This window comes from Natator depressus, chromosome 26, assembly GCF_965152275.1.
Source record: "Natator depressus isolate rNatDep1 chromosome 26, rNatDep2.hap1, whole genome shotgun sequence".
Classification (NCBI taxonomy): domain Eukaryota; kingdom Metazoa; phylum Chordata; order Testudines; family Cheloniidae; genus Natator; species Natator depressus.
In genome coordinates this window covers 10843678-10965573 of record NC_134259.1, presented here as the reverse complement: position 1 = coordinate 10965573, position 121896 = coordinate 10843678, and the positions used below count along the sequence as shown (strand labels likewise).

Below are 121896 nucleotides of genomic sequence, written 5' to 3'. Positions count from 1 at the left end.
GAGCCTGTTTGTTTTGCTTGAGTGAGGCGGCTGGCTGCCTGTTGAAGGAGGCTGAGTATACAAACTCCTACCAAGCAGGGGTGAAAGGGGGTGAGGGGGAAGCAGGAAATCAGCTCCACTGGAAAACATTATTGGGTGCTCTGCTCTTCTGGCCAGAATGATGCCCCTCTTCCGGCTTCCATAGAGTACAGAGAAACTACAACTCCCAGGCGCCCTTGCTGCAAGCCAGGGAGGAAAGTGGGGGGTGATTTCTTTATACTAATTTATTAATCAAACCCATCAGCCTGCAGCCCAGGCGCCATCACCTCAGCCACCCAGCCAAGGGGGCACCGAATAAGGTTGACAACTAAACGCACCATCACGCTTTACTCCAAACCCCCCCCCACCCCAGCTCCTCTCCTGGTGCATTCTGGGAATTGTAGTCCCTCTCCTTGCCCCGCTGGCCAGGGCAGCCACCTGGGAGAACTACCACTCCCAGAACGCCATGCGACAGAGACGGTCTGTTGCAGTTTAAAAAGAAAAACAACCACTCTTTGATGTCCAGTTTCCTTGGCTGCTGCTTTAATTTGGGCTCGGAACCACCCCCAGCCCCCTTTCCTCCCAACCAGCTTTTGCTTTTTGTCCAGCTGAAATCTGCTGTGGAGGCGGGAGGGAACAATGCTGGGCCTGAAGGGGTTAAAAAGAACAGCTTTGGGGAGAGGATGGGAAATCACCCATGCACCATCTCCCCACTCCACCCACCTTTATTGAAGCAGGGACTTCCTGTGACAGTTCATTTCCTGGTTGGATGGCGCTGGAGGAGGGGGGTGGGGGGGGTGACTGGAGTCAGATCAGCCCTGTAATGGTCTCTGGTTATCAGCTGCTGTTCGCCTCCTTTGAGTGGCAATGTTACCTTATAACCATGTTCCAGCCAGCGCCAGCAGAGAGGCTGCGGCCGTAGTAACACTGTGGCTTGGCTGCTAGCTCCAGCCTCTTTGCAGTAAAGCGCTGGGACAGCCGCCCCTTTGGCTCCTAGGTGTGTGTGTGGGTGGAGGGGGTTTACATGGAATCATTAGCTGCCCAGGAAGAGGTACATCATCCTTCTATAATCAACTGCTTGCAATGCTTTTGGGGGCTGGGTGATTAAGGGCAAGATTTTGTGAGTTTATATGGAGGGGAATGGGGGGAAGATCTGACAAGGGGTTTGCTTTGTTTTTGTTTTTTTTTTTCCTGATTATTTGCAAAGTGTTTGTAATCGTTTGTCCCTCTTTGTTTTTTCTGTGCTCCTTACAGGTCTAAATCTGACCAGCTCTGCCTGCCAGGAGGGGGGAAAAAAGGCATCTGCCCTACTTCAAACAAATCACCACTAGGAGTGGATTATTTTTATTGGCTGGAATCAAGAAGGTGGGGGGGGGAAATTGGACCTTGAAAAATAACATCACCTTTAATCGTAATACAATTATATCTCTGGAGAGATGAAGAAGTTTTTTGACTCTCGTCGAGAGCAGGGCGGTTCTGGCCCTGGCTCTGGTACCAGTGGAGGAAGCGGCAGTAACACGGTGGCAGGGAGTGGGTACATCGGCAGGGTGTTCCATATTGGGAGATACCAGGTGACGGTGGATGAAGTGCTGGCTGAAGGTAAGATTGCACTGTCTTTATTTTTCCTTTCGAAAGCTGTTTCATTTACTATGAACAGAGAGGCTGTGGCCTTTCTTTAATCACCCATCCCACCCGCCCCAAGATTTCATTGTCCTGGAGGGGTTTGCGATCTGATGGCATCTACAGCAGACAGCTTTTCAGTTTTTCAGATATGTAAATTAATTGGGGGTAATACTGATTCCTTTTAGAAATCCAAAAGGAGACCATAAAAACAGCAGGGATTGGATTTTTCTCAGCTTGAAACTTGGAATGCTTTAAAAACAAAAATCATGGCACATTATAGTGGAGGAGCTCTCCACCTATAAACAATGAAAGCAATGGTCTTTCCTCTAACTTTCTTCAGTCAGATTCCTCCTTTCCTACCTCTGTAGGAAATTCCCCCTCTGTTTATAGTGTCTATTTTACAGACCAAGTAGGGCAAACTGCTGGTTGGGGTATGGGATTGTCTACGGATGTGGGGCTACTGCAAAGAACACTGGAATCCAGATTACATGTTTGGGTTGTAAAGTGCTTTAAAAAGGGGGAAAAACCTAACAGGAAGGGTTTGGAATCCTAAAGGTGTCTCTAAACTGGATGTAATGTGCTTGCAATGTAGAAAGCTGGTGGGGGGTGTGTGTGTGTATAAATATAAAATTATCACTATTATTTGATCTGGAGCACTGCTGGTGTAACTAGAATGTTGCGTGTCATATGCTAAGGCACTAACAGAACCTTCTGAATGTTTCTCACTAATAACCTTACCCTCGACCTTCAGAATAATGCTGTCTTCCACTAGACCTACTCATAGGCCATTCTTTGCACAAAAGCCTCTGAATTTTCAATCGGAGCAGTGTTTTGTTAATTGTATGGGGTTCTGCAAATGCATTGAGTGGAATAAGCTTAATAGGGAGAAGGAAGCTGGTGTCTAAGAACCGGGGGGGGGGGGGGGGGGGGGAGGGCTATGCCAGCTGGAAGGGACAGCGTATTTCCCTAGGTCCTGTCTTCCCACTCCCCCTTCTCTCCTTTTCTTCACTGTGGTGTCTTGGAAATCTTTCTAATGACCTTTTCAAGTCCTGGTTGATCTGTAGCTTCCTACCTGAGGGTGACTGAAAGGCTGATTGTGGTGCGGGCACGCCATTGACCCTGAGAGAGGGAGGAGGCTAAAATGTATCCAGAAAAACCCACAAACTGGTGGCAATGGTGATTTTGCTCTTGCTTGGTGAGGCACTGACTTTAAATATACGGACTGTATATTGGCCTATTTCTTTAAGGCCCTGTTTGCAGTGGGAGCCTGGATACTGGGCTAACTACCACCTGATCCTGCTGTCATTACACACACTGCCTAAAACTTGCTCTCTGGCCTCATCCCTGTAACACAGGGAAAAAATAGACTTCTTTACTGATGAATAATCGCTGCTGGCAAGTCCTACCCGGGATACTGATAGCAGCCTGAAGAAAGCTTCCATGCTTCTGGGACCTCTCGTGATCAGCCCTCATAAGTCATATTATATGCATTTCAGTTAATCTGTGCTGTAGCCCACGGTTAAGAGGGCTGGGATGGAGGGAGAAAGCATGGCAAGGGGGAAATCCTATCCTGATAGCCCTGTACCTCTGCAGAATAACCTATTGCTGGAGCTCCTTTGTGAATGAGTGTCTGTGCTGAGAGCAAGGCCTGGATTTAAGGACTCCTGGGTTCTAAACATGGCTTAGTGGTTAGGGAGGGGACTGGGACCCAGTGTTTGACTCCTGGTCTCGAGTCTGCCATCGACCTGCTTGCACAAGTAAACAGGGCACAGCTAAGCCTGCAAAATCGGTATGATGCATGCCTTGGAGCAAAGCTACCGGGATGTGAGAGGAGTTAAGTTAGTTGTTCTGTTGGATGCTGGTGCCTGGGTCCCTTCCCTCAAACGGGCCCATTGCTACAACTGATCAAAAATCCCTAAGGATGCTGAGAGCATCTCCTACTTGGTGCTTGTCTTAAAGGCCTTGCTGTTCACCAGCCCACTTAATGGGGCTAGTGGCTTAGTGAAGGCCCATGAGATCATGCCGCAATGGGGGAATAGCGGAGATCACCCTCCATAAGCAGAGGGTACAGCCGAGGAAATCTGGGTCACATGGGAGGCAGTGTAGATCAAACATACTGCAGCTTCACATTTTGCCTGCCGGCTGGCATTACATTCAATGTGCCACTGCAATGCTCAATCAGGGGTGTTAAGGAAGCGAGTTGCATTGGCAGTGATAGGGATCTGGAGAGCAGCCTGGCAACCTGGGCCTTGAGCTGGTGCAATCTGGATCCATCTCGGATGGAGAACTTGCTTGCACCCATATGATTCTGGGTGCGTGTGCTTGCTTGGCAATTTTGAAAGGCTGAGCCCAGAAGCCTCATCCTTTTCTGCTAGAGGAAGAAACCCATTAGGTGGAGGTGAACTAAGATGTTGGCTGGGTAAGAATACAGCCTTCCCTACCCATTGCTTAACTAAGGATGTCAAGTTGGTGGGGTGGCACAAGGCATAGAATGTCAGAAGCAAGATGGAATTTTTGCAAAAGTGACTGAAGAACTGTAGTCTGAAATAATGAAGAGAGCATGCGTGTGTGTGTGTGTGTGTATGTGTATATATATATATATATATATATATATATATATATATATATATATATATATATACGTGCCTTGCAAACTCGAGGAACTAGTTTAACCAGCACTGTTGGAATTCAAGTGGCAGGAGCCTTCCCTCTGCCTAGTGGGGCTTTTAGTTGCCCCCTCTGGATCCTGCTGAACAAACTCCGCTGAGGATGACTTATCCCTGGCTCATAAAGGAACTCGGGAAGAGCCAGTACTTTCGAATGCACCCAATGGCAGATATTTCCAAACACTATTTCTCCCCCCTGCCCTAGGGTGGATTTCTCCCCTCCCTCCCCGAACCTCCTAAAAATGTGTGTTTGGACTCTTGTTTTCCTGCAACAAAAAGTCTGATTTTTCTTAAAAATTTGGGAATAAGGTAGATGGGGTGAGGAACTTGGACGATGATGGTAGAGTACTAATACAGATACCTCTCTCTTCTGTGGTTAAAGTGAATTTAAAGGCTGACTTGTTCAGCCTTTAATGTTTACCAGTGTTTACCAATTTTGGTTGGATGTATTCCTGGAGGTGTCATCACATGACATAACACTAATTAAAGATTAATCTTTAATTCCTGGGGACTCCAGAGCAATCCTGGAGGCTTGGCAACCCTATCTATGAACTGCCATCTTTCTTTAATCCAATTGTGGTGTTGGGCCCAGTTTTTGAAGAGACTTTCTCCACCAAAGTTTACAGAGAGTTAGGTACTCCAGAAGGCTAATGCTGTTTTTTGGAACCCTTCAAGGCCTGCTTTAAAATCAAGGGGGTCAGAATGTCTCTCCTAAAGTCGATGAGAGTTTTGCCACTGATGTTCCTGAAGCCAGAATTTCTCCCTGGATGTATCGCAAATGGCGGCTAATGAGTCCCATGAGTATCCTGTTATCAAAAAAAGGACAGTAGAATTGAGTGCAGTTCTTCCTCTCTGCTTCTAAGAAGACTGGAGCTAGAAGCAATGGGGATGTGGCTGTGATGGGAGAGGGTTGGGATGGTAGAAACCTAGTTTAAAGGGAGTAACAGAGACTTGTGCCTCAGAGCGCATGAGTGTCCTGCTTGTACCTAATGGCTTAAGTTACCAAGGGCCGTGTTCTGTGCTGTTACCCCCGTGACACCCACGTAGTTTCTGGGGTTAAACGGAGGGCTGAATTTGGCCAAAGACGTGTATGCATATTGGTAGGCTCAGGTCGTCATAGCTAACCTCCCACTTGTCTTTGGCTGCTTGTAGTCAGAGGCAACATTTCTTCCCGTTCTATGTACATCTGCTTTTTAAAAACTTCTACGTGTTCTTTTATTTTGCTTTCTGATGCTGATTTTTGTAGAAACGTGTAACTCGGAGGAGTTGGCTTAACAGTTTTTTGGGCTCTTCACTCAAATTTTGCAGCCACTTCTGGTGAGTGTGTATGATATTAACTAGAAAGATTTTTCCTCACCAAGGTGTAGATCCTAACATTCAGCGATATGGAATATAATACCTATGGAAACGTGCTGTTGCAACAATGGAGCGCAGACTGTGCAGGCTTTGTATTTCGCTAGATCTTAGCGAAACCAATCCTGCAAAAGGCTATTTTGTTGCTCTTCTCTATAGAGATTTTAAAGGTGACGAGCTTTGTAACTTCTCGGGTACCATTGTGTTAGTAGCATAGATCCCACTTACGCAGTTCAGCCAACCCAGCTTGGATGAAGTTTTTGAAGACTTGAGCAGGAATCAAAGTAAAGCCCGACTATTTCTGGTTGAGACTATTTGTTGGCCTCTATGGGTTACTTTGTACCAGATGTCTGGTGTTCAGAACAAGCTGAACATGGATGTTTTTGGGTTGCACACGAATCCCTTTATCTACTTGAAATGGGGAACATGCCTGCCTTTGTATAGAAGCAGTGTGGATGGGGCGCTGGCTGGTCCACGTTCTAGCCAGCAGCCTTTTGAACTTTGATATCCTGAGCGAGAAGCTTGTGACACACAGCGCATTCTTAACGAGATGGGCTCGGCATGAAGGAACTACGTAACTCTAGTGAATATGTAACTCCAGGAGCCTGGGGAATCTCAAGTGGCTTGTTGGATGAATTTTACAAGCGCCTTAAGTGTTTCTTTGCTTTTAGCACAACTTGCTGTGGCCACTGGTGCATACTCGCAGTCCCTAGAGATAATCAGGGTGTTAGGGAAGATGCTAATGGACTGAATTGCAGAAGGTGTTCTAAACAAGTTTTTCTGTGCACAGTGCTCGGGGAAAGGTGCTTGACAGCCCTGGAGACTGAAATTCTCTCTCCCCTGCCCCATGGTGTTTATATAGTACCTAGCAAAGTGGAATCCAGGTTGTAGTTGGGACTATTGGGTGTTAGGTAATATACTCACTGAATGTTAAATCTCACCAAATGAGGGTTGGTCAATCCATCCTCCTCATCGTAGCCACTCATCGTACTCCACACCTGAACAGAGCCATTATATGAACAACATACCCTCCTATCTCAATGTCTGGTGGTAAAAATTTAACAGGTCAAAATACAATCGGGGATATTGCAGATTATGTACTCCTTATGCCATCTGATCTTAAACCGAACTTCGTGCCCCTGGATAATCCTGTACGTTATTCCCTGATAATCAGAAACTTCTACGCTTAAACTCTGTACTGTTCACTTTTTTTAAACATCTTAATAAAATTTTTATACGTAGTAAATGCTCTAATTACCTATTGAATAGGCCCAGTGCAAGTAGTGGCAAGGCAAGCCTCCCCACCCTAGCCACAACAGTGTACCCCTTCCTCGTTGGGGAAGACCCCTTCTATGGGCAAGGTGGCACAGCATCCCAGCCCATTCAGTTCTTGGCCTCCGCCATTTAAGAGGATGCGAGTAATTCCCCTCCCTGGGGTGAGAGAGGACTCTGGTGTGGACACCTGGACCGGATTGAAAACAAGAAACTCCACATGCCATAGACCAGCCAACAGAACTGCTTTAGGACCCAGTGGAGCTGGGCTGGGTTGGACATGGCAACCTACAAACAAAAGACTGCGTATCCCATTGCTGAGCTGTGACTGTCCCAAGTTCCCCTTTTAACCTGAGTAGGACAGACTGTCCTCATAACATTAATATCCTTCAAACAAAACCAAAGTGGGTGGGGGCAGTCTTACCGTGAAGGCTGGCTGGATTTGAAATCTGGCTTAGCATGTATGCAGTGCTGCCACATTCCAGACATGCCACTATATTCATCTCTGGCTAATGAGGGGTTCCAGACTGCTCAGGTGCACTACAGTAGCATCGGGGCTGGAAACTGGGTCTATGTTAAGTATGGTTTTCCGGTCCCCTTTAACTCTGGCTCATCTGTACAAAGTGGGAGGCCTGACCTCAGAGCCCACTGAAGTCAGTGGGAAGACTCCCATTGGCTTTAGATAAGGTCCTGCATGGTCTTCGAGCGTGGCACAGTTTTTCTTCGCTTAATGTAACCTGAAAGTGGAACCTCCCTCTGACAAGTCCCTTTCCAGCTCTTGAATGGAATTGCCAACTGGAAGGGATAAACATGATTTAGCAGGCAGACTGCAAATCAGAAATTCAAGTTTTCTTCCCAGCTGCTGATTCACTGCAATGCTTTGGGGTAGTTGGCTAACCATTCGGCCTTATTTTGCAGATGGATCGGTGAGGTCTAACGATGCTTGCCTGCCCATATGGGTGTTGTGAGGCATAATTAATATTAGTAATGAGCTTGGATATCTTTGATGAAAGAGGTTATATAAGCACAAGTACTGATTCGAACTAAGCCTTTGCTAATAATGGAAGGTAATAGAATAAATAACTTGACCAGTGTAGCATGAACTCATTGCTGGGTGGGGACAGATCTTTCAGATATGTGTAAGAAACCTATTTATCTTTTGAGTCTGGGATTGGCTACTGCACTTGTTTGGGGGTGGCGAAAGGAAGAATAATACGACACTAGGTTCTTGCTTATGATACTGGCAGGGAAGCATTGGCAAGATTGAAGGGGAAACCTGTTTTCCCCCAGGTGACTCTGGCACATCTCTGGGGTTCTCAGACTTCCTCCTTGCAGTCTGCCCTCTCCTGTGGCTGGCACAGTAGTATCTCTAGATGAAGTATTAATCAGATTAGTAGCTGTCTTCAGTTTACAGCTGGAAACCAGGAGCAGGCCTATGCAACTCTCCGTTGAGATAGGAGCACATATAGGGTCCCTATCGCTACAGTATCTGAGCACTGCAGGAAACTCCTCCTCCCTACACACCTGTGAGGTGGGAGAGTATTATTTCCCCCCCCCCCCCCCCCAACAAGCAGATGAAGCAACATCCCTAAGGTTGCACATGGAGTCAATGGTCAAGTCAGGAATCAAAGCTTGGTCTCAAGTCCTAGTCCAGGGCCTTCTCCACAAGACCATCCTTCTTCTGTAGTTCTCCTGTTATATTCTGCGGACAATGATGTGGAAGTCACTGGCATATCTTGCAGGAGCAGAGCCTCCTACTGACCTTGGGCCGAAACCCTCTTTACTGTAACAGTAATGGGTTAAAACTCCTCTGGAATAATATGCTCTTCAGAAGCTGGCTTCAATCAGATCATTTTGAAGAACAAATTAAGTACTGGTGATGAGAATGAGCATGTAGGTGAAAAGCAGCAGCTGAGAGCTCCTCATCCTTTGTACTCCCATCAATGTGGGCTTTAGTGTTTGAATCTGGTCTTATGCCGAGGAAAGGTGGCTGGGGAGATGGAGTCTCCTTTCTTGGTGTGTGTGGTTTTAAATATAGACCAGTATACTTAAAGCCAGAGGTTGTAATTTCTATTTGGATGTAGAACTTGCTGGTCATACCAACTGTTTTGATGCAGGTAGCCCTGGATAGGGCACTAACTCCAAAGTAATTAGGATTGCTGTTCAGAGGGACTTGATTCATATAAGGCCATAGAAGACCATTGTGATCTTCTTGCCTGGTGATCCGTGTAATTTCTGTAGCCAAGAGACTAGCGGCCCCAGTTTTTTAAGTTATACTGGCCAAAACCCAAGCTACGTGAACAAGAAGAGTGACCCAATGGTGAGGGCCAAATAGAAGATTGCCATGCTGGAGCTTTTGAAATAGTTAGTATGACGCTCTCCCCAGGAGTACCCAGGGCTCTGAGGAACCTCACCGCTACTTGCCCTTTGCGTAGAGCAGTCTTGTTTGTGTCTGTGGTAGTTCAGCTCTCTGAAACCAACAGCATCTGGCCACACAGATATGGCCTCGCGTTCTCAGTTCAGACTAGTAATAGGCACATACCCACCCCTGAGTTCCTTGCATGTTCCCTCTGTAGTATCCAGAACCCTGTCACTGGCAGAAATGACCAGCTAAGCTGTCCCTGAAGGAGCAGCGTCAACACAGTTTGACTGGTACAACTCAGGATCAGGTCCTTTCATACCAACATAACACCGGCATAGTTATAGTGAAGCAATCGTAAGTTTTACAAAGATTGAGAGTGAGTAAGGATAAGAACAATAGGTTACATAGAAAACAAAAGGAATCACACATTTTATTGTGTATTAACTTGAACAGGCTAAGCCCTTGTCTAAAGAAATCTATCTTACCCAAATGTCCTCGACCGCGCTTTCAGTCGAACCCTGGTTGAGATCCCATTTTCACGCGTGTAATCACGCTGCTGGATTACTCCCTAGGTGCAGGATAAAATGGTGTCCTTGGTCATTAGGTTTTTTTGCACCCTAGAGACAGGATGACCCCAGAGACAGTCTTCAGTGTCTTCTCATCCCTCTCTTTACTCCATATGCAGATTTGGCTACCATTGTGTTGGCTTATAATGCTTAAATTGTGTGTCTCTGTCAAATGGAAATAATCTCCTGTCTGTTTGTCAGCTCTGCTTGGGACATAGACACAAATATCATCCGTACATCCATCATGCAACTATGAGGGTCCGTGTAATCCTGGTTTTCATTTAAGATCTTACATGACATTGTTTATAGATAAATACTATGACAGCAGTGTGTTGGGTGTAGCGAGTTTGTCAGGCATGTTAGGAGTTGCTGACATTAAGCAGTGACCCCTTTGCCGGGTGGCACCAATGGGCCTCTGTCACATTTAGGAAATCACTTGAACTTCCATCGTAAGAATGACACTCCTAACACTGACATCCCCTTCTACTCCACTATCTCTGCCAATCCAAAAAAAAACCCCAAGCAGAATTTTGACCCCATAAAGGGACAAGTGCCAGGGACTTCATGAAATCCACCAGGGACTTCACTATTTTACATGGAAGGCACTCTGAAATTATTATGCTGCCACTCATCCCCAAATGCTAAGACATAGCTAAATCTACTGATTTCTCCCTCTCCCTCTTCCCAGGAAAACACGGTCCAAAAGAAACTCCATTAACAAGACCCTTAATGTTTTGCATGCCTCTGTCCTGATGTCAGCAATAGACCTGTAAGCCTGTTGCTCTATGCTTCTAGCACTTGTTTGTGGAATTTACCACCTGAATTCCTGCCTTTTGGCTATGGATCTAATTCTCTGCAGAAACATGGATATGTTCCTTCACCACTCTGCCACTTGTAAAAAGGGGATAACTTATACTTCCCTTCCCAGGCATATCTTAAGGATGTGTTACTGACAGTTTGTAAAGTGATTTGAAAGCAGAAAGCCCTCTTAAGATACTATTTCCAAAATGTAATCACAGCCACAATGGAATAAAATGGATCTGTGGGAAATCTTGTCTAGTCACTAAATATACTTGTGGCTGCTGTTGACTCATGAGTTGTGATTTTGTTTTTTAAGATTGTGGTCTTAACTCTATTGTAACCTTGTGAATTAGGCAGCAATTGCATGAAGAACATTTTGGCTGGTTCCATGTGAGATGTAGGGAAGTCTTGTTTGAAATTCAACCCTTGGAGTTCTGCAAACTGCTCATGAAACTGTTATGAGTGATCTGTAAAAGAGTCAAACGCTCATGATACATAGATAAATACAGACAGAAATACCCAGCACTGCTGTATGTAGGTACAAATGAGTCAGAGGCACATGCTTGCCTTTCTTCTTGGGGTGGGGGGGGGTGGTTTAAGGAAAAACCACTCTTTACAGGAGAGAATAGGAGGGGATTGAGGCAGGCAGAAAGTAGGTAGGATGACTTAATGATTAAGGTACTAGTTTGGGACATCCGGGTCCAGTTTCCCACTCCCTTGCAGACTCTGTGTGATCTTGTGCTAGTCACCAGGGGCCATCATTTTAAATGTATTTAGGTGCCTAAAGATGCTTCATGAGATTTCAACAGCACGTAAGTGCCTAAATTCCACTGAAGTCAATAAGAGTTAGGCCCCTAGTGGGAGTTTCAAGAGCACCTATCTGCATCTTCAATAGGGAAGTACATTGTAAAACACCAGCCACGTCCCAAAGAGCTATGATCTAAACCAGAGGCTCTCACACTGGGAGGGTGCGGAATGTATTCTGAAGGGGCATGAGAAGGTGGGTGGGCAGGCATGGGGGCGGGGGAGGAGGTGGGAGACGCGGACTTGTATGCAGTAATGAATAACTAGCAAAACTGATTTCTCCAGACATATAAGGTTCTCAGATGGCGCTGTGCATTTTGACAGATTTCTCTTGTACAGAGTTGTTGACATCTGTACGTTAATCTGTTTGCTACGACACTGTGTGCATGTTTAATAGTGAGCATTGACCACAATTGCAGTTTTGCTTTTGCTCTTATTACAATGGATTGTTGGCTCCATTTGAATTACTGCCTTAGTGAGTTTCATGGTGGTTTTTTTTTTTTTAATGTCGGTATGTGTGCTGGTGGGGCATAAATTACTACAGACACACAGAACCAGCGTGTGACCAAATAAGTTTTGAGAACCATTGATCCAAACCGGCAAAGGGTGGGTGAAAGAGGAAGGATGGCTTAGTGGTTAGGAGATTAGCCTGGGGTTCAGTTCCCTGCTCTGCCACAGGCTCCCTGATAAGTCACTTTAGTCTCTCTGTGCCTCAGTTCTTGATCTGTAAAATGATCGTATTTGCCTAATTTATGCAGATGTTGAGGATACATATATTGAAGGTTGTGAGATTCTCAGATTCCATGGTAACAGGTGTCATGTAAATACCATAGATGTGTCTGCAAATGCTATTGGGTAATGTGTTTCATAGCATCGAGAGGTCATCTCATCCAGTCCCCTACACTCAAGGCAGGACTAAGTATTATCTAGACCATCCCTGGCATGTCGTTGTCTAACCTTAAAAATCTCCAATGATGAAGATTCCACCACCTCCCTAGGCAATTTTTTATTCCGGTGCTTAACTTCCTAACTGTCAGGGTGGTTTTTCCTAATGTCCAACCTAAACCTTGCTGCAATTTAAGCCCGTTGCTGCTTCTCCTTAACCTCTGAGGATAGGACAATAACACGAGGAGGGAGGGGAAAAAAAAAGTAACAACCTTTTTATGTACTTGAAAACTGTTGTTATGTCCGCCCTCAGTCTTCTCTTCTCCAGACTAAACAAACCCAATTTTTTCCATCTTCCCTCATAGGTCATGTTTTCTAGACCTTAAGTCGTTTTTGTTGCTCTCCTCTGGACTTTCTCCAATTTTGTCCACATCTTTCCTGAAACGTGGCACCCAGAACTGATTGCTGTGGGACCCCACCCATTCTAGGTGAAGATGGTTTCCCACAGCTTCTCCAGTTCTGCTGCTCCACCTTGTTCTATTCATGAAGCAGCAGAAAAATGAAAGACAACAGAAATTGAGAATGGCTGCTGCACCCCCACCCCCCGAAGTCCTGCTTCTTGGAGCAGGTTCTCTGAGGCACTGCATTATGGGAGCATCAGCTGGATTGGTGTAGACAGAATGCTCCCCTTGGTGGCCACAAGCAGTCAGCATAGACTGCACCAGGTGTGAGCCCAAGACCACCTAGGAGTCGCAAAGGATACTTGTACAAGGCCTGGCCCTGCTGTAAGGTGTTGAAAATGCATTGTAGGATCAAGGCATTCCAGCCAATGTTGTCTGATGTCTCTGCATCAGGCACTCGTACCCCAACTGACGCACTGTAAAATGGGCATAACCAATACTTGCCTTCCTCAAGGGTGGCTTGTGAAGCATAACTGATGCCTGGTAAGCACTCTGAGATCTCTGGAAGGTGGTATTTCCAAGGGCTTTGCCTACTAGGCTTTCAGAATCCCTCTCTGGCTACAAATGGGCTGTGAAACCTTGCTCCATAGGAGCACTGAATGTTTGTATGCCCAAGCCAGGCAGAATGGAGGGGTGGCTCAGTCTTAAGTACATCACCGAACAAACAAGGAGCAGTCCTTGAGCATGATCAGAGTTGGCAAGGTGTAATCGGTCTCCAGTCATTTATTGGGTGCGTTTTAAGGTTTTCTTCTGACTGTGAACAACATATACCAGGTAGTATTCAGATGAGGGATGTTGGTTGTCATGGTTGGGAAGAGCAGCTGCCAGAAGAGTAGTGGGGGTCACTTGGACGCTGGATCAGCTTCAGGTGGTAGGGATGCCTGTGTGTAGCACAGTAACTGCTGGCAGGGAGGAAATTTTGGCTCACGGTGGGGTCCCTCCTTGTGGCTTCTAGTCCTTTTCTCTTTAGTTTCAATATTTTTCCATCCAAGCCAATACCCAGTTATTTATTATTCTTTTTATGGTGGCATCTAAAAGCCCCAGCCAACATTATTGCTCCATTATGCTAGGCACTGTATAAACACATGGTCAGACAGTTCCTACCCCCAAGAGTTTGCAGTCTAAATAGACGACAGAGGAAGGATGGGAGAAAGGAAGGATTATTCACCCTGTTTCACAGATGAGGAACTGAGACCTAGAGATGCGGTGACTTGCTTAAATCACACAGGTAGTCTGGTAGAGCTGGGAAATGACCCCAGACCTACCAAATCATGGTTCAGTGCTTTAACAGCAGCACCATCTTTCCCTGTTCCCATAGAGACGTGAGCATTTACCTTCAATATCAAAGAGCACCTTAACACTCCCTCTTTATTGGGGTCAGTTTCAGAAATTTGCTTCCCTGAATGCAAAGTGCTATAATCTTGCCTCTGCATGTCCTACGGATCTGTGTGTTGGTCTCATATTCGCAGAGCACATGCTGCTTCTTGTTGTTGGAACCTACGGGCTTTTTTTTTTTTTTTTTTGTTCAGCTAAAAGTTACTCTAAGAGTTTAAATAATCAAACTCTATGGGCTTTTACGGTTTGGTGTAGCCAGGCTGTGTAAAGATTCAGTGATGGATTGTACTGAAGCATCTATATAAAAGATGTATTTAGGGTATGGTGACTTAAATACCTAACCGAACAATCTAATAACTGGGCAGGGTGTGTGTGAGAGAAATTTTGGATGTGGCTTTTTTACGTTCCATTGCGTTCTATAGACACTAAGCCTGATAGTTTCCTCACTCCAAGAGGAAACTGAGGCACAGCGAAGGTAGCTGACTTGCCAAAGGCTGGTAAAACCAGGAGTTCAGGAAAGACTGCAGGAGTTTTGGCTCCCACTCGCCTCCTTGAACCCCTAGTCCATACTGCCTGTCCATTGTTCTCCTAGCACTTCCATCATGGTTAGGTGACCTTGAGAACAAGCATTAAAAATGTCCAAGTTCTTTCTAGACAGTGTTTAGGGGTGGGGATGTTATTCCAGAAGGACTTGGAGTAGGGATGTAGCAGGGTTATTGGTACCTGTTAAGGGAGAATGTCGATCTCTTTAGATGTTGACTGGAGTTAAGTTTCGCTATTTTAAAGCCAACTATGCGTACTCCACAAACCTTGCCAAGAAGCATGCTGCACAGACACCTTTCTGTGCAGTTCAGCTAACCCCTGAAGAGTCGTGCCCCAAACCTGGACCTCTTTGTGCAATCGTAATACACTGGGGTTGAATGTAATGAGCAAAATCTTCTCTTGACTATCTAGCCACTGGTTTGAATTCCCTGATAGCTACAGATTGTGACAGTAGAATCCTCTCCAAAGGCCTTGCAATGTAATCAGGAACTGAAAAGGTCATTGCTGACTTCAGGGGTCAATTTACATATCTTCCTTCCATAGGAATGTTATGCAGTCCTTAACTGAGCTAGCTTTTTTCTTTCTTTCTTTCTTTCTTCCCTTACTCATTGAAGAGACAGATTAAGAAACAAGCTATTCTGCATCTTAGACACACATGCAATTCTACAGAACACAATCTACTTTACAATTATAGGCTAGTCAGCCAGTTTGCCTGGTACTGGAGTTAGTTTTATTCTTTACAATAGCTTAAGCCTATCAGATAAGTTGGGGAAGAGTCCATATGGCTTTTGTAAAGGGAAATCGTGCCTCCCCAACCCATTGGAATTCTTTGAGGAAGTCAACAAACATGTGGACAAAGGTGATCTGGTCAATATATGTACTTGAACTTTCAGAAAGCCTTTGACGGGGTCCCTCACCAAAGGCTGAGCAAACTAAGCAGTGATGGGGACACGAGGGAAGGTCCTCTCATGAATCTGTATCTGGCTAAAAGATAGGAAATGGGGGGTTAGCATAAATGGTCAGCTTTCACAGTGCGGAGAGACAAAAATTTGGATCTGCATCTGATCCACGATCCATAAAGATGGTAAACAAGGCATCCGTGGATGCAGATATCCACAGACGTGCAGATTTGCAGGACTCTAGAAAGAAATAGTGGGATCTGTACTGGGAGTGTGCTGTTCAACATAATCCTAAATGATCTGGGAAAGGGGGTAAACAGTGAGGTGACAAAGTTTGAAGATAATAGAACATTACTCAAGATAGTAAGTCCAAAGCTGTCTGCAAAGAGTTACAAAGGTATCCCCCTAAACTGGGTGGCTGGGCAACAAAATGGCAGATATTCAATGCTGATAAATGCAAAGTAATGCACATTGGAAAACATAATTCCAACTATACATCTAAAATGATGGGTCTAAATTAGCTGTTACCACTCAAGAAAGAGATCTTTTCTGAAAACATCAGCTCCATATGTATTGGCAAGTTAAAAACAAAAAAACGCTAGCAGAATGTTAGGAAGGGATAGATAATAAAACAGAAAATATCATAATTCATCTATATAAAATCCCTGGTACTCCCTCATTTTGAATACCGTGTGCAGTTCTGGTAACCTCCTCTCAAATAAATAAAAAAAAAAAAATCTTAGAATTGGAAAAGGTGCAAAGAAGGACAACGAAAATGATGAAGGGTATGGAACAGCTTCTTCATAAGGAGAGAGTAAGAGAGACTGGGATTGCTCAACTTCGAAAAGAGACAACTAAGGGGAGATACGATAGAGGTCTATAAAATCCTGAACGGTATAGAGCAAGTGAATAGGAACATGTTAATTACCCCCTTCTTAATTTGACTTGGTCCATCCCGTGCTTTGCTGCACATTGGGCTACCCACATTTGCCATCCTTGCCTGTCAACCGCGCTCCTCTCCAGATCTTCCCATTTCGTGCTGAGGTGCTTGATTTCCTTCAGAACTGTTCATTTCCATGTTGTTTGTGGTCTTCCTCTCTTCCTTCTTGCATTTTCTGGCTTCTATTCAAGGGCGGCATTTGGTAAGCTTTCTTTTTCCATTCTCAGAACATGTCCCAGCCACTGATGTTGTTGTCTTTTGTAGATTATTTGTGAGAGGCTGCCTTGTCGGGTCACTTTTCTGACTTCATTCATCCTCCTATCTCTATATGTTCCCAATGTTCTTCTCAGATATTTGTGATGAAATGCATCCAGCTTTTGCATATCTATCTTGGTAAGTTGCCATGTCTCACTGCTATATGTTGCAATGGTGACCACGATTGCAACAGTTTTGTCTTGTGGGACATGTTTTTGAGTTAACAGATGTTTCTGAGTCTTCCAAATGCAGCGTTTGCCTTCCCAATTCTTCTTTCCTCGGAACTAGTACCACCTTGGCGTCTGATACTTCCAAGGTACATAAAATTGTCCACCTTCTCCAGTTTCTCTTCAATTTTTATTTTTGTCCCTGTAGTCCCCACTAACATGACTTTACATTTCTTGGAATTGTATCTCAAACCTATCTTCTCCATTACTTCTTTTACTTGGTTTGTGCATTTTTGTAGTCCGTTGGCATCTTCATTGATAAGAGCAAGGGCATCAGCAAAGCCTAGATCACACAGCCTTGAATTGTTCCATTTTAGGCCATATGTATTACTGTCATATTGTTTTAATCCATAGTCAATGGCTAGCATAAACAAAAAAGGAGACAGGACACACCCCTGCCTTACACCTGTCTTGATGCTGAATGGCTTACTCAATCCATTTTTCCATTTTAATGCAGCATTTTGGTTGGCATAGAATGCCTTCATAATTAATTTTGTTGGAATTCCATATTGTCCCACAATTTTTCACATTGTTTCTGTTTTCACTATCGAATGCCTTCTGAAAGTCCACAAAATTGACGGCAAGACTGCCTTGGAATTCAATTGTGTTCTCAATAATCTGTCTCCGGGTGCAAATAACACCTGTGCATGATCTCCTTTGTCTAAATCCAGATTGTTGTTCACCCAGGATGGTATCCATCTTTCTTTTCATTCTGTTCTGGAGGTCTGCTGCTAATACTTTTCCTGTGACAGATAGAAGTGTTACTCCCCTCCAGTGTGAACAATTGTTTAGATCACCTTTCTTTGGTAACTTGATTTATGGTACCGAGGGTCCATTCTTCCGGCACTTTCTCCTCCAGCCATATTTTGTCGCACAGCGAACAGATGACTGATTCCACGTTTTGCCTCCATATTTAAGCATCTCAGGATGAATGCCGTCCAAATCAGGCCCCTTGTTGTTGTTTTTTCAGCTTCTGCAATGCTTTTTTCACTTCAGTGTTTTACCTCAGATACATCTATATCTAGGTCTAATGGCTTTTCTTTGTTAAATTCCAGTCTTGTATTTGGTTCTGGTTGGTTTAGCACTTCTTTGAAGTGTTCCACCGATCTATTTTCTTGTTCCTCCTATGTTTTCAAAATTTCTCCTTGTTTCCCTTTCACTGGGACGCTTCTGAATTTTGATCCATATTCTGTTAACTGTTTCAGGATTGTGTAGACTGTGCTTGTATTGTTTCTTTCCCGTGTTTTTTCAGCTTCACTAGCCTTACTCTCTCTCCGATTTTCCGTATCTTTTTTGCATTGTTTCTTTACTGCTTTGTCAAGGTTCCTGTAGGTTTGTTTTGTTTCTTCAGTCGCATGTTGTTGTACTAAAGCCTTTTTTTGTTTTCTTCTTTTGTCTCTAACTTTCCATTACCCCTTCACATAACACACACCCAGGAGTCACCTGACTAAATTAATAGGCAGCAGGTTGAAAACAAACAAAAGGAAATGTTTCTTCACGCAAAGCCCAGTCAACCTGTGGAATTTATTTGCCATGGAAAGTTGTGAAGGCCAGAAGTATAACTGGATTTGGAAAAAGAACTAAGTAAGTTCATGGAGGACCGGTCAGTCCATGGCTATTAGCTAAGATGGTCAGGGACAGTGTCCCATGTCCTTGTGTCCCTTAACTTCCAACTGCCAGAAGCTGGGACTGGATGACGGGGGGGGGGGGGGCGGGGCGGGGCGGGGATATCATCTGAAATGACCCTGTTCTGTTCACTCATTCTGAAGCATCTGGCACCGGTCACTGTCAGATGACAGAATGCTAGGCTAGAAGGACCACTGGTCTGAACCAGTATGGCCGTTCTTAAGTTCTTCATATTTAACGTCAACACATCCTACTGTGGTGTAGAATTTAAGAAATCCATCGTACTTGCAATTTATAAGTTTGACTTAAAATTGTGGCAAAAACGGATTGCCACAGGGACAGATCAGCTGTGGTTGCTCGAGTGACTTCAGTGATATGTGTTTTTTTTAAAAAAAAAAAAACAAAAAACACCAGCTGAGGATTTGGCTTATAGAATTTTTCAGATCAAGGTGCACTGAAATAGACCCTTTAATTGAAGGTGCTCAAATCATTTTTCAAACACTAACCGAATAAGCTTCACAAGACTTCCATGAGGAACGTGGACTTTTTGGATGGGTAAACAGAGGCACACGAGGGTGCAGGGCTGGGATTAGAACCCAGAAATCTGGATTCCTAGGGTTTAGCCAAAAATACATCCCTTGTTTAAAACAAACGAAAAAACAGTGGATTCCATGTTATAGCCTTCAAAAATAATATTGGCTTTCAACTTTTATCCTGTTTAGTTCATGAACTCTTTAGAGGAGGGACTGTCTCAGTATATGTTTACATACTACCTAGCCCAATAGGAGCTACCGTAATAATGAAAGCTCCTTGCATAACAATATTTTAACTCTTCTTCTGTTGCTACAAGGTGTCTTATGACACTTGAAGAAATTTCTTCCATAACTAAGTTTTTATATCCTTATTACCATACCTCTGAAATGCCCTCGAGCCCCATTGGGGGCTAGGCCTCATACAGGAGAATAGCTGTGTCCGCACTGTAGTTTGTAGCCACATTTGGCAGCCGGGGGGAGGCTCTGGCAGTGCAGAACGGTTTCAGCAGCAGGACACTAAAAATAGCTGTGTGGACATGGGATGCACTGCTTGGGCATGTACAGAGCTGTGTGTGTGTGTGTGTGTGTGTGTGTGTGTGTGTGTGCGTGCGCGTGTGCACACACACACCCTGGGGGTCACGTGTGGATGGCATTCTACCAGGCTAAGCCATGCCCCACCGTCTACACTGCTATTTCTACCTGTGCTTGCTGGGCAGTGTCTGTACTCTACACCGCCCTAAGTATAGACATACCCTGGGAGACCATCCTTGCCCTGGAGAGATTTTTTTTAAAATCAAAATAGACAAGGGTGGGAGGGGAAACAGGCACAGTGGGGTGTCTTGCTGAAATAACCTGCAGAGCCTGGAGTAAACTTATTTGTATGCAAAAACTTGTTTGCAAGGAAAGGAGGAAGGTTTTTTAAACCTTCCTGGTCTGTTTTTGAGTCAGCAGTTCTGGTTTTCATTAGATTATAAATCTGATGCCTCTAAAGCATTTTATGCATTGATTTCTCCCCCCGCTGCCTTTTCAGCTGTATCCAATAGCTGCAGTTTCTTGCTGGCTTGGCAGTTTGTCACGATCACTCTGAAACAGCCACGGTCCACCATGCCACTGCTTATTTCACTTGGTGATGAGCAAGGCCTCTCGGATGCTGTTAGCTGCCATGTGGAATAATCACAGCTGAAACATACTTCTTAGCGGGCTGACTGGTAACCAAACAAATGGTGTGTTTTGGGTGTGTGTTTGGCCCTGTGAGTTATTTGTGACCTTTTAATTGTTTTAGTCTTGGGCTGGAGGTTCAGGGACTGAAGTTGTCACAACAGAGAGGGATTGAAGCTGCTTTACAAAGTAATCTAGGAGGAGGCAGTGTATCTTGCTGCATAGTAATAAAACGTTCCTCTGTCAGCTTTCGGTTGTGCAAGCCTGTCTCTGGCAGGAAAGGATGATGTCCGTGCACAAGGCCGTGAAATGGAACACATGCCTAGCAAATGTAACCGGGTGAAAACCCTGAGCATGCTTGCTGCACATAAGGCTGCTGCTCCGGTCGAGTCCCGCAATCCCGAGTCGTTCCTTTGGATGATTTAATTGTCACTTTAAAACATCTCAGAAAGGGTCCCTCCATGATGCAAGTGTATTTCTAGAAGGGTTTGGAGATCGGAGTGCATTCTCACAGGCGTAAATCCACCCCTATGAGGAGGGCTTAGCACCAGTTACGCACCACTTATGCCCTACACCAGGAGTGCCGTGCTGGCAGCCTGCGCAGAGGTGAATTTCGCCCACTGATGTCTCAGGTCTTTAATATTAATGACCCTGTTGCCTCCCAAAAACATGAGCTTCCTCTCTTCTCTCTGCCCCCTAATGATTTACAGCTCAGCTTTTTCAGGGGAGCTGAACAGGAGCTGAGGGAGTGCTGTTTCTGGGGGTGGGGGTGGTTTTTTGACATGTTGGGGGGGCCAGGATTATGAAGACACTGAGTTACATGGAACCGGCATTGAGAGAGACATTTAAGTCAGCAGAACTTGGCCGCTAGCTGAGAATCTGGCCCTTCGACTTCAAACAAACGGGAGCCTTTGTTATACCTAGGGAGATGAAATCCTTTTAGGACGTTAAATATGTTAGACGCTTTTTTATTAAAGTGCCTAGTGGTGTTTAAAGACTAGAAAGTAATCAGTACTTCAGTCAAAGCTGGGTGAGCTGTTGCGGCTTCCTTGAGCTTCTTATGAGAGGCATTCTTAATGACCAGCAGGGAGAGGGCTTGCGGCTGTGTTGCAGAATCGGACGTGTTTTAGATCTGCCTGAATGGCCCACGTTTTCTCTTGGCTGTGTGGGGTGCTAGAACCCCTTTTTTTTTTGTGTGTGTCTGGTTTCCCACTCCGGCAATTTGTCGTTGGACTCTGTGCTCGGTGCAAAGTTTACAATGAGGCATCTCTCTCCCTGCCGACCCCCCCCACCCCCACCCCAGCTAACTCATTTGATATGAAGTCATCTAGCACGCTGCGGTCAGGGCTCCTCTGCTTTCAGCCAATCCCATTGTCTTGCTCTCCTTCACCCCCTTTGCACAGGTCGGCTGTGTGGGGCCGAACCAGACCTGCATATTCAGAAGGGTTTGAATAAATTATGTATTCAGGTTGACTTGGGAGGGGGGGGGTGTGTGTGTGTGTGTGTGTGTGTGTGAGCTGAAACTGGGTAAAGAAACTGTAGCTTTGTAAGTCACACCCTGGCTGCATCTATGCTGGTAATTTCAGGGCCCATTATGTGGCGAGCCATCTGGTTTTAACAGCTATTGCTACAAGGAGAAAGAGTGGCCTTGTAGTTAAGGCACTGGACTGGGGCTCAGGAGATGAGGGTTCAGTTCTCATCTCTGCCAGAGACGCCCTGGGTGACCTCTGGCAAGTCACTTTTATCGTATGTTTACACTGAAGCGTTAGTTTAACTTGCCTTTAGTATGGCTACAAATAGCAGCGCAGGTGTGGTGCAGAGGTGGCTGCACAAGCATGCTGTGGACCCCAGGTCCATTCTCAAGTTGCCAGCCTGTGCTCAAGACCATGTTGCTGCATTTACGTTGTTGCATATCCATGCTAGCGTGGGCATGTCTACCCACACTGCAGTCAAACCTCAGTGTGTAGTATTGACCTAGCTCTCTCTGCCCCACCTGGGTTTAGTCGTAATCCCTTTGTCTTGTCGATTGTAAGAGTTCTGTGGCAAGGATAAGCTCATAGTATGTCTACATACCAGAGTGGATTTGATTTAAATCAAATTGATTTAAATCACTAGTCAGGAAGACTCGATTTTAATCATGGTTTTCTACGTAAGTGCATTCTTGTTGGTTGTTATAACCTTAATACATATTCTTCACCACTCAGAGATGTAGGTTTCATTTTTAGAAGGTACACACTATATACATTTTTAAACAGTGATTTATTTTGAAAACTTTTCAGATTAGTTTTACAGCTATATCCAAAAATGAATAATTGTTTGTTTTTTGGTTATTTCATTTCATGAAGCAGATAGTTCATCTCCCAATGACTTCATAAATATCTCCACTTCAACAGGTTAATCATTAATATTTGGAGGATTTTCTAATACAGCATGGCAAGGAGGATAACCTCACCAAACAGACATTTTAAATTGTTTTAGTTACTTACAACAACATAGTTAAGTAGTCTGGATTTTTTTTTTTTCTTCGACAGCAAACCAATAATATTTTAACAAAAAGGCATATGTCCCTCAGGTCTCTCATTTATCTCTTTGTCCAGATCTATTCCGCCCCCAACAATCTTTTCTATTCATTGAACTTTCTGAAACTTTGCACTTTTAGAGAGAGGTAGGGGGTTGACTCTGTGTACACAAATTGCAGAGGGACAATAGAGTTGAGATCTGTTTATTTCTCACCTCTATATATTTAAAAACATTTTTGCTGTTTAACAAGCATGTTACATCTGGAGACACAAATCCAGTTTGAGAACTGCAAAACGAATCATCTCTGGTATTTTCTAGACTGAGCACTGACTCCCATTGGGTCGATAGAAAGATTAACCTAAATAAACAATACAGAAGCCTGTGGAACCCCGTAAGATTGGGTCCCTAATCCATTAACTATTACACCTCATTTACAAAACTCTTCTTAAACATGAATATATTCTCATATTATAGGATTAGAATTTAGAATCCCTATTCCATGATAAGAAGAGGCATTATCGCTCAAAGATAGGTTATTTCCCCTCAAAGCATTTTCAAAAAAAATTTCCCCGAGCCTGCTATGTACAGTCCAATGGGGTCTTCATTTGGGCCCTCTAAATGCTACCATGACACCCACAATTATTGATTAGTGTGCCACCAGCAAGGTTGTGGCTTCATAAAGCAAAACCCTGGATTTATGTACTTCTACTGGGAGAGCCTTACTGGTGGCTTCTTCACCCAGAAAACGAGGATCCATAGTGCCCTACCACTGTAACTTTGCAGTGGTAGCAGTTGTAGATACTGTAGTATAAACAGTGAAGTTAGAAGGTAGGGTTGATTATTTATTTTTAAATCCCGAGTCCTGGCTACACTCCCTTTTCGTCCGCTGTATCAGAGGCCTTTATTGTTTGAACAAATGGTGCGATTCCACAGTCTCAAAGTTCTTCTCAGTGTTCTGAGCAAGTTTTTAGTTGTCATGGAAGAAAATACGGCTGTAACAATCTGTTGGGGGTGCTGAGAGCTGGGAGCCACTGTGTTACCTCTCTGCCTCAGGAAGAGTGAGCTTTTCTGGAGATTAGACTGTGTCTGCTCCCTGCCATACCAGTCTGTCTTCCTCACCAGCAAACTCCTCCAGACTCTCTGGGCCCAAATCTTGCCTAGTAGGTGACCATCAATGAACTTCAGCCCCCAAGCTTCTCAGATGTTTCTCTACAATGCACAGGCCCTGCCGTTTCACATTCACAGAAGATACTAAGAATGCTGTTCTGTTTTTAAAGAGTCAGTTAATAAGTTGTAACATACTTAATTGGGGTAAACACACCCTTCCCTTCAAACACAGCACTGAGTTGGTTTATAGTTAAAATAAATAAATAAAAATTTTAAAAAAAGCAAGTTTATTAGCCAAAGGACATAGGCTAAGTGACACCAAGTAGAAGGAATAAAAATAGACAGGGGTACGAATAAACAAAAGTTAAAAATAACCGTAATAGCTAAGGCCTAATTTACCAAGTTACGGCCTTTGGTAAGGAAACTACCTTGAATAATCTTCCCTTTCCAGCAACAGTTGACTAGCTCTTAACCAGGATCCTCTGAGTCCAAGGTGCTGGTTTTCCTTGAGTCCTCAGGTGAAGGGTAACTTAGGGGCTTGCTCCCCACCTCTTTATAGTCTAGTAAACCTTTTAAATGTGTGGTTCTGAAGTGTATCCCCAGATAATGTTCCTTTTTCCTGCAGCATGTGGATACCGTGAGCTCTTCCCTTGTCACCTCCCATTGGAGACTTTGACAGTGCAAATGGTTTCTTCCTGCAACATCGGATACAAATCTGATAAGTGTGGGCCCCTTACTGAATGAGGGAGGCAACCTAGTGACAGAGGATATGGAAAAAGCTAATGTACTCGATGCTTTTTTTGCCTCTGCCTTCACAAACAAGGTCAGCTCTTAAACTACTGCACTGAGCAGTACAGCATGGGGAGGAGGTGACTAGCCCTCTGGAGAAAGAAGTGGTTTGGGACTATTTAGAAAAGCTGGACGACCACAAGTCCATGGGGCCGGATGCGCTGCATCCGAGAGTGCTAAAGGAGTCGGCGGATGTGATTGCAGAGCCATTGGCCGTTACCTTTGAAAACTCATGGCGATAGGGGGAAGTCCCGGACGACTGGAAAAAGGCTAATGTAGTGCCCATCTTTATAAAAGGGAAGGAGGAGGATCCTGGGAACTACAGGCCAGTCAGCCTCACCTCAGTTCCTGGAAAAATCATGGAGCAGGTCATCAAGGAATCAATTCTGAAGCACTTAAAGGAGAAGAAAGTGATTGGGATCAGTCAGCATGGATTCACCAAGGGCAAGTCATGCCTGACTAATCTAATTGCCTTCTATGACGAGATGACTGGCTCTGTGGATGAGGGGCTGCAGTTCTGCAGAAAAGGACCTAGGGATTACAGTGGACGAGAAGCTGGATATGAGTCAACAGTGGGCCCTTGTTGCCAAGAAGGCCAATGACATTTTGGGATGTGTGTATATATAGGGGCATTGCCAGCAGATCGGGGGACGTGATCGTTCCCTTCTATTTGATATTGGTGAGGCCTCATCTGGAGTACTATGCCCAGTTTTGGGCCCCACACTACAAGAAGGATGTGGAAAAATTGGAGGGAGTCCAGTGGAGGGCAACAAAAATGATTAGGGGACTGGAACACATGACTTATGAGGAGAGGCTGAGGGAACTGGGATTGTTTTGTCTGCGGAAGAGAAGAATGAGGGGGGATCTGATAGCTGCTTTCAACTACCTGAAAGGGAGTTCCAAAGAGGATGGATCTAGACTGTTCTCTGTGGTAGGTGACGACAGAACAAGGAGTAATGGTCTCAAGTTGCAGTGGGGGAGGTTTAGGTTGGATATTAGGAAACTTTTTTTCACTAGGCGGGTGGTGAAACACTGGAATGCGTTACCTAGGGAGGTGGTGGAATCTCCTTCCTTAGATATTTTTAAGGTCAGACTTGACAAAGGCCTGGCTGGGATGATTTAGTTGGGGATTGGTCCTGCTTTGAGCAGGGGGTTGGACTAGATGACCTCCTGAGGTCCCTTCCAACCCTGATAGTCTGATTCAAATGCCTAGCCCTTTGAATTTGGTCACATCTGGTTTGAAATGTTGGTCTCTTTCCTTTGTCTGGAGAATACGTGTTTATCAACTCCCATCTTTTAGTCACAGACTTGGGTCTTGTCTACACTACTGCTTAAGTTGATGTGTCTTAGGTTGCGCAAGGCTGTGAAAAAGCCACCACCCTGAGTGATGTAGATTACATTGACTTATAGCGCAGTGTAGACAGCACTTTAGTTTCCGCCTCTCGTTAAGGTGGTGTAATTACGTTGACGGGAGAGCGCTCCGCCGTCGACAGCGCGCATCTTCACCAGACACGCTACGTCGGCCCAGTTGCGCCGATGTAGCAAGGCAGTGGAGACAAGCCCTTTTTAAGGCATAATTATCAGTGAGTGTTCATGATTCCACACACACAGAGCATCATCACGTACATTTCACAGTGTGATGTTAGTTTTCAAATGATACCTCACAAGGCGCATTCTGTAAAGGTATCTTTGCAGTAGTGTGTAAGGTGTGACTATGGGGGTGCCCTACGGTCACAGCTGAATTGTTTTCTGGAGCACTTTCTGCCTTAATCTCTCTAACTAGAGTCAATTCCTGCAGCAGAGTTACTCTCTGGCCATTGGTATTTGGGCTTAGATCCCTGAAAGAAGGGATTGTCTGTCTGTGTGCTGTTTTTGACCACCTCTGTTCCAGGACTGGTGTATACATGGTAAATAAATGAGTTCCATTAACAATACACCCAGAGACTTCATCACTGATTTCTCCTCCAATGGAAGCAAGCCTGGAAGGCAGCGACATCTACTCCCGCTGTAAAAAAAAATAAATAAATAAAACCATTTTTCTGCTGATGCACACATGATGATGATGCACTACAAAGGGAAGATGGAGTCTAAGATAATTTGGGTACATTTTGTTGGTTCGTCTAGTTTAGGAAAAGAGGATGAGGTTAGGTTGGGGTTAGCTAACACGTTCGCTACCTCAACCTTTTTTTTTTTTTTTTTTTTTTTCCCCCCTTAATCCAGACAGATCCTGGATTTGTGTGACCACAGTTTGAAATGTTCTGGGTTCCTCTCTCTAATTTTAGCCTCTACTGTGAACTTCCTGGCATTTCATAATGTTTAGTTGGGGTGGTTTTTTTTTAACCTGTTGTCTTCCCCCCTGAACTTGACATAACATTCTTGTATGTATTTACCTTTAAATTACTCACATAAATGAAAGCTATATTTGAAGCTATCTGCCCAAGAACTGATTTAGGGAAGGGTTAAATTGACCCTACTGGGAGATTGGTATCTGTTGTTCCAGGGTGTCTAACTGGCAGACCTGAAGTTGAGATCCTTAGGTGTTTCCTTTGGGTTGAATGGATATGTCTCTGTCTAGTTCTCCAACAGTTCTGCCAATCTTAAATGTCTGAAAAGGCTCGATTTCAGATCTTAGACGAATTTCTGTTTTGGTTTTTGGAGTGACACTTACGATGCATGCTTATACAGACATGTGACCTTCAACTTGAAATAGTGGTGGTTTTTCTTCTGCTCTGACGTCAGCTTTAGAAAAAGACTTTTTTTTTTTTTTTGAGTTTTTGTTTTTTAAAGATCTGATACTGAAGAAAAGTGTCCCAATGCAGTTCTACACTGCTTCAGTATTAAAACTTTGAAAGTGCTGTTCACCCATAGTGGGAACGGCTCCAAGATTTCAAACTGAACCACAACAGAGAGTTTTCTAAATCTATCAATTTTAAACAAATGTGGTTCTTATAGGTGGCAAAGTGTTGCGTGTCAACTTCCTGGGCCAAAGAAAAACAGCAAGGCACCTTTAAAGACGAACAGATTTATTTGGACATAAGCTTTCATGGGTTAAAAACCCCACTCCCTCAGATGCATGGAGTGAAATTTACAGGTACAGGCATAAATATACTGACACATGAAGAGAAGGGAGTTACCTCACAAGTGGAGAACCAGTGTTCACAGGGCCGATTCAATCAGGGTGGATGTGGTCCACTCCCAATAATTGACGAGGGGGAGTCCCAATACCCAGAGAGGGAAAATTGCTTTATGTAGTGAGCCAGCCACTCCCAGTCCCTATTCAAGCCCAAATTAATGGTGTTAAATTTGCAAATGAATTGTAGCTCTGCAGTTTCTCTTTAAAGGTTTTTTGTTTTTTTGTTGAAGTATGGCTAATGGGTATGTGCGCACCACTGTGTTCCTATTGGGTGCTGCCCGCGCTTGACGTAAATCAAGCAGCCTTCACATCCAAGTCCGTGAGGCTCGTTGTTTCCTCTGAGGAGCAAAGTCTTCTCTGTCTGAGCATAGACCTTAGCTTAGCATACTTCATCATCTGTTTTTATCAGCTAGACAGTCCATTGGCAACAGATGGGCTTTTTGGGTTCTGAACTGGGCTTTTTGGTTTATTTAAAAAAAAAAAAAGAGGTTTTTAAATGAAAAACACTGGGAGCATTCAGAGCGTTAGAACGTTGGGCTGCTATTAAATCATGAGATCGCCGTCTTTGGTCTCCGGCCAGGCGAATCATTATGTGGCTCCTTTGCGGCCAGAAACCTCAGTGCTGTGGATTCATTGCTTTACCTCGCTTTAGTCTCGCAGTCAATTGGCAAATCTATAGTTGTCCATGGAGTTTGAGGTGCGACGTGGCCATTTTTGTTTCTCTTGCACTGGATGATTGCTGCTTTTTCCCTCCAGATCTGTGTCTACATGGGTCTCCTAAGAACTTCACAAAATTTGGAAAGTGTGTGCGCGTGCATCAACGAGCCCAATGGGCCGCATGGCTCCGGCTCTAAGTGCTACTGGAATAGCAATAAAAAGTCACGCTTCCTGCATTTCTAGTTGCCAGAGACGCATGGAAATTCATATTTGGTTTAATGCGTTGAGCTGGATGAATCCTTCCTGGTATATTTGACTCTTTCTGATGTGACCATGCTCCTGCTGATCTGCCACATCTTGGGAAGTAATATGCTCCAACAGATGGGGTGTTTTTTGACTGGGACTCCAGACACCTGGCTTCTCTTCCTGCCTCTGCCACTGACCTGGTGTGTGACCTTGGGCAAGTCACTTCATGGCTCTGTGCCTCAGTTTCCCCTCTATGAAGTGGAGAGAATACCTGTCTGCCTTTGGAAAGCACTTGAGGTTTATGGCTGAGCAGTGTTATAGAAGAGATTTATTCTATTAGGAGAAATTTTCAAAGGCACAAGCAGGATTTGGGCACCAGATTCCCACTGATGTTCATTGGGCAGCCAGTTACCATTTGTGACTCTTGTAAACCTTGCCTATTACTATTTCCCCCTTCCCCCCGAGGTCTGTCCTCTGACATCAGAGGCATCTAGGCAGCAGATGCTCCTTTGGTAGCCTCGATTATGGGTAACAAATGCCAGTTACTACCGTCTAGCGCCATGGCATCGTATGGCCTGTTCTGTAACAGCCTGTGCTCACAGGATGTACTGTAAGCCCTTTTTTGGTACATACTGAATCCCCTGCTACATAGCAGATCTTTGAGAGTCTCTTCTAGACCAATACAAATAAATAGGCCATTGTAACCAGAGGGTTATGACATCAAGTTGGGAGTTAGAAGCAGGTACTTAAGTCCTAAACCACAAGGATCCTAGAGTCCTTCTGTTCCAACATAACTAGTAATAAACTAATACAAATAGAGAAATACAAAACTTCTTGTTTCCCCTTCGGGTGGCGTCATGCCAAAGGACAAGCAGCCTATTGCAATTAGAAGGGAGGGAAAAGTGGTTCTTGAGGGGGGAGTTGCCTCCACTCCTAGATCTTGTCATTTCAGCTAGATCCTTTACAGGTTCACTCAGCGGGGCTCTCTGTGGCGTAGGTGGGAAATCCTCTTATCCGTATAAATTGTAAATGCAGGCCAAAAAGCTTTCAGCAGCCATCTGAGTGGGAGAAAAGCCAGAGAGCCTCCAACATGTACATTCTTCTCTCTCTCTAGGGTGGCAGTGCCGGGCTAAAGATGCTTAGATCAAAATAGTCCTGTGGTTTTCTGTGTTCAGCTGAGATGGCTCATGCATCCTATCCTGGAAAGGATGAGAGTGCTGTTTAGCTGATTTGGCTTTTTTTACAGGGCGTTTCCAGTACACGGACAAAGTGCTTCGTTTTACAAATAGATGAGGGAAGAAATGCTGTGTGTCTGCAGCACGCTGCTACTAATTGCTGTCTGTTCACCACAGTGCAGAACTGTGTGTACAGCATGGATATGGGCGGACAATCTAGCTAGAATTCATTTTACAGCACCCAGCTCTCGGCTAGAGGGAGGGCCCTTCATGCCACCCTGGCAGCATAAATAGGGAATAAATGACAGCTCGCGCTCTCTCTCTCTCTCTCTCTCTCCCCCTCCCCTCCACCCGTGAATATCCATTTCTCCCAGCAATATATTGAGCCTCTCCAAAAATTAACCAGGCAGAACTCCTGGGGTAAACCTTCATTCCCACTCTGCTATGGAAATAGCTGTTGTCTAAAATACCTTCCTTCTAGAATAGTTCATTTCATCCTAAAGTACCTTTAAACTATAGAAGCGCCGTAAGCTTTTGAAAGTGGGGAGGGCAGCATGGCTGTATCTAACAGGAGGGGGAGCGGTCTCGGGGGAAGCCCCACCTCTTCAAAGACCCCATCTTTTGTTTTTTACTGTCCATGCCCAGCAAGCAGGAGCTCCAATTTGAGACTTGCACCCCTAAAGTGAACAACGTGAGAGAGCTTTCTCTACCGTAGAAGGACGCGCAATTGAGCTGATTCTGTTGGGATTTGAACCTGTGAGGGCAGGGATGTTTAGGTAGGCCAAAGGCTTCAGCACATTTTCAAAAAAGGGATGGGAACCAGCTGAGCTGTGTCTGAGGAAGGCGGGAGCTGGAACTGGAGCTCAGAATGCAAACCCACATCACTTTCCCTAGTGCAAGAAAGTGTATCCTTGCAGGCACTATATTAATACGGAGTCATTTCCTTGTCTGGTGGGGGAATAAACAAACTGGCTGACTTGGTTTTAAAGCGAGAGACTTTTTTTCACTGATGGATTTTTCCATATGAACATCCAAAGGCCCCTTCACTGTGCAGACCTACTTTCTGAACACACAGCACACGCTTTAACTGTTTCAACCAGAACTAAGGAATCAATCCGTGATGTGCACTTAACACTGCAAGTACTTCTTGTACTATTCAACTAACCAGCGCTTTTTGTGGCCGGCTCCTTAATTAACTACTTTACCTCTCACGTATTTGGGTAAAACTATTTCATTCCGGGCTTTCTGAGACTAGTAGCATAGGCGTTTCCCCTAAATACGGTGTGCTTTATATGTCAAAGGAAATTCGGTTGCAAGTTGCCTGTGAGTCTGACTGCCAGTCACCAACACAAGGAAATGGGAGTGGAGGCTGAAATCCAGTCTGAGCTGGTAAATCTCAAATTGCACCAGTCTCTATTGCTTTTTTTAAATTCTTCTTGCACAATGGTGGAAGTGTCATCTGGAATTTACAGCCTTTGCTGTAAATCTGCTCTGTTATTGTGGCTTTCTAATTAAACCTCAAACACTTTGATTATTTTTAAAGTACGGAGATTCTGTCACTTCCATTAACTCAAAGAGAACTGTAAGGTGCTTGATAATGATGATAATTAGGGTCAGTGGATATTGACCATGATCCCAACACTTTGCTATCAGGCAAGGGTGTAACCTGTTGCAATTCTAGCCCCTGTTGCCTGATATGGGGAAGGAAATAGAGGTTAAACTCCACCCACCACTCCTTTGTGTGTGTCACAAGGTCACCCTAAAAACTGGGGCTTGGTGCTTTTAAGACTACCTAAAGCTGCTCCCCTCTGGGATGGGGAAGGAAACTGGAGGGTCAGGGAGGAGCGCTATTTGGGCATCAGAGTAACAGCCGTGTTAGTCTGTATTCCCAAATAGAAAAGGAGTACTTGTGGCACCTTAGAGACTAACCAATTTATTTGAGCATCGGCTTTCGTGAGCTACAGCTCACTTCATTGGAGGCATCCGATGAAGTGAGCTGTAGCTCACGAAAGCCGATGCTCAAATAAATTGGTTAGTCTCTAAGGTGCCACAAGTACTCCTTTTCTATTTGGGCATCGTTAACTTCATTTTCCTCAGAGGAGTTCTGGGGCTCTTTGTTTCTCCTGTACTATGTTTGTTCCAAGTCACTTAACCTCTCTGTGCCATCTTCTGTAAGTTTGAGGGAAATGCGTCCTTCCTCCCGCCTTCTTATTAGTACTAAGGAAACTATCCGTGGCCCAGTTCTCCCCTGGATGAAATTGTCATGACCTGAGTCTACAGGCAGAATCCAGGCCCTCGACCTGCGTCAGAATTCAGGGGTGGTAAACTGTGCTCTCTGAAACTCTTGTGTATATGAAGCTTCAGCCACCAGAAACCAGCTTAATCATAAGAACCACATATGTTAAACTCTCCTACTGAAGTACACCGTGGCTGAGATGTCCAAAGTCACATAGAGTTAAACATTCAGCTCCCATCGAATCACACGTGGAGTTGGACACCTAACTATGGACTCCTTCGAAAGTCAGATGCCATAGCTCTGTTCTCTGTGGGGTCTGATCCACAGCCCACTGAAGCCACAAAGACTCCCGTGGTCTTTGGATCAGGCCCTAAACCAATAAGGATTCATTAGATCAGCAGTGCATCAAAGGAACTGGATTCAGATGGACTCAAATTATTGTAATGGACGTCAATCATTTGGTATAGATTGTAAACTCGTTGAGGTACAGGCCGTCATTTTTGTTCTGTGTTGGCACACAATTGGATTCTGGCCTATGCCTAGGGCTAGTGGGTGCTAAAATGATACAAATGATGTGTAATCATCATCATCATTTGATGCGAAAATGGAGCTGCTGCTGAAGTACTCTGCTTTGTAAATAAATCTGTCTGCAGTTGCTGTAGTGATAAGGGAATCGCTTTAACAAAAAGTTCAAACCAATGCGGTGTCTGTAACGCTCACCTGCTGAAAAAATGTTAACCCTTTCTAAATACGCAGTTCAGTAACAACATAAAAGAGAGAGAGCAAGACGAACGTATGTATTTGTCGGATTAATACCAACAAAATCAATACAGCTGTCTTAATACCCCGCTGCAGTTGAGTAATGGGGATAGATGTATATAATATAAAAGCTCCATATAAAAATAAACCCACAGATGTTTCTATATGGTGAGGGAGAAATAAACACAAAGAAGTTAGTCGATAGGGAACCACTGTCTGTGGTTTTCTAGTCCATTATTTATGTAGCTTTGGGGTGCAAAAGGTGGCTTAGAGGGCAGTTCCCAGACTATCCTCCACAAGAGAGCAGGGCTAGACCTTGCATTGCATAGCAAAAGCACTTGGGTGCACTGGAAGGGGGGAGTGTGTGAGTGTAATAGGCCCCTTCGCCATGCAGAGCTACTAATCTAGCTAAAATAGGTCCGTGCACAGCAGTGTGGTCTAACTGGGAGACGTGCTTTCTGTTCCCAGCTCTGTCACTGACCTGTTGTGTAACCTTGGGAAGTCACTCCACATCCATGTTCCTCAATTTCTCCATCTGTAAAATGGGGATAGTGATACTTACTTACTTGGCTTTTGTTAATCCTTTTGAGACCTATTGAGAAGCTAAGTATTATTGGCCTTCGGGGTAAGCCATATCTGAAGGCTGAATTAGCTCCTCGTGTATAGCAGTTACCAAACAGTAGAACTTTGCAGCTAATCATAGGTGCTTAAACTCACCAAACTATTTCCCTCAGTTTTTTTCCTTTTTATTGCAACAGGTGGATGAATCCAAAGTTGTGGTGCACTGAAACTATCTTTCTTTCTGTAAAAGATGTTCCCGAATTAGTGCAGTGCACACCGACCTGGGGAAAACTGCTTGGTGTAGTTAAGTGAACAACAGGGAAGCCGAAGCAAACTCGAGAGAGGTGTCAAAGGTATAAGAGTGGGAAGCTTAGTACAGAAACAAGTAGAAAATGTACAGGGAGAAAATAAGCAGTCAAATCAAGTTGTCACGCCCAACAATGGACTAATTTGTTGTGTTGATAGTCAAGTGGGTATGGTAGTTAGAACCGGGAGGCGAAAGAAAATCCAGGAGCTGTACTTTAGTAATACTGCAGGAATGGTAAGCTGCTTGTGCATAGAGCGAGAGATTGATTATGGTTTTCCTGTAACTGGATCATAGTAGCCTGTTGGGTTTTTTTAAGTCTTATGTGGTCTAGTGAGCCTGCCCCTAGCACAGCTAGGAAAGCAAACTGTGAGATACTTCTGCTAGCTTGCATGATATATGGCATCCTAATCTCTGATACATACTATTTTAATTTTTGTAAATTAAAGAGTTAAGGGCCCAATTCGGCAAAGCACAAATGGTCAGTTGATATCCATTTATTCTTGTGCCAACATTGGCCCTCAACTTAAATAATTGCTCTCCCTCCCTGGTGTTTATCCCTGTGATGTATTTGTAGAGAGCAATCGTATCTCCCCTCAGCATTTTGTTTGGTTAGGTTAAACAAGCCACGCTCCTTAAGTCTCCTCGTATAAGATAGGTTCTTCATTTCTCTGATCGCTCTAGTTGCTCTTTTTCTGCACCTGTTCCAGTTTGAATTCTTCTTTCTCAAACACTGGAGACCAGAATTGCGCACGCACACAATCTAAGATAGATAGCGTCTACAAAATGAGACCGAGTGCATATTTTATTAGAAAGTTTTTTGCTTTATACAGTTGGAATCCATGATTTAATAGTGGTTTGGCTGTTTCTAGCATCATAATTTCCTTTGCTTTGGATAGAGACAAGGTGATGTCGTCTCCCCAAGCCCAACTGTCTTTGGATCATCCAACTTTTTGCTTTTGGAAAAATGATGGGAATGTTCCATAGGGAAGCTGAAATGATTGGGGAGGAGGCATAGCATTGTGCGAATGCAATCTCTGTACAATAATTCTTACAAGAATAAAACATGCAGCTAGAAAGTGATTGTGGCCTGTGCCTCCATTTACTCATACATAAATAGCACTTATGTCTTTCTAAAAGGTGCTGTCACCATAGTTTTTATAGAGACATGCTTTCTGAATCATGATCTAATTGCGTTTGGATGATGACGCTTCTGCTTCTTTACCTTCCCTGATGACCCTTTTTAAGGGTGATAGATCAGTTTAGCGGGGCATTGTGTGTGATGTAATGTGTTTTGGAAACACTAATGACTCCTGGGACTGCATTTAACCCTAAAGATTCTTGTATGAAATAACCCTGGTAAATGGGAATGAAAAGCTCTTCTCCCACAGAGGGACAGCAAATGAATTTTCAATCTGGATTATTCTGTATGAAAAGACAGCCTCCGAGAACGAACCAACAGTCTCCACAAGCGAGTGAGTCTGCCGCATGTGAGGTTTGCTCCTAACCAGCAGCAATTTGAGGTAGCTCCAAGCACTGTCTTTGCACTTCACTCTAAAAGGCTCACGACATACATAAAAGCCTTGTATTCACAAAGCTACACGCCTCAAAAACAGCTGAATAAACAACTGTGCAAGAAGGGAACATGACCACCTGGTAGCTAGGCAGTCTCTTTGATGGGGGGGAAAAAAGAAATTATTCCTGAGTCTTGCTCTACTTGAGTAGCTGGAAGTCAACTGGTTGATCTAAGATACAGAGCAAAATCAGTCTAAAGAACCTCCTTGAAAATTATACTGGAAACTTTTTGTTTGGGTTTTATCCTTTTCCCCTGCGGTGTTGTGAAATTGAACACAACTGCAGGGAAACCACTCGCCAATCTGGTTCCGTTATCCAGATTGCATAGGCAAAGCAAGATATTTAAAGTGAATGGTAAATGCAAATGAGAAGAAAGTTGTACTAGTTTAACTATAAAAAGAAAAGGAGGACTTGTGGCACCTTTGAGACTAAGGTGCCACAAGTCCTCCTTTTTCTTTTTGCCAATACAGACTAACACAGCTGCTACTCTGAAACCTAGTTTAACTATGTGTGTGTTTGCTAAACCAATTTGGCTAAATCAGTGCACATGCCTGTTTGGACACTCTTATTTTGCTTTAAACCCAGGCTTATTGTGGTGTCTATTTGGAACAGGTTTAAGCTAAAGTAAACTAAGTGTCCACACAGGTTGGCACCAGATTAACTAACTAAATTGGTTTAAAATCCCACCTTTAGTTAAGTCAATGCAATTTCTTCATGTAGGTTAATAACAAGGGCCTGTCTACACAGGATGTTAGTGTGTGGCATGCCAGGGGGTGAATCTCCGGCATGCCACCTGGCTGCACAGTAACATCCTGTCCCTTTGCTTTGACAGACTACCATTTCAAACGGAGTCCCGGTCCAGACCTGGCCACACATGCAGAGAGATTCTGTGACTTGCCCAAGGTCACACAGGGAGTCCATGAAACCTAGGGTGATCAGATGTCCCAAATTTTTTTTTTTTTATTTATTATTAAATAGGGACAGTCCCGATATTTGGGGCTGCTTTTTTTTTTTTTTTTTTTTTTTTTTTTAAATTTTGGGCTCCTATTACCCCCACCCCCTGTCCTGATTTTTCACACTTGCTGTCTGATCACCCTAATGAAACCAGATTTCCTGAGTTCCAGTCCTGTGCCTTACCCATAAGACCATCCTTAGAGCTGTGCCAACGTGGAAGGTTCTGAACAACAGAGTAGAAGGTGTGGGTTGTACTTTCCAGTTGTTGAACTGAACAGGTTATGTTCCCAATAGCGCAGCTCCTAAATTAACACTGACTATTCTTGATTGTTATAACCCGTTGCCACTGATTTATTTACAACAGAGATTTAAAATTCAGGTTACTGTCATGCTGCCCTTCTGGAAAGAATTTTACTCTGAAGTGTAGACTGGGCATGATCTATAGATCACCACCTTTCTTGTATTTCTGATAAGAGGCGCTCGTTAAACCAGAACTTGAATCTGTTTTAACAGGCACATTCAGTTGCATTTAAGGTTGAGTAATTGAGTTGCATTGCTACTAAAGTTGTTTAATTTTTGAGGTAAGTTGGACCGTTGTAACGGATCTCTTATTCAGCGTTGTATAAAGTCTCGAGGTTTTCTGTTTCAATGCGTTGAAGTCTTCTGATCTCTAGACTGTATTAAAGATTGAGAAATCAAAAGCATTACAGACGAAAGCTTTCAGGTACTGTTTTTCTGAGATTGATCCCCAGTTAGGAATATTGCCATATTATGTCTTCTATCCAAAGCTCTCCATATACTTCATAAAGGTTCATAAGCATTATTATCCCCATCTTACCGAGGAGAATGTTAATGTCTGTCTTTTAAGTGACTTGTCTAAGGTCACATGGTGAGTCAGTGGCAGAACCTGGACCTCCTGATTTCCAGTCCTTTGATCAAACTACTGGACCATGTGATCTCCTGTGAATCAGCTGTTTCAGTGTAAGGCAATTATCCCTTGCTAGTCCTGCGGCAGTGAAATTTTATGGTATGAAGTGAACAAGGCAAACTCAGTGTGAGTGTTAACAGATGAGTTTTCATCGGCTATAAAGTGTTTTAGAGCAACCTGCAGCTCTTGTGCTTTGCCTGACGTTCAAAATACGAGCTACTGGAGACATAACATTGCTGCCCCGCCGCTTATCTGTGGTGGCTTTCAGGGGTCTCGCAATGGGTCACTTTCTGTTTAAAGAAATCAGTGACAGGGAATAAGGCACAGCGTAATTTACTTACTTATCCTGCATACACAAGCACTCTGATCTTAAGCCCAGACTGTAGGCACACCACCCCAAAATGTTCACCATTGCCCTGCAGCACAGGAAAAAGCTGAGTCTGTGACTCTCCACATATGTGCAGTGTGCCCAGCCACTTGATAGCATGATCTTCAGCCAGGTGAAGAGCCCACCGTCCAAGTAAGTCGGTGGGAACGCATCAAGGATATGCGACAGTCTGAAGTTGACCGTATCTACATCCCCATTTGAAGAGTGGCCTCAAAATTACCCTGTTCTCTTTGAAACCGGTTCAGAGATGACTACAGGTGCGGTGGGCATATAGTTGGGTTGGTGACGAGAGAGCGATTAATGACTGTCGTCGCTGACTGCCCGTCACACCAAGCAGATTCCACGGTCATGTCCTGTGGTGGCATAAGTGACCACAAAGGGCATCTAGAAGACCGACGAACTGGCAGGTGGTTGAAGAGGTCTGAGTAGAGAGTTAAGTCCCTGTTCTCGCAGATCTTGGCCGGAAGGATGATGGAGGCTCCCTCACTGTGAATGAGGCAATGCAATGTTGGCAGCTGTCACTGTTCCTCTTGGTTTCCAGTCCCCATGCAACACGGTTCCCCCTCTTTGAACGCTGTTTTGGAATTCTCTGTTCTCTCCTTTTGTGCCAAGCCTCAGGGCTCTCTACCTGGGAAGTCACTAGTCGTCATAAACTTTTGCCTGAACAACATTAAATCACAGATACCACCTATGTTATCTAGAAACTCTAATGTTGCCTTTTCTCCCGGTGGCATATAGAAAGAGGTAGCACCTCTTTAAATGGTTTGTCAGCACTCTAGGGGTCCTCACTGTGTTCCAGAGTGTGGGGTTTTTTTCCTTCTCTCTCGCGCGCTCGCTCTCTCGGTGGGTGGCCTTGCCTGTTGCACACAGTTAGTGAACACAGGTGATTGGACCCCACTGTGCCCCCATTGTGCCTTCGTGTCACATTTGCTGTGTAAAGAGTAAAAGACTCCGCTCCTCGGTGCAAATCAAGACATGGGTTGCTAAATGCCTCCAGACCCTTTTCTGGCCTTCTTGCAGGGGGTCTCAGTACCAGCTAATCCAATTGCCTACTAGGAAACCTGTCTCAAATAGGCCATTATTACATGGCTGTCACTGACTGCCTGTGATTTGCCGGTTACAAGAATACTCCAAACACATTGAGTTTCTTCGCCCAATGGGGATCACATTAAAGTGTTACCTCGCACTACCATTATGAGGGGAGTCGAGAGGGATCACCGGTTGGTTGGAATGCAGCTGTTTATCAGCACTCAGCAGCGCTTGACAGGCTAGGAAGAACCTTGCATCTTATTGAAACTACAGAGATGCTGAGACTAACTATGAGCATTGGGATTTGGCCAAAACATTGAGGCCGGAATACCAACCCCCATGGCCTCTGTAATGGCCACAAATTATCAGGTCATCCTGTTTTCTCAGCTCAGTCTCGAGGAGACTAGCTGTAAGAATAAGCTGCGGGGCATGGGATAGCTGGCATAAGAGGCTTAACAAAGTGTTCAGTCCCCTAAATCAAACCTGCTGGGTTTGCTACCCAGCTAAGGGTGGAGTTGGGGTGCAGCAGTTGTTTGGAAGAGCTGATGTGGGCAAAAAGCCCTGCTTGAACTTTGCCAAGATTGACTGACATGCCCAATGTTCATCCTAAATGGATGAGATCATGAGATGCACTTCCTTCACAAGGCTTTCACTGAGAGGGAGACACACCCACACACACCCTTAGAACTAGAGTTATGCTTTAGTTTTTCAAAGGAGTCTCTGGGAATCTACACCACATTTTCTATTAACTTGAGTGGAAGGCAATTCCCTTAGACTGCTTTGAAAACCTCAGCCCAGATAATGTTACTTGTCTACCAGGTTGGCCTGTGGCAAGCTCAGAAGCACTCTTAACACCAGTGCCTATGAACAAGGGGCACTTGTAACATAGATGCCATCAGCTCTGTTGTCCCTCTTGAAAGTTTGTACTTGCTCCTGTCCCTTCAGCTTCAAACGGCTGCTGACAAGTTGTGCATCTCTTCATCTGCATTGAGGCAGAGGTTCAAATCTCTCTTCTCTTCCCGCCCCTCCCCCCAATGCCAAAAACGGTAGGAAAATGCCTGTCTGCCAATGCAGTCAGTGAACATGTTCCTAGTCAGACAGACAGGTCCTTTACCTGGAACTTTTCTGTGGTAAGGGCCTCTTCCCTCTGACCCGGTAGCAGGCACGTCCATCTAATTTCACTTGGGGCAGCAGACGCTCTCAAGATCATGGCTGGCTTGGTGCTGCACAGGTCCCACCACACATGTGCATGGTCTTGGAGTGAGCAATATCTGGCTATCTGAGGCTGGATAGATCAGGGGTGGGCAAACTTTTTTTTTTTTTTTTTTTGGCCTGAGGGCCGCATCGGGTTTCCAGAATTGGTATGGAGGGTCGGTTAGGGGAGGCTGTGCCTCCCCAAACAGCCTGGTATGTCCTGCTCCGCCCCGCCCCGCCCCGATGGCCACCCCAGGATTCCTGCCCCATCCCTTCTCCCTGTCCCCTGACCACCCCCAGACCCCCTGCCCTTGACTTCCCCCCCCGCCACCCCATTCAACCCCCTGCCCTCTGACCACCCCTGGCCCCTAACCAGCCCCCGAATTCCCCTGCCCTCTATCTAGCCCCCCCTGCCCCCTTAGCGCACTGCCTGGAGCACCGGTGGCTGGCAGCGCTACAGCCGCTCTGCCCAGAGCACCAGGACAGGCAGCCGCGCCGCGTGGCTGGAGCCAGCCATGCACCAGGTCAGGCCATGTCTCTGCAAGAGCCCTGTACCCAGAGCATTGCTCCAGCGGCGAGGTGAGGCTGCAGGGAGGGGCCGGGGGCTAGCCTCCTGGGCCAAGAGCTCAGGGGCCGGGCAGAACGGTCCCGCAGGCCATAGTTTGCCCACCTCTGGGATACATGGTCCCCCCGGAGCTTCAAACAAAACAGTCCAGACAATTGACTCTTAATTCATTTTGTTCATTAGGTTTAGAATGAAAGATCTTTGGGTTCGTAAGGGTGGCTTTTTTTTGTTGTTGCTGGGAGTCCCAAGTTCAGCTCAAAGTGAGCTGTGCCAAAGCAAAGTCAGATTTATTGCTGTCGTCTCGGGTCTCTCTCTGCTCCAAGCAGACTTTTTTTTTTTTTTTTTTTTTTTCCCCCTGGATGCTCTATCGCAGCCCTGGATGAAGCAGTGAAAGTCGAGCTTTCCTCAACATCCTGTTGGGCAAGGGGGGGAAGCAAGGGGCCAAGGGGAAGAAGAGCATTTCTGATGGGTTGTGGTTTTACAGCTGGAGGTTGCTGCTTCACATTACAATGTGGGAAAACGATCTACCTTGTCCCGAGAGTTCTGGGGTTTATTCTTTGCGCTGTCGCCGGCCAGCTGTGTGATCTTGCACATCGCTGTGCTTCTGTTTTCCCCTGCCACCCTTTGAGGTCTTGTCTGTTTCGACTGTAAGCTCTTCAGAGCAGGGATTGTCTTTTTTTACTACGTGTCTTACGGTGCTCAGTACCATGGGGCCCTGATCTTAACAGGGAGCCTTGTAAGTGCTATAGTCTTACCAGAAATAGTAATCGTTTCTCTTGAAACTGTGGAGTATCGCTGCAAGGACCGTACGGAGTATCTTGTGCCAAACTCTAATTCTGTGTTAAAAGGTTGTCTGTATCTTAATGTCAGTGTTCCAGGGTTCCTAAAATCAATTTCAATGAACAGTTGTTGGGTCTAGATTTAAACAACTTCCTGCAGTGTTTGCAATTATTTCAGCATTGTGCTAATGCGCAAGAACCAGACAGTGAGTGGCTTACATCCTGTTTTTTCCCCAGGAACTCCTCCTTTTTTAAAAACTATTATTATTTATTTCTTCAAAGTGCATAAATGATTAAAAGAAATTATGGGTTTGGATGGCCTTTCCAGCATTAAATCCGGAACAGTGGTAGACACTGGAAAATGGAAACTGCTTTTAATGATGACTTTTAGCCTGACAGTCACTTTAAACTGTTAAAGACAGATGTAAGTCTGGCCCCTAATGGCTGCTGCTGATCATACTGAGGTGTGAGGGTCAGAAGAAGAGCACTGAAGCGGGGAGTGGTGTCTTAGCTATCTCTGTTTTGGAGTTGATCTGGGTGCTGCTGCGCCCTGCCCACCAAGGGGTGGGTTCAAAAGACAGCTCTTACACCTGGCAAACTTGAATTTGGCTTCCTTTACCTGGGACCTTACAAAGACAGCCAGCCTGGGCACCCTGTCTCTAGCACGCTGCTCCTCTCCCCTTGAAATGCTGCTTGGTTTGAGCTGAAGGCCTGTTGGTATAAGCAATCCAGGGCTAGCAGAGCATTCTGTGTTGGGGCCCCTGGACCTTTGGAACTTGCTTCCTCCAAGTCCATAGCAGCTTCAGCGGGCTTACCTGTTCTCTCTTCTCCATCAGGAGTAGGGTGCTGGGTAGTGGTGGTACGAGACTAACATTGGATGGAAGCTCTTTTTTTGTTGTAGAGTACAAAAAAATCAAAACGAATTGCATTAATATGCAGCTAAGACCCACCCTGTCATCCAGAAACCTTGAGAGCCCAGGTTGGCACTTGATTTCTCTAAATGGCACATGGTGGGCAATTTAAAGTAACCAGAACCCATTTGCTGAGCAGTGTAATTGAGTGAAGAGCTGTGTTAATCAGTGGTGGGTGAATATATAGCTCGCCCTAATTCTATTCTAAAACCACTTACTGTTGAAAAGTACGATATCCCCTGCCACTTGTTTCTGCTTTCCCTTCTTTGTGTTAAATCCATGTACCAGGCTTGTATTTTATTGGAACTTGTGGCCTCCTCATTACAACAGGAGAGGTGGGACTCCTGGGGTCGGTTGACGTCAATGGAGCTATGACGATTGACATCAGCTGAGAATCTTCCCCCTGGGTTCTGTTTCTGGCTCTGCCACGGACTCCTTTTGTGACCTTGGGCAAATCACTTAACTAATCTGTGCCGCCTTCCCCCATCTGTCAACATAGGCTCACTGTCCAAAGGGTGCTGTGAAGCTTAATGTTTAAAGCACATTGGTTGAAAGGCACGAAGGGCAAAACGTTGGTTGTCCTAAAATATTGCGACTCCCCGGCCAAAAATTAATACCACAGGGGTTTTGTCTTGCAAGGGGCAAAAGTATCATGCACAGAAATGAGGGGGCAAATAATGGAAACCAAAGAGATTTAGTAAGCATTAGCTGTTCAGAATGCACAATTTTAAAAAGTAAATGGAAGCAATGGATTCGACCCAAATTCAAACCAACTTGTATGGTCAGTGGAGGGAAAATACTCTGCTGATGACTTATACCTTGTAACATTTTATTTCCCACACGGAGCCCATGTGATCAGTTCGGTCGCAGTCTGTAAGAACACTTGACTAGCTTTCTGGTGCTCTGTTCTTTGCAAGGAAGGTTTTTCCACTGCAGAACGATCCCATTTTCTTGAACACAATGAGAACTAACCTTTTGAAAATCAGTGTCCCAGGCCCCCTTGTCTGAGATCAAAACTTGCTAGTAAAAGATTTGAAGGACCTTATTGAAGCTCATTTAGCTCTTGTATCTAAACTTGAGTGCATTTCGTTCATGTGCCAAGATTTCACAGCTAGATAGTGTTGGGAACCTGTGTATATGTGCCGCTGCTCAACTGTGTGTGCCATAGGTCATGTACTACTTTAGTTCAGATGTTAGGGGCCTGGATTTGAGAAGAATCTGGAACACGGAAATTACTATATTGAATAAAACTAGTGGTCTAGCTGGTCCAATATCAGCACCAGCCGGTTCAGAAGAAGGTGAAAGAAACCCTGCAACTGATGGCTGTGGGATAACTTGCCCCACAGAGAATTTCTTTCTGACCCTTAATTGGCTTAAGCCCGGAAACATGAGGCTTTTGCATCCAATTCAAAATCCTCTATCTCCTTACTATTACAACTCTGGATGATTGTTGCGCATATTCCCTGTTGCTGTGAAGTTCTGAGTGGCCGCAATGTCTAATAGCCATGAAGTCCTAGATGGCCACGCTTTTGGCTACCTGGGCTGTAATATTGGTGGCCTGATACTCGGAGCCACCAAACACCCACGGAAATCAACATGAACTTCACGCCTTTGGAAAACTAGGCCATCCTATTCTAATTCCGCTGAGTAATGCTGCTGGAACAATATTCCACAAAGTCTCCTGGAAATGTCTTATTAAGGCTGCATTGGCTGCTGTCCAGCTGCTCAGTAACTTGGCTCACTTTCTCCGCCTGTTTTGCCGAACAGCATCCCTCTTCAGTGCAGTTTGAAGCTGCCACGATAAACTTTCAGCAATCCATTGGGCTTCCCGTTACTGCCTTTAGTCCCTTGCCGAAAGATGTTCACCGGGTTTTTGCATGTCACTTACTGAAAAGCCAGCTCTAAACATGTACAAATGAGAGTCCTTCGGGAGCTACTATTTTACCATTAAACTGGATTATTCCACAGTTGGCAATAAAAGTGTAAACCATGCATCAAGTACACTTGCTAGTTTATGCGCACAAACTTATAACCTGAAAATGATGACACTGCAGTACGATCTTCCCTTGTTTGCCTGATGAGAGAGAAAAATGTGTGTGTGTGTGTGTGTGTGTGTGTGTAAATCCCTCCTTTGGCAAGATGCGGTGGCTACTTCCAATGAAGCACACAAGTGACAAAGTGGAGAGCTGGTGTTTATTTTGTGGCCAACAGTAAATTTGCAAGGCAGACATTTGTGAGATGGGGAGAAGCAGAATAGACCTCCAAAATCAATGCCTCTCCTCTCCAGAGGAGAGGCGATATAATATGAGGTTGTGTCTTCCAGTTGTCTGTCGTAAAATATGTCCATGTCTTACTCCGATTGCACGCAGGACCATACTAGGTCTCTACTTGGAAAGGGAGGCTTTCAGTGAAAACCAAAGTACTGCAGGAAATGGTATTAGTGACTGGACAGGTGACATTCTTCCTTCTTAAATGTTGAACCAGTGTCATGCTGGTTGGTGCTGGGCTGCTGCAGATGCAACCTTTTTGAATGTGAATTAAAACTAATATCCTGACCAGCTTCTGATGATAAAAGCTCTCATGGCACTTCTTATAAGATCTGATGTGTTTACTCTGGTGTCCAGCCTGGCTCACTGTGGCATTTACAAAGGCAGAATGTAAATTCTCCCTGTGATATTAGTTGGGCATAGTATTGTGTTTTTTGCCTTAAACTGTTTTGTATACTGCTACTGTTCTTCACCCAAGAGGTGGCTGCATTTCAATGATGGTTGGAGTGAACTATTTACATGGGGGGTGTGTGTGTGTGTGTGTGTGATAAACTAGAACACACCTGTGTAAATAGTTCACTCCACCCATTACACACCAGGATTATATACGTACATGTGTAATCTCTTTATAGCTCTCAAATGCTTGAGACACACAGGTCTCTTGCACTCAGAGGATGTCCTGTGTGAGAAGAGGAAATAGATTTTTGGCCATTAAGAGCATGCACAAGCTTATAATAAACTCATATTTAGCTGGGTGCTGTAAACTTGCTTCCCTTCCATAGAGGCTTGCTTTACGAATGGAACATTACTAGCCATATAGGCTTGACGAGCAGAGGCCTCCTGTCACAGAACCTCTCGAGCCTATGGAGCTGTGGGCAATTGTCTAGGAGAACTGGAGGGTTCTAGTTCAAAAAAACAAGAGTGAAAATAGCGCAAAAAAAAGGCAGGTCCTAGGTTTATAAAGCTGATAGTGCCCGTGGGCTTTCCAGGCGCTCGAACACCAGGTGATAGTTGCAGTAGATATACATAAACATACATACAAGCAACCTTGGACCAGAATGACCTCCACGATAGCCTCTCTCCAATCCTGTAAAGAAGAGCAGTCCTGTGGTGGCTCTGATTTGCTCTCCGTCACAAGGAGACAAACAAACTGCAGAGGGGTGTGGGTGTGCGTGCGTGCATATTTGTGCTGCATAACTGGTGGCCCAATTTCTCCTGGTTCCTTTGCAAGTCAGTTTGGAGCTGTGGGTGTTCAGCATTCTTGGAAACCTAGTCCAGATGCCTTGTAACTCTGCTTCGATCATCTCTTCCTAGGGGAGTCGCACTGAAGCCATTCAAAGTGTGTAAGGGATACAAGGTGAAAGACACGTGGCTATTGGTTTGGTTCCTCCCCCCCCCCCCCCCTTCTTGGATCTGTTTGGGGCTCCTGTGTACCCAGCACTTTGAACCAGACACCCAATTTGTATTTACCCAGCTAGCCCTCCATCACTGGACTGTCTGTAAGGTGCTCAAACATTAATAAATGAATTCATCTTCCCGCCACTCCTGGAAGGTGGGGAAGCATTGCCCCTACTTCGCAGGCCAGGCACAGAAAGAGAAAGTGACTTTGCCTACATTTGGGCAGGGACTCTGTGCCAGAGCTGAGAACTGAACTTAAGTGTCTGGAGTCCCAGGCCGGTGCTGTTTCTGCAAGACCAACCTTCTCCGAGGAGTACTGTTGAGTGAGTGGGCCTTTTCTGACTCCTTTCCTCCCTTTTTACTCTGCCATGAACCCATTCGCACCCGGACGGGTGCCTTGGCAGCTTGTTTTAAAGTGTAAGAGAGACCAGACTTTACTCCTTTCAGTAGCTTAATGGGTTAGTCTGTAACTAAGGGTACATCTGCACTGCAGCTGGAGGTGTAATTGCAGCATGTGTGGACGGGCAGGGGCCTAGTTTACATTGGGGCTGACTCTGAGGGTCCATAATTCACGTTGACTTCAGTTGCAGTTGTGGCTGCAAAGCACTTGTGAAAATTAGGCTCTAAGTATCCAGGGAGCGTGTCCGTGTCTTCGAATCCTAGAAATGTAGGGCTGGAAGGGAGCTTGAGACGTTATAAATCCAGGCCCTGGTGGTGAGGTAGGACCTAATAAACCTAGACCGTTCCTGACAGGCATTCACCCAACATGTTCTTAAACCTCTAGTAGTGGGGATTCCACATGATCCATCTTGATCCAAGCAGTCTTCCACTCTGGGGCGGTTGTGTTCTGGGGCCTGCAGGCTTTCTGGGGACACCGCAGCTGTTTGCGTTCTACTGCATCACCTGATCTCTGTGCTCTGACGGTCGCTCACCTTTGCTGCCTCCTCTTACTGAGTGCTTCTCTTTCCGTTCTCATTCCCACTCCACTGGGAGCCAGGTGACACTTACTGAGCTCTAGGTCTCTGCGTTCCTGGGCCTCCGATCAAGCTTTGTAGTAAACGTCACCTGGGCACAGTGCGCATGCAGGAGAGGCTAAGTGGAAACAACCTTGAAACCTGGGCTGGAAACACATGCCTTAGAACAGTGGGAGACGTTAGGCGCTCAATAGGGTTTGCTTATCCAAAAGATCAAGATTACAGTGTATAAATTCCTTCCCAGGGAGAAAATACCAGGTACTAAAGGGCTCTTTAATCTAGTGGAGAAAGACATAAGAACGAAAGGCCGAAAGTTAAAGCCAGACAAATTAAAATTAAGAAACCAGGCACGCTTTTTAAAATAAAAACAGTGAGGGTGATTGTTGGAACAAACTACCAAGAGGAGTGGTGGGTTCTCCATATCGTGATGTCTCCAAATCAAGACCAAATGGCTTCCTAGAAGATAGGGTTTAGCCAGACACAAATTGGGCTCGTACAGGGGTAACTGGGTAATGTTCTGTGGTCTGTGTTTTCAGGAGGTTGGATGACATGATTATGATGACCCTTCTGGCCTTTAAATTCTTTGACCCCCTTCTGAATGGACTCTGGCCACTACGTGTTCTGTGTCTGATAGCAAATGTAATTAGTTCCATTGGTTTTGGTTTGTTTTTTGCACTGTGATTAAACCAGAACTCCTTTCCTGTTGAGAGAAGCTTGCCACTGTTATGGGTAGCAAGTCCATTCTCTTGATAGCTTATTTTGTTTGCAAATACAACTAAATTCTTTTGAATTGCTTAAATTTGCAATCCTGTCGGTTGAAGTTGACAATAGTTGAAGATGATTGAGGAAAGGGTGCAAGGATATAACTTCACAGCACATTTGGTAAGCTGTGCTGTAATAAACATTAACGTTAACTTTAAAAAAAAAAAAAAAAAAAAAAAAAGTCCATCTTTCTGAACTCAGGCTACGGAGAGAGTGCCAGTTCCACCATATAGACTCCACTCCCATCGCTCCATGCAAAAGACAGTCCACTGTATGAAACATGTCAAGCCCTCATGGGCCAAGTTTTTATCCTACTTTGTCAGAAATTAACTTTCTAATTTTATTCTAGACTCCTGTTACCCGCTACCCTTGAACCACTGGGGTCAATCTAATTGAGATTCTCCGGGGCATAGGTTGCTTTTTTTGCCTGTTGGCGTGGTCACTTCCAACAAAAGTAAGAATATGTACCTCTGATATACATTGTCCATCAGCTGTGCTCTAGGAGTGGTTGACTTAATAAACATGGCAACATTCAGGAATAATTGCATTATTAAGGGGAGCATAGCCATTTTGCAATAAGTGTCCTGTGACACTTTTTTGTATTTTTGTCTGATTTTTTTGTAAGCAAGTAGTTTTTAAGGGAGGTGAAACTTGGGCGAATCAGACTCCTGAAAGGGGTACCATAGTCTGGAAAGGTTGAGAGCTATTGCTCCAGACTTAGACTGCATGTACATCCAATTGGGAAACAACCCGCAAGCACTAATTATTGTTAGCCTGTCAAACGCAAGTGATTTTGATGCTAAATTTTACGCAGCAGGCGGCTGTTGTATCTCTGTGCAACATAACATGAAGAAACCCGCATACACGCAGTTGGGTCCCAAATACGTGATTACTACCTATAGATAAACATCCTAGGCCTAACTCTGAGGTGTCTGGTGCCAGCCCCTGTTCGATACCTTCTGCTCCATGAAAGCCACTTCATTTTTCATTGCCTTCCCCAGGTACTATATCTGCATTTGACTTCACAGATAAGGTTTGTAAGTGATCCCAGGCAAAGATGAATATTTCACAAAGAGCCTGCCTCAGTTAAGGATTCTGTCTCCCTTTGTATCCGTAAACTTTTTGAAAGCCCTGTAAAGAGAGACGCTTGCTGCTAAATTATGTAAATTGGCGGAATCCATTTTACTGCTTGTTACAAGACTGTGGTGGACTCATTCCACCTGTTCTTCCCCCTCTACTCCCTGCAAATAAATTCATGACCCTGGAGTCTGAACAGGTTCAGATTTTGTCACTTTTGAGAGTGTATTTGGTTGGCTTCTTGGCCTTAAAAATGCCATTCACACGGGGCTGGTAACTATAACTGTATCTTTGATGGGGAAGTAAAGTATCCTTCCCTTGCCTTCCTTATTATGGTAAGGTCTGGGGGGGTGAGGGGAGATAAGTCCAAGGTAAGTGATTTCATGGGCTTGGTACTTAAAGTGTCCATGGCATCAGAACAAAAAGCAATGTAGCCTGGCTTCCATTCTAGAGTGTATTCAAAGAAGGCAGGCTGTCTTAGGTGTCTGAGCGATGAATTTAAATTCCTGGCTTCCCCGATAAGATTCCAGATTTTTGCTGCGGCTGTAAAATCTTATTCGAGTTCACAAACTGAAGTTGCAGAGGAGGTCACACCAGCACTGTCTCCATTCACGAAAGGCCATCCATTTAGCATCTGTGAAGGATTAGAGCAGCAGGCCCACAGGGAGGTGTGCTCAGATCACTAGCTTATCAATAAAGCCGCCCATGTTGGTGAAAACGCCCTCTGAGAACCAGGATGGTCAGCCCAAGCTGCTACTTACAGAGCCTGTTACTGAAAAGTACATTCCTGCTGGTCCCTTCTTGAGGAGCAATGACCAGAGGTTTCCCTGCCCAGAAGAAACCTGAAGACTCCAAGGCACGGTCGATGGACCTGTGTTTCACGTGACTGATGAAAGCGGTCTCTGTGCTCGAACCCTAGGGTGAACCGCGCACTGTGCAAGATCCAAGTGAGGAGAGTTCTTGAGTCCTTCCAGAATGCACAAAGCAAATGTTTCTGCTAGCTCCTTCTGAAAGGGGCACGTAGCATCGGTGGTGGTTGGTTTATTTATATTACCATAGCTCCTAGAAGCCCTTGTCGTGAACAAGGCCCTCATTGTAGTAGGCGCTGTACAAATACAAAATTGGTGATGAAACTCTTAGTTCTCTGGTTTTATTAATTGGGCTTGCGATGAGGATTATGTTGCTCCCCCAACCCCCATTAGATTAGATGAAATTTTAATTCTTGAATTGGTTATCCTTTCAAATGTTGTGTTTTTTTTACTTCAGAGCCACAGTAACGTGGAGGAATGTTTTAGCTAATGGATTGGGAATTTACTACACAGGTGGTTCTGTACCCAAGAATGAATGTGTGTGTTGTGGTGTGTTTTTTTTTTTTTTTTTTTTTTTTTTTTTAAAATAATGTTAGTATAAGTTCTGTACTTAGCATGTCCACTTATGTGGTGTAATTGTATCAAAAGGCCTGCTTTCTCCTCCCACCCCCAAACCTGCTACCCCCAGAACCCACAAAAATGAACGCTTTGAGCATGTGCTAATTGGATATATTATAAGGAATTCATTATCAATACATTGGGGTTTTGTGATCGAGGCACTGGGTGGGAATGGGAAGGGGTCGTCTGACTCGGGCTCGACTAAGACTTTCATTGCTGTGTAGATGTCTGGGCTCAGCTGGAGCCCAGGCTCTAGGACTCTGATTTCGGGGAGAGTCCCGGAAGTCTACACAGCAATGAAACGGTCCCGTGAGTCTGAGTCAACTGGCACGGGCTAGCTGCAGAGTTGTTTTTTGCTGTACAGACATACCTTTTGTGTCTTGGTTTCCCCATTCTGTAAAATGGGGTTAATAACTAACAAATATCTAGGTATGATTATAATCTAGATACCCTGTGTGGGGCCCAGTCACCAGACACCTCACAACACCTCATTGGTGGGAAAGTTACTATTATCCCCATTTGACAGATGGGAACTGAGGCACAATGGGACTTCCCCAAGATCACACAAGGAGCCTGAACCCCAGCTAGCGCTCTAACCACAATACTGTCTTTCCCCTCTTTCTTCCACTTTTCTCTGTTTAGATCAGAGGTGGGCAAACTACGGCCCGCGGGCCATATCCGGCCTGCGGGACCCTCCTGCCTGGCCCCTGAGCTCCTGGTCCGGGAGGCTAACCCCCAGCCCGTCCCCTGCTGTTCCCCCTCCCCCGCAGCCTCAGCTCACTGCGCGACCGGCGCAATGCTCTGGGCGGCAGGGCTGCAGAGCTGCGGCCTGACGCCGTGCTCTGTGCTGCACGGTGCGTGGCTGGCTCCAGCTGGGTGGTGCGGCTGTAGCGCCGGCAGCCACCAGTGCTCCAGGCAGCGTTGTAAGGCGGCAGGGCGGGGTTGGATTGGGGGGGGGCAGGGGTGTGGATAGGGGTCAGGGCGGGGAACGGGGGTTGAATGGAGGCAGGGGTCCTGGGGGGCAAGTCAGGAAAGGGGGGGGGGGGCTTGGATGGGGTGGTGGGGGGCGGTCGGGGACAGGGAGAATGGGTGCTTGGATGGGGCAGGGGTCCTGGGGGAGCAGTCAGGAATGAGAGGAGGGGTTGGATGGGGCGGTAGGGGGCAGGGAACGGGGTGGTGGATGGGGTAGGAGTCCCTGGGGGGCCATCAGGGGGCGAGAAGCAGGGGGTGTTGGATGGGGTGGGAGTCCTGGGGGCGGGGGCACGCCTGGCTGTTTGGGGAGGCACAGCCTCCCCTAACCGGCCCTCCATACAATTTTGGAAACCCGATGTGGCCCTCAGGCCAAAAAGTTTGCCTGCCCCTGGTTTAGATCATAGCTCTTGGGGACATGTATGGTCTCTTCTGTACTAAGTACAGCCCCAAGTACATTGGAGCCTGATCTCTCTTGGGGTGGGCTGAAGGAGATACTGAGTTAATGTCCAATAATACATTATTACTAGTAGCTCAGATATTTTGAGGAAATGTCTGCTATAATTTAAGCAAAAAGAAATGTCCACACATTGCTGTTAGGCTGTCGTTTTGAGCATGCTGCTGTGTTCCTTTTTAATCATTGTGTATCATTTCAACAATACACTGACGGCGACTGGAATCGCTGTGTCCAAATTTATGTTGATCTCTCAAAGCCAGGTTCAGAATTCTGATGAGAGAATGCTCTAGTCGTCCTAATCTTGTCGAGTGTTCCAAGTAAGCAGTACTGGCCTCTTATTTCTGAGCATTGGTAATAAAGATGAAAGGCTTTCCTCATAATCCAGCTGTGTAGGTTGTAGGGGTCATGACTTTGCTAATAGTCATGACCACAGAATGAATTGCGTGATGCTTTTTCAAGCAATACCCTCCAACAATGCACAGGAGATTGCTTTGTGTTCCGCGTGGCAGGAATTGGGCTTCTAATGCAATTTGCAAAAGTGCTTCAAAAGCTGTAAATGCGCTCCGCTTGCGGCATTTAGTGAAGGCCGTGGATGTTTTGTGGTTCTGGCTTCTGTAGAAGGCAATGCTGCTGTTTTATAGTCCAGATTTCCTCTCTATGATGGAAACTAATGGTGCAATAAAAGACCATGTGGCATGCTAAGTAACTCGCATAATTGCTTGTTGCTATCGGTATATTCTTGACTTTGATTTCTTTTAATTGAAAATTTGCCCCTTCCGATGCTTATTTCCCTGAAATAACCACATAAGTAGAGATAAAGGCTGCGGTGCTGGGCTGACCAAAGATACTGTCACTAAGGTGCTGAGGAGAGCTGCTGAATACCCTCCTTACTCCGTGTACACCAAGGAGGCTGTGAAAACAGCTAGAAGCCAAGTGACCAGGCTTGGAAGCAAGGATCAAGGCGTTTCTCCATTACTGAATGAGCTGTTTCTTGCAGGTGGCTTTGCTATCGTGTTTCTGGTGAGGACTAACAATGGGATGAAATGTGCCCTGAAACGAATGTACGTCAACAATGAGCACGATTTGCAAGTCTGCAAAAGAGAGATTCAGATCATGGTAAGTCATGCTGCATTAAAGGTCCTGAAGTGTTTATGGAAAGGCATGTCATCTGGGGCTGTGATCTGTCAGTGTGGTTGACTCTCCTAGTTTTATCACAAGTCTTGCAATATTTGTGGGTTTTTTCCTCTTTTAAAATAAATAATAAAAAAGAGAGCGCTCTTGGAGTCATGTGATTTTAAGTGAGAATCTCCGCTTTCATCATTTTTCAAAGTAAGTTTCTAGCCCTTGTGGCTGTTTGAACATGTGAATCCTAAAGTTTCAAAACCCAGAAAGCAAATAAAGAACTAAAGAATTATTTCTAAAATCTCATGGAATTTTTTTAAGCCCACCTCCTGATTTTTGGGGATCTAGGCGGGGGGGCTTGACCAATGTTCCCTCTAATTTTTTACATCTATGTGGAATGAATTTTGTTACGTGCACCAATATGGAGGTGATGTGTGGCGGGGTGGAGCTGAGGGGCTCAGGGTGCGGGAGGGGGTGGGGGGCTGAGAGCTCTGGGATGGGGCCAGGGATGAGGGGTATAGGGGGGACTCCGGCTGGGGAGGTGGACTCTGGGATGGGGCTGGGGATGAGGAGTTTGGGGTGCAGGCTGCCCTGGGGCTGCAGCGGGGAGAGAGGACTCCTCCCCCAGCCCTCTCTTGCCGCAGCCACCCGGGGGCTGGGGGAGAGGCACCTCTCTCTGGGGGAGAGGCGGCTCTTGATGGCCATGCAGCTTAGAGGGATCTCAAGGTTTGACAAATGTTTCTGAACACTGGAGGCTAGCAGTACTGAGCTTTGCACAGTTGAACTTGATCAGCATTTGAATGGGAGACATCCAAGTAGAGATGAATCTGAGAGCAGCCTCTAAGCTTCAGGGTTGGAGTTGGTACCAATGTTGATATGAATGTCGTCTAGTAAAAATGCGTATGCTGAGTAGCTATTACAAAGGTAACTGTCTGTCTGTAATGGCCTTGAACAGTAGTCCGGAATATTAAAAGCAATTGGTCATATTTGTAGGCTCATTGCAGACCTAATTTAAATAGGGTGGTTGGTTAGTTTATTTTTTTTGCATTATCCAAACACAAGTTCAGAGGGTGTTTCTGTGCGCAGGGCGGGGCTGCTTCCAGGGACCTCCATCTGGGCCTCGTAGCCCTGATTTGAACGTAGCAGCTTGGGCACTAAAGTTTTTTTGAAATGGCAATTTAAGGCTTTTTTGCTTTTTCCTTGAGTTGCCCTAAAAGTTTGAGCCTTATTCCATTGTGAATTCAAATCAAGTGTAGCCTTGGAAAAGGGACATGTAGGATAGAATCCCTTACCTGCAACAGTAGCAAGTGTGCGTTCTCTGTAGTAACTTGTGTATTAGTTTTACGGCTAACCAATTTATTGAGTGGGGTGGGAGGAGGTATTCTTTCGTGGTCTCTGTGTATATAATGCCTTCTGCAGTTTCCACAGTATGCATCCGATGAAGTGAGCTGTAGCTCACGAAAGCTCATGCTCAAATAAATTGGTTAGTCTCCTTTTCTTTTTGCGAATACAGACTAAGACGGCTGTTACTCTGAAACTTTTACGGCTGTGACTCTGAACATGAGTTTCAGGAGTTACCACACCACACAATGTAGCACAGCTTTCAAAGAGACCTCCTCTGAGCCCCAGATGACGTTCTGGGGGCACAGCTAAGATTTGATCTTGTATTAGATTTTTTTTTTTTCCAGTTTATACTCGGAAAGTTGGTTTGCTTGCTTTTTTATTTGTCCACTTCCTTCTCTTGATTGTGGAACAAAACTGTCTGCATGATCTCATGTTAGTGTGGCCAAACCTGAAAAGCAACTGTAAAAGGAGTAATGCCTTACTCAACAGGTCTGCTCCTTCTCTGCATTGTTTTATCTGTTCATGTGAAACACTTACTTTGTGTCAGACCTGCAGAACTGACACTGCATTGGGAGAGCCAGCTGGATTCTCTGCTAGCTTGCACATGATCAGTGGACTCGTTAACCAAGTTCCAATGGCAGGGCCACCCTGCAACCCCATTGTCTCCAATTTGTGCCCTCACTTACATCTGTGTTAACCCCTGGAAGCAAATAGCCGTCGCTGAGGGTAACAAGGTTGCACAGAAGCAAGTGACGGCCGAATTTGATGTGAAGCATCTTTATTACTGGTGAGGTTGCGCAAGAAGGAAAGAACCCAGCTTGGCTGTCGCATCCCCAGCATGTTTGCCAACCTGGGCATTAGAAAGAAGCATCTCATGTAAGCTGCAAAATATAGCTAAAGGTAGGACCCCCCAAAAGCCATTTTACTGTCATTCTACAGAAGAGAGCTGCATTTTTAAAAGGTCAAACTTGTTTGTTTAATCACCTGCAGTTTAATCTGGGAAGGGGAAAGAGGAAATGCAGCTCGTTCTAGAAATGGCTATTGCTGGCACAGTCTGCCTTGTGCAGATAGAAGTGCTTGCTCTAGGTTATGCACTATGGAGCACCCGATCAGCGAGATGACCTGAATCTGGATCAAGCTATTCTCGTGAGCACGCCTCTTGAGTAGAGGCACAACAGATTGCTCAGAGGGCTGAGTGACTTGCTGTTGAAGACTTCTTGCCCTAAGTCTCACCGGACAGGAAACCAACAAAGGCTGAACTGACATTTGATTAACTTTTTCTGTGTGGTGTCAAATGCAAAGTGACCTGTTCCTTAATACAGGGACTAGACAGGTCAACACCAGGAAGTCTGTACTGTACAGATCAACCTGTTAAAATGTAACTGCTGTATACCTGGCTGTGTGCTTTGAACGTGTCCTTTCTTACAGAGGGATCTATCCGGACACAAGAACATTGTTGGATACATTGATTCTAGTGTAAACTCTGTGAGCAGTGGTGATGTGTGGGAAGTCTTGATTCTAATGGACTTTTGCCGAGGTAAGTGTTCGCTCACTGTGTCTCTCACTGAGGCAAGCATCCATCTTAGAAACTCTCAAGGCACTTGTATAATAATTTTCTTTAAGAAAACTACTGCTAGGCCCAACCCTTCCTTGGCATCAGTGAATAATTGGTAACCAAGCCAGTCGAGAATCCTGTCCCACAATAAAATGAATAGGTCTCCATTATACATGAGAATAAGAATATAGAACTGCTTCCATTGGCACCTTCTTCCATTGGCAAAGATGTTCGTTGCTAGGCCTAATGATTCTCTCAGTGTTTTATTTCCATCTACTGCTTCCACATGAAATAACCTCAGGCTTCTGAGGCCACCAGACTAAACCAATGAAATTCTCCTTTGCTTAATGTTGTGTATGAACCTTCCTGCAAGTCACATTTTGATCCAATGTATGAGTCCGTTTCCAAATTCCCCAACTTGAAATGATTCTAACCACAGATAGATCAAAGCCTCCAATGGGCTGGACATTATTAAACTGAAGTGCCAGACAGAGGGGAGGGGTGAATAAAGTAACTTTTTGTATAAACAACATTGATTTCAGGCCTCCGGAATAACCCCCTAGGTCAGGCAGAGAGGTGCACGAGCATTGTCAAACAGTGAGACTCCTATGAAGACTTGCTTACCACAAATCTGAAAAGGAATCTGCCAGTGTGCTATTCAAGAGAGAGATGGATGCAATTACACATCTGTTAGATCTGTAGAGACATCTGTTGCATAGGGCTTAGAGGGAAGGCTGAGGCTTTGTTTCCCGCAACGATGATAGGGACGGAGAAGACCCACATCCAGGTGCCCTCCAGTGTCATGAAAACAATTGTACTGAAAACGCCTAGCTTGCCGAGGTGGCAAATGCTTCTAAACGTTGTAGAGAATTCTTTAAAAATATTAGATTTCCTCTTGTCACTGCTTTCCTCCTTGGCAGAGAGAGCTCATGATGTCCGTCATTCTGCCTCCACATGCGGAGATCACTCTCTGATATAAGCACGAACGGTTTAAAACTGAGTTTAATGCCACTGCTGTGCAGTATATTCGTGTTAGACAGGTTTTGACACCTTCTGATATTTATGACTTAAACCATGCTTCTCCTTTGCTACAAGTTTTATGGCCAAGGTTTTCAAAAGTAACTGGTGATTTTTGGGTGCTCAACTCAAAACACCTGGAAGTACCCAGACTTTCAAAGGACAGGTACGCAAATAGAGGCACCTGAAATCACGGGTCACTCACTCTCACTCTGTCGCTTTCTCAAGGCTCTAAAATTAAAATTTTGTACAGACAATGACTTGTTTATACTGCTCTATATACTATACATTGAAATGTAAGGACAATATTTATATTCCAATTGATTTATTTTATAATTATATAAGGTAAAAGTGAGGAAGTCAGCGATTTTTTTCAGTAATAGTGTGCTGTGACATTTGTATTTTTATGTCTGGTTTTGTAAGCAAGTAGTCTTTCAGTGAGGTGAAACTTGGAGGTATGCAAGCAAATCAGACTACTGAAAGGAGTACAGTAGTCTGGCAAGGTTGAGAACTGCTGGCTTAGCCCAAACTGTGCATGACTAAAATGTATTTCTCTAATCTGGTGGGGGTTTTATGTCTACAGAGGCAAGAAAAGAACATGGCTGCATCAAAAACATGTTTGAATGTTGCAGTTATTTTTCCTAGTGTAGATTTGGGGGTGGGGGCACTTAGTGGAAACTTTAAACATTAGAGATGAAAATCAATAACCACTCTCAAATCACTTTCCAAACATAAATTCTCCATGTGGCGCCTCCTGACAGGTAGGGTACATAAGACACTTGATTTTACCGATGGACCAGGAGGTTACGTTGGTTGCTTAAGTGAGATGCTGACGGCCACAGGGAGAGATTTTGTCCAAAGTGGATTTGGAACTCATGAGTTTCTTGTTCCCAGGATTGTGCTCGGCCCATAAGGTCACACATGCCACAATACCAGGCAGTTTAAAACCCAGCGTGTTGGACCCCTTTGGAGAAGGTGGCTCCTTTTGACTGGTCTGTGCTTTAGCAATATGTGCAGGTCAAATTTATTTTGCTTTTTCCTCCGTTTAGGAGGCCAGGTGGTGAACCTGATGAACCAACGCTTGCAGACAGGATTCACAGAGAATGAAGTCTTGCAGATCTTTTGCGACACCTGTGAAGCCGTAGCCAGGTTGCACCAGTGTAAAACGCCTATAATCCACAGGGATCTGAAGGTAACTTGTAGATACCAATGGTATGGGGTGGAGGTGTCTGAATAACATATTCGATTGTCAACTCTTCTGGGCAAGGACTGGGTCTACCCTCTATACAATGCCTAGCACAATGGGCCCTCGCTCCTGATCGGGGACTCGTCGTATTGCCATAACATTTATATTGATGAGAATTTATTCATGAATAAATGTTTTGCCTATTAACAGAAAAGTCACCTTGTTTGCCAGATGTTCAGCCATCTCTAGGTCTGCTCAAATTATGCAGCCATTTGTGAACAACTGTCACAAAAAGCCTGCCAAAATTCATGAGATAAATTGTTCACCATGAATTCCAGCCACCTTTTCAGTGGAGAGTTCAGCCTGTGGGTTTTTCTGTATAACAGACCTTGCCTGGGCATACAACTCTGACCCTCGTTTAGACGCTGCAAAACACCACAGGGTAGGGGTGAGATTTCCAGAAACATTCACCTGGCTCTGATGCCTGTTAAGAACATGGGCCTGGAGGGGACCCATCAAGGAGGCCAGTACTCTGCTGTCCAAAGCAACCTGTCTTATAATCCTGCTGATAAAACGTTTTGCGCTCCAATTTAAAAAAGTTTGTTTGCTCCTATTGAAAGGCTGTTCTAGAACCTCACTCCTCTGATAGTTTAAATCCTTCTCATTTCCAGCCTGCCTTTACTCATGGCCAGCTTATATGCATTTATTCTTGTGCCAGTGTTATCCTGTAGCTTAAATAGGTCTTTTCTCCCTCTTTCTCTCCCCCCCCCCCCCCCCCGAATGTGTATATAGAGACCAGTCATATCCTGTCACCCTTCGTTTTGCTGGGCTAAGATTGTCGAAGTCTGTGGTCAAACCCCCATTGACTTTAGTGGGAGCAGAGTCAGGCCAACGCGGAATGCTTTTGAAGTTGCCACCCTTGTGATCATGAAATAAAACACACATTCCCTGTTCCTCTCAACCAACTCCCAAAATGCCCGAATGACATGTTCAGCCAAGAAGCAGAATCATGTGTATGTTTGAAATTCAAATATACTTCATGGATCATTTTCCATGAGCCTTAAACGGATGTTTGTTCTATGCGACAGGCCACTTTTGTAGAGAAGCTAAACAGAACATTTGCACCAAAAGGAACCAGGTAATAAGACTAAGTCAGCTAAGTGGTGTGGTTATGCTTCAGGGCACTTAACATATTTGACCTATGGTGCGGTCGGTTGAAATGCATGAAACAAATCTAATGAATGCAGTTGTAGACTGCTTTAAATTGGGGTGAGCTGATTCTGGTTTTCGACAAATTTTTAGGGCCTGATTTAAAGCCCACTGAAGTCCATGGGACTCTTCCAGTAGCTTGGATAGGCAATACATATAAAAAGAGGATCCTGTTAGATAGTGACTAATCTCATACCTGCTGTTTGTTTTGGCTTTAGCGTTGTTTAATTGTTTACAAACAAACTCTCTTTATCAGTATGTAGCATAGGAATAAATGATGAGAGATCTGTGCTGGATTCATGAGTTAATCCTCCCTCTCTGTATACTCTGTGTGTGTGTGTGTGTGTGTGTGTGTGTGTGTGTGTGTGTGTGTAAAATAAACAGAGAGTAACAATTGAAAGTGACTGCTATGGGCTGGTTTAGTATCACTAGATCATCGGTGAGGTTTCTACATCAGAAACCTTGCTCCTCTTTAATGATAAGATTACGCCCATGGGTTGAGGAAACAATCTGCCATCCTCTGCCTTGGGACATGTACACAAAGTTTAATGATAGTTTTACTTTAGCCCCTACAAGCACTAATCAGAGTTGCCAACCAGAAATACATAAATGCAACAAAAACACCGTCCCTGCCCCAAAGAGCATGCAGAACAACAGCTGGAGAAATCTAGATTGTGTCGGTATTGAAATAACCCAGGAAAATTTCGTCTTCGGATACCTCCATTGCAGCTGCTGTATATCCACAGTGTCACCACAGTCTTTGGGGTTTTTCAATGTAAAAAAATAGTCTTCTTTGTCTTTAAGAGCAATGAGCCTGTAAAATGTCTAAGTACACAGTTGCAGTGAATACAGTCCTCAAACTGTGACAGGTACATTGTGGTACAACACTTACTTAGATTCTGAGCTCGTTAGCACGGGGACCTTCTGTTCTGTTCTGTGTTTTTGTGCAGCACGTAACACAGTGGGACCCTGGGCCATGACTGGGGTCCCTAGGTGCTGCCGCAGTGCAGATGATGATACAATATTCGATCAAAGCACTTGGGGGAGTGGAAATATAATGAAACAGAAGAGCAGTCGGGGTGGGGGTGAGGGAGGGGGAGGAAGCCTCATTTAAGAAAAGGGGAATAAACTTAAAGCCGGATCAATCCACAAATACAATCAAATTGTTCCTTCTGATCTTTATCTTTATTCATCTCCTGGAGTTTTGGTTCATGTCAACCATTGTGTTGTGCAAGGCTTCAGGGTGCCTGTCCAAGGGATTGAATTGTTTTTGGTAGTTCATGACGCTTCACGATGATGATCATATTTTTCGTCACATTTGATGCTGTGCACGGGATTCTGATACTACTTGCTTAGCACTATCCTTCTCAAGGTAGTCTCATTGATTGCAGTGTGGTAAGGGTGTCCGAATATGACCGTATATAAAACTTTAAAAGTTCCCCATCTGTAAAATGGGGATAATGACATAGGTGCTAGAACTAGGGGGGCTGCCGCGCCCTCTGGCTTGAAGTGGTTTCCATCATATACAGGGTTTACAGTTTGGTTCAATGGCTCTCAACACCCCGCTATACAAATTGTTCCAGCACCCCGGATGATGATGATACTGACCTCCTTCGTAAAGCAATTTGAGATCAACAGGTGATGAGCTAGGTGCTATGTATGTATTTATTTACTCTTAAAGACTCCATATTGTGAACACAATTCTAGCTGAATACAATGAGACTTCATTGGCACAGCAAGTTATACCAGTCTTGCCAAAGTGTAGGGGAAGACAGGAAACAACCCCCCCCCCCCCCCAAGGGTGTCGGTGACCCTGACCCCCTCAGGTTCGGGAAACGCGCTGTATGTGGGGTTGGAGCCCTTGTGTCCTTTGTCAATCTGTTAGTTCCCAATGGGATGGCAGGCTGCTGTGGAGCACAAAGCCATCTCTTTGTATTTGGGATACACGTTTACAGCCGTACTGTGTATACTGACATATAATCCAATAACTGGCCTTGTGTGTGTATTGATATAGGTGCATACTTATTACCACCGGGCATTTCAAAACATGTTTCAAGTTTCCATTTGAGTAAGAGTATCTCCAGCATGGTTCTGAGGCGTTCCTTCACGTCCGGCTCACTTGCAGACTGGAGTGGGTGTTCTCTAATGCTTTCTGTTCCTTCAGATCTCTCTGCTGCAGACCCCCCCTGGTTTTACAGTGAAACCTGTTTAGGGAAAATGTAGTCTTCATGCCTAAAAGAGAGCAAGCCTTCCCTGAAAACTTCAGTTTTAGGGATCCAAAGAGGTGGGTGGTAGGAGAATCCGAGCAAGTATTACCATGATAATATCACCAGTGTTAGGGGGCTTATTCCTTCACCCACTTACTTCCCTGGTCCTTCTCGCATGAACAGAGAGCAACAATACCCAAAGTCCAAAGGTGCAAACAATTCGATGTTTATTGGGGTGAACTTCCAGCAAGCATGATTCCAGTTTCCTTCCTTAGTGTCCCCCTTCCCAGCTCTGACACCACAGAGCCTTACACCTGTGTCCCTGTTCCCATTCCTGCCATTAGCCAAACATGATTCCAATTTCCCCACCCCCCATTCCCTGTTCCCATTTCCACCCCCCCCACACACCTACCCACTTCCTGACTGACTGCAGACTATATAGTAAAACCTGAGTTCTGCTTAGCTATACCTTAACCAATCATTTTCCTGAAACTTTACTAACCAATCCTAACATATTGTAACATGATTATGTAACCAATTATAGCCCACCACCTTAATTAGTTTACACCCAGCAAAATTAATTATACAGCAGACAGGAACAGTCACAGAACTTGTGCTCGAATAAATTTGTTAGTCTCTAAGGTGCCACAAGTACTCCTTTTTGCGAATACAGACTAACCCAGCTGCTACTCTGAAACCAGTGTTAGCATGGTTCTCCAACTAGGAGTCTGGAGCCCCCTGTGGGGGGGGCCACGAGCAGGTTTTGGGGGGACTGCCAAGCAGGGCCAGAATTACACTTGCTGGGGCCGAAGGTAGAAAGCCGAAGCACCACCGCATGGCGCTGAAGCCCCGGGCGCTGAGCCCCGTCACCCGGGGCTGAAGCCGAAGCCTGAGCAATGTAGCTTTGTGGGGGTCCCTGTGCTATGGGGTCCCGGGCAATTGCCCTACTTGCTACCCCCTAATACCGACCCTGGCTTTTATACGCAGAAAGCCAGTTGTGGCACAGGTGAGCCGTGGAGTTTTTATAGGGGGGTGGGCTTAGAAAGAAAAAGGGTTGAGAACCTCTGCTTTACATAGTTCCTGCACGGGCAATTGTTTGTATAACTTGTCAATATTCAGCCTCCCCTTCTTCTTCTTTAGCTCGATGTGACTTTTTTTCTAAAGCACAGGTCAGTTCCACGCTCCCTCTAATGATAAGCCGCATGCTCTTTCAAACGATACTTCTGTTTAGTCCAAGCCCATTCCAAACTCCAGACTTGCAGAGGAGGCTGGATTGACAGAGGCACTGCTTGTTTCTCTTGTAGCAGAGATGCAGCAGGTGATGGTAAAACACCGCTCTGATCAATTCAGCTAATGATGATGAGCTAAACACAGTCTCTCTCGGCCTTATTGAGCTATGGAATAATTGGAATCTGTTTGCTGGCATACTAATATTATGGATTTCTGGTTTGTTTTTTGTTTTTGTTTTTTAAATATAGTAATACTAATCCTCTGAATGTCATACTTCCAATGCAGTGTGACTAGGCAGTCTGAGTCTCTGCTGGACAACTGTGCATCTGATTTATTCTCCCCTGTTCCCCAGCTCACCACCTAGAAAAATCTGTCTCGGGTTTTTTTTTTTGTTTGTTTTTGGTTTTTTTATGGCTTCTGTGTTCAGCCAAGTGATGTATATTTGTTGAAACTTGACTATAATAATTAAGCATTATCTTGGCCATGGTGATAGTATGCCAAAATCATAATATTTCCACAGGCTATGGTGGTGTGCAGTGTTTTGTTATAAAATATTACAGTTAAACTGTAACTAGTGGGGGGGTGTTAATATTTGGATGCCTAGCTTGAGACACTTTAAAGGGCCTTGTTCAGAAAGCACTGAGCACCCATGCTTTGAAAATCCACCCCTTTCAAGGTGTCTCAGTCAAGTACCCAAATATTAAAGCACCCCAAATCACTTAGTTAGATTTGAAAATTTTAGGCCATATTAAGTGCAACATGCAAGGTCTGAAGCTATGGCTTTCTTTAGAGATGTAGGCAATAGGTGCCTATTACTTGTCAACTAAAGAAAATATGGATCTATCCCACTTCCTCTGCCCCATTACCTTTTCTCTCGCTGCATTAGCAGGGACCAGTAGCTGCCCCTGAGTCAAAGTCAAAGGCTATGTCCCTCGGCTAATGAGGCCAAAGCAACCCACAGCTTTCCCGCATCTGTCTCCGTTTTGGAGTGTAAATGTCTGACGGTAGAACTGCTGAGCTCCCGCTGACTTCATTTCGAGTTCAGTGCTCAGCGTCTGTAATAATCTGGCCCTGGTTGTTGAGTTCGTTGACTTGAACGAAAGCGCCTCCTGCCTGGTGTTGAAACAGACCGTCCATTCTGTTGGCCCACCAGTCAGCAACAGTCATACATTTCTCATCAGAAACGGTTTATTTTCTTTGGAAGTTATTGAAAGGGGGTCAGAAGAAACCTGCATGTTAAGAGCCCGATGCCACCATAATCAACCTTGCTAGATGCTTCAGTGCACAACGGTGTAGGAATTCTCAGCAAGCTGAAGTGGAGGGGCTCTCCAGAAAATGTTTGCAGGGCATTTGCCTGGAATAAGGAATAACTCTAACGTAGCTCTACTAGGTAGAACGGTGTACAGTGCATTATTCAAAGCAGATGGATGTCAGGGGAGGGGTGGGGGTGTTAGGAGCATGGATTAAGCAAGCCAGCACTTTTTCTTTCCCAGCCGCAATTGCTGTAGGCTTTATTTTCTTCTGTTGCTTAAAATGCTCCATTTTCTTTTTAGATCATCTTTGAAGGGAAGCCCCTTTTTAAAACCGTTTTATTAGCTAATATTTGTACAATGGCACTGGATGTCTAAAGCAGTATATCTTCTGTATCCATATGTCCTCCAGTCCCAAGGTATCTGAGCGCCTTTCAGGGCCTTAATATAGTTATCCTCACAACAGCCCTGTGCGGTGGTGCAGTGCTACTCTCCCCATTGGTACAGATGGGGTTCTGAGGCATAGAGAAGTCAAGTGACTTTCCCAAGGTTTCTCAGAGTCTGTGGAGAATTGAACAGACGTCTCCTGAACCTAGGTTAGTGTCCAAACCCTGGCCTATCCTTCTTTCTCTCTTTCTCTGTCTCCATCTGTGTTGAAAGGGCTAAGTGTGAGGGAAGGCAATGACTCTACTGGTTTGAAATGACACCTGGATAATCGTAGTGTTTTGGCAATATTTAAATATTGGGAGTAGCCAGAGACAAACCCTGTGCCCATCATAGGCGTTTCAGTATCCAGTTGTATGGCTTTGGCCTATCAAATACCACTTGTAAGTGCTAAGCCTTTTGGCAGCCTGCATGACAATCAAGCTGGATAAAATTCAGTGACAATCCTGTGATCAACGTAGCCGGTGGTTGAGAAAGAAACTGAGGAACTGGGCTTAATCTAATGGGTCTAGTTCTGCAAGCTGTTTTGTGGGGAAGACAATGCTCGAGAGGGCTGGAGTCCGTGTTGGTCGTTGGCTGATACGCTCTGATAGCAGATCTAAGGTGTATATACGTTGTGTGCTCAGATGTTATTTCTTTAGTTTTACCATACTTGGTACCCTATATTTTCTATGCAGACCTTGTATAAACACGGATTTTTAAAAATGACTAGTTATTTTTGACCTTGAGGCACCTTGAAAGGGTCCTGATTTTTCGTTTTTATTTTCCCCACAGACAGCGGGTGCTCGGCACCTCCTGACAATCAGGCCCCTCTTAGACATCTCCTGTTGAGCACACCCAATTAAAATCCACTATTGAAAATGTAGATCATAGCACTTGCAATATGTTTAGGCACTTTAGACAACTAAGACACAGTCACTGTCCTGAAGAATTGACCATCTTAATAGAGACACTACAATCTCTGTGTGGGGTTGAGGGGAATGAAAAGGGGGAGGGATAGCTCAGTGGTTTGAGCATTGGCCTGCTAAACCCAGGGTTGTGAGTTCAATCCTTGAGGGGGCCATTTAGGGATCTGGGGCAAAAATTGGGGATTGGTCCTGCTTTGAGCAAGGGGTTGGACTAGATGACCTCCTGAGGCCCCTTCCAACCCTGAGATTCTATGAAGAGACATGAAGGGAAGACGGTGTTCTAGCACCAACTGTGTGATTGATTTCCCCCCCTCGCCCCCCGAGGTGTGCACGGGTCTTGATGGTTTACATGGCTATTCTTCCCCTCTTTTTATTATAAGACTGTTTCTATTTCAAACTTATCTAGTACGTGTGCTTTCCAAGGGGAGCCGTGGGGGCAAAAGACATATCTGGCTTCAAGACGAAGCTTGATAAGTTTATGGAGGGGATGGTATGATGGGATAGCCTAATTTTGCCATTTCATTGATCTTTGACTATTAGCGGTAAAGATGCCCAATGACCTATGATGGGATGTTAGATGAGGTGGGATCTGAGTTGCTACAGAGAATTCTTTCCTGGGTGTCTCGCTGGTGAGTCTTGCCAACGTGCTCAGGGTTTAGCTGATCACCATATTTGGGGTCAGGAAGGAATTTTCCTCCAGGGCAGACTGGCAGAGGCCCTGGGGGTTTTTTGCCTTCCTCCGTAGCATGGGGCACGGGTCACTTGCTGGAGGATTCTCTGCTCCTTGAAGTCTTTAAACCACGATTTGAGGACTTCAATAACTCAGACATAAGTTAGGGGTTTGTTACAGGAGTGGATGGGTGAGATTCTGTGGCCTGCGTTGTGCAGGAGGTCAGACTAGACGATCCTAATGGTCCCTTCTGACCTTAAAGTTTGAGTCAGAGTGTGCTGTAGAATCTAAAAAAAGCAATATTCATGTTGCTGTGGCTATAGAAAATGAGGAGAAATCTTGTTTAATGCAAAGAAATGGATGTGTTATGTGTGCAATGCTTTTAGGTTGAAAATATCCTGCTCCATGATCGTGGCCATTATGTCCTGTGTGACTTCGGAAGTGCCACCAACAAATTCCAGAACCCTCAAACCGAAGGAGTGAATGCAGTAGAAGAGGAGATCAAGAAGTAAGTGTCTCTGTCTGTCTCTCTACACCAATATGTTGACTGCCGCCTCCGATTGGTCCATGATGCCAGCCTCCGTCACCCACCTGCTAAAGTTTCAAACAAACTCCTTTACGCTTTCTCCCATGCTGCCCCTCACACTTCTAAACCTCCCTAAAGCTACCTCATTATTCTCCCTCTGAGCTCTCCTTAAAACTCTCCTTTGTCACGATACCTACCAAAAAACCATGACCACCATTAGGCTGCTGGTGTGCTGGGACCACTGTCTGTCATGGTAATCAATATTGTCTCATTGTTTCCCCGACAGTTTATCTGTATCCATCTGTTGTCTCTTGTCTTAAACGTAGGCTGTAAGCTATTTGGGGTAGGGCCTGACTTTTTGTTCTGTGTTTATGTAGCACCTAGCACAATAGGGCCCTGATTCTAGCCCGGTGGTGGTGGTGATGCTAACCTGTGCATAGGTTTAAGCATGGTAGTTTGGATGCTTCGCGGCTGAGGAAACAAATTACTCCAGAAAGCCAGGAAATTGCTTTAGGACTAATAGAACCCTTGTATTGACAGATACTGATCAGCTCAGTGGTCTATATCATGGGGGTCAGTATGTCTCAGCTCCTGTCTCCCGGGGTTGCCTGCGCTGCGAGGCAATGAACACGACAAAATAATCCCTGACCATCCTAGATTACTCCAGCAGTGACTCTTACAGTTGCCTTAAAAAAAAAAAAAAAAAAAAAAAAAAAAAAATGCAGCGTTGGGCTCTGAAAAGAGGCCCAAGTGCTCTTCTGAGGTTTGAAAGGTGGTGGCTGCAAAGTGTGGTCCCGAGGAAGCTGTTAAAAGGGGAGAGAAGTTGGGTGATCCTGAGTCAGGGAGAAGGTGGTGGAGGGAAGGTATGTGGGGGAAAGGAAGGGTCAGAGAATGGGGGACCTGAGGTCTCCTATAGCTTAAAATCTCTATTGAAACCTCTTTGATTACTCTAATGCTCCCTGACTATAAATCACATGCTAGGAATTGCATGGGAATGACTAAACCCTGTGATAGGTGAGTCTTTCCTGCCTCTCATATGTACAGCCTTTTGACTTAGATTTTATAGTGCCCCTAATCTTGTAAAGCAGTCCAAGCCTGTTTGCACACTTATTGGTAAGCTTGCAAAAGAAGCCAGCCCTTTGCCACACCCTTTCATAATCAAGGTAAATGGCACACAAGACCACAGCATCCTTAAACCACCTTCAGACAAAACCTCCATTATTAGGGATCTTTTAGAGTGTGTCTGACTTTTGCCAGTACTTTTAGTTACAACTGGTGCAGTTTTCAATTACCATTTGTTTTTATAAAGTAATTTTCCTCCTGTTCACAATACCTCTGAGCAGAACTCCCAGCATGGAAGCCTATTTATTAGAAGCCATGCTTTCAGTTACAATGACTGGATTTTGTCCAAAGCCCCGGGAGTGAGGACAGTGCAAGGGACATGCAGCTAACAACCTATGTGGAAGAACAAGTTAACATTCTGAATTTTTGAATGTTACTAGCTCTGATTTTTAAGAGATTTGGACTTTTTGAGAGCAAACTCTTGGCTGTTAAAAGGATCTTGCAGTAGCCCTCATTTCCCTGGAAAGTTTGTGGGAGTTAATTTTGTTTTCTTTTATAACCAGCTTCATTCTATCCTGTAAAATACTTCAACCTATAAAATGCATTAGAAATCCCTTTTGCTGGTTTAGAACTTGAGCACCTAGTGCCTTTCTATTATAGAAAAGTGGAATTTGAATTGTTGGGGTGTGGGGAAGGGAATCCTTTGCGATTAAAACAATGGATTTCCTTCCCCAGCTCACTACCCTGTGACTTCAATTAACTAACAAAGCTTTTTGTTGTAGGTACACGACACTGTCCTATAGAGCACCAGAAATGGTCAACCTGTATAGCGGCAAACTTATTACTACAAAAGCAGATATATGGGTATGTATGAAACCCACTCAAAAGTCACATAATTGACTTGCAGCCTTGGGGGGGAAAAAACAAAACTTTGATTACTTGATAACTATTGGATATACCTAAACAGTTATTTACATATACACCTCTACCCCGATATAACATGACCAATACAACACAAATTTGGATATAACGTGGTAAAGCAGCGCTCTGGGGGGGCAGGGTTGCGCGCTCCGGCACGCCGCTCTGAGCGGTGTGTTAAGGGTGCCAGGCCAGGGCCGAGGGGTTGGATAAGGGGCAGAGGGTCTTGGGGGGAGGGGCAGTCAGGGAGCGGGGGGGGGGGTTGGATAGGGGTCGGGGTCCTGGGGGTGATTAGGGACTCGGGGGGGGGGGGGGAGGGTCTGTAGAGGGGGCAGTCAGGGGATAAGGAGCAGGGGGGCTTAGATGGGGGTGGGGTCTTGGGAGGGGTGGTTAGGGGCAGGGGGTCTCTGGAGGGGGCAGTCAGGGGACAAGGAGCGGGAGGGGTCAGGGGTTCTGAGGGGTCAGTTGGGGCGGGAAGTGACTATTAATAACTGAAATGCTCGAGGCCAAAGCAAGTTCGATATAATGCGGTTTCATCTATAACGCGGTAAGTTTTTTTGTTTGTGTGTTTGTTTTTGTTTTTTGGCTCCCGAGGACCGCGTTCTATCTGGGTAGAGGTGTATATTTTTTGACTAAGTTCTGCATAGAGAGAGGCTCCATTTGATCTTTGTGTTGTGTTATTTCAAATGACGGGGCCAGTTGATGAAACATGATTGCATCTCTGTTCTGCACCCTCTTGTGATGCTTTAATTCAGAGATGTATGAAATTCACTGGTTGCAGTTGTACCCCCTCCCCACCCCCTGACTGGAACAGATCCAAAGCTGCACCTGGTTGTGGGTCTCAACCACACAAAATCAAAGCTATACTGGTTTTTTTGTTTGTTTTTTGTTTGCTTTTTGTTTTTTAAAAAGTCTGACATGGGTTCCTACCCAAGACAGTAACTTGGCCCTGGATTCCCAAACCAGGCCAGATTTTTTCCTCACTAAGGTTTTGCAGTGCTCGGTTTCTGGCAATGTCATCCAAACCCGTTTGTGACTTGCTGTCCTGTCGAAGGTGCAATGTGACGGCTGAGCAATGTGCAGCCGTCTAACCTAATAAAATAAAGGCAGCTTATCTTCACATCAGAAAGAGTGGCGGGGGGGGGGGGAAAGAGATTGCCTGAATTCCCAATTACCAGAATACAATCCATGTTCTCTCTCTCTCTTCTCCCCGCCCCCATTTGTCCAATTATAATCTGGCAATTCCCTGAGGACCGTCCTGCTTTTTTTAACCTCCTTTCCATTGTATTTCACTTACTACTCTCTGTTTTCAACTAATACAAATTTACTTTGGCCTTGTCTACACACAGATTCAGTTCAGGTGGAACTATTTTGGTTAGGGCTGTCACATTTTAGCAGTACAACTCCCAGTATGGACTCAGTTGATACCAGTATCCAAGTGCTCAGACTGGTCTAGCTTCAGGGAACTCTTATATTCATAGAAGTGCATCTACACTACGGGCTTGTCTGCACAAACCATCAATTTGTGACAAGCCTGGGCATGAATCTATCCTGGGCTAGCCTGTTGCAGACTAACCGTCTATATGGACCCAGTTGATGCACATGAGCAGTTTAATATACTTTGATTTAGTCCCTTAGATAAGAGGACTAAGTCTGTCGATCTGCTTCGACCATCAGCAGAGTCCACACGGACAGGCTAGTGTGGGGTAGATTCACATGCCAGCTTGCCGCCAGCTAAATGGGCGTGTAGATAAGCCCTAAAAGGGTTTTGCCAGTTTGTTTATCCCAGTGTGTTTAAAGCTTTCTAGGGTAGATAAGGCCTCCCTCTTTTCGGGACTGTGTGGAGCCTTTTAAAAGTAGCTTGCAGCTGTGACTAGACCTTGACCTAATCTGTCTGATTTATGACAACAGAAATTTCTCTGGTCAGAGAAATCATTGTAGACAAAATCCTCAGCCATAAGAGAATCTCTGTACTGTGAAACTGTTCTTTCTACTCCAAACAGCCCTCCCCACAATGGGGGACAGTGGCAAATGTGGATGAAGAGTTTATATGATTGAAGCTCCTACAACCTTTTGGCCTCCTACCCGGCCCAACACATCTGAAGTATATTTAAATGAATTTGAAGTAGGGACCAAGTAGCCATATCTCAATCTCCTTCATATACATATTGATATGTGGACTGAGGCAGTGTTGTGGCTAATAATGCGTGTGATCTATCTTAGGTACTTATCTGCCCTCCATTTTCATAGTATCCGATCACCTCATGTTGTTTGAAGGTATTTATCCTCCCGTCCGGTAGGGAAGTGCGATTATCCCCGTGTTACAGATTGGGAACTCTGATACAGAGAGGCTAAATGACTTGACCAAGGTCATGCAGGAAACTTGTGGCAAAGCAAGGATTGAACCTGGTTCTCCTGAGTCCCAGGCTAGTGCTCTGACCATTGGGCCATCCTTCCTCTTTAATCTATGATGGCAGTAGTTACTGTTTAAATATTTCCTTCTGTTCTTTCCTCTCTTTAGGCCCTCGGTTGTTTACTGTACAAATTGTGTTACTTTACTTTACCGTTTGGGGAGAGTCAGGTGGCAATTTGTGATGGAAACTTCACCATTCCAGACAACTCTCGCTACTCCCAAGACATGCACTGTCTCATACGTGAGTATATCCGTTTCAATAGCAGAGTTTTTTGGTTTCAGGTTCCAAATGAAGTTTTTCTAATTCCCAATTACTAGAGCTAAGGAACTGGAGTATGTTCTCTCTTTCAGAAAGACTTGTTCACATGCAAGGATGAAGCGAATGAGTTTACAGTAATTTAGAAGATGGCTGTGCCAAAGATGGTTATAATAGCAGAGTTTCTATTTGGCTGGACTGTGATAATCTATGTGGAAAACTAGGGAAATAGACAACCATTTGGGTTAAGATTGCTACCGAAATTTGCACAATAAGCCTGTTTATGCAAAAATGTTTCTCCAGTAATAAGTCTATTTGCATAAGGAGCCACAGTGATTTAGCCTTGTGATAAGATTTCATCTTCTGTGAACTGAGAAACAGAAGTAAAACGATTACAAATAACCCACTGACTCAAGTGACTGTGTAATTAAGGATACGATGCATTACTCTCAGCACAGCTGGAATATCTTGCCTGCTTTCAGTAGAGCATTTGGTTTTGCCAGTTGTGTGTGAGTAACGCAGACTCCGACATGTTTTCAAAATAAGCTGATGCTTCTCCATATGCCCTGGTTTGAGCAGATATTAAACTGACTTCCTCAAGTTTTATGTAGGGGACAAGTCTGTGCCGATGTCTGTCCTTCAGCTACTCTCTCAGGCAGAGATGGGTAGAGCATTAGAAAGTTGTCATCATTGTCGGGACTAGAAGCCTCAACTGAGATTAGCGCTCTATTGTGCCAGCTGCTGTACATACACATAGCAACAGCTGGTCCTTGCTCCAAACAATTTACTATCTAAAGAGACAAAATAAAGGGTAGGAGAAAGTATCTATGTCCCTGATTTACAGTTGGAGAACTGAATTATAGACAGGGGAAGTAACTTGGCCCAAGGACACACCAAGAAGTCTGCTGACTTTTACTGTCGGTGCACCATTTAAAACTTCCATTGGTAGATGAATATGCTTGCCTTGGCTTGTTTAGGAAAGTAAACTGACTTGGTATTTTAATGAAGGAACTGCGGCTGCTCCTGTTCCCACTGATGTCAAGAAGAACTTTGCTATTGCCTTCAGTGAGGCTCCATGATTGCAATTAAAGACCTCTTGGACGCTCTGAGCCACGATATGTACGCTGTATAACCCCATCGGGTCCAGTGCAAGATTTGGTACTTGGGTCTATATGTGTAGAATCCATACAATTGCAGCAGAATAAGTACATTAAGTACACAGTCTCTTGATGCCTGTTAGAGATTTGCTGTCTTGCAATCCAAACTTGACCTGGAAGGTGTGGCTCATGTACCATGTGCATATATGGCAGACACGAGCTACATGATTATCCATGAATCTGCATCTTCTAATATTCGGCACCCAAGTCTTCCGATAAATTTTTTTTTTCTTTTTTTTTTTTAGGGTATATGCTTGAACCAGACCCTGACAAGAGACCTGATATTTACCAGGTCTCCTACTTTGCATTCAAGTTAACAAAGAGGGAGTGCCCCGTCCCAAATGTACAGGTGAGTATCCATGGACCCTTTCAGTGGAGTTGGGGCTTGAATCCATCTGAAGGTTCTTTGCGCTATTATTCCTTATCTCCATTTAATTTAGGCTGCTGGAGAAACCCATTGCTTAGTTTGTGGCTCTGGGGTATAAGAATGGCAGATTCCTTGTCTGAGACCACTAGGAATCAGTGCTTGCACAAAGGACAGGACACGTCCTACCTAGTGAGCAGTACAGGTAGATGGTAGATTAAATGCTTTCTGGGGAAGATAACTAGTAAAGTGCATGGAAGGAAGTAATTTTGCTGTTTTCATGGTGGCATCCATCCATCCATCCATCCATCCATCACCATGTCTAAAAGCAGCAGCAGCAGAAGGGGTGATGAGATTTGACAGCTTCTATATGATGTGAAAATGCGGGAGGCTAGGAAGGATAAATCTCTGGAGGTTTGGATCTACAGGCCCAAGAAAAATCAGCAAATGCTCTCCGGCTGAGTGTTATCAAAGGAGGCAGTGAAAACCTGTCTCTTGGAAGGAGAGAAGGGAGGGATGCATTTAAGTGCCCTTCTTTTATGTGCACTTCAGTTTTGGTACAGGAACAAAGGCAGGTCGCAATGATTGAACCCAGAAAGAGGACAGGCCATGGGATTCCAAGAACGTTGCAGCAAAGTACAAGAGTGGTGTAGGGGGGCGGTTTCTGTGTATTGCACTACACCAGCAATGACTCTCTCTTCATTAATGTCTTTGTGGTATTGGGAGGTGGGGTGTGTAGGGAAGGGTTGGGATGCTGCCCGTGTTTTCGTTCTGTGGATATTGGAAGCTTGTTCATTGCAGGTGTGAGGGAGGTGGGGAAGTTCACAGTATAGATACATTTCAGAATAGATTCTGTCTCTTACGCATTTACGTTGAAACTTTCCAAAGTGATTAATCAGACCCTTCGGTGGTGGCTCAAGTTAGGGTCCCCCAAAAAGCGGTAGCTCCTCTAGAAAATTTAGGCCTTCATCTTTTCCAGCTGATACTTAAGCAACATGAAATGACTACGTACTCCTGGTGTTTACATGAGTGTAAGTAGTAATGGAAATCTTGCAGGGCTACTATACAAACAATGGGTGGTGCTACAGTCGTTTGTGTGAAAAATGGGGGCGACCCTGAAAATCAGGAAAACTGGCCTATTGCATCAGTGGGTTCCCAGGCCTATAATTAACAGAAGCGTATGCTGGTTTTTTGGTTTGGTTTGGTTCTCCACTCCCTATGGTGTGTGTGTGGGGAAACCCCAACGCCAGCCCTGGCAAATCTCTTATTTACTAGCATGCCCAGTTTACCAGTACAAGGCTGTCATGGGGACCTTCTATAGAGGTGTATGTGTACATGGCAAACTAGACCATGCTTGTGAAACTGATTTCCAGGCGAATTCTTCATAGCGTATGTAATCTGTACTGCAGTTGGGTTTGTGACTATAGCCTGGTTAACTGAGATTAGCCAAATTCCATTTAAAATGTACAGTAAACGTAATACAGTCACCTGATGGTGTTATTTAGTATATCTTGTTAGAATCCAATTCAAAACTGTGGTTTACAGGTGCTTTATACTGTGTTAAGAATATTTGGGTGGTACAAAACTTTCATCCAGTCGCCTAAAAATAATGGTTTGGAGACTTCCTGGTTTTTCCATTCCGCTTCTGATTACATTTCTCTTGTTTGGAGCATATTTTCAATTTTTTATTTTGTCATAGTTAATGTGTGTGAAGTTTCCATACAAATATTAACAAATTTTATTCATTAATCTATATTTGTTACCTTTTAAAATAGCCATTTGTGTCATGTCAACCTTCTGTTTGTATATTTGTGTTCAAATTCCACAAACGGTAACCAGACACTATAAAATTGACTTGGTCCCGATTTATAAGGTTGTCTGTCGTTTTTAACATTGGAAGGGTTTCCATGCTCTCTTTCCCTAGGCCATTAATGATGGGATAGTTGTCATTTTTGAAAAATGAGCTAATTTGACTGATTTAGGATCCTAAATCCCATTGACTTTGCTGCGGCTCTTTTGCAAACTTGATCTACAATCCTGCATGATGTCTACTTTGCGTAGTAAACCCAGTGGTTTTTGGATTTTCAGAATTCTCCGCTGCCTGCCAAGCTCCCAGAACCAGTGAAAGCTAGTGAAGCAGCTGCAAAAAAGAGCCAGCCAAAGGCCAGGTAAGAGCATCTGTCTTTTACATATTTCTCTTTTCATCTGTGCCTTTTCAGATTTTGAACTGTTTCCATTTTAAAAAAAAACCACCAGTGTTCTCTTCTGGCTCACCCGGTAGAAATAGATTGAGGTTTATACTGTGATCCTGGGACTTGTAATTTTAAAACAAAAATGCCCATTAAAGTGAAAGACAGCAAATGGCAAGATGAAAGAGTTCTTTCCTCGTACGCACAATGCTGCGTCTGAGTCAGTTGCTAGATTTTGTAAACTAATGGCACTGTTTCAGTGTAACAGCTTGAAGTCCATATGCCAAAGCTTTCAGTCTGTACTGCAGCATCCCTACTAAGGGCTTTATCCAGAGCCTATTGAAATGAGTAGAAAGACTCCTCTTTACTTCAGTGGCCTTTGGGTCAGGCCCCCAGAGTATAAACCTGCAGAGCAACCACATCAACTTGGGTAGGTTTTTTTTAAAGGCCAGGAGGACCCAGTATGATCTAGTCTGACCTCCGGCAAAACATGGGCCTGACAACTTCACCCAGCGCTTCTGCTGGAGCTAGAATATCTCTTGGCATGACAATCAGCGAAGATCTGGAGTCTGCCAGGGATTGAGAATCTACCACATAGGGAGCATATTGCTGTAATGCATGTGTTTTTTCTGCTCCTTGACGTTCTAATAGCCTCGTTCGTTGTGTCATGACTCGGATCAGAGTGTAAACTCTTCAGGGCCCTGAGTACATCTTTTATATTTACTGCAGAGTGACTAGTATATTCCTAGCCCTATGTAGATAACAATCAGACTCTGAAAGAATGCCTCTTGTGATGTCCTCTACCTACTGGCAATTAGCCCCAGAAGTTTCCCTTAGTAGTAGTTTTTTTTGTTTTATACCCGAGCTTCAATAATAATAGAGTAATTTCTTATCTAGCTCAGCAATCAAAAAAATACTGAAAGACGTTAAGATGTCTTGAGCGCCGCATAGCACAGTAGTGCCCTGCGGGTTTGCGTTATTATGGGATGGTAAATATGAAGGGAAAAGTATAGTACCTGATACTTTGGTTGAAGCCAACACAGTTCATTAAGAGTACTTTTTAAGATGCCAATCTATATAGTTCTGCTGGAGGATGCCAGCTGCCATAAAGCGAATTCATTATGCCCTTCATCTGCTCTTCCATAAATCTATAAAAAGTCCAAATTTAAATAGTATGTTGTGTCAAACATTTTGAATGCATTAAGCGATTTTTGACAAGTTCCAGCTGCCCAGCAAGATGAAAAGCCATAATCACAAGAGAAGGCAAAATGAACGTGCTGGATTAATTTTGCAAGTGCATTTGTTTCAACTTCCAAATGACTTGCAGTAGCCTGCGTAGGAATGACTCATGTATATTTGCTCCAGTGTGTGTGTCTTTCACTTTGATTATTCACTTGCTATTTAAGCACTGTTGGCAACAGTCGGAGCAATGCTATGTGCTACCCTCCCCAGTTTGCATGGTCATGGAGGGAGTTCCGCAAACCAGGTAAAGCAGCAGATTGGGAATCAGGAGGTATAGTGTCGGTTCCCTTCTCTGCCACTGCCTGGCTTGGTGACCTTGGGCAAGTCCCTTCCGCTGTTGGCCTCATTTAGTCTCCCCTTTAAAGTGGGAATAACAATACTCTCTGATCTTGGTAAAACGCTTCGGTATCTACTGATAAAAGCACTGTGTAAGTATTAAGTAATAGTATTTTTACAGAATAATCTGGTTATTACTGGCCACTGGGCTAGAATGTTGGTTTGCCTGAACTTTGCAGGTAAATTTAGTTCTTTGCTCCTTCGCCTTCCTTAATGGGAATCTAACGGGCTTTTGATGTAGATGGCTCTGATTTATGGTTACCTTATGTCTGTCAGACCTATGTAACCATAGCAGTGTCCTGTCTTGGGAATCCCTGTCCATGGTGTTCAGTAGCCCAGTAAAACATTTTTCATTCAAGCAGCTAATTGGAAGCAGTTTATCTTCTATTCATGTTATGTTTTGTTTTGTTCCCCCGACCCAGGCTGACTGATCCCATTCCTCCAATGGAAACATCCATAGCTCCACGTCAGAGACCTAAAGCAGGACAGACACAACCCAACCCTGGAATTCTGCCTATTCAGCCAGCCCTCACCCCTAGAAAGAGGCCCACAGCCCAAGCAGTCATCCAACCACAAGGTGAGTCGTGGCCGCTTTACAAAAGCCATAGAACAGAACCTGAGCATGCTCAGAAGCTCCTTGAATTTGCCTAATAAAATTCATTCCAACACTTCAGTCCTATGGCAAAAATTCTGTAGAACCGAGTACAGAGAGAACCGATAGTCTTACAGAAATTGAATAGGCTTCTAAGGAAGTTTAGTCTAAGAACTAGAGCTAGCTGGTACCTTTTTCAATGGGGGGGGGGAAAAAGTGTGTGTTTTTCTAGCCACCAAAACTTTTTGCAGAACTCTTTGATCCTGGCCAACAGTTTGGGTTTTTTGTTTTTTTTTTAAATGAAATCTTGAAAATCCTTTGGTAAAGCTTTTTTTTCAATTGACAGTAACATAGAAACACTTTTTGTGTGTGTGTGTGTTTTTGGAAACTTTTTTTTTCTTTCAGAGTAACAGCCATGTTAGTCTGTATTCGCGAAAAAAGAAAAGGAGGGCTTGTGGCACCTTAGAGACTAACCAATTTATTTGAGCATAAGCTTTCGTGAGCTACAGCTCACTTCATCGAATGCATACTGTGGAAAATACAGAAGATGTTCTTATACATACAAACCTTGAAAAAATGGGTGTTTACCACTACAAAAGGTTTTCTCTCCCCCCACAAACCCACTCTCCTGCTGGTAATAGCTTATCTAAAGTGATCACTCTCCTTACAATGTGTATGATAATCCAGTTGGGCCATTTCCAGCACAAATCCAGGTTTTCTCCCCACCCGCCCCACAAACCCACTCTCTTGTTGGTAATAGCTTATCTAAAGTGATCACTCTCTCCTTAAAACCTAGATTTGTGCTGGAAATGGCCCACCTTGATTATCATACACATTGTAAGGAGAGTGATCACTTTAGATAAGCTATTACCAGCAGGAGAGTGGGTTTGTGGGGGGAGAGAACCTTTTGTAGTGGTAAACACCCATTTTTTTTTTTTTTTTTTTCAAGGTTTGTATGTATAAGAACATCTTCTTCTGTATTTTCCACAGTATGCATTCGATGAAGTGAGCTGTAGCTCACGAAAGCTTATGCTCAAATAAATTGGTTAGTCTGTAAGGTGTCACAAGTCCTCCTTTTTTTTTTTTTTTTTTTTTCCTTTGTCAAACGGAATTTTTCACAGGAAACTTCCCAAAACCCTAAATTTCCTGTGAAAATCATTGGTGCTGTCTGACCTGCTCTGAGACCCTGGACAGCCTAGCTGAGAACCTATGGATTTTTGGAACCATTCTATAGCCAGGGATACAATTCCCTATTACATCCCCCTGGGATGCTCCTGAAGAACAATAGGATGCTCCCTCTCTTTAGGACTCTTCTCTCAGGGGAGGCCGAGCGTAAGCATTGTTCCTGGACCCTGCTGGAGCTCTGCCGGGCAGCGGGACCTTTGCATGCTCTGATCTCTGCTTACGTTGTCTTTCCCCTCTTAGTGGCAGGCCCTGCTGCTTTGGGTAGTGGCCAGCCCTCCCTTCCTGCAAGCATTCAGCAGCCTAAAGCGCCGCCTCCGCAAGCTCAACCACAGCCTGCCCCTCAGCCCCAGCCCAAGCAGCCGCCCGCTCCTCAGCAGACCCCAGGAGCCCCGTCGCCAGTCCCTTCTACTCAGCCGCAGGCCACCCCTCCGCATCAGCAGCAGCTCTTCCTGAAGCAGCAGCTACTGCAGCAGCAACAGCAGATGAGGCAAGCCCAGCAGGTAAGCATGGCCGCTTCTCCGTGCGTCCAGCGCCTCTGCTGGGCCACGGTGCCGCAAGGTGGCAAGTACAGATGTCTCCAACCTGCTCTCAGCAGAGGCACAAAAGTGCAAGAGGAACGAGGAGGTTTCTTTATTCTCTTTTCGATTGTTAGCAGCTGATGACTCAAGGCACTATCAGGGCCTCGTTGGGTTGTGCCGTGTAGCTGAGCGGGGAACAGCCCTGAAGAGCTTACAGGCTAAACAAGGCGAAGGGTGGGAGGCAGGATGAGGAACAGAGAGGCAAAGTGAGTTGCCCAGGGTGTCCCAGCACCGACAGAGCTGGGGACAGAACCTTGGTCGTCTGCCGCCGAGGCCAGAGCCCTACCCAACAGACCAGGGAATTCTTAAGTAGGCTGCTTGGAATTAGTGAAGTTGGGACTCCGCCAAAAAAGCGCTGGGATGGCCTTCGTGACCTCCAGCGGCAGGACCTTGTCTTGGCCTTACGTGTCACTTTTCCATAGCACGGCGACTGCTAATGCTGCACACTGATTTGCTGGTCAGTTGATTTGCACCATTTTTGGAAAGTCTCTCTTCCAACTAGAGAGATGAGGTAAGTGAGGGAATATCTTTTATTGGACCAACTTCCATTGGTGAGAGAGAGACAATTTTCAAGCCACACAGAGCTCTTCTTCTGGTCTGTGTTAAGCACCATGCAAGCTCAAAAGCGTCTCTCTCCCTCTCTCTCACCAACAGAGGTTGATCCACTAAAAGAGATGACCTCACCCACCTTGTGTCTCTAACTTCCTGGGACCAACGTGGCTATAACATCACTGCATACAACACTGGAAGATCTTTCTCAGCCAATCGCCCACTTCCGTAACTAGCCAGAAAAAGTTCACCGATAATTCACCAGACAAATTGCATTAGTCCATCTGAACAGTGGGGTGTTTTGGTGAACAATTGCCGTCATTCGACCCAGCATGAGAAAAGCACCCATCCATTGACTCATCAAGGCTGCTGCGTGCAATCTAAGCAGCTACCTATGGAGTGTTATAGTCCCCTTGGCTTGTCCTTTGGCCAAGCGATATGTGTTTAATTCTACTCTCGTACTCTGTGACGAAGTTGCTGTAATTATCCGTGCTATAGACTAGTACGTTAATGTCAAATGGGGCCCAGTGCAGGTGCAAAACTCCCCATTCAAGACCGGGCCTGATTGTTAAACAGGGGAAGGGATGTTTATGCTGAACATGTCTACACAGCAACTAGACACTTGCAGCTGGCCTGTGCTAGCCAGGTCAGGCTAGCAGGGTTGTTTCAGTGCTATGTAGACTTCGGGGCTAGAGCCCGAGCTCTGGGACCCTGCAAGACGGGTCCAAGTCCAAACATCGTGAGCCTGAGTCGGCTGGCACAGGCCAGCTGCAGGCTTTTCTTTGCTGTGTAGGTGTACCCAATATAACCTCCGTATAAGCCTAATGCCTGATTGACACGTGGTCGAGGGAAGCCTTTCTTAAACTTGAACAGGTAGGTGTGTTGACTCGGGGTCCTGCCATGAAGATACCCGCCAAACAAGGAAAGAGGAGACCTTCATCTCTTGAACATTTGATAAAGGTGGGAAGGAATAGAAAAGGTTTCTACGTTTTAGGGCACAACTCCAGTTTCCTAGTAGCCCTTTGCAGATGGCCTCGAAGTAGTCATGGCTTGTTTTTTATTTCCCCAATTGCCGTGGCTCTCCATGTCTGTCACGGTGCCGCAGTACCAAGCGATGGCGCAGCCAGCGGTGTCGCCGTTTCCGGTGATCCAGCAGGGGGCGCCGGCGCAGCAGCAACTGATGCAGAACTATTACCAGCAGCAGCTGATCGCGCAGCAGGCAGCCATGCAGCAGAAGACGGCGGTCGCGGCGGCTCCGCCAAAGCAACAGGCTCCAATGCCGCCCCAGCCGCAGGCTGCCGCCCAGCCAGCACCTGGGCAGGAGCCAGTGGTAAGAACCAGCGAGGCCTTGAAAGCTGCAGAGAAGGGAGTGAGTGGTGGGGAGGGGGAGGACTGAAAGTGCAGTACAAGTGCTGCTCCCTGCAGGAACGCTAAGCGCTTCCCGGGCACAGACCCAGCTCGCGAGCTGCCTGGCTAGTTGTGTGGGGGACGTAATCCTGGTTTTATGTCCCCCAGGATTCAACCCAGAGGGGCAAGGGAATAAGGCATTCTCAGGAGGCCTGCAATTCCAGTCCTTGGTACCAAGCTCTAGCTGTGGGAGCCCGTCTTGCTGCTTCTAAGGTGCTTTCCAAGAGACAGGTTTTGTTTTGGGCTTTTCCCGACCAGAGCGTGCTGGATTCTCTGTGGAAACTGCCTCCCGGGTGTGCTGAAGTTGGATCTTCTGTAACAGAGCGGTGTAGGGTGAGCTGAGAGAAGGGAGGGGAATAACTTTCCCTCTCTTGTACAGAATAGACTTAACCTGCATTAAGTGTCCCTGAATACATACGGCAAAGCTGCTCAACCCTGCATGAGAGGCATCACACGCTTGTCACTGATGGGGGCGGGGGGGGTGGAACTGCAGCACAGAGACGGATACTGCAAGTCAGGAGAGGAAAGATGGCCCAGTGGGGAGGGCACAAGCCTGGGACTTGGGAAACCTGAGTTGAGTTCCTTGCCCAAGTCGCAGAGAGTGTCTGTGGCACAGCAAATCACTTAAGCTTTCTGTGCCACAGTTTCCCCCTCTGTACAGTAGGGGTAACAGCACGGCCCTGCTTCACAGGAGTGTGTGAGGATACTGTCGTTACAACTTTGTGAGGTAAACGGCTACTACAGCAGGGGGGGTACTATCTGAGATTAGAGCGGAGCGCAGGATTCCTGACTCTTAGCCCCTTGCTCTGAAAATCTGATTGAACAATGTGCCCCATGAGGAGCCGGCGAAGGGTTTTCCCTACAAGGTCGTCCAGACACGTTTATGCAGAGGTAATGCTAACGTATGGCATAAAACTGATGTGTTCTCTCCTGGAGTGGGCTGACCAAGGTCAGTGGGTAGCGCTGTCCCCCGCAAAACATGCCAGCATTAGTCTCCTCAGCAAAGATTGTCAAAAGTGACTAGAATTGAGTGCCCAAACGGATGCTTTAGGGACATGGGTGTGGGGGTGTGTTTTTGTATTCTCCCCAGAGGGCAGGTGCTAAACACTCCCTGAAAATCAGTCCACTTTAAGGAGTCGTAGATTGCTAGATTCCAAGGCAGGAAGGCACCATTGTGATCATCTAGTAAACACGGGCCATGAACTTGGGCATCTGCCAACAGAAGCATCCAAAATCAGGAGTCACTGCTCTAGGAATTATTTTGGGGCGTTCTCTGGCCTACATTATACAGGCGGTCAGACTAGATGATCACAGTGGTCCCTTCTGGCCTTTTAATCTATGAATGAATCTATGAATGATTCCACTCCTCTTAGAGGAGTAAATTCCTGAGACTTATTAAAGAGCCTTTCTGAAGGTGCCTGGAGATCCTTTGACACAATTCAATTACGTGAAAATCTTAACTTTTTAATAAAACAATCCAGTGTGAAAATTCCCCCCATCCCCCAAAAGGCTAAATACACGGCAGTTCCCATTCCTACAGCAACCAGGAAAAAGTATTAAGTGTCTCATTTTAAAAATGAGCAGTGAGACGACATCTCTCCGTAGCAGGCTCTCTCGGCAGAGAATGCCAGGCGTGGCCCTGACAAGGCCTTTTAATGTTGCATAAAGTTTTTTGATATTACGAGCCATGTATGTTTCTGCCGAGATTTCAGTACAGCCCTTCCCTCCCTGAGCACACTATGTTTTACTGTGACCTACAGAGAACGACATAAGGTGGGTGCATTGGAAATGGTCAAGACCAACTCATTTCTCACTGTAGTGCAATTCGAGGCTTAAAATGAAGCAGGTGGAGGAAAAGATTGCTCTTGATTGCCTTCCACATGTGACCCTGCAGCGATCAAACTCCATGCTGCGTGTGCGTAGTTTTTTTTTTTTGTTGTTCCAGAGGAACAGAGGGAAATGTCTCTTTCCTGGTTTGAAGATGGACCAAGATGCTGCTGCATACTGGAGCAGAGGCAGAACAGAAATGCCCAGACTTGGGGAATAAAATAGACAGACTTCCCATCTCTTTCCACACTCCAGTTTTTTCCCTTTTTAAAATGGGGATTGAGCTACAGCTGGATTGTGAAGTCACGCTTGGCAGGCTGACTTAGAAACCAAGTGGTGACAAATCGGGCGATTATTTAACGCCACAGTCTTCTTAGTGGGTGTACATGTATATGTACCTCGCAGGAGGGAGGCGGTCAGAAAACGAAACTCCTTCTCTGGAGCCTTTTGAAGTTTTCTCATTTCAAAGGCTTCAGAATTGACCCATCTTGTCTTCAATTTTGTATCGAAAACATTAGGGACTGGCATGACACCCTTGAACCTCCCTATGCAGTTCCTTCCCCTCTGGCTGTTAAGACCTTTCACACACTTTGTTACCCCACTCCCTCCTGTCCAGCCCTTCCTTGTTCCTTGGTCAAGCTCTGTGTACTCTGGTTATGTTTAATAGTGTTGGTTCCCAGAGCTGAAGGACAGTTTTGTGTCATGCTGGCTATGTCCTGAATCCCCCCACTGTCTGAGCCACAGAAGATAAGAGCCCACTTCTGCTACCCGCTAATCGAGTCGTTCCTTTGGCTCAAGTGCTCGGCTGTGGGTTTCAGTGTTGGAGGTTCTGGGTTCTGTACTCACTGACAACCTGGGATGGGGGCTTGAAACATGTGGCTGGCTTGTGTTTTGGAAGAAATTTGTATCCTGAGCTGTGAAGAAACTATTACATCCAAGGTTTCTGTGGAAATCCCATTAAATCCATGGGGCTCCAACCCCTGTTAAACAGCTAGCACTCACAGATATTTTGCTCCTTAATCCTCTCCCGCTACAACCTCTAACCCGTCCGCCCAGCCGACAAGACTTTTGGCCTCTCTGGTGAGAATTTTTCTGCCCCGGTTGTGAACCGTTATGCCTCGTTATGTGGCAGCTGCCATTTCTCTTCTAGCAGCTCATGCCGAATCTATCTTCCCTTAGCTGCGCTGGTGCTCTGGGAGGGAAGTGTTGTCACTTGTGATTATGGTTAAATGGGACCGTAATACTGTAGGTCAGTGAGGCTCTTTGAGTTTTCCCCTGTTCCGTTGTGCTGTGTGAGGTCAGGGCCCTGGACTACAGTAATTCTTCAAACCCAGCCATTGTTCGTGGATGAGTAGCTTATACATTTGCTTCCCTTCCTAGAAGCAGGCCCCGATAAGGCAACAGCAAAAGCCACAAACAACACCGCCTTCAGCTGTCCAGGGGCAAAAGCTGGGCTCCCTCACCCCTCCCTCCTCCCCCAAGACTCAGCGCGCGGGACACAGGAGGATTCTGAGCGACGTGACGCACAGCGCGGTTTTCGGGGTCCCGGTCAGCAAATCTACCCAGCTCCTGCAGGCAGCTGCTGCTGAGGCCAGTCTCAACAAGTCCAAGTAGGTGACTGTTAATTTTATGATGGGGGGCAGAGGGGGGGAAGAGATGCTGTTTGTCCGACTCTTGAATGGAATGCCCAGAAAGTGAAGATTGAGTCAGCCCATCTGGGAACCCCAGTTGGGTACCTCCCGCCCCTACCATGCCCCAAAGCCTCTTCCTTGCCCAGAGAAGGAGAAAATCCCAACTGCTTCGGCTCTCTCGATGTGCCAAGCAAACTGGGACCCCCGCCCCCTATGGACTACGCGGTGGGCAAGAAGGTTATCCGTAGCTTCTGGATCTTGCTTTGCATGGGACCCCAGCAATCCTTTGACCGATATTATGAACACGGCGCATGCAGCAAAGAATCTGCTCTGTTTCATCCGTACCATCAAACCTGTAAAATCTGGAGGCTGCCACATATGTTGGATACAGTTTTTTATTGCATGTTACAATACAGCATTTCGACAGGGTTCCCTAATGAAGCGGTTTGCCTTTTGAGTTATAATTTGTGGTTGAGTCCCCCATCCCGCAAACCCAGACAAAAATAGACGCATGCAAAAGCATACTTGATAGCCTACTCATAAACCTAACAGACCTTAACACTGCTTTAATTTACCTACATCTGGAAGTTTCAAATACACAGATAGTAACTGACTGACTGGTACAGCCAAGGTTTCTTCAGCAGCGGGCCAGGCTGCAGTGTTAGGGCAGGGCCAATTACTGCCCCCCGCCTCGGGTTTTCTGGGTGGGGGAGGGCATGTGCAACGGTCTCTGGGGGCGGAGCCGGGGCACGGAGGCTGCTGGGAGTGGAAATCCGCCTGGCCGTGGCAGATGTTGGTGCTGGCCCACTGAGGTGAGTCAGGGATGGAGGTGGCCACGTGGGGCTGGCACAAGCTTCCTGGCATTGCTGCTGGCCCCCCAAATGTTCCTCCGTGCCCCCCCATGGTTTGAAAACCTCTACTCGAAGAGCACAGAGGCCCTAATATGTGTCTGTCTGTCTGTATCCCCGGTGCAAGTAGTACACTAGGCACTACACTGGCAGGTCAGACGAACCCAGTCCCTGCATCACTGAATTCTAAATAGAACAGTGTGTAGGTGCAAGCCCTGGTGTACATGGCAGTGCTTGGCTCCCACCGTTTTGTTTACTTTGTTGTTTGCCCGTCTTCACCAGCCCCTCCGCCCTCACTGCCAGCGCCCACGGTGCAGCTGTCAGATTAATGCCCTGTTGTTCCCTCCCACCCCTTGTTTTGTGGTCTCACAGCTATTTCCACGATACCAGATTAATGCCAGTTCTTATGAAGGCTGTCAAAGACCTGGCTGTGACTTGGGTTGGGGGACGCGTGTAGTGTGAGTTAAAAGGAAAAGCAACTCGTGCAAAAAGTTCATAGATGTTACGGCCAGCAGGAACCATTATGATCATCTGGGCTGACCACCTCCATTGCAGGGAGTCAGAGTTTAAGGCCGGAAGGGAGGACTAGGTCCTCTAGCTGATCTTCTGTATGTCTCAGGCCACCAATACCACTCAGCACCTGCTCACTAAACCCACCAATGGAAACAAGACCATTAGGAGACTAAACTATTATGTGCCACAGACATAGAATAGGCGGGATTAAGGTGCACCAACGCTCAAGGCCCCTCAATGGCAGGAAAACGATTAAATGGGATGTACCCAGATGCTGGAGGAGAAGTCAAGAGGCCCCTAAGATCACTGCGGATTTGACCTGGGGGGAAATTTCTTTCCCGACCCCATATATGATTATCAGTGAGACCCTGAGCATGTGAGCGAGAACCAGCCAGCTGACACCTGAGACAGAGAATGGTCTGTGCCACCGCAGAGCCTGGACCCATCTCGCCCAGTGTCGCATCTCCAGCCGTGGCCATCTCTGATGCTGCAGAGGAAGGAGATCAAAAAATTTCCCAGAACACATGGGAGGGGCGGGCAGGGAAAATCCCTTCCTGGCCACTGCTGGTGGCTGACTGAAGCATGTGCTTTAATAACAAGACATAAACTGGAAGTGAGCCCCAGGGTTGTTGAGCCCCACCCCCACCATCTCAAGCAACCCCTTCATCCAGTTGCGCTCAGAAAATTTCCAGTTGACTTGCCTGGTTACTAACATCCATGTTTTGGTTGGGGGGGATGCTTCTAGGTCTGCATCCACAACACCGTCCGGCTCCCCTAGGACCTCGCAGCAGAATGTCTACAACCCACCGGACGTCTCCACGTGGAACCCGTTTGATGACGATAACTTCTCCAAACTCACGGCGGAGGAGCTGCTGAACAAGGACTTTGCAAAACTGAGTGACGGTGAGTTTACCGGAGAGCTTCGGCGTCCGCTAGCGACTGGCGTTAATCCCTTCTGGACCTGGGAAAGTGGGAATGGCATAACGGTGGGGAGATGACAGTAGCTAGAGGCTTCTGAAATGTTCCAGTTACAGAGAGTTCTCGTGAGCACGAGAACCCGCAGAACTAACCTGTTAACATTTGTGCATCCAGTAGCTTTGTCTCTTACTTTTTACTGGGCATGTGACCTCCTGCACAAGCCCTCCAGGATGCAGTGTTCGTCTGCCACCCCAGTCACCTCTGCTCGTGCCTTCCTCTCAGTGAGGTCAGGGAGATGACTCAAGGCCTCAGGTAGTGCTCCCCGTGAGTAAGGATGGTAGGCTCTGGCCCTGATGAGCCTACCACGGTATAGCCATTACATTGCTGCATACAGATCTGCAGCACACAGATGAAGTTACATGGCTTCATGTGCGAATGATGGCTTGCAAGAAGTATGAGTAAATGTTCTGCCGTGGCATTTTTAAAGCTGTTTTAAATCTAAAAAAGTAGATCAGCTTCAAAATGGGAGCCAGTGACGGTCAAGTGTAACCCGACATTCTGGAATTTCAGGTAAACCTCCAGAAAAGCTTGGTAGCTCCACAGAGAACTTGATTCCAGGCTTTCAGCCAGCTCCATCGACAACACAGGCAGATGCTTTCACTTCCTCTTCCTTTACAGCCGGATCAGGTAAGCACGTGACCGTACCCTGAAAGAGCCTTCTTTCGAGATAATACCAGTGGTCAGTGGCGGTGGCTTTTCTGCAGCCCCCCGGAGGCCCAGATCCATTCGACTGACCTTGTTTCTTCAGCCTGTCGCCTCTTTGGGCATCTTGGTAGCCAATACAGGACAGACGTGATATCTTAAGTGAAAAAGGATGGCAGGAGGGACACATGTACTAAGACATGCCCTGTGATGGAAGACCTTAGCCTGGGAAACTCATTTAGTTCATCTCAGTTGGCTAATGGACACAGGATGAATGGACACCGTGAGGTAGCTCTTTGGGGAAGTTAGACACCGAATAGACTCCTTAAAGTCCATAGGAAAGTCGGAGCCTCTCCCTACTAGCCATAATGCATCATACAGTAGCTGTTCTATACTCAAAGACGTAGTCTGGAACGGTTGGGGTCAGGGGAATTTGTTGGTCAAAACTTGCCTGACTCCTTGAGAGAAATCCGACAGATGTGCCAGGTGATTCCACTTCGAGTGGCTATGATGGGATATAGAATCCTAGAAATACTGGGCTGGAAGGGACCTCAAGAGGCGATCGAGTCCATCCCCTCCATGCTGAGGCAGGACTAAATCTACCTATATCATCCCTGAGGGTTGTTTGCCTAACCCTGCCCTTAAAAACCTCCAATGACTGAGATTCCACAACCTCCCATGGTAACCTGTTGCATTGCTTTCATATACGCTACAGAAAGGATGTGGGCAACTTGGAGAGAGTCCAGCGGAGGGCAATGAAAATTATCAGGGGTCTGGCGCACATGACTTACGAGGAGAGGCTGAGGGAACTGGTCTTATTTAGTCTGCAGAAGAGAAGAGTGAGGGGGGAATTTGATAGCAGCCTTCAACTACCTGAAGGGGGGGGGTTCCAAAGAGGATGGAGCTCGGCTGTTCTCCGTGGTGGCAGATGACAGAACAAGAAGCAACGATCTCAAGTTGGGGAGGTCTCAGTTGGATATTAGGAAACATTATTTCACTAGGAGGGTGGTGAAGCACTGGAATGGGTTACCCAGGGAGGTGGTGGAATCTCCATCCTTAGAGGTTTTTTAGGGCCCGGCTTGACAAAGTCCTGGCTGGGATGATTTGGTTGGGGTTGGTCCTGCTTTGAGCAGGGGGTTGGACTAGATGACCTCCTGAGGTCTCTTCCAAGCAGGGGTGAAAGTAACTTAAAGGACTTAACGGTACTCCAGAGTCCTGAGCAAGGGGCGTGGCCTCAAGGGGAAGAGCCATGGCCTCAACCGGAAGAGGCGGGGCCTTTAAATACCCGGGCCCTTTAAATCACCACCAGAGTCCTGCCGCTGCTACCCAGGAGCCCGGCAGCGGGGCTTGGGCGGAGATTTAAAGGGCCCAGGGCCCCCCACAGCGGCTGGAGCCCAGGGCCCTTTAAATCACTGGCCTGGGGAAGCTGGTCTGGTCCGGCACGCCGAACCAGACTGTACCGGCTTGCTTTCACCTCTGCTTCCAACCGTAATCTTCTATGATACTTCTAGTTAGGTTAGATATTAGGAAAATCTTTTTTAGATCTCCCTTGCTGCAAATTAAGCCTACCCACAGTGGACATGGATAACAATTGATCACTGTCCTCTTTCTGAAAACCTATTACATATTTGAAGACTTATTCTCCTGCCCCGCCCCGCACCAGTCTTCTCTTGTCTAGACTGTCAAGGAGGCAAGGCTGACGCCATCATTCTGCCATGGGATGAAGGGAAAAATGCTGATTGCACTTAGCAAAGATAAAGAAAAGTATGTGGGCGGGGAACACCTTTCCCTGCTGCAGAGAAGGAGCGCACGGTTGCTTAAGTACAGTATGTAAACTACGTGGTGGATGCAGAAAGTGGGAACTGACGGTATGAGCATGGATTCCACAGATCAGCAATTCCTTAGGACCTGGTCCTGCAACCACATCTGGGTGCGTGGAGCCTGGTGTGGAGCACCGCTGGGTTCCGTGCGGGTACCCAAATGGCAGCTGTGGCAGGATCAGGGCCTCGTTAAAATTTGGTTTCTCTTGCTCTCAAGTAAAACCCAACCCAGTTTCTTCAAGCTCAGAAATCTCTGGCTGGATGCTACTGCATGTCTTGTCACTTTTTTTTCAGCCATGGGGGCACCTGGAAAATACCCACAGCAACCCAAAACAAAATGTTTAGCTCAGCATTTCAGCCTCCCGCCCCGGCCTCCGCACTGACCTTTTTACCATTTAAAAACTGGATTTGTTGGGTTAAAACTTCCACAGGGGTCAGCAAGCTTCCAGGAGACCAGGCAGTCATTCTGCATCGTAAATTAGCTGTGAGCATGTGTAATGTGCTAATCAGAGAACCGGGCTATGGGGCTGGGTCAGATTTTAGATCACCCTAGAATCTTAATTACTCAGAAGGAGAAAACGAAGAAATCCATTTTAAGATGACTTCTAAATATAAGTGGAACTTAGAGAAGCTTATAATAGAGCTCAGTAGCTTTGCAGTGGTTTGTACCTGCTAGCTAGAGAGCTGTGGAAGCTTTAGTGAGTTAACGTTCCCTAGCCACTCGACACAATATGGGTCAGATTTGCTGCTGGTGTCCATTCCATCAGTGTCGCTGCATCGACTTTAACAGAGAGATACTAATTGAGGTGCTGGTCCTCTAAGTTTATTATTTAAATGCCCTAACACACATCTGATAAGGCCTTGTCATTCCAGGTACAAAGTGTCCTTAATTCCCATTGGGCCACAAGTTTCTAGACCTTTTTCCCATAACGCTGTAGCTTGCTCAGCCCTCTGAACACAAGTATGAGTGTAATATTCTCCCACTTTGAAGGGTTGGGAGGTGTTGGCTCAACGTTTCCTCTACAGCAGTGGTTCCAACTGTGGTCCACCGCTTGTGCAGGGAAAGCCCCTGGCGCGCCGGGCTGGTTTGTTTACGTGCTGCGTCCGCAGGTTCAGCTGATCGCGGCTCCCACTGACTGCGGTTTGCCGCTCCAGGCCAACGGGGGCTGCAGGAAGGGCGGCCAGCACATCCCTCGGCCCGCACCGCTTCCCTGCTCTACAGCATTGGAAATTCTTTGCTGAAAAGTGTTATGAACAAGCTTAGTATTAATATTACAAGAGGAAGCAGGGTCTTGTGGGTAAGGCACTGAGCAGGGACTCAGGAGACCTTGGTTTAATTCCCATCTCTGCTGCTGCGCAGATATTGGGCAATTTTTTTTTCTTTACTTCATTTCCTCCATCAGTACAACTTGGATGATAATTTCCCTTCTCCCACCTTTTCGTCTTCTAGCTACAGAACGTAAGCTCTTCAGGAGAGAAACTCTCCTCAATTTGTACAGCCCTGATCTGGGCTACTACAATACAAATAAATAACTGGCATTGTTCTGTGGATCTCTTTGGCTTTTGTGCTCTATAAGGTTTCCTACCTCATAGACTCTTCCCTGCACTAAGATCTGTTTTTTGTTTTGGGCATGCCTCACAGAAGTTTTTGTTGGTGCTTCCTCGGGGATTGGAAACTTCCATCTCTTCTCCTTCTTTCCTCTTAAGTGTGCGCGAAGGAGGGAGTGCTAGTGAATTTGCTTGCGTTTGTCAGTACGTCTGTACTGAGAAGTACATGATGCCTAATAGGGTGGATTCTGGGGCGGGAGCAGTCAGGTTCAATGGTTTTGGCACTGGATTGGGGTTCAGCAGAGTAGGGTTCTATTTCCAGCTCCAATGCTGGGTGACCTTGGGCAAGTCGCGTCATCGCTCTGTGCCTCAGTTTCCCCACCTGTGAAATGGGAATAATAGCTCTTTTGTAAAGCACTTTGAGATGTATGAATTAAAAGCACAATGGATCTGCTCCATGGAGGTCTTATTACTAACTTTTTCCATAACCAAATAAGCTGGTTTCCCCAGGCCTGGTTTTAAATCTGTTAAGATCGATCTGTGTCTCAGCGCTGCACCTTCTCTGCTTGACATTTTTTTTGCTTTTTCTTTCTCTCTCTCTCCTCTTGTTTCTTGCTGCCTCTCCAGCTGAAAAAACAAAAGACATTCTGAGTCTGGACACTAGCCCTCCGCTTCTGGCTATGCCTGATCCTTTCATTCCTCTTCCGTTATCCGACACACCAGGTAACCAGAACAGAATGTGGGGTTTTAATAGAAATATTTGTCACTTTCAGATTTATGCCTTGGGAAACTTGAAAATTGGGGCCGATATCAAAAGCCTGCAGGATGTATTGAGTGACAGATGCTCCTCACCTTTTGGAAATTGGCCCTGCTGGGTGGGTGTAGGTGTTGGGGGATGGATATACAATGGAGTAGTGATTCCTGATTCAATCCTTGGGTGCTATTGAGATATTACTACTACTAACGGAATTTTTCTCTACAGTGTATGTAAGGGTTCAGTGTATACAGTAATTTAAAGAATACTCTGGTATTGAATCATACTTTCTAAGGCTATTTTAGATCAGTCTCAGACTTCTAGGTATTAAACTTGGAACCTTCGCCACGAGACAGTTGATTCCTTTTGGCTCATTGGTTAGCACTAGTTCTGCTGTACAGATGTGCCCCTTGGTTGCTGTGTAACCCACTGGTCAGTCTGGATTCTAGATCCCTGTCTCTGCCCAATCCACAGAGGATGTGAGGCTGCAGTGCCCAACTACAGACCCTGGCGCTACAGCTCAAGCTGTGGCAGCTCGTGCCTTTGGGTCACTTTCAGGGCTTAAATTTTGGGCCATGCAACCTTAATGCAGCAACAGAAATAGATACTTTCCCAAATCCTGCCTCCCCTAAATGAGCGCACGTCAAGAGTTGATACCCCATTCTATTAGGCGATCCCCTTGCGTTTTCCTTTTTTTCCAAATGCTGTTGGAAGCATTTTGCTTTCTTGGCCTGTCAGCCTGAAGCAGTTACAAAACTCCCTGCCCAGTACGCACAACACAAATGGCAGGGGCTAGCATGCTGAGCCAGCTCTTTTTCATATTGCGTATTGAATTTCCATGCAGCAAGCAGCATTGGTAGACTTGGCTCCAGGCAGCTCTTAAGCCTCTTCATAGAAACCATTACGAGGAAATTGCCTTCCAACCCTGCCCTTGGGTGACAATAATCAGAGGAGGGGTTGTCTGTAGTTTCTGATCTGCTGGATTTTGCTAGCCCCATATATGGCATATATTTAAAGCTACAGCCCGCGCCTGCCTTCACTAATCCATTGCATGCACGTAGGAAGTTATAGGTGTAAGTGTTTGCAGGATGCATGCCCCGGTCTGCATCTGGTGCTCAAGCTCCTGGAACGGTTACCTTCGGACGGCAGTGACTTCTTCTCTCTGACTTAGATGGCAAATGTGCCCAGGTCACATGTTTCTGGAATTTTTTTTTTCTAACCGCTTCTGGCACACACTCGTCCTGCGATTTGAAAATGGAGATGGCTGCCCGTGTCTCTAAAGTCAGCAGTGAAGAGAATTCTGGAATTGAACTTGGCTGATAACTTCCACCGATCCATCAGGCAGGACGTGCCTTGCTTGCTCTCCCATACCTGTATTGCCTCAGCAGTACTTCTTGCAAACACACGTCTGCTAAGTAAGCATAGGTGGCTCAGGCGCGAGGGGAGTGGATACATCTAGTTGGAAGACAACCGTTTTAGAGAGTCCCTTTTGCCAAGAAGAGCCAGACTTGCGCTACCTGTAGGCATCTGTTTGTGTATAAATCTCTTTAAATGTGCATGGACAAATTGCTTTAGAAACTCCTCCTTATTTGACTATAAGATTCTGGTTACATACTTTGTACTGCGTTCGTTTAACTTCTCTGGTGAGGGTCAGTTGCAGAGCACAGCCACTTGATAAATATTTTCTTTAAATTAATGTCTGCTAAATTTTTTTCCAAAAGGGGTGGGAAGGAGGGAGAGTACAAGAAGTATTGGCCAGCTGTAGAAGATTTGTTTTAACCACCTTGCTTCCTTGGCCCATCAGTCGATTTTGGTCAGAGGCCTTCGGCACTAAAAGCATGAGCCTCTTCCATTTGTGCTGCAGGAATAACTCTCTTAGGGTCTGTCTTCACTGCAGACTTCGCTGCTTCTTCAGATGTTGCCCCTAATCCCCCTCCCATTCACACCACAGACTCTCTCCCCTGAGTTGGGTGGTGCTTTAAACCCAGACTAGCTGGCCAGGCTGATGTGTCTACACTGTATCTGGGAATGAGCGTCCCAGCCCAAGTCCACAGACTTGTGTTGGTGGGGCTCATGTTGTGTACACCTTGTGGCTTGGGTCTAGGGGTGGGGAGGGCTTGACAACACCAGCCCAAGCCACGACATCTCCTCAATATTTATGTAGCTATTTTTAGTGTGCTAGCCCAAGTTTGTGGACCTGGGCTGGGAGCTTTGCTCCCAGATGCAGTGTAGACATAGCCGCTGAGGGTTAGGGTCCAGGTCCTGCTTTCACGTGGGCTGGAATGAGCGCACTTTGCAGTGAGGATGTAGGCTAAGCTGCTTGAGTCCTTATAGTCCCCCAACACTTTCCTGCAATTTTTCTGTGTTCCCGGAAGGACAGACCAGTTCTCCCACAATTCACTGGGAAAGAATCAGAGTGGCTCAGCTCACTGAATAATGGGATGTGCCCCTGGACATCCCAGTGACTGTGTGTGTCTCTCTCACACACTCTCTCACTCTCACTCTCTCTCACACACTCACACGAATGCAACAACAGGGAGAACCCAGTAAATCGAGTAGGGCTTTACAGCGCAGCTGCTCCCACCTGGGCTCGGTTAACTCGGATTCTGATCACCTGAGTTAACCCTGCAGTGAAGAGAGAGCCTTAGACAGCCAGTGTAATTACTCGTATCTTCTCTCACAGATCAGCCCCGGAGATGCACAGTCTCCTAGTGGCAGGGTTTTGTTTTCCTTTCAATAACTTAACATTAAGAACGTGACCTCAAATTAGGAATAGTTCTAGGGAAAATGGGGAACAGTGTCCAATGGAGAAACTGAGCTAAAAATTAAAGCAACAGTCCAGTGGAAATTGGATTTGCTTTAACACATCCCTTTTTATTCTGCGCAATCACTAATGGAAATGTAACTGGTAAGAGAGGCTGGCAAGCGAGGTATAAAAATAAGCAAAACATCTGTTAAAATACTGGAAAATGAAATATTCATGCCGAAAACGTTTTTCTTTGTGCCTGTGTCGGGAAGGGAGCCAAGTTTTTTCTTAATAAGCTTATTCTAGGCTTCACTGCTGATTAATCATAATGGAGCGGTTGATCAGAATGCTAATTTTTCTGCTGCGTGTGGCTGTTCGATTCCTATCAGTACAAATCTAGCTTACAGTGAACAAGTAGCCACTGTATTATTGGAAGCGAATTTTTGCACAAGAGTCTGGAAGCCATAAATTAAACTGTGTTATGGAACTTGAAGGCAGATTCTGCTTCATTTGGGGGGAAAAAAGAAGAAATACTCTTCTGCAATAACCTTACATCGGCTTTTTTACATGTGACCTGTATATACAGTTTGAGTTTATGCATCTTTCTCTTTTGCTAACAGTCAGTTCCAAAACAGCCCTTGAGACTCGCTTTCGCAAAGTAGTTATGCACATGCTTGATTTTAAGCATGTGAACAGTCAAGTTCTTTGCTGAATAGGGACAAACTTCTGGACAGGCTTTAAATGTAAGCACCTGAAGGGGGGCCTTAGTTCCGTAGTCACACAATATTCGGGCATATTGGAATGTTTACCCATATCTTTACTGAAGGCACATACCCAGATGTACAAGCGTTTATGAATATGTGAAATAGGAGGCTACTGAAATACTTCTCCAAATTTTGTTGGTTTGTTGTTTTCCCCTTTCTCTCTAGTTTCCCCCCTCCCCTGCAATTTTGGCACTGAAAAAAGGGTAAGGGGGGACTGCTGGCATGTGAGGGGAAACAGGAACTGATAAAATGGAAACTGAAGACTTTTGGGGTTTCTTGTTTGTCATCAAAAGAATGAAAAAATTCCAAGGGAACAAAATGGGTTTTTTTTTTTGTTTGTGTTTTTTTTAAGGCTACTTTTCATTGCAAGGGAGGGCAGTGGTTTGAACAAAACATTTTGACCGGTCGCAGTGATCGGTGTAAGAGATTCAATGTCTCGGGTCACACTGACCCAATCCAAGCTACGGTAATTCAGGACTGAAATACACAGTCACCTGGTTATCAGTGGTCTCTTGCGGGCATGAATGGGACTAGAAATTTAGGCAGGGTAATTGTTAGTCACAGGCATGGGTTGAATCGAATTTCTCCTCCAAAATTAATTTACCACCCCCAGCCATGCTGTACTGGCAGGGATCCTGGCTTATTTTCTCCTTCCTCTGTGGAGTTGAACGATCTCTTAGGGTCAGGTCAGTGGTTACAGTAGATTGAAACAAGAGGGAGAGTTCCCAAGGAACAGTCCAGGTGGAGAGAGCAGGGGTAGCATACCTGTGCTTACAGAAGAGAAGGGGGAGCTGCACTCCCCCCCCCCCCCCTGCACACCACCACCACCACCATTATTCTATGCCTGGTTGACTTCTTAGGACTCCAGGATAGTGGGCATTGATGGACCTCAGCCTTTATCTTCCGTCACTGTGCCCCTCTTAAGTACCCTCTATCCTGGGAATAGAAGAGAGCTGTCCATCCATGAAGGATAATGTGTCTGTCTGCACAGCTTTAATTTCGTACAATAACTCACCCCCCACCCCACCCCAAAATGACACCAAACCAAATTCTGCCCTTAGATACATATTTATAGTAATGCCTACAGGCCTCAACTGCTACCAGGGTTCTGTTGTACCAGGTACTATAGAAGACCTAGTAGGAGAGAGTCCCTGCCCCAAAAAGCTTACAATCTAAACAGGCAAGAGTGGTAAGGGAGAAGTAGGCAGAGAGAGAGAATACATGTGCCATCTGTGTCCACGAGCAGAACGGATCCTCAGTGTTAATTAAGATTCCCATATGGCCCGACAAGTAGCATTGCTTTTTAAAGAGAAATTACCTATTGTACATCTCTTGGAGGCTTACAAATAACTCTTTCAAATAAGCAGGCAGGCTCTCTTCCCTGGCTTTATTTTCTTATCCCAAGAGGTGTGTCAAAGCAACAGTATCACCGTGGCCATCAGCACTGTTCGGAGACGATACAGCTAGCTAGCAGCTGAATTGCAGTTGCGTACTGCCAACCCCAGTGTGGGGACAAATCAAGAGTTGCGCACGCCCATGCACAAAATCAGGATTGGCTTTAAAATCATGAGATTTTTAAACAACAACAAATGTTGGGTTCTTCTTATTTGCTCCTTGAGTTGAGAGACCTGCAATGACAAGACTCCAGGAGCGTGAAAAAATGCCAAGAATCGTGAGACTTGCTAGAGTTGGCAAACCTGGAGCCAAAAGCATAGGGAGCAGCCTTTCAAAGCTGCTTAAAGCCTTATCTAAACACAGATGTGGTAGTGCTATCCTGGTACGATAAGGGAGTACAACCACCCTAGTTTGGGCAGTTACTCTTGTATAAAGATGCCTTCTATTGGTATAGCTTATTTCCCCCTTCCTCTATGGGAATAGGCTGTATTGATGTAAAGCACCTTCATACTGGTGTAAGTGCATCTACACTGGGGTTGTACCAGTGTAACTATTCTAGTAGAGAAATTGCGCCCCCGCCCAACATAGTTGTATCAGTACAAACACTGTGTAGGTCAGGCTTAAGGGACTTGGCTGCTCAGTTCTCATTAAAAGCTTAGTGACCTGTACTAAGCCCCCTAGGAGACTGAAAAAACCCACCTTCCATAGCTAAGGACCTGCTTCCTATTTATTACACATCACTCTGCTAATTTCTTGTAACATAAAATCTTTTTTTTTTTTTTTTTTAAATCACCGAATTTCTCTTTGTTCTGTAATATCAAATATATATTCAGGTCTGCAGAAACTCCATTAGGAGCATTAAAGTCCAGGCCCATCCTTTGATTAGTCAGAGCCTTCTGAGGCTGAAGAATCAGAAGTTTTCCTTTCATCTTTAGTACTTGATTGATCAATAGGAAGAAATCTTCCTGAGTGACTACTCTACATATACTTCAGTTATTCCCCCACCCTCACCCTGCGGTGTCACAGTTGACTTGGCAGGATTTTTACAACCTTGTTTTTCTTTCTCAGTTGACACTGGAAGGAAAGGTCTGTGCTCTATTGAATTGTATTTCTTTTTGCTATTCCTCCATGGTACAAGAGTGAGTAACGTACCTGTAGCGTGCAGTGCCCGGCTGTAGAGATCTTGGCTGTGAGATGCTGCAGCCTGATTGTTCAGGGTGGTATTGAACTATCGTGGACCATAGTAGAGAAGTGTGGTGCGGTTTGGTTTAGTTTTTCTTCCTTCCCTGCTTAATTTGAAAGTCTCTTAGGAATGCTCCTTTACTCTCTTCCTGATGGACTGCTCTGCTTAAAGGCCCATCAGCCCCTCTAATTCCTAAGGCTTTGTAACCACGCTCTTTAAACTCACTGCTTGGCCAGGACATTCCAGGGTCATATTACCAAACATGGATGCAATTTACGAGCCTGAAAAAAATTTGCCTTCAGCAGTTGCAGATGGGGAAAATCCCTGATTCATGCCAATGGACTAACTGCAGACCGGAAGTACCCGATTTGCATTCACGTGATAGGTTATGGATTTGGGGACACAGGCCAAATTAGGTGTGCTTAACCGCTAACACCGTTCCAGTGTCAGTTCGAGTTGTGCAGTTGTTCAAGGATATCCTTAGTAGATCACACTTCAGCGATAGAACCTGAGAAGTGAAAACAGGCACAGATGGACTGTAGCGTGTTAGCTACACTGGTGCAAGCTGTGTTGGAAAGATCCCCATTAAATTTTCAGCTACGCTATTAAAAACCTGAATTTAACATAGAGCTTGCGATAATGAGCCTTGATTCTGTAACACAAATTTCAGTGACTTCAGTTTTCACATTAAACTTGCTGCTATTCATGTAACGTAACTTACCTTTTTAGTCCCTTAGTGTAAGAATATGTTTAACTAAACCTTTAGAACAAACGTTTTAGTTACTTATTTAAAGTTTCATCAGATTTTAATTAGATTTCCCCCCTCTTATGTTTCAGAGATTTAGGGGCAGATTTTTCCAAAGCACAGATGGCAGAGATAATAAACTCCCTCTGAAAGTCAGCAGGAGTTGGGTGCCTGACTGCTGTTTTGTAGCTTTGAAAATCTCTCCCTTTTATTTATCTTCTAGGAGAAGATTTTATTGTTTAGGAGAGTAACAGATCTGTCCAATAGCCTAAAGAAAACTGGGGTTATAGAATCCATCCCATGCAATATAATGGAAGATGCAGCTAGCACTAAGCATTGTGTGTTTTGTGTTTGGCAATTGATTTGTCACATCACACGTGGAACCCAAGACACATATGGAAGGCTTGATGATGAGGATGAAATTTGCTTACCCAAGAAGCGACCGCCTTAATTTATGTGGAAGACCGGGTGTACTTTGGCTACCGTGTTTGTACGGATAATGGAATGGGGCCCTGAGATCTCCATCGTAACTTTTTCCCCACAAATGCTGCTTCATGCACAATGGTCTTTTCAATTTCAGCTTAGTTATCTGACAACGCTGGTCTCGGCTCCGACCAATAAGTGACCTCAGTTCCACTCCAATGAAGTAACTTTCCTGTCTGAAATAAAAACTAGCATTTAGCTTGAATTGTTTTATTCCTTGGACGGAGAGCAGCTCAGTATAACTAGAGAGGCTAAAAGAGCAGGGAGCTCTGCCTTTCGAGGCACACCTACCCTTGAACTGCAGCTGCCTAAGATCAGTGCATGGGAAGTAGTCTAAGCTAAAACATTTCCTTCCGTTACGGTGTTTTTCTTTGGCGTCTGTGGTCAAAAATGCATGCTGGTGAAGTTACTCTGAAGAGTTTGAATTCACGAACCGTTTTGTGCCGAGTGATCTTGATGTCAAGAAGCTAAGCTTGTGGTTTATTCATAAGCATGTTTTAAAGAAACTGCCCTGCTCTAACTGTCCGAGAGAAGCACCTCTTTAATATAGCAGCGCTTCCTGCTGCTTGAAGCAGAACCATAGATCAGTGTACACAGAGGTCACTGAGCACTTTCTAAGCAGCCCTCACTGTCCCCAAGCTGCAGGTATTGGCTTTCACCGGTACTATTACCATGCTTTATCTCACAATCCTTACATTTAGGACCGAGTACAACATAAAATAGAAACTCTGGGTAGGGCTGTTCAAATGCACCCACATGCTTGAAAGCTACTAAAGTCACTTGGGAGCTTTCGAAAATCTCCCTCTGTATATGTTTTCAATTAGAACAAACAGGACACTGCAATCAAGTTCCTGGTGAACTTCCTTTCCCTGCTCCCTACCCTGTATGTGTTTTTGTCTAGCTCAGATTGTAAGCTCTACTCTGAAGGGATGTAGTCCTCTTTAAAAGCATGTCCAGTGCTAAGTTCTTATGACTGCTAAGTGACCATGCTGACCGTTAAAAGTTGGCAATGAAAGAAACAAGAAATTAAAAAGAGGCAACAAATTATGGCAAAGAACCACTGAAGTTTTTCATCAAATTTACATGGAAAATTTTAAAACCTGATGGGGCTGTGGGGAAGATGGGGATAGGGAAAGGTGTTTTTTTCCATCGAAAAAACCCCAGTTTTTGTTTGAAAAATGTTGTCCGGCTCTCTCCAACTCCAAGCGTTCTCTCAGGAGACAGCTACCCAGTGACTAGAAACTCACCAACACTCTCATCCCACAATAATCCACAGAAGATGTTGCAGTGAGTCAGTTTGTGATTGCATGTCTGCTAAAATTATTGCCATATGGCTGACCAGAGAGAGAGCCTTTTGCATGTGAGGATTAAATGGATGATCCCTTTTGAGGTCAGGGGGCGGAAATGAAGGAGGAACACATTTCACTAAAGAAACATGAGGGTGGAGCAGAGACGCATTTAAGAGGTCGGGGTGGTGATGAAGGAGAATGGTTTCAAACAATCAAGGTTGCTTTCAGAAAGTTTGGGTGTCGAACTAGAGATCCTCTGCAAAGGGCTGAGTTTCAGAGGGCAGAGGTTCAATGCTTCTGGAATCGGGCCCTGGGAAGGCGGGTCTCAAATATGAATAACTGAAATTACAGATCTATTTTTAAAAGTACCAAACTTTGTAATTTTTTAACCCTTGTGCTCTGTAAGGCTTGTACAGTGATTAAGAAAATGAGCCGAATTTTATGGGGAATGTAAAAGCTAAAATGAGAAATGGGGCCCAAACCAAACTCCCGAATCTGAACACCACCAAAGGGGCCTGATCCATAATTCTCCACAGTTGTGTGTGCCAGGTTGATTTCTAGGTAAATGCAACTCAAGCCAGCTTTACTGTCTGCCCATGCTAACCAGTTACCGTAGCCCTGCCTCTGGCAGTTGCCAAAACGCAGTATTGTTCAGCAATGGAAATAATAGGCATGCCATTGCCGAGAACTTGACGTCTGATTTAAAATTGATTTGCTATCTGGAAAAAAAATTATTGGTGACTGGACAGCTGTATAAACCAACGTTAGATCTGTGAGCCTTGGCTTTGTAGTGTTTTTAATAATTTTATTTAGCTACCTAAGGCATTTGTGTATGCAGTTCTTGTAATAATTAATGGAAATAGTATGCCTAACTCCCTTGGGTGGGTTTGAAGATCTGTGTCCTCTTTCTTTTTATATGACGATTCTAATATAACCAAATACCTTTCTAATATAGGAAGAGGTAGGGGAGCTTTAAACTGTTTCACAGTTCATGGGTTTATAGATTTTTTTTTTTTTTTTTTTTTAAATGCTTTCAATGCTATTGAAAGACTTGGTTTGTTATGGTGCCTTCCTGGAGGCGACATAGCCTGGTATTTGAGAGCAAGGTGGTGGGGGTTAGAACACCTGCTCTTCCACTGAATTGTTGTGTGACCTTGGTCAAGTCACTTAGGGCCCTGAGTTCAGTGAAGTACTTAAGCACATGCTTACATACTCACTGAATTAGAGCCTTCACCTCTGTAGGTGTGCCTTTAGCTAGAAGTAAAATGGATCAGTTAGCTACTTCTGTGAAGTGCTTTGAGATCCTTGTTTGGAGGGCGCTGTATAAGTTGCACCTGCGTAGAGCCATGCTAATATGAACCAACAGAGTGTAATGTGAGATGATTGGTTCCTCAGATGAGCAGCTGTTTAACGTCTTTGCTTTTATTTCCCTTTTTTGCTTTTTCTGCTTCCTTTCTTCCTTTTCTGCTTAACCCAGAAAAACTGATTGAGGGTCTCAAATCTCCTGAGACTGCGCTTCTGCTCCCTGATATCCTGCCTCTAGCTGACCCCTTCGGTTGCACCTCTGATGCTGTGAATGGTAAAATAACAAACTGTAATTTGTGTGGCATGTTCTGCTCCTGCCCGTTTACACGACAACTGCGCATGTTTGTGCTGCTGGGCTAGGATAGGTGAGAGGTAGGCCAGCAGCCATCACAAAACACACCTTGCTTAGAAGAGAGTCTGTGCAAAGGGCCGAATTTGCCTCTCAAGGCACCGTGCCCCTTGACTCCAGGGGGAGTCGCAGCAGAATAGCTCAGCACTGCTTTAAACTCTTGAGGTTTACCCTATTGTCCTCAATAATGTGGCAGAGCTGTGACAGTGTGGTGTTTGGGGAGGGGGTTCTTTGAGCCCCGTGTAGAGGGAGGATGGTGTGCTGGGTGAGGGGAATGGATGTAGGGACGCTATCGAGGATGGGTGGTTAGGGAACTAGCCTTGGATTCGGGAGATCTGCGTTCAAGTCCCTGCCGTGCTACAGAGTTCTTTGTGACCTAGGGCAAGTCACTTAGCCTCTCTGGGTCTCAGTTTCCCATCTGTAATATGAGGATAATACCACTGCCCTACTTCAAGGAGCGTGGGAGGATAAATACATTTAAAGGTTGAGAGGCACTCGGATACTTAGGTATTTGTATGTCCCCTATTACCAAAGAGCGATGGAATTTTAATGATGTTTTCTTTGCAAAAACTTAAGACTAATAAGGCTCTGGGTTATTCATGAGTGGTCTGTTTCAGTGATTTGCTGTTATCCTAACCTGAGTATAAAATCAAGCTGCCACATTCCTGCCAGTCTAGCTGACCTATGTATTAAAGAGGTATTCATAGATTCAGACAACTGCCTTCTCAGCTTCTACCTGTGCTGTATTTGGAAAACTAACTTCTCCCTTCTCTCTGCTCTGATCGCGGGTGCATCCTGTAAGGAAAAGATGACCTAGCTGTTGAGAGTCTCATACCTGGCCTTGAGGCTCCAGTGCCCCAGCACCTCGCCTCCCAGACCGACTCAGTTGCTTCCAACAGAACAGGTTGGTGAGATGCCCCAAACTGAAATGGGTGGTAGCGTTAGCGTGAGCCGTAGGACCTCTTTACAGTGAATAGGAAGATCTTATCCACTTGACTAAACTGTTTTCTCTCCTCCCCATAACCTCCCCTGCAGTTTAAACACATGGTCAATTTATAAAGCTAATTTCAGCTAGTTCGTGAAAGGTCACCGTTAGCCTGCTGGAGAAGAGTCGTACAGAAGCATTTGCTGGTTCATCCAGCACCCTCTCTTTGTTCCAGAGCAGGTGTTACGGTAGACTGACAAGAGCTGGCCCTCTGAGGGTGACACTATATAATGTATATTTTTTGTTCCAGTATATATGTCCAGAGAGGCCTCTGGATCTTGAGGGCATAGAATTGTGGGTATGTCTACACTGCAATCAGAGATGGGAACTTCAGCATGTTTGGATGTGTTCTAGCTAGCTCGAGTGCCAATAACAGTTAAGCACTGGGAACATAGGCTAGTTGCTGAGTGCAAGCCCGCTCAGGACCCTGGCTATGCAGTGGAGTAGCTAGCCTGTGCTTGCAAGCTAACTAGATCAAAGGTAACTCGGGGTATCCCTACGCATGTGGCAATCGCCTTCCCTCCACCCCCAATTGCTTAGTAGACAGACCATGTCTTTATAGTTTGTTAATCCACTAATGTCTGTTTCACACTAGAATAAAAAGACCCGCCTTCTCCGCCACCCCCGCCCCTCAAAATTAGCTTCCCTTAAAATCATGTGTCTCTAGTTATAGACACTTGTTAGTGGTGTGTTGCCAATATGAATATGAAATTTCCCTGGTAATTTCCAATTTCCTGTTGAGATCTCCTCCTGTGGATGTTATGAATGCCAGTCTTCAGTGTCACCTGTATCTTGTCTGTGTTCTGTAATTGGCAATTCATCCCTCTTCCTTACTCTATAAGCCCTGATCCTGAAAATTGCTCCTACGGGTGGATCCTTACACCTTCTCAGAGCCCCACTGACTTCAACAGGATGTTTAGAACTTCTCAGGATAGGCCCCAGCTGACAGTGTCCCAACGTGCCACAGGACATCAGTAGTTTTAAGATATCTGAAATGTTACTTAACATTTTTTACACAGAAATTAATTGTATCTAGTTTGGTCTATGGCTGACAAGCCTCTTCAGATAGTTGAGCTAAGCTACTTATTTATCTCGAAAAGGTTGTCAGCTGCATCTAAAATATTAGGCTTGCAATTCCTTGCTTCCCTGAAACCATGGTTTCAAATCCTCCTATGAGCAACTGTCTCCTTTGCAAAGTAAATAAATAATTACCATACAGTCTGTCTTTCCAACAAGACCTTAAACCAGGTCAACAACAGCAAAAGCCGCTTCATTCCAGTCTTGACTTAAACAATATCCAAAGATCCCATGGAGTTTTTTGCAAGAGGGAGGGACTTTCGCTGTTCTCTTGGCTAATGTCTAGCTCATTCCATTGTGCAAGATTCTACTTGACTGCTGCTCTCACCATTCCAGAGGTGGCTGCTTTCCTGGGGTGAATCTGGTTTTCTGCATGTAGGTGGTTAAAACACTTTGGGATCCTTCAAAGCTCTCTAATGGTGGAAAATTTTTCCCACCAGGATAACGTTAGATGTGGCTACATGCAGGTTTTGCAAAGTGCCCTTTCAATACTAACTGGATGGTAACAGGAGTGTGACCGTATTAACCTAACAGTCTTGTGTGTGTGTGTGTGCGCTGTTTAATGCTGTCGTTGCTGTGGCCTGACGGCTGTTAATCTGGATTCAGATTCTCTCACTGGGGAAGATTCTCTACTTGACTGTTCTCTGCTTTCTAACCCCGCTGCTGACCTCTTGGATGAGTTTGCTCCTATAGCTATTTCAGCTCAAGCTCACAAAGGTAACCTGCCATTGGGCATTTTTGTCATACCTGTACCTGATGATGTAACCTGTGCTTCCCCTCTCGAAGAGCCAGTGTTTGGTTTGTTTGTAGCATAAGTCCTCTGTGACTTAGTATTGCCAGATTTGAGGAACATATCGTCTTCCCTGAAGTGTTTAGCTAGAAAGAGCCCATGAACCAAGTGACACTAATTACAGAAGTGACTAGGTTTCAGAGTAGCAGCCGTGTTAGTCTGTATTCGCAAAAAGAAAAGGAGTACTCGTGGCACCTTAGAGACTAACCAATTTATTTGAGCATAAGCTTTCGTGAGCTACAGCTCACTTCATCGGATGCATTCAGTGGAAAAAGCGACTAGGTGTTCAAGTGTAATGTACAAACTGAAAAGTTTAGGGGGGTATAGTTGTGGGAGGTGGGCTGGGGAACCTGAACTGCAGAGTAACAGTGGGCTAACGTATTGTGGCTATGAAGAATTGCAATTCTGGACCTTGGCCAGTGCATCTTGACCTGAGCATTGTCTAGTGGCTAACACGCATGCCTTGGTGTAGGAGATCTGGGTTCCGTTCCCAGTTCTGCTCTTGCTGTGTTGTGCAAGACCTTGTGCGTTTCACTTACCATCTGTACTGGGGTTTGAAGATACTTGAGACATGCTTTTTTATTTTTTTCCAGAGTTGCTCACCATCCACCACTCCAGTGAAATCGATGGGGGTGAAAATTAGGTCCTCGTTATATTTGGCTCTGGGATGTTTCACTATCGCTTATCAGTTCAGAGCTTCAAGCACAGGTTTTAAGATGTTCTTTTCCTGCTGTGATCTTCCAGTTTCCTGCTCTGTGCTGAAGCGATCACTGGAACATCTGTGCGTGCTCCAAGAGCATATTAGAAAAATGCCAGGCCATGAGTAATATGCACATAAAATGTGGAGTGTATCTTGGAGGGTAAATCTCTCTCTACAGGGGTTTTTCCTTCGTTTATTGCATTGAAAGGACAGGCCCAAAGAGCGAATACTAACCTGGATTAGACCTCTGGGTGTCTGTTCGCACTAAGTTTTTTGTTTAGCTCCGTTGATAAGCATCCCTATGGCAATAGAAAGCGTTCAGTCACTAGAGGAAGTGCCGTAGAAATAGTTTGTAATCAATTTTTACAGTCAATGGCATTTTAAAATGAGATTGCATTTTTCATAAAGCTTTTGGGTTTAACCAAGCAATGCTCCTAATTGCTCATTGCAACAGTAAACTTCCCTGCTACTTTATTCTGAGTAAATGGCTTGAAATGTATGTTCACTGGCTATTATTTTGTGATGGAACTTGGCAAAATGGAAGCTCAATGTTGGACTTCAACGAGAGAATGAATTGAGAGAATTCTGCCTGATTAGCCACAGAACGTAATGCTATTTTCATTGCCTTGAGGCAAACTTGGAAATCTCACTTTCCTCATCAAGGTTATTGGACACACAGATTTATATCTTTTTCCAAAACTCTTGACTGTGGCTTTTCTTCAAAATCTTTATTTTAGCAGGTCTGGACGATCTCCTTATCCATATAGCTGTCCAATCCTTATATATATATATATATATATATATATATATATATATATATATATATATATATATATATATATATATATATATATATATATATATATATATATTTTTTTTTAACTCTTCCAAGTTCTTTGCTTCAGTGAATCCTGTGGCAATAAGTTGCACAGGCAAACTGTACACTGTGTGCAAAAGAATAATCAGCCTGAAGAACTCAATGCAACAAGATATCATTGATAGCACAAACCTGCCTTAATCACGTCAGCTATTGGCTCAGGGGAACTGTGATAAATTTAGAAAGATTTTAAAAATGGGGTGCACGCTTGTATCACTAACAATATCCAGAGATGAGTTGGTGTTCTCTCCAAACCACTGTGTCTTATTCACAGCAAGTCAAACTAGAGAATTTACACAATATGTGTTGCTAGATTGTATTGTGTTTCGTGGGCTGTAAATTAGAGCCCCTCAAACCTTGGTTGTCATTACTTTGCATTTACTCAACAAAAAACTGAATCCTGGATGTGTGGGATGAGAGACTGACAGAATAGTGTGTGTTACTATAAATAGCTGAAACAGTGAACTGAAGAGAAAATGCATCTCCTAACGAAACCCATCCCAAAGTACATACTTGCTTGCATTTTTCTCGTCTTGAGAAGATGCCTAAATGAGTGCAGGTTTAAACAATCTTCCCTTAATGGCTACAGACGGAGATGGCTAAATGTATTACAAACTTCAATTGTCTCAAAGCTATCAACAATTATGGATCGAGCAGAAAAGAACGTTGGTTGACTCAAAAAGGTGTTCAGCTATTTGTCTTATTGCTGAAGAACTCAGGACTTCCAAGCCATAAAGCCCACTTGCATGATCCTGGATTTTCTGTATATTCATTCTGTAGAAATGTGTGGTTTTCCCTTTATCCTCCTAAGAGCCGTGTGTTTTCCCAGGGTTTCCTTCACCAGCACAGCCAAAATCTAATAGGATGTCTATCAACTTCATGCAAAGGGATTTTAGATGAACCTATTTACTCTGATTCCCTGAGCCATAGCGAGGGAATATACTTCACATAGGGTTTGTGGACCAGATTTTCCAAGGTACTTAGTTGCTTAAAGGAGCAGAGGAGCATTTAGTGGGATCTTCAAAAAAAAAAAAAAAAAAAAAAAAAAAAAAATCCCTAAGACGTTTAGGCACCTAACTGCCATTGATTTCAAGCCACTATTTGCCTTCTTTCCCGCGGGCAGTAACTCGCGTGTCTTGGCTCATCTGACTAATCAGTCTTGGATCTTTTGTACACCTCCCGTGTGCCAGGCTGCCATTTTTCTCCTCAAATCCCCCTTTATATATGGAGCCCCATGACCAAAGAGGTAGACTGTTCTCTGGAACTGTATGCGTGTTTTGAAAGCACCGATAAGATGATGCAAAGGAACATTTTAATTCCTCTTTGCCTTCGCCCCCAGTCCCCCAATCCTTGCTGGCCGTGCAGCGTGCCAGTGTAACCTCAAACCCATGTTTCTAGCTTAGCTAGGAAATGTACTAACTGCTAAAGCATTGGGTTGGCCAAATTTTATTTTGGTTCTCATTATTTGGCTCAGCTGAGTATGTGCATGTATGTTTTGGGTTTGGTTTTAATTTTTTTGCTTTTGAGTTTACTTGACTCTTCCCCTACTACTTTCTTAGACTTACCAACTTTATTTCAACTTTTTATTTAAACTCTTGCTTTTTAACCACTTTAAAAGACAAAACAAAACAAAAACAAAAAACAACCTTAACATTTTTGGCAATTCTAACATGCTTTTTCTGCTATCTTTGCTTCTCTACCTGCGTTTCTCCTTTACACTGCAGAAGATACTAATCTGATATCAGGCTTTGATGTTCCTGAGGGCTCTGCAAAGGTGGCAGAAGATGAGTTTGACCCTATCCCAGTGTTGATATCCAAAAATTCACAAGGTAAGCCAGGATTTTTAAAAAGAACACACATGATGGCAACCAGTTTATTGGGTAGTCGTGCTAAGCCATACACATAAATTACTCCAAAATCATATCTCCTTAGTGATCAGTGAGCCTAATTCTCCTCTGGCTTATGCCAGTTTGTCTTACTGCATTGTCTTTTAGGTTACTCCTGATTTTCAAACTTGGGGGGGGAGAATCAGGTCCAGTGAGATAGGATAATACAATATTGAGAAGGATTCATTCACCACTTGGTCACAATGCCACTCGCTCAGATTTGGCCTGGCTGCCCCACCGTCATGAATTAGAAGGTTTGCTGTGTGTGCCCCACTGCTTGAGAACTGCTGAGACAGGACAATGGGTATAAACCTTTAGTAATTCAAACATCTTGTCATCCCAGGAGTCAGCCCCACATCCCATGCCCTGTACGTGCCCTGCACGGGGCTGTATCGACTCGATCACACAAACATTTCTATGGTGTAACTTTACTTCTTAAGGCCCTGATCCAGTGCCCATTGGAGTCAATGGTAAGGTGCCTATGGACGTCAATGGGCTTTGGACCTGGCCCAAGAAAGAGAAAAGGAGATTGATCTGTCTTCAAACCTCTTTTGAAAGTGAGTTCATCATTTCTGGCTGGGATTTGCAACAGTGCCTATGAGAGTTAAGTGCCCAACTTCCAAAGAATTCCTGTAAGAGACAAGCACCCAAATCCCTAAGGCACTTCTGACAATTCCAGCCTCAGTCATTAGGACTTTGCGGCCTTCCTGTCTATTTGAGTTCCAGCCTTGTATGTTCATGTTGCCATCCTATCTACAGACCATTGTTCATACTTATATAAGGATGTAGCTATTAAGAGGCATTGTCCCTTTAAAAATAAAATTAGGTGAATGATGCCCCATTAATGGGTTTTTTAGGGACAGAGGCAGGCAGCTTTTTGGAACAACTCCTGTCAAATATGACTTGTTTCTGCAGTCTGGCTGCAGTGAAAATGTTTCTGAAGTTCCTGGTGAAATAACACAGATTTTTATCACGTGATCCGTTACTCTTCTTTGGCCAGTGGAACACTTGCCTTTTGTAATTCGCCTATATCCTGTCTGTCATAGCATGGAGCGTACTGCATGCCCGCTCTGCCGCTAATATTCGCTTTGAAAGAATGACCCTCGTTAAGAAAAATCCGAAGTCATTTAGGGGGGGATTTTTCAAAAGCCCTCAATGCAGGTTTAAGTCTGCTCTGCTCCCACGTGAAGTCAATGGAAGGTTCACCACTGACTTGAATGAAAGCAGAGGGGGGCCAGTGCTGAGGTGCTTTTGAAAATGTCCACCCCAAATAAAGAAAAAGTCTTTGTATAGAGAATGATATAAATGCAATGGGGGTTTTACAGGATCACTTAAAAAGCCTATGAAATGGCTGTAAATGACTTAATGGTGTCTTGTATAAATTTACTCTTTTTAAGTTATAGAAGTACTCTTAAAGATCTAGAACAGAGAACATCCTTTCTGTAGATTTTGTAACCCATCTTATAGAAGTATAGAAATATATCATTAAAAATCCTATAGAATCCCATTGATTTGATTCTGATAAAATTCTCTGTTAGACTTTTTTCCACGAAGGCCCTATTGGGTGTAAATCTTGGCGGTGGCTGCTACCTTCTCTCCCTCACCAATAAAAGGTCTATTACCTGACCCACCTTGTCTCCTCTAATATCCTTGACACGGCTATAACAACACTGCATACCATAGTACCCGTAACATAGAATAGCTGAGCTCAACTTAAAGTTGCTTTCTCTGGTTGTTCTTTTCTTTGCTTGTGCTTGTACATCTGAAACTAACCTGTGTGTGTCCTGTTCAATACTGAATTCCTATCTCTCACCCTTTCAGGTGGGCATTCTAGAAACAACGGTGGAAGCTCTGAATCCAGTCTTCCCAACCTAGCCAGGTCTTTACTGCTGGTGGATCAGCTCATAGACCTGTAGCAGTGACCCAGTAGCAGACGCAGTTTCTGTAACATACCTTATCTACGTTTTCATTTCCAGAGGAGTTAACCTTCAGGTTTTTTGGGTTTTATTTTAAATAAATAAATAAGTCTGCAAACAGAAGGAGACAAACCCCTATGTTCCCATCTCCCGGCCCAGGAACGGATTCTGTTTCTGTCCCACCTACTCCCATGGTCTGTCCTTCAGCTCATCCCTGGTACAATCTGCTATGGTTCCTTGTGCACCTGTCTTGACTAGCATAGAATACCAGGGTTGGAAGGGACCTCAGGAGGTCATCTAGTCCCACCCCCTGCTCAAAGCAGGACCAATCCCCAACTAAATCATCCCAGCCAGGGCTTTGTCAAGCCTGACCTTAAAAACTTCTAAGGAAGGAGATTCCACCACCTCCCTAGGTAACGCATTCCAGTGCTTCACCACCCTCCTAGTTGTTAAAAAGTTCTTCCTAATATCCAGCCTAAACCTCCCCCACTGCAACTTGAGACTATTACTCCTTGTTCTGTCATATGTCTAAAGGAAACGCTACTTACCATTATCCACTCTGCCGAGATTTACACATAGCTCCACCAAAAGCTTAACTGCAAACAAATTAGTGAATTGTAGTCTCTGTATGATCCTTGCTAGAAATGGCACACAACAGATATTTTTTCCCTTAGGCTAGAGTGCTAACGTAAGTGTTTAACCTTTGAGGGGAGAAGGGAGGATTTCCGACAAACAGGCAAGAGAAAAGGACACACAAAATCACTAGTGCTGTTCATCTCCTAGGTAGGAGACAAATTAGGAGAGGATGGTTTTAAATTGGCAATATGTGCTTTTGGGGGCGGGGGGGGGGATCAAATTGGATTTTGCTTCAGTGCAGCTGCCCAGTAAATATGGTGATCATGTAAATTGAGAGGGTTTTCCACAACCCCTCTAAAATGATCCTGCTTACGAACAGATTGTGCTTTCTCAAAAAATAACCCACAATGTTAAAGCTACAAAAATGACCCCAAAAGTGAAATATTTCAAAATTGAGAACCAAATACATGCGAGTGTGGCTGTAGTGTCTTTTTACTGAATGAACTGTTGGCCAAAAAGGGCCATGTGGCAGCAGCGGAGGTATTTCCTTGTTGTTTTTGTGCGCGCGTGTGTGTGTGTGTGTGTGTGTGTGTGTGTGTGTGTTTAAAAAACAAACAAACTGTAAATTGTGTACAAACCAAATTGTCCAACAGTTGTTTTGTTTGTTTTTGTTTTGTTTTTTTACCCTGGGTTTTAGTCAGACGTCTCGTATGTGTTCTGGATTTTCCTCTTTTCCCTTGTAACTACATATAGTGCAACATAGTTACGTATGGAACCATTTTTCAGTAGACAAGTTACTGTAAACTTTATTCAGATCTTCAGTCTTTGTAGAAGAAGCATGCACTCTCCTCAGACAATTGGAGATGAGTGCTGACAAGCTAGATACAACTTGATGGCATTTACCTTTTTCTTTTTACCTTGACATGCTTAGTTTGTCAACTAACTGGGTACGCTAAACTTGTTTTCATTGGCTTATGATCTTAAAGTCCAGCATTCCTATCATATATTTGAAAATTCCTCCTGAATAAAAGGACTCGTCCTCGGTAGTGGAATAATTACTAGCTTACTGCTAACCTTGTGTCTGTGTATGTAGCTGTATTAGTGAAAGTGCAGATTCTCATGTGCGAAAGTATGAATGACTAAATTATAGATGTATTGACCTCTCCCTGAGAGGGAAAGACATTAAAGTCTGTGAGCATTTCTCTCCTATTTCCAGTTTCCCTACTATTCCCCCCCCCCCAACATTTAGTTTAACAAATTCTGTAAATAGAACTAACCATCAATTGTCTGCTCTCCGGTTAATCTTCTTTTAAAATCTACACTTCGTAATAAAAGTATTGCTTAAATGTGTTGTATCATTATATGTGTAAAACTGCACTTTCCAGAAGAAGCTTTACATGAGAGAACTATGGAAATGATCTTAGTAAAATTGTCAATAGAATTTTATTTTTATTTTTTGTTGGTTTTTATTCCTAAAGCGGGCAAATTGGACGGGAGAACATGAAAAAGCTTTAGATAGAAAGTTATTGTATAGCCAGATACTGAAAATACGTGAAAAGAGAATGGATTTTAAAAAAAAAGTAACCATCTACTGTATATTAGAAACCAAGAGATTTCTGTGAATTAAAGTACTTTTAAAGAATGTTTAAGATTTTAAATTGAATAGAATTTGTTCAAGTGTTCTGGAATCAACATTATAAAAGCACTGGGTTGTTTTTGAATAATGCTATTCAATAAGCAGCGGTGGATGTTCTTTTTATTGTTTTTAAAATAGCTATTCATGGATCTGGGAGGGAAATACAATACAAGGGAAGCATAATCCTTTCTAAAGGTGTATGATTTAGACCCAGCTCATAAGAAAAGACTTGACACTGATTGTTAAGGAAATGTTACAGAAGAGATCTGTGGAATGGAAAATGCAAGTGAAATATGAAGACTTGAGTCTCTTTAAAAGAGAGGGGGGATTAATTTTAAAAATAGCTAAAACTGTTGTCAGCCAGCAAACGTTCGGTTCCTGTGGTGTAAACTGCCCAACTGGGAAGAAGTTGTATGAAAATTGCTAGCAAGAAGGAAAGGCACAGAGTGAACTGTCATCCGGTTTCTATGCCAAAGAATTTTGGTCCCCCGAGTGGCATAACAATACAAGTTTACTAACCACCATAAAGATTTTCTGTTACAGTCATGAAAACGAGGGGGGGAGAGAAGTCAAATGCTTATCTGTCTCCTCCAAGGGTTGTTCCTCCGTCTGTTGTCCCAAAATGAGTAGGAATCTATGCTGAGTGAAGTGACGTGTGATGATTCTCCTTTCTCTGCTAGTACATGCTGTTGATTCATAGAACGATGATGAAGGAACCATCACATCCTGATGTCCTTGGGTCACTAGTGCAATTCTTGACATGAGTTTCCTTTGTAACTTAATAGATGCTCCTACCAGGATATTATACTGTTAAATGTAGCCACCGTACAAAAGTCACAGCAACTCCCCTTTCAAGGCCAATATAGGACGTCACATCCTTCGTTAGAACATCAGGAGCAGGATTTATTTGTGGAGTTCCAAGTTATTGCACAAATTGGTGAACAGTTAAACGTTGAGCCCCTGAAAACAATTGATCAAAACGGGTGGGAGTATCTTCCAGTGGCAAAGATGACTGTGTGTCAGAGCTTCTGGGCTCTATTCCGACACGTTGCAATGCGCACGCGGCAGTTCTGGCAAATCCCTCCACGGAACCCAGCAGTTGTGTGGAGGGGACTTCTCCGACTGATGGCCAGGCTACCATTTAAAAACCTATTTTAACTGGAGTGAGGAAGCTCCCTCACTTCCCCCCCACTTCTTCACAACCAGCCAGGGGCTAGCTCTGCCTAAAATGGCTTTTCCGTAAAGCCATTTGAAAAGGCTGCGTCACTGGAATACAAGATCAGATGAGAATCGGGTGGCCCAGGTGAGCGTAGAAAGTTGAGGCATTCGAGTACAAGGAAAGAATCCACCATCTCCTCAGTGAAGGTGAATAAGGGAAGCATTGGTCACTTTCTTTCTTTTTTTTTTTTAAAAAGGTCACAAACAAACCTAGCCAACAGCCATGTGTTCCAGCTATTGTATTCGTTTTACCCAGTCAGCATCAGATGATAGTATCTTTATGGCTTTGTCTAGATAAAATGTTTGGGACAAAACAAGCGGAATTACTCCATGGAAAGGCAACCTCAGCTCTGGCAATACCTGTATTGTTTCAAAGGTTCTAATTGTAGGGCCTGATCCAGTGTCTATTAAAGTCAATGGAAAGTTTCCCATTGACTTGAATGTGTATTGGATCAGCGCTCATAGCCGACGGCAAAAACTGTTCAGTGTATGTTTCGTTTTCTTGCCTTAATTATTTTAGTGTCTTGCAATTACTGCACAAGGTTGATAAAAAGAAGAAAGCCGTTCAAGTGTTGATATTCTAACCTGTAACGAGCTGTCTCTTCCCTCTCGCCCGCTATAAGCATTAAGGTTATTACAGGTTTTATGTGTTGCTAATCTATGCAAACTAAAGTCTCAAAGCAGCAGTTATCACTTAAAGTTGATTTTTTGTGTGTGTCTATACTTACTGTAGCAATGTGCACTACAACTGTTTGTGGTGAGTATTCTACACTGCGGCATTGTGCAGATCCTGATCTATCCCAGAATGTGTACTTTTAATATTTACCTTCTCTCTGAAGAAGGTAAAGCCAGTCGATTTTCTTGAAGTGTTTTCTTTAGTACAATGTTTAAGTCTAAAAATTTCTGCCACGTATTGTATACGAGGGGGGGACCAAGTTATCTAAACAGAGTTCTGGCTTTTGTGTAAGGGCAGCTGTCCATTGGCAGTGTATTTCTCGGCATGCTAAAGTGTTAGAGTACCATCTCCCAACAAAAAGAGGTTGTGTGCATCCCATTCTTGCACAACTTTATCGAGGTTGGCCACTGGACCTGTAGAGGATGCCGAGAAACTGCTGTGTGGAGATTGTGGGTGTTCCGTGTGTTCATAAAATGCAACCAGGCATCTTGTTTAGCTTGCTTACCGATAGCGTGACTGGAAACGGTGCCGTGAAATAGAACGGGCAGGATTTCAAAGCTAGCAGCACTATCGTAGTTTCACTAAGCCTGCCTTGTACATTTTAACCACAGCTATTTGTGGAATGGTCCTTTCTGCCCTTCACCCATGGCATAGAATGATATGGCTGGTACCCTTTTAAAATAGAAATCTCCTTCCCTTGAGTGCCTCAGTCACCTTGGTCTCTCTCTTTGACCTGGAATGGGAATCGTTGGACCACCCATCATGTTGGAGACTATCTACAGTAGCTAACTTACAGGATCCACTTGCACTAATGTTTACATTGCATGCTCCTCCAGACTAATCAGCGACAAAACCTGGGGCTTGGGCCGAATAGAACTGCCTCCCTATTCCTGTCATAGAGTAGCTTGTTAACACCACCTTCATGCAGACCTTGAGCACTTCAGAGTCTGTAAGTTTAGCCTATCTCCCTATATTTTTTTAACTCGCTTAAATCGTTTTTATATATCTGTAAGAACAAACCCATTGGTTTACTGCCCCTGTCCAAAAGGGGACACCCCTAAATATTTTAAAAAGCTTGGCATCTTCTTGTTTTGTTGGTGACGGGAGTGGTGCGCTTGCTACTCTTGTAGCTAATCCTTACTCTTAGTGTTGGTGAAATGCACGGAGAGAACCAGAGAACTTATAACATGGGCCTGGATCCTTCATCAATGTTGAATCCATTGTGGGGCCGAGTGATGGATTGATTTTGATTTTAAAGGGTACCGTTACAAAATTTTCACTCTTTCTTCCTTCAGGAAAAGATGCAGGAAAATTTCCCTTGGTGATGAATTATGGTAGATCTTTGTCCTTCTCTGTTAATATCGCCCTCACAACTAAAATGTTAATTACCTTGTAAAAGCATTGAACCATCAGAAGTTACACTGAGGGGTGGCTGGCCCCTCTCTTGGACAGTGCTGTCCCAACTAAGCCAAGGTGGCACCTCAGACTTGTATAGCTTTACTGCATTTCTGCTAGTCTTTATTTGTCATACGATAGCAATATGCTAGAATACAGTGGCTGGCCATTTAAAAAAAGAAAAGCTACTATCAGAGGACCGTTAACTCATAATGGTGTTGGGGAGCCAGGTTTCCCCCACTTGTAGTTTAGAATAGGAAACAAGTGTGGTAGCATAGGTACTGGTGTGGTAACCATTGGCAAATGTTGAGATTCTGATGGCAACCACTGTACACTTGCCTAGAACTCCATTTCTGTCGACACATGGCATCTCCAGTGGCACACCTATACACACTTGTTTGTCTTTAAAATCTTTAATATGATCTAATTCTTGTAGTACCTTCCAGCAACTATTACGTAGGCTCAGGGTGAAACTGGCCCCGGTGCAAGAGGCCAGCACAAGATCTAGGCTTTGCATAAGCACTGTTTTGGGCACCTAAGTCTCACTAAATGGTGCAGAGGCCTTGACTTGGTCTTCTACAGAGGTGAATTTCACTCCCGAATGTACAAGGCCCTCCACACTTAAGCCTGAGTGAGGTAATGAGGCGTGGAAGGCGCAGTGGCTACCCAGCAGAGCTTCTAATTCCCTTGCATGCGTCTCTGCAGGATGTAGGCCTAGCCCAGAGCCACTGGTCTGGCATGGGCTGAAAGCCTTGCACAGGACACGTGCACAAACTGCAGCTGCCCTGACAGCCCATAGTTTGGAATAGCTGCCACAGGGCAGCTGCTTTGCCTATCGGAAGCTAACAACAAAGGCAGAGAGCAGAATGTCATGGAACAAATTATGCTACCTTCCTAACTTTGACAATGTACTTATCCGGTGCTGTCCCCATATTCTGTTCAGATGGTTGCTGCTACTGTCCTTAACTGATTGGGGCTTAAATCATATTGAACCTGTTTTCCCTCCCATCTCTGCCTTTTTATAGATCATACTCTGTACACAGTGATTGTAGATACATGCTTATTATGTAGATAACACTGAAGGAAGAAAAATCATTCTGGTAAAATGATTTGTCTAGTGAAATATTGAATAGTTTGCGTTCTAAGATTATAGTGTAATTTGCATGTATGTTACATCTGTGATGATACATGCTCATGGCCTTTTTTTTCCTTCTTATTTTCCTGTACCACATCATGTTCCAATGTAACTGCATAATTCAGAAAGGCTTCTCCAAGTCTTGGTCTTTGTCGGCTGCTGCTTTAAAAATCACACAATAGCACCCAGCTTGGGAAATATATAATCAACCTCTTGGAAGGAGGGGGAAAAAAAAAAATCTATATAATTAGGCCTTTTTGTTACTATAGTTGAACTGAGATTAGTATTTAAGTTTAAATCATTGCTGACAACATAGGCTTCAGAGAAGGTAGATAGTATTTTTGTACAGTATCTTATAAAATGCTCACCTGTATCTACACTGTTTTACTTTACGGTGTAATGTATCTTAAGTGAATAGTTTCCCAATAAACAATCATTTGGATGTCTGAGTATTGTCTTTAATTATGAGAAATGGGTGTAATCTATTATCTGTTTTATGCCCTGAAGTTCAGCGTGTGTGTTTACATATTTAATATACGCAGAGGTTGGCAGGAGGAGGGGGTGATCATGCAAGTTTTCAAAACTGTGAGATGTTTTGTTTAAAGCAAAAGGAAGTGTTAGTGCATCTTTCTGTCCTATCGCTCGATGAATATCACTTACCAAAATGCAAATCTTTTTGTCTGGAATCTATACTGCTTAGTTTTTCATGTGCCTTTTTCCTATCCTCTTGCTAACATGAGTCCAATGACATACTTCTAACCTGCTAATAGTTCTTTGAAGGTAAGATATATCTTGTATTCTGATAACTGTCTGTGTGATTCATAAGGCAAAAACAAGCCAACTCTTGGGCTTCTGTAACTAGAAGACAGCAGGATAGTAAGCGTCCACTTCTACCTTTATTAGTAATGTCTTACTAACACCTAGAACCAAGCTAGTCCCTTAGGGTCATGTTAGAGATTTAATTTGTAATCATTATACAGGGTTGTTTAAATTTAACACTGTCTGTTTTGCAATGGCTCGAATACCATTGTGAAAATTACCAGATTTGATACAAAATCCTTGCTAAAGGGAACACGTTTATTTCTTTTAAAACACCTACTACTTTCACAGTAAGGGACGTCAGTGTGTGTATTTTACATGCCCTAAGTGTGTTGTCACTTTTCTGTGAGTCCGCTCCCAGAAACAAAATTAAATATTTTAAAAATGCCCAACAATATACCGTAGAACCCCTATTTTGATGAACTAATTGGAAATTGAGGCATTCATAAAATCCAAGAGGTCATAAAATTTGAAGATCTCAACTTTGCAATAGGTATGGTGCATAAGTTGCAGTGTGGTGCACTTTGTTGTTGTTGTTGGTTTTTGTTTTTCAAGCCACTGCAAAGTGATTTGCAAGGCACTGAACGCATCAGAAAGTGAATGATGTCAACTTGTTCTTCATTGACATTTTTTGTTATATGATTTTTCGCCCCTCCCCGTCAGGAAAGATGGTTAATATAAGAAGTCATTTGTAAGATTGGTATTTGTAAAATCGAGGTTCGACTCTACTGCTATTTGCATGTAGGGGGCTGTTATGTCAATAGGCAGTGTTGATTATACCGAGACCTGTTCACTGGTACTTCACTCTAGACAGCAGTTCTCTGAAACGAAAACCCACATAGGTTGTGGTTCTTGTGGGTGACCTAAAAAGATCCTCGTAGAACGGCATCAGGAGGGAATGTTGAATTGGAATGTGTGCGTATCTAACATCTTACATCTCTTTAACATGTTTTACTTGTGGTGTCCTTAATCGTTAGGAAGTGCTGAGTTGTGTTTTTGGGTTTTTTTTGTTTGTTGTTTTTTTTCCAGTTTGTGTGCAGTGAATGCCTTGCCTGTTCTTAATTTTATTTTATTTTCCCGTTTTCCATGTGTGGCAGTTTATATCTGATCATCATGACATTTCTGATGTGGTTAAGTTTCTTTTGCGTTTATGACTACATGGATATAGCCCCTCGAGTAATGCTCTTGTTTTGTTCTTATAGGTTTGCAGAGGGAACAAGCTGTATATCCTGACCTAACCACTGAGCACAGTAAACTGTCTGCTGCTACCGATGTACTTCCTCTGTACAAAGGCCAGCCTGAGATGCTCGAAGCGAAAACTCAGCACAATTTGGAATCTGATTTCTTCACAAGAGGCGGGCCTTCAAGCAACAGTTCCTTCCACAGCAGTGAGGGAGAGGGGACAGACCATGAGGTGGACATCTTGGATTGTAGTGGGTCCAGGCCTTTACTTATGGACTCAGAAGAAGAAGAGGAGTCCAGTAAGTTGCAATCCACACTCAAGGAAAAATGTACGGCTTCCAAAGAAGATTCCAAGCCCCAGCCTTCCCAGAGCGGGATGGGGAAAGCTCTGTTTACAGCCTTTCAGCAGCACTCTGGAGAGATTTTCAATGAGCCAGATGTCTTTGCCACGGCTCCTTTCCGAAGCTCAAGAATAGTGCATGATGAGCTGGACATCTTTACCAAAGCTCCCTTCATCTCCAAGAGCAATGTGTCTGTCAGGCAGCCAGAAGAGGCAGACGTATTCCTACGTGCCCCTTTCACAAAAAAGAAAAGCTTGGAAGAGTTGACTTCTCATAACATTTCTAAGGAGCCTCACACTCCAGCCTCTTTCCTAGGTCAAACTGGTGATGTCCAACATGTAGATAACTTCAAGTTCCAAAACCTGGATACAGGAACATGCGGATTGTCTGTCTCATCTAGCGCTCAGTACTCCAGGGTAGGGTTTACTCAGTCAGCCAACCTTCCGTCTCATTCCATAAGACCAGTAGAGACCCAAGAAGGCATTCCTCCCAAAGGTACATTTAAAGATCATGGTTGCATTCCTAATGATAAAAACCAAGGACATGCACTCCCCCAAGAAGCCGTCTTGGGTTCAATGGTTAGTAAGCCTTTCCGTCCACAGTCTCTATTAAAGTATTCCCGTCACTACAGTCCGGAAGATGGGCAGGGTCTGGAAGTCCAACCCATAGCAGCATACAAAGTGGTTTCTCAGACCAACAAACAGGCTATCGCAGGATCTGTCTCTATTGCTTCTCTGTCTTCCAGGACTAAAGAGCTACCCAGCATTGACCCATTTGCTTCAGCACCCTTTCCTTCCAAATCGGGAAAGCAAAAGCCTTAAACAGTCTGAGAGAAATGGGGGGTGTGCATGTCTCACAGGACAGGACCTTCAATCTCTTAGTCAAAACAAGCAACATAGCAATATTTTTTTCTTTGTTCAAAACTCCAGTTGCGGTGATACTTAGTTAAGCCATTTTAAGTTATGTTAGATAGCTTCAGGATATTGAATGCCAGGCTCTCGAGGTTTTCCCCATCCTTTTTGCGTTGCTGTTTTTCCCCAGTATTTTTTTAGATTCTTATTTAAACCAGTAATACTCCATACTTTCTGGCTTCAGTGGGGGGAAATCCAGTGGGGATAAAATGAATTATCACTGATACTAGCATACAGTTAGGATGCTAGAGCAAATCAATCAGGACAAGCTAATGCTCTGGAGAAGAAATGAGTTTGAAGTAGAAAGGTTGTCATGAGTCTCTCCCCCGCCCCACCTCTTCCCAAGGGGAATTCTGGAAGAGACCAAAGGACAACTCTTCCCAACTGTTAATCAAATGTCATCACAAAACCAGGAGCTGTAGATTGGGAACTTGATGAAGAGTGAGTGTGTGTGTGTGTGTGTGTGTGTGTGTGTGTGTGTGTGTATCATATGCACGTGGAGTAAAATTGACACGTGCCACTAGTCTGCCACAAGACCTCTGCACCATAGAAGACCTGTTTTAAGTATTGCATAGGCCTTCTGAGTTGGCCTTCTTGCCTATAGGCAGGTTTTACTCATTGCAGATGTAATAGGCAATTTTCACTGTCTGCAAGTGTAATACATGAAAATGTATCTCTTTCTATGGACCTGATCCAAAACCTGTCGCAGTCAATGGAAGGACTTCAATGAGCTTTGGATCAGCTCTTTGGGATCAGGTACGTATGGCTGGAAGTATCGGCATAGCAATCTTTCAGACACATTCTTCCTGTCACATTTGGCTACACTCCAGAAATGCCATGATCCTACTGTGTTACTAAGGAAAAGAACAGTCGCTTAGTATTTATAATATAATTTAAAATGTTAGTGTATCACACTTGAGTTTAGGGGAAAATGTAGTTGTTTAGTGTGGAAGTTCATTGCGATATTTGTCGTGTGTTACTGTTGGTGGCTGAGCAGGAGTATAGTTGACCTCTTTAGGAATTGTTAGTCTCACCGTGTGTCTTTTCACAAAGGAAGGAAAAAGGCAAGGATCCTTAATTAATAAGTGTCCATGTTTAATGGGAAGTACCAGGTAGCAAAGCAGTCCCTGCCAAATCTGTTTGTTTTTCAAGCTATTTCACCCAAGAAAACACTTCTAAATGTCGGACTATAGGGCTGCTTTTGGCTGCTGATCGTTAATAGCGGTGTCCTTTTTTTAAATGCCTGGTGTATCCAGAGAAGCCACTCTCCTAGTGGACATCCTAGAAGAGGGCGATCTCGGGAAGGTCTCCATGACTCTCATTTTCTAAAGGCCTGATCCAATGCCTATTTGAAGTCAATGGAGACAGTCCTGTTGACGCCAGTAGTCTTTGAGCTGGCTCTTAAAAGCGTAGCTATGACTTTGTTTCCCATTTAATTTGACAACTGAATAAAAATGACCTAGAGCTTTGCACTGAAAATGAAGGGAAAATTCTGCCCTTGGTTACACTCTCAGCATCTCCTTGAATTCTCTGGCCTTGCACGGGGGAAAATCTTAAGACAGCGTTGGTTTGCCGAGGTTTTAAAAGTTTGTAAAAAGATGGTGTGGGACTGGTGTTAGGTTCTGCCATCTTACAAGATAGACAGGTCCTCCGAGAAACTGTTAGCTTTATTGAACAGAGTATGTAGCGGGGGGTTCTCCTCTCTCACTGGTGTCAATCAGTGTGTGACTTGTAAATCCAGCAGAGTCTCACAAGTGTAAAGCTGGTGTAAATGAGGGTAGAATCGGGTCCCGTCATTTAAACACAAGACTTTCCAGTCTCATGGGAAACTGCTTTGCAAGAACTCAGACCTATGACTTTGAGCTGCCAGGTGCCCAAATAGCTGTTCAAGGAACATAAAAGGTACATTGAAACTACATATCAGCAGATCTTTGCTATGCAAAGCAAAACATTTAGTCCTATGGCTCACTGTTAACATAACAGCCAGGGAGGGAGAATTAGAACAAACTTGCCTGCCACCAAATGGGAGAGGATTAATGAAACACAATTCCTCTTCCCCTGCCCAACCCACACTGCAGTCAGAATGACACGAGCCACATTTTGCTGGTGGACTGGTGCAGCTCTGACTTCAGCGGGGCTGTACGAAAGTAACCAAGGGTAAAGAACTTGACCTGATGTGCTTAATACTCAGGTAGGGGAGGGAAGAATACTTGAAAATAAGGAGCGTAGATTGCTGGCGGTCAGTGACGTGGTTAGTCTAGCTCAGGTTTAGAGCCTTTTTTTTTTTTTTTTAAAGGTGGGCAACTTCCTGCTGCTTGTCTGTTGTGTTTCGAGTTAGGGTCTGCCTAGGAAAAACCACAGCTACAAAATCTGTCAGCCGTCCGAGAAAACGGATGTACTGTAGGCCCGTTTCTGAGTTTCTTGGATGTAACATTTCCCCCCAACTAAACTGAGGATATAGTTTGTGTGTGGGTGGCTTGGTTGGTTGGTTGTTTGTTTTTAAAAATAACTTATCAAATGCGTTACTGCTGGAATAGATGAATGCGGAATGCCTGGAACATCTGCGATGTCA

The 121896-nt window shown here is 44.7% G+C and overlaps 1 protein-coding gene across 6 annotated transcripts; it reads left to right on the top strand.

Moving 5' to 3' along the window:
* The first annotated feature begins 823 nt into the window (after positions 1–823).
* Positions 824–119266, top strand: AAK1 (AP2 associated kinase 1). 6 transcript variants are annotated; one of them, XM_074940169.1, is made up of 22 exons: positions 824–1069; positions 1273–1617; positions 52466–52584; positions 55363–55471; positions 57556–57698; positions 65997–66118; positions 67981–68062; positions 70638–70770; positions 72188–72291; positions 74395–74474; positions 76496–76650; positions 78091–78350; positions 80083–80307; positions 83595–83821; positions 85949–86106; positions 86692–86808; positions 90819–90914; positions 101028–101129; positions 102007–102108; positions 103873–103983; positions 107358–107462; positions 109341–112228. In XM_074940169.1, exons 2-22 carry the CDS (start codon positions 1455–1457, stop codon positions 109433–109435), a joined length of 2808 nt encoding a protein of 935 aa, XP_074796270.1. In that variant the 5' UTR covers positions 824–1069; positions 1273–1454; the 3' UTR covers positions 109436–112228. The 6 variants fall into 6 exon arrangements, with proteins under 6 accessions (XP_074796270.1, XP_074796268.1, XP_074796269.1 ...); XM_074940167.1 differs by having other exon boundaries at positions 83592–83821; positions 109341–112224; XM_074940168.1 differs by lacking the exons at positions 101028–101129; positions 102007–102108; positions 103873–103983 and having other exon boundaries at positions 83592–83821; positions 109341–112219.
* The last annotated feature ends 2630 nt before the right edge of the window (positions 119267–121896 follow it).

Coding starts and splice junctions, on each gene's coding strand:
- AAK1 (XM_074940163.1), top strand. CDS start 1,455: ATGAAGAAGTTTTTTGACTCTCGTCGAGAGCAGGGCGGTTCTGGCCCT. Junction 52,585..55,362: donor AAAGAGAGATTCAGATCATG/GTAAGTCATGCT, acceptor CCTTTCTTACAG/AGGGATCTATCCGGACACAA. Junction 72,292..74,394: donor GCCCCGTCCCAAATGTACAG/GTGAGTATCCAT, acceptor TTGGATTTTCAG/AATTCTCCGCTGCCTGCCAA.